The sequence below is a fragment of the Myiozetetes cayanensis genome, unplaced genomic scaffold (genome assembly GCF_022539395.1).
Source record: "Myiozetetes cayanensis isolate MyiCay16 unplaced genomic scaffold, myiCay2020 scf5-8, whole genome shotgun sequence".
NCBI classification, from domain to species: domain Eukaryota; kingdom Metazoa; phylum Chordata; class Aves; order Passeriformes; family Tyrannidae; genus Myiozetetes; species Myiozetetes cayanensis.
Genome location: NW_026087742.1, coordinates 109,656,935 through 109,801,113, shown reverse-complemented (window position 1 = coordinate 109,801,113; position 144,179 = coordinate 109,656,935). Strand labels below are relative to the sequence as shown.

The 144,179-nt window shown below is 41.0% G+C and overlaps 2 protein-coding genes across 2 annotated transcripts; one reads left to right on the top strand and one right to left on the bottom strand.

The window, feature by feature from the left end:
* Positions 1-8,907: 8,907 nt before the first annotated feature.
* RPL8 (ribosomal protein L8) lies at positions 8,908-12,408 on the top strand. Its single transcript, XM_050331466.1, has 6 exons — positions 8,908-9,037; positions 9,194-9,337; positions 10,528-10,669; positions 10,896-11,114; positions 11,910-12,025; positions 12,207-12,408. Exons 2-6 carry the CDS (start codon positions 9,200-9,202, stop codon positions 12,363-12,365), a joined length of 774 nt encoding a protein of 257 aa, XP_050187423.1. The 5' UTR covers positions 8,908-9,037; positions 9,194-9,199; the 3' UTR covers positions 12,366-12,408.
* Positions 12,409-22,807: 10,399 nt separating this feature from the next.
* Positions 22,808-120,972, bottom strand: USP9X (ubiquitin specific peptidase 9 X-linked). The gene is given in 46 exon segments (XM_050331434.1): positions 22,808-24,423; positions 25,849-25,944; positions 26,418-26,630; positions 27,033-27,189; positions 29,285-29,373; positions 30,452-30,672; positions 32,350-32,535; positions 34,301-34,430; positions 35,527-35,752; positions 37,035-37,158; positions 37,640-38,390; positions 38,560-38,701; positions 40,826-40,999; positions 41,451-41,641; positions 41,973-42,193; positions 44,537-44,759; positions 45,545-45,691; positions 45,814-45,960; positions 46,531-46,639; positions 49,842-50,008; positions 52,802-52,927; positions 55,246-55,371; positions 57,586-57,864; positions 58,126-58,256; positions 58,693-58,813; positions 58,923-59,072; positions 59,282-59,522; positions 61,229-61,440; positions 63,736-63,831; positions 65,252-65,594; positions 67,158-67,245; positions 71,789-71,922; positions 76,866-77,002; positions 77,820-78,026; positions 79,527-79,631; positions 83,333-83,385; positions 83,388-83,484; positions 84,996-85,134; positions 85,212-85,463; positions 85,731-85,846; positions 86,957-87,175; positions 87,913-88,025; positions 91,811-91,890; positions 92,211-92,356; positions 96,091-96,344; positions 120,692-120,972. Coding segments are annotated over 45 exon segments (7,656 nt in total). The 5' UTR covers positions 96,187-96,344; positions 120,692-120,972; the 3' UTR covers positions 22,808-24,288.
* Between the last annotated feature and the right edge of the window lie 23,207 nt (positions 120,973-144,179).

Below are 144,179 nucleotides of genomic sequence, written 5' to 3'. Positions count from 1 at the left end.
CCTGCAAAAGAGCTTTGGCCCACCCAGGATCCTTCTGGGTGCCTCAGACTCACTTTGAATTGAATTGTTTTCATCTAGGAGGTTCCTCAGGACTGGTAAGGAAAGCAGTTGCCCCAGCATCGCTCTCACCTCTGTGTCTCACCCCAGGTCTACTTGTGCTGAATTTTGGAAACATCCCTGAAGACACTGAAAGGGAAAACAAAAAGCCATCTCTTTTCACTTCGGGTACTAGAAATTACTAAGGAAATGTTTAGATGGACAAGGAGGAATAACACCATGCCTGTTGGGAGGGCAAAATCCGCAAGGCCAGCAAGAGGACCCAAAGCAGAGAAAATAAATCTTGTACTTGGGACTGGACTGGGTTGAGAATTGGGAAGGCACAGGGGAGCTTTGCATTTGCCCAGCCCAGGAAGCAGCCTGTGTCCCATAGCCCATGAGGTGGGTCTTGCACAGCTCCTGCAACAGCAGGCAAGGTCCAGCAGCCTGAGCCTGGATCTGTTGTGTGCTTACAACAGGGTCCTGGGAGCCAGGCTCAGCTGGAAGGCTCTGGAGCCCCAGATACTGTGCTTGAAATCAGCCCTGTACGAGTATCCAGCCTATACAGGCAGCCTGTCTGTGATCCTGAGCTCTGGAGTAGGGCTTGGAGCAGCCACATACCCTGGCAGTCCTCTCTCTCAGCACAGCCCCAGTTTCAGGCCACCCTCCACCATGAGATTCTGCCACAGAAAAACAAACATTTTGTGACTGCCACGGTTACTAAGAAATAAAACAGAATTTTATTGCAGGCACTGATACACGGAGTTTCCTGCTGGCCCAGGGGTGGCTTCCTCCTGGTGACATCGCTCAGTGCTCCTTGCACGCTCGGCCCTGCTGCTCTGCTTTAATGAGATTCTCAGCTGACACCAAGTCACTGCCCCCTCTGCCATAACCCTTCACCCCTCGTGCTGTCAGAGAACTGCTCTGGTCCTGTGTGCACACACAGGGGGATGTGCATGCCTGCCCTCACAGCTGGGTTTGGTTTACGTTGTGTATGGGAGAGAAGAGGATTATTTATGTTCCAATCACGATGCGTTCCTCAAGCAAAATATTTCCTGCTCTGATTTATTGCTCACTTTAGGCCTGCCCTCAAGCATTGTTCTTATATTTGGAGCCAGTCACGTTTTTTTCCATTTGGAAGTGGAAATCTTAAATGTAATGACATATTTAATGGAAAAAACCTGACAGTTACTTGGAGGGAGGAGGAGTTTTACTTCTCTATTTTCCCATCTTATGTTTGTTTTCTTTCTCACCTCTTTCCTTTTATTCTTTCTGTTATCTCTGAAAAAGGAAGGAAAAACAGTGTCTGGAGAAGAGGCAAGAGCAATATTTTGTTCTCATTTTCAGTTAAGAGATTAGAAAAGTTCAAAAGGTTTTACCCAGAAAAAGTCCACATGAAAAGTGCCTGTCATTTTCTGATTAGCACTGTCATACTATTGATCAAAAGTATCCAGCCAACAAACCTGTGTAAATTAAAAATGCTTTTGCACTATACGGAGCCAGCATTTCTTGGTAACTACAAAAGAAATGCCTTTTTTTTTTCTCTTTTTTTTTTTATTCATAGAGCTTTACAGAGCTTATGCAAGTGGCTTTAGAGCTTGGGTTTCCTTTTTTCTCACAAATATCAAAACAGAGAGGTTTCCCTACCCCCAGCCTTCTTTTGCTAGAGGACTTCTCGGAGGACCAACGAAATCAAATTAGTTTTGTAGGCTGCACTTAGGAGATAGAGGAGAATGCAGATCTTTAACAAATTGAGATTTTCTCCCAAATGTTTTGCAGGAGTTTTGATTCAGTCTCAGAAGAGTTTTTACACAGTTTGAATAAGAATTCTTTTAAAATACTTTTTTTAAATCTTTCTCCCTTCCTCCATTTTTAATTCTCCTCAGTAGCTCAGGATTCCTTTCTGTTTTGAGGTATGAAATCCCTTTAGCTCTATTGCCTACAAGGCAAAAGGAGAAGAACAAAGCAAGAGAATTTAAAAAATAATCCCAAGAAAATAATTAATTTTTCTTTTTTTTTTTTTTTCAACAAGCTCATCCATCATTATGCCATAAGAAAACAAACAAAAAAAATTAATACCAAAACATACACTTTTCCCCTCTCTTGTGGGTCACATCTCTCAAACAAGAGAGAATCCTGTGCTATTGTGTTTGGTTTCTAAGCTGGATGCACAAACTACCCTGGCTGTAGCCTCCAGGGATGTTGTCACCAAACAAATGTTGCCAATAAAGTGCTGGTAGGAGGTCCTTTAGGAAATGCAAAGAGAAAAACAATTTTTTTTTTTTTGGGGGGGGGGGGTAGTTGCGTAGGAAAAGTAACTAATAACTAAATCTGGAAGTACAGCTGGGTGCTCCTAAATTAGAAGTCTTTGGGAGGTCTCCCACACATCCCTGCAAGTTTGCTGAAGAGTTTTTTGAGCTGTGCATTGCTGCAGATATGTTTCACCTCCCCCAGCTTTTCTATCTGCTCCTTGCTGAGCTGCTCTGTGGCTGTAAGCCTCTCTCATTTAACTCCCCAGTGCCTCTCTGCCTCTTCCATCTCTCCTTCCAGTTCTCTTAGTTCCTTGGTATGGTTTCAACCCTGTATCTCAGCTGCTCGAGAGGACAGAAAATGAGCTCAGTGTATTTCTCCCCTTCTCCATCAGCTATCCCTGCTGATCTCATTAAGAAAAAAAAAAAAAAAAAGAAGCTGATCCAGATGTATTGACTAAAAACCCTCTTTCTTTTCTTACACATTTTCTGGCATCACTTTTCTCCACAGGTAATTTTATTGTTGTTTTACAATACAGGCAGAAGGTAATGTTTCTGTTGCTTGGCTCCTGAATCTGGTGGGTCGTCAATTTTTCCCTGTTTGCAGATGAAAATAATATTTCAGAAAACATGGTCATACTCCAGTCTGAGAGGTCTAGCACAGTATTTGAGCTCTGGACTAGTCCACAATGGCTGTGTTCTGCTAACACACTTTAACTCACGTGTAATGCCTGAATCTTAAGCCCACATAACTTAGATGCATGTAAGCAACCAGATTATCTCACCAGATAGGTGGGCAGCTCTTCCAGGATCAGCGATTAATTGAATATATTGTTAGAGATAAGGAAGAGAATTAGTTCCTCTCTTACTTGACAACACACAAAGCAAATTGCTTGTAAAATGTGAATCTCCAGAATACCTACAACAGTTACAGTGCAGGCTTTGAGGCTGCTGCACACAGGGACTTCTTACTACCACATTTAGTGGGAGGAAAAGAATAACCATCAATTACTGTTCCTCAGCACTTTCCCCATTAAGGATAAAATTAATCTTGGCTTGAAACTAAAATAAAATAGATTTTTTTGGTGCTCATTATTCCAGGAAAGATCCTCAAAAATCAGGTGCTTTGAGCTCAAGGCCTCTAGAGGTCACCAGAGCCTAATTAATGAACATCGCTAAACCCATCTGTGAAGTGCAAATTGCTTTGTTTTGGTTGGGATTTTCCACCTCTGCAGCTCTGGGTCTCCCCCCTGCCAAGGAATCCTGGCTGTCATTAGCCGGTGAATAACAGAAAGTGCTTGCAAACCTATACCCTGCTGGAGAGGTTTGGCTGTGCAGGAGTCAGCTCCCTCTGGGGTGAGAAGGCAATCACCTAATCGGCTTTTTTCCCCCTGCATACTGTTCCAGTCTTAACCCACCTGCTTCTGTGCTAAATCCTGCCCTGGCACAGCTGGAGTCTCCTGTGTGCCGCGGGCTGTGTCTCTGCCACAACTCTGTAAGCCCAGGGAATGCCAGGGGCATTACCAGAGGGAGGGGGGTGCCAGTTGTTTCTCCTGTGCTGGTGCAGGAGCATGAGTTGAATGTGCAGGTTGGGTAATTGGCCGGGATTCTTCTGTGTAAATTCTTGCTTTGCAAATTATAACCTGCCAACACAGGACACTCTGTAAACATGGTTTCCTTCCAGGTCGTCTCAGCGCTGTATCTACAGGGAAGGTTTCAGAGAACAGCTGCAATTATGATTAAGTGGTTGTCATGCGGTCAGGGACCTCATCTGCTTCATGCGAGAGCAGAAGGGAAAGCTCAAGTAATTTTCCTGGAACTCTCACCAGGGTTTAGGAATGAGACAGGCTTGGGAGCAGGGATGTGGGTAGAGTTGAGGGAGAGTATTTGTTTTAAAACAGCAAACAGAAGCAGATCCTTTCCGGAGAAATTCCCCTGAGGAGAGCAAAGGTATTTATTTTGGGAGTAGTCAGTGAAATGGAGGCCTGTGGTGTCTCCGCAGAGGGATTTTTCTCTCCTCTCAAAAGCCAGGAGAGTTGAATACACACAAGTGGCCTGTGCTCACCAGGATGCTCAGGGTGGTACGGGGGGGCTGCTGGGAGGGGATCCTCACAAAGGGCTGCTTTGCCTTTAGATCCAGGATACTGCAGGCCCAGGACGTTCCCCTTGAACAGCCTGTGCAGCAGCTCCTTTCCGTGGCCCTCCCTTTGCCTCAGTGGCAGCAGGTGACTCGCACCCCCTGTGCCCTGCCCTGGGAGCAGCAGCCTGCACTAATAGGATCACCCAGGAGAGTGTTTGCCGGGGATTAGCAGGTGTGTTATTTCTGCAGGCTGGAACTGTGATGCTGAAGCCTGGCTGGAGCACACGGGTCAGTTCCTAATCCCACAGAAAGCCCCTGAGAGGTCAGTAGGACCATAAACGGAGGTATGTGCCCACCTGAGGGAGAGTCAGGATTATTTCTCTTGTAACACACCACTCCCAGAGAGAAAACACTTGCATGAATGTTATAGCTATACTTTATTTCCTTCCCCTTCAAAAGATTAAGAGTTTAGGGCTTCCCTTCTTCTCAGTTCCCTCCCAAGGCAGGGTCCCAGAGAAACCTTGCTGTTTCTTCCCCCTTCTCCAAACAGCAATCTCATCAAAATTTCTTGGTGGCTGCCATCTGTTGTAAGCAGAACACCACCCCTTTTGCTATTTACAGTGCAATTAACCTTTAACAAATTAGCTTGTGACTGTCATGAGAGGATTAATTAAGGCAACACACCCTTGACTTGCTCCCACCGTGCATTTGCAGTAGCACACCCACAACTCTGCCAAAGCCCTTCCAGAACTGAATAGTTTTTATCCTTTCTGCATTATTCCATCAAATTTGGCAGCCCCAGGGGGATGCATGAGGAAGGGCTCCAGCAGGCAGAGTCCTGTGGAATTAGCTGTGGGGACAGAGGGCCTGGCCTTGCCCAGCAGTGAGGGTGCTTCCCTGCTGCTGAATGTTACTGGCCTGGTATCAGGATGTGGGGCCAAGACTCAGCCACCTCAGCTCAGTGTTGTACTTTAAGCAGCCAAAGGATGAAGCTGCTGCCAAAATATCAGGCTGTGATGTGCTGCAGCTGTGCCTTGGAAGCATCCCCTGTTTTGCCTAGCACCACCAGACTTCCCTCTGGATTCCCGTGCCTGGGAGGCAGGACCAGGGACACTGCGGCCAAGGCTTCCTGAGAGCCTTGGACCCCTGGACAGCACAGCAGAGCTGATCCGTGCAGATGTCCAGGATGTGCCTGGGTTATCCAGACAACCCTGTGCTTGCTGCCAGGCCTTGGAGAACCCTCAGGCAGGTGAGCCAGTTCCCCCAGCTCCCGCACAGCCCGAGTGCTGCTGGAAAAATAGGCCTTGGCCAGGGAAATCCAGCACGCTGGCCCTGCCTCTGCTCCTCTTCCCACATGGCTGTAACTCCTGGCAGAAAGGCAGGGTGGCTGGTAAAGGCTGTAATGTCTTAAACCAGAACAGCTTGTTGTTGTTTAATTCCAGCTGGCAAGTAAGTACCACACGGCAGCTCGCTCGCTCCCCCACGTCCCCTCCTCCGTAGGGATGAGGAGGAGAACTGAAAAGAAAGGTAAAACCCATGGGTTGAGATAAGAACAGTTTAGTATTTGAAATAAAGTAAATAATAATAATAATGTAAAAAAAGAGCGAGAGAAAGGGGAATAAAACCCAAGAAAGGCAAGTGTGGCACAATATAATTCCTCACCACCCAATGACTGATGCCCAGGTTGTCCCTGAGCAGCAATCAGCCTCTCCCAGCCACCCCATCCCCCCAGATTATATACTGGATATGACACTCTGTGGTGTGGAATATCCCTTTGGCTAGTTCAGATCAGCTGCCCTGCCTGTGTTCCCTCACAGCTCCCTGTGGACCTTCTCACTGGCAGAGCACGGGCAGCTGAGAACTCCTGGATTTAGAGTAAGCTCTACTTAACACACTGATGTTTCAGTTGTTGCTGTCAACACTGTTCTCATACCAAATCCGAAACACAGCACTGTACCAGCTACTAGGAAGAAAATTAACTCCGACCCAGCCAAAACCAGGACCCAGCTGCAGTTGCCAGAGATGATGTCCTGAAGGCAAAATCTCAGGGCTCAGAGCTGCGCCAGAGAGCAGCTGCTGCACAGCTGTGTGGATGGTGGGATCCTGGGCAGGATTTTTTGACTGCCATCAGGTGTAAACTACTTGTTTACATTTCTTTGGATCCATGAAATTTTGAAGGCACATATAAACAAAATAATTAACCTTATTGTGAGTTCAGTCCATGCCTGGCTGGGTCAGGTAATACAATGCTGTTACCCATTGATGATGAACACGTTAACTAATGTCTCTTATATAAGGAGAAACCAATTATAAAATTATACCATCACTGATGCAGTTCTGCCACCTATTTTCATGTCCTCTCTGATTCCTAAACTCCATCAAGGCTAGAAAACTTGGAGGCTTTCAGGGTTTTGCATCCATGTATGAATCCTAAAGAAACCATGAGCAGGTGGAGACCTAGATGGATACAATTCCCAGCCTCTTCCTGGTTTTCTCCGATGGAAAAACACTTAATAATCAGCTTGGACAATACCACCACTGGAACCCTGGGCAGCAGCATGCTCTGATCCCGAGATGGGCATAAACACAGCCTGAGGTGATACAAATAGGTAACAACCTTCAGCATTACTGGGAGGAAAGGCTGAAACAGCCTCTGTTGTGATGATGAACTCAGAACTCTTCACACTGTTACGGAACAGGCATTTCTAACCATATCCAGGACATCCCAAAAGCTGTCAGGGAGGAGAGAGGGGGGATCCTGGTCTCATCCTTGCCCTCCACGTTGCAGCAGTACCTGAGCAGGGAGGCAGCCGGCCAAGCCCAGGACAGAACCGAGAGGCTGCAGCTTCACAGATGGTGACAGCAGTGTGCAAGACTGCACCACGAATTAAATAATAATAAAATGGATGCAAAGGATAGTTGATACAATAATAAAACCAGTGAGTGTACTAAGTCATTACACAACTACTTTTACATAATTGATTACTAAGTCCTTACTAAGAACGAGAGAGGGGAGTGACCAGTGTAATTTGCTGGTTATATGGGCATTGTTTGGAAATTGAGGTAGCTCCTCCAAGATCTGACTCTTGTCAGATTTAGTAGCAAAACCAAACAAGACTCCTGCTGCCGCAGCTGAAGCCAACAGGAACCATAAATCAAAGTCTCTGGATACTGACATTCAGTGTGAGTGTAAACTCAGTGTAAACCAAAGTACGTGTCAGTGTGTGATCCTGAGCTGTCACGTGGGGCTCAGCCTGAGCAGCTGTCACACCGTCTGCTTGTCGGAGGGACAGTGACCTCCAGCAGATGGGCTGAGGGGACACCTGGCCATGCTAATCTCTTTACCTGGGCGGGCTGAATCCGACAGGGATCACGGCTCAGAGCCCTCAGCACGAGGGGTTTTTACCTCTCAAAGGCACGTGACTGCCATTTGTCCCGGGGAGACTGCTGTGGGAAAGCTTATCTGTCAAGACATGGTGGATGCTCAGGTTCTTCAGCTGAAGGCAAGGAGCAAAGATGGGCCTACACCGATGAGCTTTTTCTAATTTCAGATCAGTCATCTCAAGTGAAGCAGTCTGTCTCCAGGGAATTGGGTCATCAGCAGTGACCTGTGCTGGAAGAACGGCCTCTGATGCAGAAAACCTAGTGGGCTGTTAAAGAAATTAAGGCACTTTTCATTTCCCCTTCCAGGGTGTAGCACAAGTTGATTAGGAACACTAAGATGATTACCTCTGCTTTGCTGTATCTCTCAATTATGCCCTAATTAATATTGATTAAAATCTGGTAAAGGCAGCTTAAAGCAACTGCATGGTTCTTATCTTCACTCGCTTCCTTGCCCAAAACTTGCAGCTCTTGAACTGCACAATACAGTCTGATTATTACAGATCCAACTGTACCTGCAATGGATGGAGCCTCATCCTGCAAACAGCATCTTCAGCCCAGCTAATTAAGAGAGGTTTTGGCAAGGCAGCTCAGCAGGCCGTCAGCCCCCAGGGTTTTTTAACTCAGTGCTTCTCCCCCCACCCCGTGCTGGGCCCTGGTGAGGACACACCTCGAGTGCTGTGTCCAGTTCTGGGCCCCTCAGTTCAGGAAGGACATTGAGGGGCTGGAGCGGGCCCAGAGAAGGACAACAGAGCTGGTGAAGGGACTGGAGCACAAGCCCTGTGAGGAGCGGCTGAGGGAGCTGGGGGGGCTCAGCCTGGAGAGCAGGAGGCTCAGGGGAGACCTCCAGGGGAGGTTTAGTTTGGACATTAGGCAGAGTTTATCCAAATAAAGGGTGATTAGACACTGGGACGGGCTGCCCAGGGTGCGTCCCTGGAGGTGCTCAGGGAAAGACCGGACGTGCCGCTCAGTGCCGCGGTCTGGCCGACACGGTGCTGTTGCGTCACCGGTTGGACCCGACGCTCTCAGAGATCTTTTCCACCCCGATTAATCCCGCGAGTGCGTGAAGAAAACCCCGGGAAGCGGATCTGTGAGCTCCGATCCGCGACCCCGGAACGCGGCTCCCACAGGCGGCCCCTCCCTCCCCGTGACGTCACTGGACACTGACGTCAGAGCGGGGGCGGGGCTCCCGCGCTCCCCGCCCCTCACTCGCGCTCCGCCAGCGCCGGAAAGCGGCGCCGCGCGGCCGTGACGTCACCGCTTCCTTCTTTCCGGGGGAGGCCGCACCGAGGTAGGAGCGGCCCGGCCGCCATCCCGATCCCAATCCCCATCCACTCCCATCGGCCGCCATCCCGATCCCGGCGGGCGCGGGGGCTGCGCGGCGGGCACGGGGAGGGCAGCAGGGCCCGGCTGTCGCTGACGGGGCCGTCGCGGTGTGTCCCCGCAGGGCGCCATGGGCCGCGTGATCCGCGGGCAGAGGAAGGGCGCGGGCTCCGTGTTCCGCGCCCACGTCAAGCACAGGAAGGGCCCGGCCAAGCTCCGCGCAGTGGACTTCGCCGAGCGCCACGGATACATCAAGGGCATCGTCAAGGTGCGGCCGGGGCCCTGCCCCCGGGGTGTTCCCGTTCCCGGGGTGTTCCTGTTCTCAGGGTGCCTGTCCCGGGGTGCCCATTCCTCCGCTCCTCTTGTGCGGGATCCCAGCCCATCCCATCCCTCTGCTCCTCCCGAGGGGTGTCCAGACCCTTTCCCGCTCTGCCCAGCGCCCTGAGGATGCTCCTTGACCTGGCCGTGCCTTATTCAGGCATCTGCGTTTTTGTTAAATTATTCAGGTTCCTCTAAAAGTTGAACTGTCCCACCTGGGTGAAGGTGGCAGCACGTAGCCAGCAGGAGGATTTTTTTCGTTGGGGCTTTGCTAGTGTAGGAATGTCGGATTTTCTTGTGGGAATATCAGGTTTTCTGTAGGGAATACCGTGGGTTTGCGTTGCCTAAGAACTCCCTGCACCTCGGGAAACACGAGTGAGGAGAGTTGTCACAGTCACTTGTCTGTAAATACATGGCTGTGTGATTTGATCTCAGTGTACTCCAGCAGCAGAATTCACATGTTTTTTCCAAGAGTAAAAAAAAACATTAGGACATTAAGCCTGTGCTTAATTAGGGACTTCTATAACTTTGTTGTACCTGATATTATAAAGGTTAGAAACACTTTCACTCTCAAAAAAAAAACACGTGGAGGGATCCCTGCCTGTGCCCAGCTCTGTCCCTGCCCAGAGGTGACTGGGCAAAGTGAATTTCTCAGAATAAAAATAAGGAATAAAGCTGTTCAGGCAGGGTTAGTTACAAGTAGCACACTCAGCCAGGGTCATTATTTTGTGATCACACAACAGTTTGGGTTGGGCTGGAAGGGACCTTAAGGACCATCCCATTCCAACCCCCTGCCATGGGCAGGGACACCTCCCACCATCCCAGGGTGCTCAGAGCCCCATCCAGCCTTGCCTTGGGCACTGCCAGGGATGGGGCAGCCAGCAGCCTCTCTGGGCAACCTATTCCAATGCAGGATCACCCTCCCAGTGAGGAATTTTCCCCTGATGTGATGCAGATACTGGGGGTTGCATCCTTACAGATGTGACTCTTCGGCTCATTTGTGCCGGGAGGAATCCAGACCCCCCTGAAAAGTGACAGTCACGTTGGAGTGCTCATCTGCAGTTCTCCTAGTTGTTTGAATTGTGCAGAACCCGCAGCAAGGGCTGTGTCCTGCTCTGAGGCGGCTCTGCCTTCCCACAGGACATCATCCACGACCCGGGCCGGGGCGCTCCCCTGGCCAAGATCGCGTTCCGCGACCCGTACCGGTTCAAGAAGCGCACGGAGCTGTTCATCGCCGCCGAGGGCATCCACACCGGCCAGTTCGTGTACTGTGGCAAGAAAGGTGGGTCTGGGGGGGCTGCCTGGGCAGGGGCAGCACGCTGGGCATCCCAACACCTTTCTCCACACCGGACATGGAGCGGGTGTTCCAGGTCAAACCCCAAAATGTGCCCCGGCCGCTGCCGGAGGGTCCGTGCGGTGCCACCCTCTTGTGCACGAGGCCTGTGTTAAGTAGGATGTAACTCCAAGAACCCAGATGAAGCTGTGGCTGCTCTGGTTGCTCTCTGCAGCTCAGCTGAACATCGGGAATGTCCTGCCCGTGGGCACCATGCCCGAGGGCACCATCGTGTGCTGCCTGGAGGAGAAGCCCGGTGACCGCGGGAAGCTGGCACGAGCCTCTGGGAACTACGCCACAGTCATCTCCCACAACCCCGAAACGAAGAAAACCAGAGTCAAGCTGCCCTCTGGTTCCAAGAAAGTGATTTCTTCTGCAAACAGAGCTGTTGTTGGTAAGGAACACCAGCTGTGAACTTGTCACTGAGCTGCTTGTCACTGCTAAGGAACCTCTCAAACAGGGTGCCAGTTTGTAACAGCCATCTCTAAAAAGGGTCATTTGCAGGCTGGACCCAGGGTTACACACCAGTCTGTGCTCAGGGGCTTGGCTTGAATGTTGTGCCTGCACTGCTTTTGGTTAGGAGTGACCTAATTTTGGAGGTGATCAGGACAGAAAAGTAGATGCTCACTGTCCTCAGGCTGTGGTGGAATTGCTCAGTCTGTAAAATCTGCAGTCCTTGGGGAAGGATTCCTGTAGAAAGTGGCATTGATGCTTTTGGTACAGAGCGAGCCTGCAGGGCAGTGCTGGAGGTGGTGTCGGGTGGGTGGAGCGTTCTGCAAGGTCTGACAAGGAATGACAAGACCATTTCCAAAAAGCAGAGGCTTTACCAGGTTTGTTGTACAAACCTGGTGGTTGTAACTGACAGCAAAACTGTTAATGTTGCACAAGAAATTTGAGCAGTAAACCTGGCAGTGCCTTAAAAACTCCTAAACCTGTGTGAAGGGGTGAAAAGCAGTAACTAAGGTGTGTGTCCCCTTGCAGAGCCCTCAGTGTGTGGCTGCAGCTCGAGTTTGATCTCACTGGTGATGGCTGGAACTTACTGCTTTGAACCCAGCTGGGTTTGCTTGAGATTGGTCTTCAGAAGCTCAGTCTTAGAACTTCAGTGTCACGAGGGATTAGTCTTAGACACTTTATTTTGTACTCCCATGTGTTCTGTTTGGGTGTTAACCATTCCTGCCGTTCCCTCCAGGAATCGTGGCCGGCGGAGGCCGTATTGACAAGCCCATCCTGAAGGCTGGCAGGGCCTACCACAAGTACAAGGCCAAGAGGAACTGCTGGCCACGAGTCCGTGGTGTGGCCATGAACGTGAGTGTGTTGGCAGTCACTGCCCCTCCTTGCAGTTCGGAAGGGGTTTGTGTGACGAGATGATCACTGCACCCCGTGAAAAGCTGTTAAACTTCCCGTCCCCTCGAGCCAGTTCATTGCTGTTTGGCATCCTTTACACGTTCCTGTGTTTTCATTGCTGTCTTGCCTTCCCTCTCCACAGCCTGTAGAACATCCCTTCGGAGGGGGCAACCACCAGCACATCGGGAAGCCCTCGACCATCCGCAGAGACGCTCCTGCCGGGCGCAAGGTCGGCCTCATCGCTGCCCGCCGCACGGGCAGGCTGAGGGGAACAAAGACTGTGCAGGAGAAGGAGAACTAAACAACCTCTGTGGAGGTTACACAATAAATTTCGTCCCAACAGAGCTTGTGTGAAGTTTGTGGTGTTTGTTTGCTGCTGCAGTGGGGTTAAGATAGGGATGATACTCAAGTTGTGAGTGGAGATAAGGGTTTTTTTCCCCCTTGCCTTGAAGAGGAAGGGGATTCTCTCAGCCAGCACTTTGTAAGCTGGTCCTGCAGGCTGGAGTAACATTTGGTGTGGATGCTCTTGTGCCCTGGTGTGATGTCAACACTGGCCTGGTTATGGGATTGCTTGGGCCTGACAAGGCATTACAGTCAGTCAAGTTATCCCCTTAGTTACATAATCATTTTCCATTTTTATTTGCTCTGTTTCTTTGGAGGAAAAGCTTGGGAGTTGTAGGAACTCCTTACAGAGGAAGTGTTTCACCTACTATCACTGTAAGGTTTGGGCTTCCTTTCTGAACCATCAAGTTTCCAAACAAATCAGAGATGCTCCCTCTGAGCTCAAACTCGGAAGTTTAAGGTATCACACAACCTGCCCCTTCACTCATCAGTGTTTGGGGAGGGCAAACAGCTTCAAAATTCTGCCCTGTGCAGGCTGTTCAGCTGTTCATGATGGGGTGTTCTGAGCACTGAAGTCCCACTGGGAAGCTGTGTTCTCCTAAGAACGGCTGTCCTGTGAAAAGCCAACTTTTTGGAGGGGAGTGAGAGAAGAGCCATGGGGTTTCTTGCTAAATGGCTTTATTCACAGCTTTTCTGAACTGGCCTTTGGAGGGAAAGAAAGAACCAATCTCAAAGCAGCTGAAGGTCATTCACATCTGAGCACAACTAAAGCCAGGGCTCCTGCTGATCTGCAGCAGCTCTGGCTGTGCCAGAGGGCTCAGTGCTGAGGGCACTGCAGCCAGACTTCCATAGGTATTGATGGGAATCCCATGGAATGCAAAGCAAGGAAAATAATTTCCTATATCCACCCAGAAAAACAGCACTGGAGCTGGCCACATGTCTAGAGAGAAGGAAAGGTGATTTAAAAATGCCCCAGACCACACACCTGGGAAAAAGGCATCAGATCCCATCTGGGGGGAAACAAAAAAAGCACAGATAGGTTTTGTTTCTGTTTATACTCTCCCAGTACCAGGAGAGCTTGTAAATTTCACATCTCACGTTTTTGCCATGAGATCAGAAGCTCCCAAACACCATCAGAAGAACAGGTGAAGTATTTAATGTTCCACAACAATTTGCATTAAAATGCACCTAAAGGACTTACAGAAAGCATGGTTTCCAACCACACTTGGAGCTGTAGACTCCATATATTTTGTAGGGAAGGGGGTGATGGCTACTGACAGGAATTGTCACCTCTGCTGTGGATCCCAGGCTCTGACTGTCCCACAGGTGCTCACAGCCAACAGCCACAGGATCGGTGCATGACATCCACGGGCAGGGAATAATTGCACAAATAAACTACCACTTTATGATGCTGAGGGCAGCTACAAACATTTAATGTAAATATACAGATTGCAGTGTTCAGTCTCTTTAAATTCACAGTGGTACGAGGATTTTGGAGAGTTTAGTCCAATCACCAAACTCCTGTTGAGAGTAACTATTGTTACAGTACAGTCTCCTGTTACAGACATGAACATGGATTTAAAAAAGCCACAGTGACACTGGAAAATTACCACAAGGTAAACACTCTCTCAGGGCAAAATTCTCTCCCCTAGCACCTCAGTGCTAAAAACTTAAGAAAATTAGGAGGGAAGAGAAAATTAGTGAATGACTAAAAAATCAGAGGCTTTAAAGAAGCCAATCTCTAAAATGAAAAATTTAGGTAAACTGAAGTGTATTTCCCACAGTCAGGATCTCATTTAAGCTCCAGCAGGTTACCTGACAGGGGAAATTAAAGAGAACTAACAATACAACAAGAATAAGAAGAAAATACTCATAAAGATATACTGTTGAGTTCGTAATAAGCTTAATTCAGCCTGGGAGGATCTGTGGAAGCACTGAATGGACAATGAAAATGGGACTGAAGTGAAAGTCAGTCCTTGGCCTCTGTGAGGGCTGAGTGGAGGGTCAGGAGGTTCAGCTGGGCAGGGCAGTGGATCCTTCTGAATCCAGAATTTCTGTAGAAACCAGAAATCCAGCAGGCCAGGGACACTGCAAAGAGCAGGGAGCCTTTACAGCCGTGGCTGGTGGGGTGGGCGGGCATCCGAGCTCTACTGAAGAAGCTTTAACACAAAACCGCTTTTGAATGTAAATTAGCAAAATAAACAATGTTCCACAAAAAACACACGTCTCCTTCCATAGTCTTGTGCTTCTGCTACGCCCATAACTCACTGTGTAGAAACATGGGGTCATAGGATGGTTTGAGTTGGAAGGGACCTGAGAGATGACCTTGTTCCACCCCCTGTCATGGGAATAATTGTGGTGCAATTATACTTTAATTATCCATCATATCCAGGAACCTCCTGCTCAAACGGGCTGTTCTCATCAGCGTGACAGAATCCAGCTGATTTGTTTATATAGTTTATATCCAGGATACTTCGTGGCTGAGTGTCTCCATTCCCAGCCCTAACGTTGCACAGGGGACATGAGCTACTGTATGAGTGGTCAAACTTAAATACAGCCGTGCTTATTATTAAAATAACAATAAAAAACTTCATGTAAGGATTAGCATGGTTACAAGGACATCAGAAATCTTGAAATGGAGCCAACTCTGTTTTAAAGACAGATGTTAAGTGTTCCTGCAGAAATGTCAGAGGTTATTTCCAGTATAAGGCTTTGTTTGCTAGAAGTAAAAAAATAATAATAATAAAAAGATACATACCAGTGAAGCACTAAAAGGTCTTCCTTTAAAAGGGGTTCAAATTCCCACCTATTGAAAGAACAAAGAGCATTTTATTTACACTTCAAGGGTGTATTGAGAAACATAAAGTGCTACCTAAGCATCAACACTTACCACAAGATCTTTCACAGGAACAAAACCCCCTCATTAACATCATTGTCCCCTTCCAGCACCTCCGCAGCCAAACGGCTCCGGCACAGACCAAACATTGCTACCTTGTGCCGAGACAGGAGCAGGAATTCACCCAGAGATGGGGGAGGATCCCTGTGCTCCAGGGCTTTCCACAGAATCATCTCCCTGTCCTGCCCGCCCTGCCCGCCCTTGATAAATCAGGTTGGGGGAGCAATTCTGGAGGATCCACAACCTGCCACACACCTGGTGCAGGGAGGGAGGAAATGCAAAAGGAGGTGCAAGGAAACAGGGTGAGGTAGGAAAAAAAGTCAGAGCAAACCCATCCAGAGAGTTTCTGGGAAAAAAAGGAGAGGCAAACCAGCTTCAGCAACAAGATAACGATGCTGTTATGCTGAAGTCACCAGGTAAGTATCTGTCAAATCCAAGGGAAATGCTTTGGGCTGTATTTTCAGCTAATGTAAAAACCACAGGAGCCCAAATTCTATCAGGTTTCAAGGAGTCTGGTGATCAATAAATCATTATAGCCTCCATAGAAGGTAAATTTAAAAACACGCTTTTTTGTCCTGTGGCATTAACAGTTTCTTAGAGAGAAATGTGAGAACAAATATTTTTAGGAGTCACTTTGCATTTTTGCTGTCTTCATCAAAACCTTTCTTCTCCCAGTTACAGCAACCTCCCCAATCAGCAGTGACCTGTTGGGATACTCCCAGAGTGTATCCTGAATTCTCATTTTTGCTAGCACATGGATGTCCAGGAATTCACAGGCACATCCCCTCAGATGGGTGACACTGACTGACCAGACCCACAAACTCAGGTGTTACAGAACCACAGAATTGTCAGGGTTGGAAGGGATCTCTGGAGACCCTCCAGTCCAACACCTCCCCACCAAGGCAGGGTCACCTGGAGCAGGTGACACCTGAATGTGCCCACGTGGCTTTGGAACGTCTCCAGAGAGGGAGACTCCACGACCTCCCTGGGCAGCTGTTCCAGTGCTCTGCCACCCTCAAGGTAAAGAAGTTCTTCCTCATGTTGAGGTGGAACCTCTCGTGTTACCCCTGCTTTCATGATGATGTGTTATTTAAACAGGTTTATTTAATGTTAGTACTACAAATTCCTGGAAATTTGCATTTTCATTTACAAATCTTCAAGGGCAAACACAGAGAACCAGAGGTTTCCAGCAGCTCTTTCATACCCACCTCACGTTCCTTTAGGCGATGGCCCCTGCCCTGGCAGAGTAAAGGAAATGGGCAATGGGCACCTCGTGGAAACAGGGTGAGAGCAGCTTTGCAGCAGCTGCAGCAGCTTCTGCCGGCCTGGAATGTGGGAGGACACCTGTCCCTGGAATAGCCCCTCACCTGGCCCTGGAATAACCCTTCGTATGGAGGAGAGGCCGGTGCCACTCACAGAAGCCTTTGGCCCTTAGCAGGCACGAAGGTGGGTGATGCCCAGGAGCATTTCCATGCATCCAGCTCCTCTCCAGCCACTACAGCACAATCGAGCTGGTCCTCAGGTGCTACAACAGGTTCAAAGGCAGCAGCAAACCTGGCTACTTTCCCACCTTGAGGACACCCCAGCTTTTATTTCCCTGTCTTCATCACAGCGAGTCTCCTCCATCGACAACTTTGTTAGATTGCATTTTAATAAATTCAACACAAGAGGCCTCCACTAGCCCGTTCTTCAATTAAGTCCACATTTTATTTATGGTTTGCTGTTGGTACTTCAATCAGATTTATATATACATAATCTAAAACCTACATCAAAACCATGTTGACTGCTCTGAAGACCGAGAGAAGTGACACGATTGAAGTTTTCTTCCACAGCTCTATGGTAAGTCTACATTCCCACAGCAGGTTTTTGGTTCAGGTTGCAGAAGTGTTCAGAAAGCCAGTGCCAGGTCTCTCTCAGACTCGGAGTGGGAGGGTTACACAGTTCTCTTTCAGCATTTCAGTCTTACACACAACCACAGTAGCAATCAGAAACATTTCTTTATTCTAGATAAACACCTGGGTTGATCTGCAGAACCCTGGCTTTTCATATTCCCACATCCCTCCCTTTCTACACCCTCACCAACACAGCTGGAAACTCAAGTTCCTCCCTGCAGTTCCACTATTTGAACATCAGTTGTGAAGGGATTTGATGCTACTCCCCACGGGAACTGAGGCAGCACGAGAGGCTGAGTGAGGAGTGTTTGTGAGTCCAGGTGGTGCCACCTGAAAAACGCCAGTTCCTCCAGTTGGGTGCAAACACAGGTACCCCAAACGATCCCCTACAGCCCCAGGGGAGGCAGGGACTGCCCGTGCCTGCCCAGCAAACAGCCCCACCAGGTCTTTGTGCACCTGTGCTGGCCCGACCCAGAGCAGCTCCCGTGCTGCCGGAGCCGCTCCCGGCGGATCAGCCGGCAAAGAACGTCAAGAGGTAGAAAGTATTCCCAGAGGCAGCTGGGGAAGCCCCTCGCTCAGCCCACTCCCTGTCTGTATTTGCTCAGAGGATTCGACTTGGTACAGATCCCAAGAGGAGAAAAAAGGATAGAAAATGCTTTACATGCTACTTAATCTGAAGTTCCTGCCCGGAATCAGCTCCTCGGTGCCCGGGGATCCCGTGGTTCGGGCACTTCACACCGGGAGGGCTCACGAGCTGCTGCCAGGGGGTGTGTGGGGCCAGAGAAAAGTCCATTTCCAGTTCCCCAGGGATTTCACGGAGCATGACCTGTCCCTTCAGGGAAATATTCCAATTTCTGCTACTTCACCTGGCCCTAACCATGCACAGGGGAGGCTGATAGAATTTCTATCATTAAATCCTGAAGACCTAGTCTTCACATTTCTAAGCTTTTGAATTTGCTTCCAGAAGACCTCCCGAGGACTTTAAAGCACCTACCAGATATTTAAATACAATCAAGTATATTAAGTGTCCACGTTTTCAATCAGCCTTCTTTTCCAGAGTAGATTCCAGCAAAACCTACTGGTTTTGTTCACCTGCACAAACCAACTGTTCAAGGTAGAAAACGAAGGGGGGGAGAAAAACCCAACCAACCAATCAACCAAAGAAACCCAATAAGCCACAAGCTTTTAGAATTCCTGGCTGCCCTTCAATAGCACGAAGCTTTCCAATCCCACACAAATTAAGAGGAGATTTGAGAGATGACAAAGCCCACCTGGTCAAGGCTGCTGCTACTGCACTGGAAAAAGCTCTGCTCTGGAGGCTGCCTGGCAAGCGTGGGGGGGTTTTCTGCAGCAGCAGCAAACAGCAGGACAACAGGTGTAGGTAAAAAAAAAACAACAAAAAAAAGGAGGTAAACAACATCATGGCAAGTGAAGGGATTTGATTCCAAGAAAATACAAAAATATTAAATATAAAAATGACCCTTACAATCCACAAGAGTGGAAAAACTCTGTAAGAAAGAATCACAAGAAACGACGGACAGGAATGCAGGGGCGGAGGGACAAGAACTCAGCAGCATTTCAATAAATAAAGCTACCAAAAAAAGCTTTAAAAGCTGCACCTACAGAGGTGTCACTACAGCAAGGGAACAGAACTGCTCGCTTAATGGCTCAGGTGAAACCACGCCTGGAAAGCAGAAAGCCTGGAAATGGGGATTTGGGGGAAAAAACCCAAACATTTCAAGACTTTGCTCTGGTGAGGACTAAAAGGGACGCTGCAAACTGTGCAGCTGACACCAACTTTGGGCAATACAAACCAAGTTACTGGAATAGCTGTTGCAAACTTAAGAAAAAAGATTAACACCATCAGACATTTTGAATAGTACAGAGACAGAGAAGAAGGGAATGATCTTATTTTTCTATGAGTAGATTTAGGATGAATTCACAGACCCTTTTTTCTCTTATTTCCATTCCTCAAGGGTAGCTCACGGTTAAAGACTAGGAGGCGTTTTTTGCACATTATTTTGACCACTGAAGAATGACCCTGTCATTTCAGAATTGTGCTGATGTGATTAAGGCTATATTAAATTCTTCCAAGGAAACAGCCTGTAGGTCAGTTTTATTATCAAAAAGTGGCTCTAAGGAATTCTAAAGCTAAAAAATACAGAGTTGGGTATTTAAAAATCCAATGAAAAGTTAGCCCTTATTCAGGAGAGCATTTTTCTCCTTCAGAAACTCATTCCCTCATGCTTGTTTTCATTTCACTGTCTGCAAACAAGAGAGAGATCTGTCTTTTGTGCCACCCACTGACTGATCTGGCCTGACCCCTGGAACACGTCACCAACTTCCACTCCTGCAGTGCTGAAACCAACTGGACTCACACAAATGCCGTCGAAATCCAGGGATCCACCACAACTCGCATTAGAAAATCAGATTACAGGATGAGGATCTCTGAATTTTAACAGCTGGAAACTACATCAACACACCTCCACAAACAGCCTGCCCTAACACACACTGCAGGGGTGGGACTGAGCAGCTGCTCTGGTAGAAAAGGACACAGGAATGGCTACTGGACACTTTAAAACTGGCACCCCGAGGGAGCCAACGCAGAAATAAAAGGGGCATTTCTGGTGTGAACCTTACAAAGCTCCACAGTGTAAAAAGTGACAGTGCTGGGGTTGGTTAAAGCCCTTCCAGCCCAGCACAGCTGTCCAGGCTGGAATAGAGGGCAAGTCCCAGTGCAGGTGACTGAACTGACAGGACAATCCCCAAAGACCACGAGAAGGCAGGGCCAAGGACACCCTGGAATGGCACGGAGGGCACACACGGGGAGGTCACTGCTCAGTGTACTCTGATCCCAGCGGCAAACCAGGAGAAGGTGCAGAGCCTAAACGAGGGGCTTGCTGCTGTCCCCTTCATGAGGCCACCTGGAGGAGGATCAGAAATCCTGCAGGAGGAAGCAGCGGGTTCCCCTCCCCTTGCTGTGTCCCTGCAGCACCGCTGTGCAGCACAGCACCTACAGGACAGCTCACAAAGCCTGGCTTGCCTGGCTCTACAGAAGGCAGGACTTTATTCCCAAGACCTCACGGCTGTGGAAAAAGTGGTATCATGAACACGATGGGGCAGCATGGAAAGCAAGAAGATGGGGAGCCAAAATTACTGTTGTCCTGATTAAACCATGCTGAGGCTGGGCCACAAAAGGGAAACTCCCTCACCTGTCCTAAGGAATGTGAGGTCAGCATCAGCATCTCACCCTCCCAAAAATTAAGGTGTGTGTCTTTCCTCACCGGGAGGAATTTGCTTTCAATGTGGATTTGCAAGTGTGGACTAACAAGGTTTAGTTAAGATATTTAAACACTTAATTGGTTACTCTGCAAATTTACCAACACGCCACTTTCCCCCCTAATTTCTACAGTCAGTTTTAAGCTTTCATTTGAAGTTAAATCCATTGCACTGAAAGCCTCCCTGCAACACCCAGTAACTGCAACTCACACCAACAAAAACATCGAGCCACTTTGCCCTGACACAGTTTATCAGCCTATTCATTTCTGGCAAAAGACTCAGAAGAGGTAGACAAAATTTATTGAAACCAAAAATGGAGTAAATTGCTACAGCAGCCAATTTTTGCCCATTTTAGCTTTGGCAGAATGGCTAATCTCATTCTCTCCTGGAACTCAGGAAATATATAGGAAGTTTTGGAACCATAAGTGCTTTTTTATGATACATATGCTAAAACACACAAGCTAGGCACAACAAAGTGGCTGAGAAGGCATAACAGCAATTATGGTAACACAAATCTCTCATGTTGTCTGAAGTTTCACTTTGGAAAAAAAAAAAAAGAGAAATGTCATTGGGGAATTTATTTTCTTTCTGGCTCCATTTCAGCAAGATACACCAGCCTGAAAAATAGAGAACTCGGATTTTCAGAACTGGCAGTCAGCAGGGAGAATAATGTGAAAAATTCCAAGTCAAGCAGAGTCCTGTTCTGCTTGTCCATCACCACGAGATCGGGTCCTGCAGGACAAACAAGCTCTGATTGAACCCTGAGCATCTTCTTGTTGTCAAAGGGGTGACACAGGTGCAGGTGACCAACTCTGTGACTGAAACGTAGCACATTTACTGATACACCAACAGTGACTGAATTCCTTTTGTATATGGCTGTACTACTTTTAACACTGACAAGTAGCAAGTGTTAAAAAGCTTATTTTAGTCACTAAACAACCACAATCCGAATGCACAAGAGCAGTAGTAAGGGTTAAGCTTGACCCTCGAGGTAAAACTACACATTAAACCCCATTTAACATCACCTATGGATTTTCACTTTCTAAGTATTCCATGTTACACTGCCAGGAACGTGAGTAATTGCTTTACTATTTATTGGCTCGTTTTATGGAAGACCAGAGATTCCCTAGAAACTGTTCTGAACAGAAAAACAGGACTGGAATTAGTGAGGGGGGAGTTAAATCTTTAGGCACTTTGAGGACGACTGCTTTAAAGTGTGTGCCATCACCAACGAGGTATCACCAGGTGTGTCGCCTGAAAATCACCTGCCAAGATGCTGCACCAGTAACATGCATATCACACTTTTTGCCTGTACAGTATTTGTTAAAAGTACAATTCCGAGTTGTTTTGCCCAGAGTGAAGAAAACATTGCACCTTACACCTGTTCTAAAAGCAGCAGCCGCAGCAAACAAGACGGGCTTACCCTTCTTCACGTCACAGAGATGCACAATGTTCTCGATTTGCTGCCCGAAAAAAACAACGGCCACTGCAGCCATTGCCAGCTCAGGGACAGGGGTGGGTATGGCTGAAGAAAGCCACAGCCTTAAAGTGTCACAGGTTTGACATGTCTCTACAATCATTGCACTATTAAAAGCAAACACATTTGGCAAGGCTGAACTAGCACATTATACATTTTACCTATATAGTAAAAAATACGTAATAATTGCCTCTGAGATAGCTTGTTTAACAATTACTGGTCCAAATAAATACGAACTATTTCAACTTGAGAACTCAGGGTAGAATTTTTTTTTTTTCCTCAGTTAAAACCTCCAACAAACATTCCCAAACATAAATGGGAACACTTTATTCAAATTTACTAAATCCAGGTAAAATGGTGTTACTAAAAAACTATGAAAAAATCTGAATTAACTTGAGCACTAGGAAAAACATGGAAGCATAAAAGTGATCATCGCTACACAGCATATTCAAAAATCTTCTGTGTCCCTCCCTTGTTACACTAAATGCCTAAGAATGCACTTGCAACTGGATTTGCCATTGTTCATTTCAAAACTACAGACCTTTAATTTGATAAGCAGCTTTGTTTCTATCAACTCATTTGTAAAAAACACCATCAAGCTTGTGCTCTTAAATATATATATGTATATATAAAAACATACAAAAAGTACAAGATAAATCACATTAAGAAACTTTTACAGTGTAATTGTCCTGATTATTTTATTCTTAAGGGCCAATTTTTTTTTTTTTTGTGCACAGAATCTCAATGTGACTGTTGTTCCAGAATTCAGCATAGTGCCACTGCACAGAATTCACCTTTCTGTGCAGTCCATTAAAAAACAAAACCCCAAAAAACAACACACACCACAGGACAAAACATTCTTCTTAAATCAAATCTATTTGTGAATTCAGCAAAATAATTTCTATAAAATAAAACAGCAAAATATTTAAATAGTATAGGGTGGGCTGTATCTGTTTTGCAGGGGTATTTGGTTTTTAGACAGGTTCCAAAAAAATTACACACATTCAAGTTACCAATTTTCATTTAAATACAGTATTTACTGATGCGTTTCTTTAAGTCTTTAAACAAATGTTTATTCTGGAATAGAGATACCTCAGAATTGTATTTGACTAACCAGTAGTTTCTTTTATCTTTAAACCCTGCTTCTAATGTTAAGATTTTCTGTATAATGGATAAAGAGCTAAGACAATTCTCGCTTTCAAGTAGAACTGTGAACGAGCAGAAAACCAGCAAGTTAACTTGGTGCAGTGGCACTCACAAGTACTCTGTGATTTTGTTGACTTCCACTTCACTGGGATGCAGTAGAAGGAAAGTGTTAGAAGTTTATCTAATAAGCTCTACCAAAGAAACAAAACAAGCACACCAAATACAGTCTATTATGCTCCAGGCATCCTGGCATAGCAAATTTTTGCATATTTGTTTTAAATCTTTTAAATTCCTATTACTGAAAACTAAGTGTTCTTTATCCCACCCAGAGAGAGAACTGTCAAACATCAGATGTGAGGAACATATGTGAAACTGAAAACCACTTGTTTGTCACATTTTCCCTCCCCATTTTATAGTCTAGGTGTAAGAAGAAAAAGTTCTGAGCAATGCAGTTGTCACATTGGGACAACTGCTGTCACGTTTGTTTTTGTTGGTTTTTTTTTTTTATGTTTTTTTTTTCCCCTCATTGGCTACACTAACTTGGTGTGAAGCCATGCTAAATGTTACAGCATAACTATAGCTTCAAAGTGATTAACCTAATACCAGAATGAAAAAGGCAATGAAAAAAGATCTAGAAACAATGTTACATCACCAATTTTCCACATCAACCAAATAATTAAAAGGTTACCAGCCATTACGTTGCTCATAGTAAAATCGACTCCAGTGGCAAAGAATTAACATGAAACTATTTTTGTGGTTGACATGGATAGGCTTTTTCGTAAAGGAGTTGATCCAACTGCCATGAGGCAGGCAACACTGGTTGCAGAGCGCAGCAGATATATCAAGAAATTATTTTTTTGTTTTTGTAGATCTGTGAGTCTCATCAAGACAAAAAAAAATGTTTCTTGCTCAAGAATTAACAGTCAAACATTAATATACTATATACACCTTTGCCATTTACACATTAGCATCAGGCCATTTATTACAAAACACTATACACTTTCCACTGCAGGCGGGTTATATATTGACAGCAAATTTTCTGCAGATAAGACAGTGAATAGACTCTCCACTCCATGTTGATTAGGAATAGTTTTTCTAGTTTTAAATATTAGCCAGACACAGAGAAAGGTTGGACTGTAAGGCCTGGGTGCACAGTCTTGATGGAGCAAGTTAACTGATTATGTGCATTTCACTAATCTTTTGTCTGAGGCGGGGAAACTTCTTCACTGCCTTCGTAGTTTTCTTGTGCTCGTTGGCCAGTTCGCTGAGGGTTGTTCATATGATGTGCTGCCGGGCCCGTATATGGCTGTCCATGCACGTGGTTATTCTGCAAGGAAACAGGAACATTTGAAAGGGGCTTTAAACCTGTGGGCTGTTCCCTCACTCGTTGCTTTCCCCCTTTGCATTCACTCCACTGAACTGTGCCCTCACGCACACCGAGCTTCTCCTGGGGCAACACCTGTATGGACACACATCCCACCTCCTCATTCCTCTGATCCACACCTGTCACTTACCTTTCTGATTTACACAGAAGGGAAACAAACACTCAACTTGTAAAAGGTACAAGATCAGCTGAAACAGCAATCTCAGCTTTTGAATAACAAACAGTTACATGCAAAGCAAAAGCAGCAAGAAAGAAAGAAAAGGAGACGAAGAGAGGTTGCCTACGTGCTGCCCCATTAAACTGTGCATATATTTTATTAACAACCAGCTTGGTTTTTTCCCTAAAACAAAGGAAAAAGCATACCTGTATTTATGCAGCACACTTTAATTTTTAAGGGGGAAAATCAATGTTACAGAACTGAACGAAATCTAGACCAGCAGTTTTCTGCAGATGTTCTGCCCCAATTTAAGAAGTCATACACAGATCTGGCCAACAAAAACACCTCATTTATCTACTGCTCTGCAGAGTTTGTGGAGTAACTAGGAATATGAGGACTGTGTGTGTTAGTGAGAAATGCCATCTCTTGCAAGGAAGTGAACACATCACACGGATAATGGTGAGGTTACAGAATGTGTCTGAACTTGGGAGCTCAGAAAGGAGTGGGAAAATCTGCATGACTTACCAACTGCTCTGCTGAGAACATCAAGTAAGGAAAGCAAGATGGAGGGGAAAACGGATTTGGGCAGGAAAGGAAATTAAATTAGCAGATTTGGAATATATAAAATGAATTGGAACAAAAAATGGCAACTAAGTGTGGGATCTAATTAGTCCATTCAATAAAAAAAACCCTGGTAAGGATTTCTTTCAGATCTGGCTTTCCAGCGGAAAATATTAACAAAGCAGGCATTTATCATAAAAACAGATTTAGATTTTGTATCTACTTCAGATTTAGAGATCAGTGTTCATAGCACAAAGCCATCTGCTTTTTTCCAAAAGCCTTCCAATTATCCAAACTGAAATTCAGGATTTGAGGCTTGGTTTTGTATTTGAAAACAAGAAAGCAACTCACTAAATATTACCAATGCCAATAAATGTGACGGAATCAAATTCAGTCACTGTGATGACATCAGTCCCTCTGGTCTTTCTGTGGATGATTAATCCCTGATCTGATAAAATTCTCATCTGAAGATATGATGGTGTAACTGCTCCTGGCAAAATGGAGATGTACCCTTATCTTTATTCCTCCAAGGGTGATATTTGACAATAATATGCTTCTGGCTAAATGCATATTATTTAAGTTACCACAAATGCTAAAAAAAAACCCCAAACCTGAAATTCTGAATAAATGGTTCAACTCAGAGCTCTTACCTGTTGATACTGGGAACCAGGTGAATGGGGATACAGTGGGGCATCTTCAGGTGGAGAAGATTCATGTTCATCTGGGGCATCAGGATCATCTGGTTCCTAAAGTTTGAAAAAACCACCATTTAATTTACTTAGGTAAAACATATTACAATTATTCTATCCAGAACAAATCCTACGTGGAAGTGATTGTTTCAGACATTCTTGTGATTGTTTCAGACATGCTTGGAGAAAAATTCCACTCCACGGTGTCACCTACAGCTTGTACTGTACTACATAAAAATTCCCTCTGTCAACATATTACTGGAAATACAGACCCATTCGTAATCTACTTTAAATGTTTAATTCCAGTTCCATACTGCTAATTCTCCAAGTGACAGATGCCTACAGAAACTGTAACAAAAGCTGAAAAATGCACAGGAGTATGTAACTGAAGTCAACAAAAATATCAATCTGTATTTAGAAAACACTTATGAAATCTGTTACCTCTTCAATGACCAGAGAGTGTTGCTAAGGTTAATTGTTTACAGAAGCATTTTACTCAGTTTTTTACTGAAGTCAAATTTATTCTTTACCTCCTCAGGGCAGAGTTCACAAGCCTTTGCAAGAGTCATTCTAGCACTGTGTGACCTCTCTAGGAAGTAGCCATTTGATGTTTCATTGCTCTGTATTGGTGGAGACCAATTATTGTAGGTGTATTGGGGATTGCCAGTGTAAGGTCTACGCTCAAGCTCATCTCCAAGCCATTCTACTGCCCAGGTCCATTTTCTCTTCAGATCTCCATTGCTCTGCAGGTGGAAAATGAACAATTCAGGGTTATTTCCTTTAATCTTGAAAAGAGACACAATTTTCCTTTCCTCTACATCAGCTATTAGAGAACAGGCCACCAACCCATTTGCTGCTGCTTTGAAAGAGTTCCCAGATACCCTTTTCTGCACAAAGAAAACTCCAAATTTGAAATGAAGTCTGTGAATCTGCAGCTGCATCACAGAATCATGAGTGTGAATTTAACCAAATTGCTTTCATTCCCATGCACTGACTTTCTGATACAGGAAGGTTCAAATGAGTTGTACTTTGAAGCTGCAATTTCATCAAAGTGATAAAAAACGAATAATGGTGGGGTTTGTTTTTTAATTTTAAAAACCACAGAACTAGGAAAAACCAGCAAGAAACAGAATGAAAGGTATCACCTGAAGGATCTGGTAAGCTACAGGACAGTTGCTGAAGAGAGCTACCATGCACTTTATACACTGGTAAGCTCTTTTCTGATAATGATTCTTCGAGCGTTGAATGGTGTCAAACAGTCCATCCCTGTCATCTGGGATTCCCTTAAGTGCATTGTGAATCCTACAAAAAACCAAACCAAAACAACAACAACACTTCAAGTGTTAAAGAGTTTTAGTATTTAAATTAAGGCTCCACTTACATGGTAGTTATAAAAGGGACAGCTTGTGTTCTGACTTCTGGTGTTAGTCAAGAGGATTTTTAAAATCACAAGATAAACTTACTATCATATATGTAACATATTTTTAGTATGTTTGGTAGTATTTAAACTAACAGAATAAGATATACATATAAAAAATGTAGGTATGATTAATTCTAATCACAGTAATCAACTGTAACTGGTTAATCTTTATTACTTATTTTAAAAGTATCTACTGCATTTACAAAACAGTCCTGTTAACCCCTACAGTCCTTACAGAACTGGAACAGTTAAATCCTCAACAGAATGTTTGCTTACACTTGGTAATGCTTCTCGAAGATGCACTCTTTTACATGCAGTCCCTCTGAAGAGGAACTGGTACATATTTGTGCCTGGGAAAAAGGGCATTCCCTGGAACTACGCCCAGTTTCTGTGCCTTCTGCTCTCAAACAAGGGGAAGAGGAATTAAGTGCCACCCTGAAACTGTGCAAAAACTGCGAACTGACAAATTTTTGGCTCTGAAAAAGAAGTCTCAAAGAGCTCAACTCATGGTAGGAAAAGCAACTGCCCTCTCTCCTCGCAGCCCTGGCACAGGCAGTGAAGAGACTGCAGGCAGCTGTCAGCCCCGGCTCCATCCGAGAGCCATGACGAGCTTCACTTCAGCTATTTTAACTTGACGGCACTTGGAACATTATTATCCCAAACTCTGCACTTGAACTTGTCAAATCAAGAGAAATTTAAGAGCGTGGGTCCGAGGCCAAGGAATGGCAGCAGTGCCAGAAGAGGAGGAGCACTGAGGGACACACACACTGCCTAAGGTCAGATGATGTTTGTTTTCCAGGAGTTACAAGACCCCATTTACCACGGACAGTTTCGCTGTTTGTTTGGTGCTGGTTTGCTGTTTTGTTTGTTCTTTTTAAAGAGAAGACAGAGATCATTTACACTCTCTGATCATCACAGCCAAACCAAGCACAGCACAGCAGCATTTCAGTCAGTGGATGACTGCAGCTGGCCATTTAATACTCCTCTGCTGAAGCCAAACACAATTCCATACAGCTACTCCTGAGACTGCAGTCCTGAACATGGAGTGATGGACTTCTCCAGGGAAGCCACACTACAACATTCAACCCCCTTCATACCCTGTTATTTTAAATGCAGATTATCCACAACAACCATTTAGTGATTTCTCACCTGCTGTTCAACCCTAAAAATATACTATTTCATTTCATATCCACTTAAGTATGGCCATCCTCCAGCACTCTGTGGACTTAAGACACATCTTAGAAGTATTTGTTTATCAAGAAGAAAATAAAATCAAACTGCATGATATGTGCACTACATACACATATATATGCAAAACTGAAAACCTGTGTGCAAAGGGTATTTCTGTCACTTTTCTAAACTGCAATTCCTCTAAAGAAAAAGAAGAAATTCCTACAATTCAGTTGTCACATTCTGGAGTGTGGTTAAGCCAAACCACCACCCCTCCCTGACTCCCTCCTAAACTAAGGCCAGGCAACTGAGAACATCCTGAAGGAGCAGTCAAATTCCACAGGTTAAGGACAGGAATCCACTCCCATACCTCTACTGCATGCAGCAAGTGTGCTCTTACTCCAAGTAATTTAAATTTCTTATAAGACACAGCTGGAAATTATTTAGTAAATCCAATACTACCTATAACCACTTATTATGAAACACTGAAATTGTGAAATACTGACAGGTAGCACATTGATGACATTTATTTTGTGTCATCTCACCTATGCTCTTTTATGTAAAACTTTTGAAAAATGGACTATTCTCACAAATAGCCAGCAAATTTCTCAACAGTAAGGAAGGTCAAGGTGAAAAACAGTACTGATTTCAAAATTCGTGATAAAAACCAGAAAAAAATGCTTTATTTGCATGTTTTGATTTAGGATCTATTTAAAACAAACCTCTTAAAGGATTAGCAACGGAACCATTGGAAAAACAACGTGTACAAACCAATACTGAATTAAAAAAAGACAGGTAAATACTGACCTGTGAGTTTGCCAAGAGTCCTCAATTAGCAGGATTTGCAGAAGCAGATCCAAATAAGGTCGAAGCTCGTATGTATATGAATATGCAACCTTAAAAAGGGAAAATGCATAGAACATAAGAAAGCATTTCTTGAAGCACTGAAGTTTACACGGTGCAGTACAAGAACACAATTAATTTGAAGTGAAGTTTTCTGTAATTAAAGGATATTTCAAGATACAGGACTTCTTTTCTAAAAAGTGTTGATTGTGGCAGGAATTTTAGGGGTTGTGGTTTTGTTCAGTATTTGTTTTGGTTTTAAAATATTAAGTTATGTAAAGGACAAAATGTTTCCTCATGACTTTCTCATACAAGTGATCTGAAGCCCAAAGTGTGAGATGCTGAAGAAATTACCTTTAAAAACACCTTTAGAAAAGCAAAATTGCAAAATGGCATTTTGTACCAGTATTGCTACTTCTAGGCAATGTGTTCAAAAGGTTATCCTAAAATGTAAATTACATGGCTAGCAAAACATCAGTACAGTGATTTTTACTATGATTCTTTCAAGTCAAAGCCAAACAAAAGGACATATTAAAATGTGATGTTTACATGAAAAAAAAAAGAAGGGTAAATATAAAGATGTGCTAAAAGAAGTCAAAAATTTTATTGGGAGTGGAAAAGCGTGACTGACCTCACAGAGATTAGAAAGGAAATGTAACACAGACCTTGCTGTGTTGTATTTCTTTGCTGAGTTTGAAACCAAGTATGTTCTGCAAACTTGTAAAAGAGAACCTTAAGAACACACTTGAAATAAGTACAAGAGAGATCTTAAGAAATTAATTCTATCTTTCCAAGGAATTTAAGAAGTTCTTTCATGGATAATGACAGAAAGCCTTTAGGTGATGCTCTTGGAATAAATAAAGACCACCACAGTCTACTTTCAATCCTTAACACAGCATTCCTGACTCATTAAAGGTTGATTGCTTTCCTACACTCATAAAAGGACTTCTCTTAGTACTTAAACGAGACATACAGACCTAAGAGTGTAAATACTGTCAGAGGATGCCATCTTAAGGAACATTTATTTATCAAGCACCTGTTCAGTATTCAATATAACACCCATGTCTGAGTACAGAATCTTACACCACACACATTTATATTCCCATCTTTCTCCTGGCTTTTTGTTTTTACCTGCCAAAGTAGTTCACTGAGGACTGTGGAAGAGAACTGAGGATTCTCCCAACAGCAGAAACGAAGCAACTTGATGGTCTCCTCAGAGTTGCTGCAATCTTCAATAATTTTCTTCACATAACTAGTTCTCACAAACAGAATGTCTGCTACGTTCTGCTGAAGTGCCATTATAGGCTGAGATAAATTAGGATCACCATAAGGGTTGGCAAGTGGGGGATTACCTAGAACAAACAGTTATTACAGATTAAAAGGTACTGAAGTACTTTCAAGTGCACTCCAAAATATAAATTGGTGTAACTCATCAAAAAACAAAAGATGGAGAAAAAGCACAAATCCTCCCTTTACAGCTGACTTTCTTTGAAAAAAATAGGGTATGAAATAACTAATTTTCATGATTGTGAAGCTTGACACTTGCTGCCTGAGAGAGCTACTTCTCCCTCTTTGATAAGATTATGCAGTGACAATCAAAGCAGAACAGCTGGAGACATGTTCATATGCCAGAGGAAAAACCATGGAGTTTTTCTCAGTGAAATCCTCTTATCTCCTGAATTTATCTGCCTCACTGCTTGTGTAACATAGCCCAAATCTGTCATATTTTAAGGACACAACATCTATTTACTCCACCAGACAATGCAAAAGCGTTCAGAGGAATATCTATGTCAGAACAGTCCCATCTGAATCTCTGGAGTGTACAGAAGTAATACGCTCTTGAAAGGATAAAAATTAATGCATCTTATTTAGTAAGTTTTGTTTTGTGTAAGGAAAGACTGTTGATTTGCTCCTGATGTTTCTGAATTTTGCAGGTTTTTGAGTTATTGTTTGAAGATGTCCAGAACTCCAAGGGAGAACTTTCCTATCTTAATATGCTGAAGCAAAAAACCACTTTATTCTGCAAACAGTAATCCTAATTAGTAATCAGGGTAATGTTCAGACAACGTAAATTTTTTTCAGTACAGTGTCATGAATGAATACAGCGAATATACAATTATTTTTTCATAGGTAGAGTATCTTTTCAATGTAAGCTTCAAATAATGCTCTGGAAACAAACCCAGTCAAAACTGCCAAATGATTCTGAAGCTTATTATAGCACAGTAAAATTTTCAGTTCATTAATCTCACTATAGCACATTCTAGCCTATTGACTTTACAGCCTGACACATCAAGCTGTAATGAGTTCACCATTAAATAGCTTCTCTACAGATTTCTAATTAGGTTTTCTGAAATATGCTTAACAGAACATGTACATATACAGGCTATAAAGTCCACATGGCCCAATATTCTGTCACCATTTCTCAAAAATAACTGCACTCTATTCAGCCACTGGAGATATTAATGATTTACACTGTGGTTAATCAATTTCTAGCTGATTCTTTATCTTTTATACATTAAAGTGCTGACTTCTCTGAGAACAGACACCAAATCATATTTAGGAGCTACCCACAACAATGCAGCATCTCTTCATGATAAGCATTATTAGCTATCTCAGAGCCTGCTACGGTGGTTTTCCTGTACAGATTACTTTTATAATCTATTTTTTATTGCCTACTTGCAATAAAAGTATCTTTATGCAAGTCTTCACTATATGCTTAAACTATTCTAAAACCATTATTATTTTGTAATCAACAACCTCCTGCTTTGCAAATCAGTCTTCCTGCATCTTTAAGGAACGAACCAACAGCATAAAATACAGAACAGATTTCTGTCCTGGGCTTTTTAGTACAGCAAATCAGTTTTGCTTATGGCAAACAAATTTCTGCCTTTAAACGAAAGGAGTTGCTAAAACACAAAAGGAAAACATTTTTCCAGCTAACCCACTTTACAAATAATAGCTAAATATGCACAAAAAGGCATTTACTGATCCAGTCAGTTAATCTAAGGAAAACTTAAAACCCACTGTACCGTTGATAGAGGATTGCATCCTCGATGACACGTTGCAGCAACGGATGAGCTGCGACACGACCGTGTACAGCTTCCCCAGCTCAGCATACTGGTACTTAATTGGGGGGCCTGGACCTTCATCCAGAGCCACAAGCATGAAGGTTGCAGGAACATTTAGTTTCAGAAGTTGTGTCTTCTCTGCTACACCTTTACGGGGAGGGGAGAAAGAAAAATATTTTGTTTCTGGCACTGACAATACTTGATTTTTTAAAATATTTTAGAGGAAAAATAACCGGTGTTTACGTGACTCACAACTTTTCACTTCATGGGTTTTATTAAACCAGCACTTACGCTTTTTGAGGAATAAATAATCAATAAAGATGCACAAGAAAATTACGTTCAGCTGAAAAATCACATTGAAGTAGAGCTGTAAATTACTGGAATTTCTTCACAGTGCTCATTAGCACTTAAGTAACTCACTAGTAGCATCTGTGTTAATAGCAATATCTCAGTGAGCTCTTTTGGACAGTGAATCAATCCTTTTATTTTAAGGCCCAGGATAGGATAAACACTCCCCCCACTGTATATTTCGTTATTTTTCCATCATGTCTTGGATAGATCAATTAGAAATGTGTGAAGTTTGTAGCTGTGCCATACTCTGCAATAAGTGTAAATAAGCAAAACCAATGAGAAAACCTCCAAAACTAACCAAAAAACAAACCCACCCAAAACCCCAAACATACACCTAGTTTAACTGCATGAATACCTGCACATACTACACAAGTACTTACCAGGAAATTCCCTATGTCCCTTCTGATCTCATATTTTGTTTCTTATTTTGGTTAAAAGTCACAATTTTCCATATATTTCCAAGTTTTTTCTTATTCTGAAACACAACTAGACCTTACCTTCCACCTTTCTGATAAGAAGGAGGAATCTAAGAGCTTTTATTTATGGTATTTCTTTGATTATGCTTGACAGTTTTGTAGTTACATCCTTTGTAGAACTGATCTCTCACTTCCTTTGACACGAACAATGTATTATTTGATTTCTCAAAATGTCAGACAATTTAATCTTTGACAGAGAACTTGGGGTGCTGCAGGAATTATGTTATTGTGGTTTTTGCTGAATGAGGTCTACATGCAGAGAGAAGCCTTCAGGTCACAGAACTAAGACAAGCACAACTGCTTAGCACTGCATTTTCAGGTTTATCCTTGCAGGTAGATTGTGATAATTCTCAAACCCACAAATAAAATTGTATTTCCCCTGGGTTCTGAGTGCTGTCCTACTTGGAGACCTCAACTGTACTGACTATGAAAAGCTAGTAAAGAAAAGGCAGAGCAGAAGAATTGCATCTTTCTTCTCTGTAATGGCTTTCAGTTCACTCTGATGGTCACGGTGGAACCTGCCTGACAGAGAATGCTTTGGTAGACAAAGTATATGAAAGCAACAGACGTTACAGGTGTAATTAGATTAACACAACTGTCCAGATTAATTTTACAGATAGGAAATCAAATTCCTTTAGAAGTGTCTACCCACTTGGAAGAACTTCCAGAACTCTGTGTGCACGTGTCAATCCTATGTGGGAACACTGAGGTAACTACATTTGGATTGATACACTTGATTAACACTTTAGCCACAAAGTAACCCAACGGGAACTCACATTTATAACTTCCTGCACGAGTTGATAAACAGCAATGCTCAAGCACTTTTTAAAATTTTACCCTCATCCTCTCTCAGAAGGACATAGTCTTACTCCTCCAAGCTTCTCATCCTTCCAAGGATGGCAGGAAGGCTCCAAACTGGAGGAAGACAGATGCTCTAGGGAGCATTTTATATGATATACAATGAGAACAGCCTGCCTGTGGATGGAAAACTGGATTCTCCTGCTGTTACACCTCTGTAAATGGATCATTAATAAAAACACAGTGTATTACAGTGCCATGAGTAGAAGTGTGTGCAATGTGCTTACCTAGATTGGCATACATCACAAACAGGTTGAAATACTGCTGCAAGTGGCGCCCGTGTTCAGACACTTCCCTTCTTAGCAGGTTTAGTACCGCCCTCAGTAAGTGATCACTTAAACTTAAGTTATCATAAGCCTATTGAAAGAAAAGGTTTCAATGTCAGTGGTTGAACACAGCTTTATTTAGTTTATACTTTTTGCTAGGACAGAAAACAGAACTGGTTAAAAGGTATGGGATTCATACATGCTCCAAAATACCAGCAGCTGGTCAGTCTTCTGTATCTCACACAAGACAGACAGACAGGGAATAAGACTCCCATCACTCAATACCATGTGAAGTCCAGGAAATTACGCAAGTAGAGAAGCTTTTAACTGAGTTTTTTTCTCCAACAGCAGATAGGCTGAAACACTCAAGAAACACACGTGCAGTTCCACTGTCGACTTCACACATTTAGACAACCAAATCACCTCTACAGCTGTATCTCTAATACTTCACAAAACAAAACACTGCTAAAGACTATGTAGCTTTAACCTAAAACAAATTCTTTAGTTGGATACAGCAGTGAAAACATTCTGAGAAGGTAGGTGGAATCATATAAATAAAGAGTGCCTTGCTGTAGACATTAAAAACATGATCAAGCAAAGGTTCAAAAAGGTTCATCTTTAAAATTTTAATAGAGTCCAAAGAAAAACATTGTTATGACAAGTATTACATTCAGTTAGAGGCTTTTTTGTCAGCCCTAGATGTAGAAAACTAGGCAACTCACTGCCTACTCCTCCTCAAAGTTACAATTTTTAACAATTTTACTGTTGCAGGATACAGGATGAGAATTTAGGAAACTCCTGCAGGTGTTCAGTTGTATTATTTTTGTTTGCTTGTTTGTGGGGCTTATTTATTTGTTTAAAATTCTAAGAGCAAAGCAAGGGTTCATTTGCCTACACATTACTTCAGTAAAAAAGCCCCTACTTCTTTTTTGCAGATTTCACACTTGCAAGTCGAAGTTCTCACTGCTTAGTCTTCAGAGATTTACAAATGAGGGGAAATTGAACCCCTCTTACAGCATCTCTCTTGCAAACTGGTGGAGTTACATCACGTTACGTAGTGCAAAATGGCCTGTAGAGACCTCCAGTCAACACTGATGCACCTACTCCAGAATTTATTTAGTAATAAATGCTTATAATGAAGAAGTAAGAATTCAGTTTAAAAGCCTTTTTGTCAGAGGATTAAATACCTGACTGGAAGGTCCAGGAGAGGCAAAAGGTGATGGACATGGTCCGTCTTGCAATGAAAAATGTGCAATAAATACTATAAGTTTTGCAAATGCACCCCTCACTTCTGCACTGGGGCATTCCAGAAGGTACTCAGAGAAGCGGTTTGAGACATTGAAAAGGACGTTGTGTGCAAACCAAAAGCGAACATTCTTGCTGTGACGAAGGAGGATGCACAATGCATCATACCTGGAACAGAAAACGGCACAGCTGAGATTATGACCAAATGTAGGTATTAATGAATTTGGCAGATGTTTTCTTTTGCAGAATTTCAAGAAATTACCCGTTAAAGGTGACTCCCAAACATTAATGCTTCCCATCACCTACACTGTACTTCCTATAGTGATGTTCTGTTATGTGCAATCACAAATTAAAGATACACTCAATTAAAAGCCTAACATTTAACTGTAGCATTTTACTTGTCATCTGTAAGAACTAAGGCAGCATTACAGCCCCAAACTCCTTACTGCTCAAAGCCAGTCCTGTTTTAGCAGCCACCCTTCCCTCTGTACTAGAACTGGGGAAGAGGTTGAGCAGCAGAGAAAACAAGGTGGATTTTATGAGCTGGGTATGAGACAGGTAACTAAATATATAACCTAACAGGAATTCACATTCTCATTTACAGATCTAAAAAACAAACCAAAAAACCCAATACCCAATGAGTAAAAGATCTGTTTCAGAGAGGGACTTGTGTGACTCTGTCCTCCTTCCCACAGTAGTATTTGAACTCTTCTTGATGTCTTAAAATAACAGGAGTAACTCAGCTACTCTGGAAGTTGCTACTGGAGATATGTATTTGCCAAGTATTACAAAACTACTTACAAGTAGTTGGTAAGCTACTGGTCACCATGACTACCAGGTTTTCTCCTGAGTTTGGCCAGTAGTAACCCACAGTTCTCTCCCCAGCACAAAATAACCGAGCTCAAAGACTAAAGTGTTGTGGTGCAGTGAGTAAGATTTGTCATGTTTGTTGTGCTGTGGCTTTGAATTACAGGCCCTGTAGCAATGTACATAAAGCTCTCTGCTAACAGGGGCTCAGAGACTATATACGTGTTCCACAAACAAATATCAGCTGCAACAATGGATTCGAACCAGCTTTGTTCAAAACTACTCAAACAATGAATAAACCACTTTGAATTAGTCAGAAAATATAACCCGTTAGTTTTGTGCTACTGACGGCTTCTAGCCCTTTATTCTTTTTTCAAGACAGACAAAAGGCAGATTTAAACTCTGTCTGAAAATGAATTTTTGAAGCTGGTCACCTCAGCAGCTTATTTTAAGTCTCAGTTTCTTCCCAGTATTTTCTGTTCAAATTTCCCCCCCTTTTCATGTGCACCTTCACCATATATTTTGAGAAGAGGAGAAAAGAAGACAGAGCACATACACTTTTTACTATCATATGTATCTAAATGGGATCTTTTAACAGACATCAAACTTCCAAAATTTTAAGTGTTGTTAAAAGACAAGATACCAATCACTAGCAGGGCCACGGACTATTTTCTTTGTATGAAATCCTGTGGTGAAGAGAAATCTAGCAGCAAGCTGAATACTAATCATAGTTATTTCTTCTGCTTCAGGCAACAGATGATCTTGTCCTAAAGAAAAATCAAAACACTCACATGTAGACAAAGTAAAAGCAACTCACAACAATGTAACTGATTTTGTCTAACACAGTGTTCCAATTTTAACAAGATACTTGATCACAACAGCCTCTGTCTTCTATAGTGTATCATTTGAAAATGTACGACAGGTACCTGGATCCTAACATAGCTCTGATTTCAGAAATTCAGCATCTCACCTTGAGAACTGTTTTCAGTAGAATAGCCTCCAAACTTCAGTAATTTAACTTGACTTACTACATAAGCTGAGTAATAGCTGACAGTTTATCCAAGTATTTTTTGCTAAATATTCTGGCAACTTATCCCTTATGAACAACTCAACTGCAGAAGTCCAGGAGGACAGAGTATTCAAAGTAGAACACACAAAACTGTCATTGGCTTGACAAGATATTGACCACATGAATCAAAACCCTTCTTGCAAGAAGTTCATCCATAATTATCCCAGTAACATACTAACCTGGAGGAGGATTCAGGTAGACACTATTACAAGTAAGCAACTTCTTTATGAACTGGAAATATTCCAGGCTGTACTGCATCCGATTGTGCATGAACTGCACGTTCTGCTTCCTCACACTTCGCTCGATGGCTGATGGCATTTTAATCTGATGGGGTTTAGTGGTGATAGCTATTTCTGAAATATATTTTATTAGTTCATTGTCTTTGTCTATTGTGTCCATACGTTCATAAAAAAGAATGTAAGCGTTCCACCACCTCTTCTGGCGTCTGTAGGACATGCGCTTCATCATGTGATCAAACACTTCTCCCATGTATTCTCCACCAAAACACTGGTTTTTCATTTCTTCATCGTCATCCATTTTACACTCTGTCACGTCTCCATCATCGAATTTATACCACCGGTTCTTCTCCCCGTCTCCCCCATTCCTCTGGATGATGTAGGAGTAGTAATGTCCACCACTGGCCTGGCCACTGTGCACCAGCACACCCACGAGCCTGTACTTTGTGCTCCCAGAGTGTTCGTTTTCCGACTGCTCATTTTGTATTATCTGATTTTCAGGATTCACGTCGTCCCCCTCCAATTTTGCTACACCTGCCACCGTGTAAGGCTCCATGTCCAGTTCTCGTGGAAACTCAAAATAATCATTGAATTTGATTGCACATTCCCTTTCCCAGTCGTAATCAAATCGTTTCAACTGGATGGCAAGAACTGGAGGCAACTTCTTAATCAACAAGCGTTTCACTGTATCAACCTAAAAAAGGACACGAACAGCTCTTTAGGTCTCCATTCATATCCTCTCACCAAATACCAAAGTCAGTAATCAAAGGATGACTTTTTCCCCCTGAAACAAACTAAGACTGAACTTAGTACAGCTGTAACATCACCGCTCTACACAAATTTAATACATGAGGAATCATTACCTTTTTGTTGCATTTCTCACAATGATATGCATTTGCACCTTCCAGTAAGTCTCCTTTGACGTACTGTTCCAAAGAATCAAGAAGGTTTTGGTGATTTCTTATATCTACATTCAGAGTTGTGAAGGATTCCTCACATTCATACCTACCAATGAACAGGCAAATGCATGAGAAAGTTAGAAACATGTCCAATTTTTATGTTTTACATGTGCTGCAGTGTGTAAGCAGCAGAAAAAGAACTGAACTCTTTTTTTATTGCAGTCTTCCTACAATTGCATTACAGCATGTGCACATTGTATTTTCTGATCTGCACTAGCTATAGTTACTTTATGAAGACCATAAAAATTACTTGTATGTCTCAAGTTCACTGAAAAGATCATGGAAGTTGATTTTTTTAGCACATCACTTTTTTAAAGCAGCTAAAGTAGCATCACAGTCTCTCGGCAAACCAAGCCAGTAGGAAAGCAGAGAGAGCAGAGCACTTTTTCACTGCTGATCTTTCCAGTCAGGAATTAGACTGATAAACACAAATGCTGTATCACATCTAAAGACAACAGTTCAAAACAGATTCCAATTAAGCAAACAAACAAACAAAAAGCCTTTGTATTTTCGATCTGAAAAAAAAATGAATAGCTGTCTTTATAAAATAATTTGCATATTTATGACTGCCTTTGACGTACTGTGTTCTAATATAACCTTCAAACAAACGTGCAGCAATGAACCAGCAATGCTTGAGAGACAACCAGTTGATACATCTTGGAAATAAATTGTTTTTTAAAGATAAAGGAGTGATGAATAAATTAAAAAAGTTGCATCTATTCCAACATAATCCTGGAGGGCTTGTTTCTCTGATATGCAATCAAGCATTCACGGATGAATAAATAAATATTTAGAAACACTTCCACCAACAGTAATATACATTCACCTATTAAATAACTTACAAAATACAGAAATGCTGTTATTTGTCATACCCAAATCCACAGTTTACTTATCATCAGTTTTCTCCTCCCTAAACAACAGTCAGGGTAACATTTTTATTAATAAGTACAATCATGCAAATCCAGTAAAGTTCCAAAAATATAATTCAGGCAATACTTCAGGACAGTACACAATAACAGGAATGAACAATAACTCTCGTTGTTTCACATCTGTATTTGCCATTTAATGACCCCTTGCATATACAGTAAAATCAGTAAAATCAGTAAAATCAGTGCTTTCATTTATCTTGCAATATTTTCAACTTATTTCTAGTCACACATTTTAACCCATGAAACTGAAGATGTGCCACTTATAAATTCTTCTAATTCACACATGAGCTCAGCTGAAGCTGAAAGATTACCACAGTAAAACCCATTTGTATCATTTTTTCCCTGTATTTTAATTGCTAACTGAAGGCAAATAAGTAAAAGGTAAATAGTAAACTTTCACAATGAAGAGAATTTGCAATGGTAATGTGCAGAGATTTGTATTGCTTAAGAATCACACATGATCTGAACAATAAGAAGGCCAACTGATAGTGAAATGAAATCAAACACAATAATGTAAAAGCAACTGCTAAAAAAGAACAAGTTCATCATTAGGTCATCCTGAATCTTGCATGCAATTTTAACCATCCACCTGACTAGGGATATATGATGGGATATATAGGGAGAGATGACAAAGTGTAGGGAATTACAACTTTACAATGTCTACTTCTCTCCCTTCACTAATCACCACCATCAATGAGCTACAGACTTGCAGTTGGATTTGGTATGGGTGTGGTTTCACATACCCTGTACAAAGCTGAATTTCAGTATTCCCATTTAAAGTTAAATACAACTACAGCAGAAGCCTTAAGAAAAAAGATAAACCTTCTACACCATCCTCCTTAACTGCAGGTTACATAGTGAGCATAAACAGAGTTTTGCTCCTTGGAACTAAAGATTCACTCTTGGGTCAGCTCTAAACACACAGGATGAAGACTGAAAACAGAGACAGTTGTTGGACAGGTCTTAAAATTTTCTACATTGTATTTGGTCCCTAAAGTGGTTTCACTTTTAACATGAAAAAGCATTATCTTTTTCTGCCCTGATAACACACACTGCTTCACATACAATCTGCAAATTAAGGCTATAAAAAAATAAGGTAGCAAAGACTATTAGCTTAAAAAAAAAAAAAATCCAACACCCAAACCACACAAAAACCCCACTCTTGACTCTAATCACTTTTATAAGAACACAAACATAGGTGGTTTTTCTGTAAAAGACAGAGAAAAGTCTTAAACACTTACCGATGTGGGCATCCTTGACAAATCTTCTGGTCAGCAAACGACCCTCCTAAAACTTTACTTAACATTGCTGGATGGCCCAAAGCTTTTAAAGCTTCATCTAAACTGTCCACCAAGGAATTAAAAAATTCTAAAGCATCGTGTTGTTCACGTAGATTTACAGGTTCTCCCCAAAGTCTGAAAATGAAAGCACATTCTTGTCAAATATTTTTTGTTTTGTTCTTCAACAATTGCTTTTCTAAAAAAAAAAAAAATTATTCAAGCTATTAATCCCTTCTTACTGAGGAAACTATTCACTGGTTTTTGATGAAGTATATCACCTGTTACTCTGTCCCCAATACTTTCTGGTAAGTAAAAAAAAAAACCTTTTGTGTGTAACTTTACACTTAATTCCAAGTTTCAATATCAATGTCAAGAACTGCTAAAATTCAAAATAACCATCTTGCTGTAAACTTTGGTTTATTAACAGACTTTTACAGAATGGTGAAAAGGTGGGGTAACAAATACAATGCTGCACAAGTTCTACTAATTTACACTTTACATCACTGTAAATCACACATGCATTAAATCACTGCCATTTCTTCTACTGATCCAGTAAACCAACATCAATACTAAATCTTCTACTTACCTAAATTGTTTCCAAAACCCTCTTGGTACATAGTACTGTAGCCTGGAAGCTGCTAAATGACCAAAAATTACTTGGAGATGCCTCAAAACTCCAATATTGTACTCTTTTCTATCTTCTGTTTTACTCAACGCTGGTTTGTCTTCATACTGATGTGGGTACCCAAACACATCATCTCGTGGGTCAACATTGCTCTGAAAAGTGGAAGAAAATTTGTGCCATTATATACTCTCAGCTGAAAAAACAAAAACTGTCTTTGTATGCATTAACAGCATCCTGGTGGTAGAAATGACACATTGCTCTCCAGCACAGATCCACGAGGAGGAATTCTGCAAACCTGGCTTCCTGGATCTTCTGTACTGCCCCTCTGGTTGTGAGCCTACTCAAGTAAGAAATATGATGCTATTTTCCCCACTGCTATCAGTGGGAATCAGTGATTGATTAACAACTGAAATTTGTTAAAACCTTTTCAGTAAAAAAGAATTACTAGTTAAAGATAAGCCAGTTCTACATAACTAAATTTACCTCGTTGTCCTGCTTTTCATCCCCAGACATGTCATCATCTACATCACTGCCTGTGCCTTCTATGGCAAGAATCCCATTCCTGATGGCTGGAATCATGTACAGCTGCTGAATGACAGAATTCATGTAACAAGTGGCACCAGCATTTTTTAGCCCTACAAATCCCTTTGGTGGTCGAGGCCCAACAGGTGGTAGATATTCCCATTCTGTAAGAGCTTCACAAGCTAAAAGAAAAAAAGCAGAATGTGATTAGGGAACTATTTTGTTATAAAATAAAGAGAATATCAATGCAGTAAAGGGCAGTTGCATATAACTGTTATTAGGCTGTATTACACTGCAGTTTAATAAAACAAATGTTTCAGCAGAAAACTAAAAGCAACACAACTTCCTATGAAGGACAGTTCTATCTGCAATCTTAACATTACATCCTTTTCTTCTATGGCATAACTAAAGAGGTGTCCAGGCAAAAATTCAGTCTATTTAGATATGAAACAGGAGTCTTTCCTCAAAACCACCAAGCTTCTAGGCTGAAGAATTCAGCTGAATGAATCTAGAATATATAACCAATTTATAAGGCTTTAAAAAATGTATAATCCTTTTAAAATCACAGTATTTCACTTAAGCCTCACTTTCCACTGCCAAGGTGGGAAACAGTTCCAGGAAGTGCTATCTTTATGACTTGTGAGGGATCTGAGAGAGAAGGCTCAGGAGGAAAAAATATGTATCACATCTCTTCAGAGTACATTTCTGATCACAGTTTCCTAGCTAACCTGTAGTCCTGTAGTTTTAACACAAAAGATTCTGACATAAGAGAGCATGCACGTTTACAAGCAAACTAGGTATATGACTCAGAGAGCATGCAGAGTTCATCCATGTGCTGCCTCTTCTGCCTGACATACCACGGACATGTGGTGTTCTACCGTGCTTATCAAATACTGCAGTGGAAGGAAATGGAATGAAATCCTTCTGATTGTGAAGTGACAAGAAATACACTACTGCCCAATAGAAAAGGGTGAAGAAAAAAGCATGAGGCAGAGGTGAACACCATAAAGCTGCCCTTTTCATTTACTGAGATGGAATCAAACAGGGAGAGATTGAAAAACCTCACTGACAGCACCATCAGCAATGACTCACTGATAGCACCCTCTGAGCAAGTAGCACTGCCACTGTGAGGGGTAGTGGACAATTCCCTCTCCTTGGGATACTGTTTTTAGTTGCTCACAGTTTTTCTGAACTCTCTGAGTTTAAACATTCTGTTAAATCACACAATGGTTTGGGCTGGAAGGCACTTTTAAAGATCTTTTAGATCCAAACCCCTGCCATGGGCAGGTTGCTCAGGGCTCCATCCAACCTGGCCCTGAACACTTTCAGGGATGGGGCATCCACAACTTCTCTGGGCAACCTGCTCCAACATCTCAGCACTCTCATAGTGAAGAATTTCTTCCTTGTATCCAACACAAATCTACTCTCTCTCTCAGCTTAAAACCATTGCCCCTTGTCCTGTAACTACAGGCCCTGGTAGAAAAGTCTCTCTATCTTTCTTAAAAGTCACATTTAAGTGATGGAGGCCACCATAAGGTATCTCTGGAGCCTTCTCTTCTCCAGATTAATCAACCTCAGCTCTCCCAGCCTTTTCCTCCCATGTGAGCATGGGTTTGCTTGGTTTGATGGTGTTTGGATTTTTATTTATTGTTGTTGTTGAGGTTTTTTTCTTTTTTTCCCCTTTCCCTGTTAATATTACAGCCAAAATGTTCTCCTTTTCCCACTCAGGGCTGGGAAAAACATGCTCCTGTTTATTCACTTCTAAGAAAGTCTAATATGCTTTTTACTGACAACAAAAATCCATGTTAAGTATGAGCCTTTTGCCATCCTTGTGAAAATCAGCTCAAGTTTCCTCTGACCACAAGCTTTTGAAGCACTAACATTGGCAAGTTTTTGTACATACTGCAATTGCTATAAGCTTTCTCCAGTGAGAAGGAGAAAGTTCCTTCAGTGCAGAGCTGTGCTGAGACAAGGCCAAAACTGAGGGAATAAATGCTTGAAAAAGGACTCTGACAAGAGAATGAGTTCAGAACTAAAGAGAAACAACACAGTGGACCTGTGTCTGTGTGTGGACAATGATGACAAATCAGGTGAGCAACCAAGAGACTGGCACTAAAACTCAGCCAGAGATACCTGATGAGGTTGTGGGATTGTTTAGGCAGAGCCTGAAACGATGAGACAGAAGTGGAAGGTACAGACAGAATGAGGTTCCTGGGAGCTGGTATGGACAAAGGGGAGTAGTCAGAGATTGGGACAGGAAGGGTCAGACTGTGGAAGTGACTGGGGCTGGAATTTGGATGCAATCATGTAATGCAAATCAGTATATTTACAGCATAAAGAAGAACAAATAAAGGCTACCCTGACAAACTTTTCTAGATTTTGACATCCTGATTTTGCAACATTAAAAGCAGCCACAAACCACAAACTAAAACACTCAACATCTGCTTCAGTGCAAAATAAACCAAAACCTATACATGACACGTACATTAAAAAGTAGAAAATAGATAATTTAAAGTATTACATACTAGTGATTGCTGTACCTATGTAATACATTTCAGTCAGAGTGTCTACTATCTGTTTGAGATTTCGCACACATCCAACTGCTAGTGCAACTAGGAGCTCAAAGCCAGCATTAATAGTAGCTGGTGAACTACAGACTGGTATGGCCTGCTCAGCAGGCAATTCTCCATTTCTCATGTACTGCAGGTAAACATTGGATGCTGGAAAGATGAAATCATCTATCAATTCCTGAAAAAAAAAAAGAAAATAAATCACCTGTTACCATAGAAGTGCACACAATTTTATAAGAGTGTAAGAGTTATTATGTAAATGAATGTCTGAGAACCAAAGGGGTGCTTAAAAAAAAAAGTCAAAATTGAGACCAACATCATAATGAGTTTTTAAATTTAGAACAGAATAACTCCATTCTGAAGTGGTTCCCTGCAAACCCACCTCCCCATTGCAAGTTAAAAATAAATCTGTACTATTCTTAATTGGTAAAAAATTCCTTTTGCCAAACCAGTATTATCTACAAAGCTCTCTATCAATTACTGCTGAAAAAACACAGCATTCCTCTGTATAATATCAGAGGTACAAAGCAAACAAGCCTGATTAAAGAGGCATTCAAATGTGATGCATTTGTTCAAACCTGCTATAATCATTAACAGCACTAATTAAGAACATGTGCAGAAAAGACAATACTGGGTAATGAAGGAAAACAGTCCTGTACAGGACTGTCCTGTATCCAGCTCACTACCCCAGTGGGATGTTTGTCAGCTACTGGAATACAGTAAGAATGAGAACATTAAGAACACTTTATGAATGAAACATTAATTTTCAGAATTATTTTTAAAGAAAACACTGAACTCAAATTAGAAGTACTTTTATGGATATGGACCACAAGATGCAAAGCTTCTTTTTACTTACTTATGGGTAAAAAAACTAACAAAAAACCAAATACCCTCCCTCTCCCCCCTCAAAAAACCCCATCCAAAGACAAAAAACCCTCCATAGCTCAAAAACTTTCAGCTTACCTTAATGAGATTAGCACCTCCTTTTTCACAACCAATATGGTATTTCTTCTCAGGTGTCTGGAATGCTAACAACTCTTTTGTTACTCCAAGGTGACCCTCTAAAATAGTTTCTTCAACACCTGTTTCCCCAGTTCTTTTTACTTCATCCTACCAATTTAAAAGAAAGTCAGGATACTCCAAGTAACATCCATTTGCCAAGCTTAAAACTGTACTTTACAACAAAGCAGCGAAAAGTGAATTATCAGGAATAAAGTGACCCCAAGACTTACCCTAATCCTCTTAAGCCAGTCAATTTCATTATTGAGAAGAACTTCAGCGTTGGGTACGTTAATGTTGCTGTTGTAAGCATAGTTTAGCAGATGTCTTAGGAGAGTGAAGTAGTCTCCAGAATGCTTAGCTCTCTCTCTTGCAGTACTCTGTGTAAACCAAAAACAAACAGAGAATTCATACACTCTTCTACTTACAGTACAACACCAACAAATCTTCCCTAAAACTGGCAGTAAATATGAAAGAAAAGAAGTCACTTTTAACCCTTCCGAAGTTTGCAATTGTATTTAAGCTGTTAATGAATGACTTCTCGACTATTTTAGTAGCAATTTCTATACCTGAGTGGGAAAAAACAAACAAACAAACAGTGAAGTGATCAAATTCAAGAGGGCCACCAGAAAAGCCCTGGCAGGCCCAGTAAGAGAAGGCACTGACTGCAGGTATCTCTCTAATCTGCTAATGATTTTTACTTGAAGGTCAGCATTCATTAAAGGTCAAATGCAGACATGAAAGCTTATTATTCATGTTCTTATCAGAAAATACAAAAAAGTCCCTTTTCCCCTCACCTGGTTCAAATGGAAATCAACTGTTCTGCTTGCCTGTGGGTCAAAAGGAATCTCTATTTTAGTGACTGCTGCCAAGAGCAATTTGTCTTTTCTTGCAGATATTTTCTCCTGTTGCTTCACTTTGTACTGAAGCCTTTATCTCTAAAAACTTACCCCTAGAACAGTGAACAGCAGGGTAATGAAGAAAAGGAGAGGTCTCTGTCCCATGCAACACCTGGTAGCCATTAAAAAGAACTGCTCCTGTGCCATCTGACGAACAGTCCTGGAAAGCATTTAATAGAAACATTAAATTCAATCTCCCTATCCAAACAGGACATTAAAAAAAAAAACAACTTTGTGCTTATCAGCTTAATGCCATTTCCTAAAGCTGAACATATTGTAAGAAACAGGAATATTTTAATTATTCACTACCCATCATAACTGCTCCTCCTTAAAGTGAAATTTCGGACATGTGAATTACTATGACAAAACCTGTTCCACAAACCAAATATTTGAAGGTAAAATAAACCTGGAAGCACCCAACCATTACACCTTTGCAACTGCCAGCAAATACTGTGGAACACAACAAGCAATTTGCAATACTAAATAATTCTTTCTTTCTAATCAAGCACCAGTTGTACCCCATAGACAAACCAGAACTACCCTGGTAAAACTGCTCCTATGTACCACAACAGCAGTTTGCTGAGCAGCTCAGAACTGATCAAAATTTATCATTAGTAAGAAAAAAGATGACCCTCCTGAAAATTCAAGTGGCTTTAATTAAAGGAAATTTTCCATCTCAGAACTTAATCTAATCACAGGAATGGATAAGCTTCAGTAAAGAACATATTTAAGGCAAATCCTATTCTTTCAAGCGTTAAGATCAATTGTCTGAGCATTATGTCTTGTAAAAACTGTTAGGAACAACTCTGCTTGTGTGGGAAGAGACTACACATGAATGCTGTGCTTTATGGAAGTATCTCAGCATATGAAAAACTGGATTTTGCAGTGTCTGGTGTGGCTGTCGCTGTTTTCTGCCCAGGAGGTCAGTGTGGAAAGCACACCAAAGTAACCCATTCCCTTGAAAGTTCTTTCATGTGTGGTTAACTGTGTTTCAAAGATACACAAGAATGACCTTGAGGTCAGAGCAAAGATGCACCTGCCTGAGCACCCTGTCCCTGCTATCAGGCACAAAGCAAAGTGCACAAGGAAGATGAAGATGCAGCGACACTTCTCCAGAATCTTCTCTCTGCTTTTAACGATTTGTGGTTCAGGAAGACTACCAAAAGCAGTATTTCATAGCCCTCACTGGACAAGTTCATGAAAGAACCCCTCAAACCATTTCCACACTGAAGGTTTACACTGCTTAAATGTTACGCTCAAGAAGGTCTTACACAAAGAAATACTGTTCTCTGTTTGTTCTCCCTTGGCTACTTCTTATTTTAAGGGTCTCTGTGGTGTTCTCCTCCCACCATTTCTCTCTCCTCCAGTATGAAGTGCCCCCAGCTATTCAGCTGCTCCTCAGATGGAAGTAATTTCAGAGCTTTGGTCTCCCTTGTCACCCTTCTCTGATCTTTACAAGTTCTCCTCCCCTGCTCTGAGCAGAGGACCATGGGGTGGGGGAGCTCTGTTCTGTCCTGAACAATAACCCACATTTCATGGGACCCGACTGCTGAGCTGATGTTTTCAGAGAACTTCTCACACAAGTTTATTTTAAGACACAATCCTTCAATTGCTTTGGACACATCACACAGACAGTCCTCAGATCCATGCACTTAAAGGCAAAATGAAATAGATAAAGGTGGTATTTTCCTAAAGTGAGAAATGTGACCAAGCAAACACACACCTCTCACTCTTACATTTCTGAGGAGTGTGCACTATCTGAACACAAGTATTATATTTTTGTAAGGCTACAATAATATAAAAGTTCTTAAGGAATTGTGAGTGGGAAGCAGCTGCCCAAACACAGGCCCCTCATGCTGTATCAGACACATGAGGACAGCACAGAGCTGGCACAGAGCACCAGCTGCAAGATGAACTCACACTCACCCGGTCAAACAGCTGGAGGTCAAGCACCTCCCTCCTCGAGGCAGGCAACCTGAATCCTGTCCTACTGAAAGCTCCAGGACACAGATTTCTGCTTAGCTGACAGAAATCAGCCTCTTCAATAGGTCTAAGGACCATTGCTTTACACTGGCATGAAGAATTTTTATTTATTTGGGCCACAAATAAATAAAAAAGCACTTTGCACTGAGCACTTTGCAGAGATCAGTGGAATACTTCCGGGTTCCAGGATTATTTAGGACTAACTGTTCAGCAATCCACTGCTGACTAAACCAGTCTTGCATTCAGGGGACACCATTAGAAAATCAATTACCCTGGAGAGGAAGAACAGCTCCAGTATTTAGTATCAAACATGTTGCACTGTTTCTCAATGGTTATGCACAGTTATGCTCTGAGGAAACAGCAAAAGTCCCAGTCTCAACCTCTGAAAAACAAGCAATCCATCTGATCTTTTCCAGAAAGATCCTATTTGTGAGATCTGAACTTGATCATCTTCCTTTTCTTTTATGGTGCACCAAAAGCATTTTCTCACATGCATATTTTTACTCACATTGTTCTCTGATTGAGCGTAGGAGATTAGAGAACAATAGTTGAAAATGGAAGGATATTCAGAATTCTGTCTGGTATTTGCTACATTTTCTCTGCACTGCAAACATTAATTTGTTTCCGCATTAATTCGGAAGAGGAGCTTCTTAGCAACTTAGTTTAATTTCCCCATCTTCAATCACAAAGCAGTCCCTTGCTTCTATCATGTTTATGCTATTCTATCATTTAATAATGAACAGATGCACCATTCTAAAGGAGATTATCATATGTATCACAACTTTTACAAGCATATGAGAGAAGAGAGCTCAGTGGTAGCTTCTTGTACTGACACCATGAACTATTTGTCCAAACAAAAGTGATACTTGCAAAGTTCAGTGAAACTCAAAATTCAACACCCTATACCACAGGCTGCAAACTAATAAAGTTTGTGGTATTTTGGTAACAGTCCACAGTTTCACCAACATGTGCAAGTTGTTCATTGTAAGGAGCTACTCTGATGGGTGAATATTCCTGAACATAAGAATTTTCAACCTGTTTACCTAAAAAAGTCAAAACCTCCAAAGACAGTGCTTAAATTCTGAGCCCATTCATCTGAGAGCACCACAAACAACTTGTTCTAAAGCCATCAGTAGCACATTATCAGACATCCATTCATCTGGCTTGACAATATCCTCCTTATGAGTACAAAGAAAATGGGACTGCTATTTAGAACAGGTATCCAAAATTAGATTTAGACTGCTAACCAATAATTAAGACAGCTGCAGAGAAAAATCACTTAAATAAGAAGTCACTGCTTTGCATTTAGGCTTCATATTAATTTTGAATTGTAAAACAGTAGATGTGATTAAAAAGAAAAACAAAGCAGCAACACTTACTTGCTGTGGCAGTGCAGCAGTAAATCAATGATGAACGTCTGCCATGCCTTCTCTTTACTGAGTGCATCCAGTGCCGTTGGAATCAAAGCAAAACACAGGGTCATCACCTCCAGTGCTTCACAGCAAACTTGTTCATCTTCCACGTCTGGTTCATTTCCTGCGTTTGTCTGTGAAAACAAACAAGAGTGCACAAAGTGGGCAGAGAAAAAAATCCCAAGAAACCCAACTGGCTCCAAGGTATATCCACTAAATACAAACACAAACCACAAATTTGTATACTAAGTGATTATCAGTGCCAAGTATTTTATGCGCTGCACTCAGACCTGAGTCAAAGCACTATGTGGGATGACTTGAACTTCCAGTACTGTGCTTCTCAAAGGAGGATTCCAAGCATGAACTTAAGGAGCCAGAAGTTAAATAGGAAGCTTGCAAGCAGAAGTTTCTTCAGTAAGTGCTGTTGGAGTTTGTTGGTTTGTATCTGAGGGTTTTTTTTTCTTTTTCTTTTCTTTACTACTCAGAACATGGAGTTAAAACCTTGGAAAATAGTTACTACTTAAGCAGAGAAAGGCTACAGTGCTCCATAATTCATCAATAAGTTCAGTTTTACAAGGCTTTGACAGTCACAACTTATTTGACCAAAAGCTTCTTAATACTGCTAGAATTTATTCACCACTATTTTTCAGAAGCATGAAAGAGCTGAACCAAATTTCAAACGTAGCTGTTGTGGTGAGTTTTGAAATAGAAAGAAATATTATTGCTAATTGGCACAGAGGTTACTCCTCTAACTAAACACTTGAATCAAATGAGTTGATTTTGGTACATTTCTCCAAAATAAATACTTTGAGAATAATGGCAAGCCCTTGCCTCTATCTAAAAATAATTATGTTCAAGAAGTTCTGAAGAAACTGAATGTGAGCAGGTCTCCATTCACCATTTATAAATCATGCAGGTTAACAACATTAACTAGAGGCATTAATTATTTGATTTATATGTGGGAAGGCATCGAGATTACGCAGGCAGAAAGAAGGGATTACCGTGCAGGAAAGAGAACTAATTTTGAACAGGCCAAAGGATGCCTCAGTCTGGCAACAAACACTACTCAGTCTTTGCACAACAGCTAAAAAATCAGAGACAGTCAGCACACTGAGGCGGGAGGATGTGGTAACCCTGACACAGCTCGGGATCCCGAAGCAAACACAGATGCTTTCACCAGGACTGCACCTGCTCTGCACTGCCCTGGTCAGAAAGGACAGTCATCTCTGCATTGCTATTTCAGTTATTGCTGCAGGGCTCGAGAACAGCAAAGGGCATTTTGCACTCAGGCAGTATTTCAGGAGTCCAGGAGCTTCTCTGAGCTAATGAGGCAAAGGCAGTTGGACACCACTGGCATCTCCAGCCACGGAGAGGAGTCCCATACCAGAACTTTTTGAGGCAGGAGGTAGAAGAGACTCCATACAAGTTATGCTCTCAAAATAACTTATCTGGGCTTTAAAGTTTAATTCAATTCACCAGATAAGTTCAGAAGCTTCTTCGGGTGCTCAACATTCTTTCAGAAGTCATTCTCAATGGGACTACTCTGAAATGCCTCTCCAAAAAATCATTTCCTGTTGTAGCCTTGGATGTTTTTAGGAATCCTGACATGTCATTCCTGATTCCACAAAAATCAGTCTGCTTTTGTTCTTAAACTCACATTTAATGATAAATCTCTATTCCAAATCTTAGCAAAACACTTCTGTGACCTATGAGTTAAAGTCTAATGTTTAGTGGTTAACTTAGCAAACTGAAAGCATTTTTCTTAAAATACTTTTTCCCTCTAAAATGCAGTGTTTGTCAGTCATCAGTATATTCAATCTTTATAAAGCCATCTTAAAAGTTACTTCCTCTCATCTATAATAAATACAACTCTCTTAAAATAAGAATGTGTCCTTTCTTCCATGATGTTCCTCTATTTCCAGGGTACTTTTCTCTTTTTTTGTTATACTAGCAAAGGGTACTGTATTCCTCCTTCTTATTACTTCTGCAATTCCTTCCTCTTTTTGATTTCAAATTTTTCCCTTCAATTTTCATCTCCCTTTTGCATAGCATAAACCAAACGCAGCTGCCACTTATTACAAATGTCCATGTGTCAATAAGAATAAATAAAAAACCCCACAAACAGAAAACCCATGAAGTGTTTTGAAGGATGACTGCTTTCAAAGTAATTTTACAGAATTTAACTGTAAAACTTTTAGCCAGAAAAATGTTAGAAGAGCACATTTAGCTCTATTTTCTTTTAGGTTTATTTCCTCCAGTGCACTGCTGCTCTTAACACATCATATGTATAGATACAAGAGTATATGTTTGTGTGCCAGGACTGTCACAGTAACTAAACCATGTTTTATATGCCAGTTTATCACCTAAAAAAACCCAAAGCCCCAATTTCTTTAATGAAGAAGTCATGCTCACAGTAACAGATGTCATCATACCACTATGTCAGCTAAATGTAAAGGTGTTGCATTTTGCTGAAGTAAATATTCTTCTTCTGATCGATCATTTAAGCACAATCTTCCAAGATTAAAGCCCCCTTACAGATTCCTCTCCCTTTTACTCTCAAATATCGACAAGTCCTAAGCATGATTTTTTTTTAAAATGAACAAGTGAAGATGCTCAGAGAACAAAAAGATACTTTTAAAAAAAAATCATTGTCAAAATACAGATTACTTTTTCCTGTAAATGTAAGCAACACTACACACAAGGTGTGTGATACTGGACCAATGCATAACCCCCAACTCCAAACTATGTTTGTAAACCATGTGTGAAACCAGCAAGATGGTTCACATATCTACCAATAAAAGGAAAAAATTCATACAGGATTAGCAATTAATTAATGCTCATCCCACCCTAAACCTGACCTGGTCAACAGACTCCTTTATAAACAAATTACCAGTTCTACAGAAAAGTAGTTGCTTAGGAATTCTTACCTTTTCATAGATTTTACTGATTTCCTCATTCGAGCTGAAAACCAGCTGAACTGACCCACAGCCTGATGCCCACACGATTTTTTGTACTGCCCTGATAACACAGATATCAGGGATGTATTTTGAAGCCTGAAAGAGAGAAATAAACCAAAGCAACATTAGAATGCAGCTGCAAATAAAACTACCATGGACTCCAAATCTCACAAATGTATTTTACAGAAAATTTAACGTTTAAAATTTCAAAATTTAATAAAGAATGTTTTCCTTAAATAGAAAAAGGAAAGATGATGTATCTTGAAAAGTATTTGTACTTCACTTGTATATAAAATCTCATTTTTTAACACTAAGTAGGATGCATGGAACTCTGATTCTGAGTAAGGTTTAGCAGAAACTACCAAATTCAATGCTAAATTTCTCAATTTGGGAAAAAACAAGAAGAAACCACCAAACATGCATCTGGAAGGTAGCCAGCCTCCTTAAGCAATCCAGAAACTTATTTCAGGGTTTTTCCTCATCATGCTATTCATTGGGCTGGCTGATAGCTAGCTCCACAAATTGATGCTTACAAGGTATGTATTATATAAAGAAACTGTTCTACATTTAAGATATACAGGTTTTAACATTAATAAAAACACGGCTCATGCATCTTATAAATGCAGAATTGCTCTTCAGTATTTTGGGCGAGGACTGAGTTGACACCAATAGTTTCTACTGATATACATACATTACAAAATATACAATTGTTACTATTTATAGTTTGTATCAACTTTGAAAACCAACACAAAACACAGCCAAAGTCTGTATTCTAAGTAGAACTGTCCAAAAAATACGCAATCTCTAAAAGCAGATGGCTGACAGTTCTTAAAAATTTCAAGTTCCATATTTCTAATGCTCAGACTTAATAAATAAGAGATGCTGAACTAACTTCTCTGCATCAGGAAACCTGAACAATGTGCATTCCTGTACTGATATGGACATTAACTGTAGTTACCAGAAAAATAACAGGCATTTCATCTTTGTCACAAGCAAAGCAACCTCAGAGCAACAGCACCACGAGAAAAATAATATGTGGGGGTTTTTTTTAATCTCATTGGAGTTTTAAAATCTTCGAGTCTTAACTTTTTTAAAAAAGGTGAAAGATTCCTTTCTCTGCAGCATGAGAAACCATGTTGGATTTATTTTTAAAAAAACTGTAAGTACAGTTAAAAAGAGTCAGTCTTTTTTGATGGAACATCAAAACATGAAAAAGAGAAACAAAAAAACCTTTCAAAGGCAAACTACAATATGTATGTAATTTTGATGTACAGAAATTTACAAATAAAACTTTAACAGCAATACTGTTAAAGATATTCAGGTTTTGTTTGCTTTGATGTGCCTGGTGAAAGAAAAATTAATTATTTATTTATTAGAAGTCCTGCAGGAAAGACAAAGGCACAATTAAAAAACTTTCTTCATACCTCACCTGCAAAGACACTTCTTCTATGGAAGAAGTTTAATTAAATCGAGTTCAACTGGCTGATTTCACCTATGGATGTGACACCACCACTGATCTAAGGCAGAGGGGTCAGTCTTGCACTCCAGGACAAGGTGCTTTCCTCAGACACTGCCCTTGCTCTGAAGGGACAGTGCCCTTTTCAACACCAAGATGATCATACGAGGCTACTTCTACCTAGATACCTCAGAATAGGTTTGGAGATGGTTTGGCAGGTGTGCTGTAGAGCACAGAAACACCATCCTCACTGCTTCCACACTGGAAAGGACCCAATTCACTGTGCAAGAGTTACAGCAGTTCTGATTGCAGCGTCTGCTGAATTCAGCAGAATTCACTAATATATTCATTGACATGACTCATGATTCCACATCTAAACAGGGTTTGGCCATACCATATGGATAAGGCTACTACATTTTCAAGGCACATTTAACACTACTGAGGTCCACAATCCAACTCCTCACTTGCAACATTAATCCATTTTCAATTTATAAAGATACACTGGCGAGGATTTGAGATGCTCCATATTTTAAATTCCCTCACCCTTTCTGTCTTTCTCCTCAAGAAGAGAGTGTTTCTCAGAAAGCAAAATAGAGAAGAACAAAAAAAAAAAAAAAAAAAAGAAAGTATCACAAAAGGTGTTTTCAAAATACCCCTTAACTTCTTTAAATCTATTACAGTTTCCTAAAGTTCTGATCCAAGGATAACAATATTCACAATCCATTAAAGAGCTTGTTCAGAACCTGCCTCTTCACTGAAGCCTCTTTATGGTATTAGACACCAAATTTCATAAAGCATATGGAAACAATGAAATACTTTTAATTAACAGCTTATTGAATCATATGAAGATTACCTAAAATGTTTCACGACATTTGAAATGGAAACATGCCATAAATTTAAGGATTAAAAACAGAGGAAAAATGCTATAGGAAAACGAAACAGAAAGGACTTCACCAACCTCATCGGATATTTGCTGGGCAAGACGTATTGCTACATTTCTTAGCATGCACTCTGAAGTTGGATTAGGAATGTTTTGTAGGGCATTTTGTAGCACCACTGCCTGGTCATGCGTAGCCTGGTTTATCTGGAAGAAAGCATTTCTTATTTACATAGGGAAAAAAGCAAAAAGATATGAAGATCTAAAGTTACTTGGAAAGATTTGGTAGAAGAATGCAAGATCATGGAAGGAAAAATACTTACAGACTCCACAAACACCAAGATAAATCTCCTCATTTTCAAACAGATATCACCTTTGAAGACACTTAATGCTGCAGTGTATGATCACAGAGTACAAGCAGTTAAGAGGAGAGGCACTTGCTCAAAACTTGTTAGGTTTGGAGGCTTGTTTATTGATCAGATTACTGATCAAGATTATTCATAACAGAATGATTACAGTTACACCTCCTTCCCTTTCTGGTGATGTAGGAAAGAAAGGGTTTGGTCAAACATTTGGCTCTCCCTGTGGATTAGGTAATTATATCCAGACATTACATGGCTACAGTGTTCATTATACTGAAGTACATTTGAAACATCTGACTTAGAGCACTACTGAAGAATTCTGTTCTGAATTATCCCTCCTCTTTTTTTATGGTATTTTCATAACAAAACAGCAGCAAGACATGTTTTTATCTTTTCTGTATTGGTTTGAGCACACAGTTCCCTCTCCCTGGGCTGCCAGAGCTTCATGGTTTTGACAGTTCAAATCTGAAATGGTTGTTTCCTTCTCAAAGACAAATAAAAGACTGTGGGCTGTGGTTACAAGTTAAAACTTCTTGTACAAAAGAGTTTCTCCATTTTCCCTGTACCATTTCATTCAAAAAAGCCACCTCAAATGCTGCTCAAAGGACACACTGAGAAGCTGCTCTGTAACACCTGCCTTTGGTCACTCCCCTTGCTTTGTCAGCTTCACCAGGACAGTCCACTTAGGGAGCAAAATTACAGAACCCCTGTCGTGGTTTTGCCCACCAGCCCATCCCTGGGGCTGAGGATGGTTTTGTCCAAGTGATTTCCGGACAAAAAACCAATCAAAAAGTTCAGTGACACCTTTGCTAATTACATTTTTAAGAAAACGGAAGAGAAGGTGGTTGCGCAGTTGAAATTAGGAACAGCAGCCATGTAGAAGGGTAGCGGGCCCGAGGAGGGCCAAGGCCCCCTCCTCCCCGGCTTGGGCCGGGGGGGGCAGGTGCAGCACTGAAGCCTCTCTTCTCTCTTGTGAGAGAGTGAAGAAAAAAAAAGGTTTAAAAGACGAACTGCTTAGACAAGACATGAGACATGGAAAGGGATCTTCACCTCTAGAAAAAGAATTAATCACGTATCTTGGAACAGATGTAGCTAACCATAACAGCTATTTATTTTTCAGACTTAAGGGGAATGTGCTTCTCTGCTTCAGAGACGGATCTTAGTTAATACTGTGGAATAAAGTACCCTGAAGAGGGGCTCTCTATGTATTCTTGAGTACAGGCTGAGAGCTCAAGCAACTATTAGGGATGGAACCTCAAAAAGGCAAAAAAAATATAGCTAAATAGCTGGGATACTTGTGAAGCAAATGTCCAAGACAAACAGCAGCAAAGTTTACTTTTTGGGCTCTAGGCTGTACATCTACTGTAAGATGACACAAATGAAACCTTGACCCAGAACATGCTTGTCCAGATGTACAAAACCTAACCTGCCCTATTAAACATGTATAAAATTCTACTACAGACATGTGAGATCCAGAACATCTTCTCTTTCTAACTCTGAGAAATCTCAGGGCAGGACACCTTTCAACCATCACCACTTAACTTTGCAATGTACCTAACTGTTCTCTGCAAGAATCTTCTACAAACCACAGACAGAACTGGGAACGTAGCAAGCCAAAGACTTGTCTTTATGTAGACAAAGGGCTGGCATGACTCAACGTCAGTTCTGTTGGTTTCTGCTCTAATAGATACAAGAAATTCAGAGGCACATCCTTCAATAGACTCAGCAGCTCAAAAGAATCAGAATTCTTCTTGTGAATTGAATTTATGGGATAATGTACTTAGAAAATAAAAAGTTATACCTCCACTGACAATCACACAAACCACTGAAAATCATATATAGAGCAAGTGCATGTTACACCTAACTTTTTACAGTCACAAAGAAACAGGACTTTTTTAGCAAGTTGATCTCTTTTTTTAACAACATTATCTGAAAGTAACAGGAGCTCTTGGCATGCGATTCACTCGAAGAACAGTTAATGAAGAGTGGAGAGAAGTTGCTGCAGACAACATAAAAACCAGAGCACATTGGTATTTGCAGGAAGGAAGGTTTATATTACCGGTGAAATTGTACTTGTGCCTTCCACAACTGGCTGACAAGCTTCTGCCACAGCTCGAACGTGGCCATATCCGATTGCTGTGAGCAACAGTTTGGCTATTTTCAGAGCGTTAAGGTAGGCACCCCTTCGAGTTTCCATATCTGCGTTTGGCAGGAAGTTATTTCTGGTCAGCATGCTCAACACAAGAGGCAAACCACCACTTTTTAAGAAGTTGTATTGGAAGTCACTGGCATCTTCTCCCAGAGGTGCACTGGCAGGCATTAACAAGGCATAAACTACCTGTAGAACAAAACACAGAGTTAGCTAACAGCAGTGTAACCAGCTTGGATATAGATACTGAACATGAGAATATATGTAGGAATACTACTTAAACAATGCTTTTGACAGCATTGGTCATACATGTTTATTCCAGTAAACTGGTAAGTACTTGTGATTGCTGATTTCAAACCAGAATTTCATCTTACACTTCCATAACATTACAGAGAAGACTGCCACAGAGACAGCTGAAGATTTTTAAAGAACAGGCAAAGCATCACAAACCTCTGTTAGGTACAGCACTTGTGAGGCAGAAGGACCAAAGAATAGCGAATCAAGGGATGGACTAAGGCTGCTTTCCCCAAGCTTTGCGTGATCTAAACAAATAGCTCTGAGCTTCTCAACTGTAGTGTTATCTGCAATAAAAACACAACTTGTGAGCATTTTGTAACAAAACTACTCCACAACAAGCCAGCAGTATTTACAAATATAAATCTGAAAAGTTCTAAGTGTATCAGAACAGTTGCAAAACGTTACAGACAAGATCAGTCCAAAGTCATCCTGTTAAAGCAGTGCTACAAAACAAGTTCAGAAAACAATATTTCTCCTCATTTTCACTGCACTGTGGCACTAAACCCCCATACCAACTGCAAACTATGCAACTTGATATAGCAGACAAGAAATAACTATTTGGGAACACATTCAGAGTCCTAATTAGGATTAGTCATGAATTACAATATCAATAAATTACCAGAAAGTAGAATATATTCCCCACCTTCATTTTTCTGTAACAGGTAAGAAATTATTAGAGAGGATATTACAAGAGAAAAAAAGGATAAAATTAAGTTTTACCTGGTGGCATGAGCTTCATTAGAACACGAGCTCCATCTCTAAGGGGTGGCATATTTAGGCTACTGCCCAGGTCTGCAACTTGCCAAAGAAAAGAGATGTATCGAGGATGCAGCGACATGATCTTAAAATAAGTGAATTAAAAAAAAAAACAAACACACATTAAAATTCCTATTGAAAGACAAAGTATAAGAAAAAATGCATTTAAACTGCTAATTGCAGAACCAGCTTACCACTCCAGGCAAACAGCTTTCAACCTCTGGATTTGGCCCATCGCTGTAGTGGTTGCCGTGGTTGCCCGGAGAACCAGTTGAAGAGTCAGAAGAACTATCTGGACTTGAGGGCATATTAGAATTTATCTGTGTGAGCTTAGCCGTAATTAGCTGAAAAACACAACCATAGTTTTAATACCATGCATAAATTAAGATTCTTTACTAAATAAGCACCTGATATCATGTTAATGGTATCATACAAGGAGGAAGAATGGAACTATTTCACAAGAATAAGTGATCCCGTGCACGGTACTTTTCAAGCATTTACAAAAGGGAAGCAACATCCGAACTGAGGTGAATCATCAGCCTGCAACACCCACCGTTTTGTCTTTGAGGTTCAGCTGCCCAATGAGTTTTCTGTCATCTGCAGGGTCCACCAGCTCCCCCCCAATGAACAGCTCCACTTTTGTGTGTGCACTGTTGGCTTTGATGCGGTTGAGGATGCAGCGCCGCACTTGGCCAATGGTGTCGTTTGTGTGGGACCAAATATCCAAATCTTCCACCTGCCGGCCTTGGTTGGGAAAACGAACCACCAGTGTGATGTGTTTACCACGGAAAGCTCTGCAAATAAACAAACCAGAAAAGGTTATTCTTGCCCTCACGAAACAGATTGTTTTCCCTGCTGTATTTTGTGTTGCAGGTATTTCAACATCAAATCTTTACGTATGATGATGTTCTCCAGCATGAGATTTTGTGAAAGCCCCAGCAACTATGCAAACAATACACACAGATCTTTCAAGAAGCCAAACTTGACACAAGTGCATTAATCATTTGGTCAAACTTACAGCCAGGTTGGGAACATCAACAGAAATTTTAGAATTCTCTTATAAAGTTTACATCTTTCCTCTGGCTTGTAACTTCCTGACCAAAATGTGCAAAGAAAGATCAATCAGGCTGGTAATGATGTTTTGCTCTTTTAGCAAAGCAACTCAGCTTTAAATACACCAAGATCAGAAAAAGCCTTCAGGTCATCAAGTCTTAATGACTTCTGTCAAAAGCTGTTACAAGTTTTACATTAGAATTTCAATTTTTAAAATCACAATTCCTTTTAAAAAAAAATTGAAAGGGATTAAAAAAAGGGAAGAAACAGTTTCACATTAGCAGTGATCCCACGTCCCATAATGGCAGGGAGCTCATTAGGAAAGATGTGCCCAGATAAACCCAACAACCTAATCCCATGCAACAAAAGGAAAAAACTCCTCAAAAGCTCCTTGCTAACAAGGCCTGTGACAGATTAGTCTAATCAAACAAGCAGCCCATATAAAAAAAGATGCACCCACAATGAACAAGAGAGCTTCGTTAGGACCAATCAATCAATCAATAAATACAATAAAAAAGCTGTAGGAACACTGCAAATTACTGACACACCATGAAGAAGCAGCAAAGGGCATTTAAAATAAGGGATGACAAACCCCTACCATGCCTAAAAATATTTTAGTGTTATCATAAATCCATAGAAATCGCAGTGTATTCCTGATGTACTTTTGAGGTTTTCTTCCCACAGAGAGCAACTATTAACAGTGGAACATTTAAACAGTTTTCTGTTCTGCTTTTCTCTATTCTCTCAGGAAATATTTTGTTTATGAACATCTACACAACACTGGGTTTAAGTGTTTCCTTTTTCCTTATACCAAAGACAAAGCTAAGGAAGAGAGAGCTAGGATTCAAGCTGAGTTTTCACTGAAGGACAAATAGAAGAAGAGTGAAGGTATACAGAAAATAAATATACTTCAAGGTACTGTTTTCTTCTTCCCCCTCTTATGAGGAACTTACACAGACTATTTCCCTTAGAAATAATCCCAAATTTAGGCTTGCAAAGTAAGATAAAGATCTCTGTAAACAACTCTGGAGGTGAAAATATACATTAACGTGGTTTTTTTGTAAAACAGGAATATGAAAAACAAAGCTTTGAGCATGCTAATGTAAAGAATGGTATTGCTTTTAAGTAATTATCTGAAAAAAAGAACTATATCCAAAACAATCAAGCCTCATGGTACAGCATGCTAGTTAAAGAACAAAACACCAGCACAACAGGTTTATCCTCAGGTCTGCTGTCCCTTTCATGTACACCTGTATTTGCCTGATCTTTCAGATTATTTTTTTTAAAAAACATAGTTTCATGTATTAACAAAGAAAATGGAATTCCGAAACTCTGTAAATACCATTCCCTGAACAGAAACCCCTTAAAATGCAAAAAATCACAAAGCTGTTTGTAATGTTTTAGTTTAACACAAATCAAAATCACAATACTGCTTTTCCACACATACCTTGACATAGGTAGAATAGTTCTCTCTTCATGGTAATCACTGTCACATTCATTTATATATTCTCTTAAAACAGTCAACACTCTCACCATCCGTATTGCTTCTTGTCTTGCACAATTTATACTGTCTTTATCTCCATCCAACACACATAAAGTATCATAGGAGGCTTTCAGACGATCGAAACAGGACTGAATGAAGTCTTCATGAATCACTACCTAATTGCATAAAGAAATCGGTGCAATTACAAGCAGCATTAAAAATCATCTTTTCAGAAGGATAATCCAATGGTAGAAGTAAAAAAAATCCCCCAGACCAAACCATTCAACCAAATCAACTCCCATTGATAAAATAGCTCTAATTTATTGGTGGCTACAAAAATCTTACATGTCCTCAGCAGCTGTAACTGTAGAGTGCAAACTTGTATGTAAATAGAGAAAGTCAAAGTCTGGACAGAGAACACTCAACTGGACTTCATCATTTTCTCAGACTGTTAATGAATCTCTGACAGTCTAGTACAGGTTAACTTACTTAACACTAGGAGTGAACACAGAACATTTGCAAACCCTCAGAACAACTACCCTGCCCCAGCCTCCACAACCACATAACCAAGTTCCAGATACACTCATTTCCTGCACAGTCTCAGGGAAGGATTTTCAGCTAGATTCAGCAGAGTGGCAGCTGTAGCAACTCCCTTCCTTCTGCCTGGTATCTAGCATTATATGTCTAACATCTAACATCCTTGCTCCTGACCTAGACTGACACATAACCCAGAGAATTGCTGTAGAACATCTGCAGTGTCTCCAGGTAAGTCTGCAACCAAAACATGAACAGTCACAGCTACTGCAGCAAACCACAGTCCAGCCTTAGGGGCAGCTCAGGAACAGAGGAGTTACCAGCACACTGAACACTTGTGTGCATGTTGAGTCAATCCAACACTTCTGGAAGTGTCAGATCTTCAGATATAACCACATGCAGATGCACAGATCGATGCACGCTCAGTAAGCCCAGATCTATTGCGAGAGAGAAGCCTCCAGCCATCTGCCACTGCAGTAAGATACAGCCTGAATGGCTGTAAATGCACCACCTGGAGCAGCTGTGCTGGACCTGGCAAACAAGCAGCTTTGAAGAATCTAAAAGTGTTTTTGAAGACAGGTATGAAAATTGAAGTCTTAAGAAATACAACCAGCAAGCTATCAATTAGAGATTGTCCAGAGGACAATATCCCTCCACCAAATCTGTGCAATCATTAAATCATTCAATGTTTGGATCAGAAGGGACCTCAAAGATCCTCTAGTTCCAATCCCCACGCCATAGGCACACTTTCTGCTACACAGGTTGCTCAAAGCTCCATCCAAACTGGCCCTGAACACTTCCAGTGATGGGGCAGCCACAGCTTCTCTGCACCTTCACCACCCTCACAGGGGAGAATTTCTTCCTAATATCCAATTTAACCCTACACTCTTTCCAGTTTAAAGCCATTATCCTTGCCCTATCACTACATGCCCTTGTCAGAAGTCCCTCTCCAGCTTTCCTGTAGCCCCCTTTAGGTACTGGAAGGCTGCTCTAAGATCTCCCCAGAGCCTTCTCTTCTCAAGGCTGAACAACCTCAGCTCTCTCAGTCTGTTCTCACAGAAGAGTAGCTCAGCCCTCTGATCATCTTCGTGGTCTTCTCTGAACTCACTTCCAACAGATCCATGCCCTTCTTATGTTGGAGACTCCAGAGCTGGATGCAGCACTGCAGGTGGGGTCTCATGAGAGCAGAGCAGAGGGGCAGAATCCCCTGTCAGCTCTGGATGCAGCCTAGGACACGTTTGGCTTTCTGGCCTGTGAGTGCACATCTTGTCCCCACCGTGCCCCCAGTCCTTCCCCTCAGGGCTGCTCTCAATCCACTCCCCTCCCAGCCTCTACTTGTGCCTGGCATTGCTCTGACCCACGTGCAGCACAGGACCTTTTGCTTGGCCTTGTTGAAATTCACAAGGTTTTCCCCTTCTTCTGACCTCACAGAAACTCATTATCTCTTCTCTGCCCACTGAAAAGCAGCTCCCAGCAAATATAATAATGCCTGATTTGCTAGAGCTCACCTTGACCATTATAGAGGGAAACTCTGTGACCCTTTGTAAGGGACGTGACAGAAAAAAGAGATTACATCAGCTTGTGACAACTCCACAGACCCAGCAGGGAACATGCTGGTATAAATAAGTGCCACAACTGGAAGTTCCACAAAAGGCCTTCCTAAGTATATGACATTAACTGTTTTCTGAGTAGAAAGATCAAACACAGCAGATGGACTTAATATGAAAAATTTATCAGACTTCAGTCTCCAAATATGAGAAAAAACTCTTTAATTCTGCATCTGACCAGAAATTGATGGCTGGACTCAGGAGTACACTCTGCAAAAAATGAAAGCTATTCTCTGTTTTCAAATCTTTCAACTGCAAAAATATCATCAAATTGAATTTTATTACTGTTTCTCTATCATATTTCAGTTCTCTTGTTGCTTTCTTTTTTACCTGATTAACTTGTAACCTTGGGCCAAGATTAGTATAGATCTCTTTCAGAAGGTCTATTGCTCTGTTGGCGATGTCGTCATTTCCCTGAATCACAACCTAGCATAATTTAAAAAAAAAAAACCAACAGAAAAAGCATTAGAAGTCTTAAAACTTGCTGGTATAAAATTTAAAAACGTAACTACTACATAAGAATCTTGACACAATCATATTTCTAATTATTTTATCAGATGAAAGTGACTAAAATGTTTAGATACAAAAAATAAACCCACTTACACTAAAGGTAATCACATAAAAATCATGGTGAGGAATTAACCAGTTTTAAAGGAGTTCAGACCAAAAAAAAAGCTGATGTTTTATAATCAGAGGTAGTGTTTATATATTCATCTTCACATAATATTCCAATATTCTCTAGTTTCAGAGAATAAGACACCATTTTTTCAGATGCTTGAACAGCCTGCATCACCAAAGAGAATTTTCAAGTATGTAAATGGCTGTGGGCAGCTGGAAGGGGAACAGGCAAATGAATTCTGCTTCTAATGTGATAATCTAAATAAGGTCTGAAAGCAGGTTTTACAGACAACCCCTGCAGGATACTGAGCTGAAGCTTAATGAGTTTGGTCATGCTGACCAGAGGAAGGTGATTCCCAACACTAAAACATGCTATCATTATGTGGGCACTCTGTTCACACACACTGTGTGAATTTATTTGTATACAAATTGTGATCTACTTTGGTTTTAACTATTATCACCAGGATTAAAATACCTCACCCTGCAAAAAACCACAACCAGAATTACTGCAGACAGCTGCTGTACATGTTTTACAAAAACACGGTCATGATAACCATGGCACATTGCACCACTGTGGGTTTTAATGCAGCTCTCGAGAACTAGAAACACTCTGAACAAATTACACAACAGATTAGATACTGATGTTTTTCACCAACAGATCTGGCAAGTTTCAGAAAGCAACGACCTTCCTATTGAAGAGGAAGATTTTGTATGTACAGAACAGGTGAATATACAGAATCTGTTTGATCCTAGATAACCACCAGGTTTAGGCAACAGGTTGTGGCTCTAAGAGAAAGAATCAGACCATTGGTCACACTTGGTCTAATGTGGAATCATCCCAGTTTACCACACCACAAGGAACAGAATGAAGTAGCTTATGAAGTGCACAAAACAAAGTTTAATTATAATGTGCACGTGAAAGAAAAGAGAAATCCACAGGTAAGTCACCTAGAATGATCCTTTCTTCTTCAACAGTATAGGTAAATTTTTAATTTCATGTGTACACATAACTGTATTTATGTTTAAAACAACTTTCTATCAAGCATCAGTCTGCAAAGTTACCAGCCGGTACACTTGCTGGGAAGACAGTGGAGCCAAAAGTCATGCATTTACTTTGAAAAAGTAGATTTTTGTAATTTCAATATGAAATCACACATTCCTAAAAATATTAAGAGACTGACAAAGACGAGGCAATTAAACTTTCAGATGTTTCCTCCAATTAACTCACCCTCCAAAGGTAGTCTAATCCTATTAATTCCAGATCATCCATCATATAGGCTCGTCTCTTTGCTACTAGCTTTCCTTCTCGACAGTTCACAGCTTTGAAGAAACGTTCAAAACATTTCATTCCATTTTCTGTTAATAGGGAAGGATCCAGCTGAAGCACATTATTTTCAAAGAAGTCCTTATTAATGTCAGGGTCTAAGTCTGGTTCATCCCCCATTAGTTTGGAATACCATTTAAAACAGGCTTCGCGATCACAAAGATAAACCGCATTTTCAGCTAAACACTTCCATATTTGCTTCGCCTGAGGGGCACAGAGCCACAGCTGACCATCCTTCAATAAAAATCTTGAGCAAAACAAAGAGACAATTAACAGCACTTCTAACACACAGCCAGGGTTACAATATATATATATATTATTCATTCATGTATCGTAAGTATAACCTTGAAAACTTTATTTACATCACCAATATATTTATTTTACATTATAATTAGCCCCATGATTTCTTAGGAAGTTTGAATGGATCAAGACCTTATATTCCAAATACAAAACAAATACAATTCAGTAAAAAAAGTCTTACAGAAAAATACCAAGCATTGTTTACATTTTATACACAAAGAAATGCACATCTCCTAATGTAAACTATTTGGTTTAAAAGTCACGTCACAAGGTAAGAGAGTAAATTAATTCTGCAATCATTCACAATGTTTTAACACTTGCTTTAGCAAAATTGCAAAAAAAAGTATCAACTCTACAGAATAAAGTCAATGAACTGGAAATTTTTCCTTTTATTTAACCAAGTTTTTCATTTGTGCTAAATTATTAAGAAACAATTGCTAAATGCTTCAGTTCTGAGAGCAAACACTAAGAGTGTTTCAGGAGGAACAAATGATGAAGTTCTTTAGAATAATTTTTCTGATCGAAAATCTTTTCTATGTAGAAGAAATCAGGGACTAAGTTATGGCACTGCTTTTCAGAAACTGCTACATATTCTACATTTGACAACCATTAGACTTCCTAAATTTGTGTACATTAACAAACAGTGAACTCAAATCTAAGGAAGTTATAATTTTTAACGTGCAGGAGTGATAAATTAAGCCTATGCATATGCTATTGTATAATTTCATTAAACATTTACACTCAGGATTAATTCATAACAATTCTTAGTACAATTTTAAAAAGTAAAAAAATCTCCCTTAGTAAACAAATAAAGAATACTTCAGAACTTGACAGTTCAAGTATTTTCACTTGTCTGAAAAAAGGTTAAAACCAACTAAGAAAAAGCTGGGACAAACTCAGCCTAAAAAGCATCAACATCCTGCAGCTCTATGGTGAGCAGAGATGCTTTGTGTTCTCCAACAGCACCTGGCCATAAGTCAGCCAAATAATTTTATTCCACTGTCTTTCCACGGCTCAGTTGCTGACAAAAGAACATCAGTGGCTGACAAAAGTATATGTCAGGTTATGACTGTGGATTTAAAGCTGGTGGGGTGCAAAAAATAAGGACACAGGGCCATATCCCTACTTGGAATGTTTTAAACTTTCACCTAAGTTACTGCAAGAGGTATGTAACTGCATCCACCTGCACACTGCATTCAAGTCACAAGGGTTCTGCACACAGACAGGAAAAAAACATCCACATCTTAGTGCAGAATGAGAGCCCTGGATTGCACAGATCCTAAGAAACTTTATTTGAATATTCCAACAGTAGCACAGAAGCCCTCTGGGGAAAAAAACCCCACCCAAACCAAAACAAAACCATTCAGTGTATTTTTGCATCTGAGTTTTGAAAGAAGTTAACACAACAACCTAAAGCTGTAGAAGAAAAAGAAATGCCAAGGGCTTCTTTTTCTTTAAAGTGCTCAAAGTATTCTTACAGCAGTGAAACAAATATTCAGTTAAAACTTACCGTAAGAAGTTCAGTCGCTCCTGCACTTCCTGCACGTGACTGTACCTGCTTCCTGGTCTCACAGTTTGAGGATCGTATTCCCCGTGCTCTGCACACAAAAGACAAGACATTCAGAAAAGTCTTGCTGACCCCACAAGACAGGATGTCTTTCAAGACTTGTTATTCTGAATGTAATCAAAACCACTCAAAACCCAGCAAATTTCCAGTAAGGTGCATGAAAAGACTTTTCACCAAGCTACTACCTGTTAGTATTTCATCCTAGATTAAAATGGGTGTAGGCAAAACCCACCATGGTTTATAATCAAATCAACAATTAGGTGCAGATACATGTGCTCATTGCTCAGTATAATGAAAGCACTACAGAAAAATTAGGAACCTGCATTCTTCTCCTTCCAATCAATTTTTCCTCATTTTGGGTGGTCAGTTTGAAGCCAGAAGTCAGTTAAAAATTAAAGTATAACAAGTATATAATTCAGATTATCCAGTGGGGTTTTTTTCTGAGGAAGTAGAGCATCTTTCCCAAAATTTAAATTTTCCATTTTGAGATTTTTTCCTCTCCAAAGGAGCTAATTTCTCCATTTCTTTAATACCTTTATAGGTAGCAACGTACACATCACTCAGAGGAGGAAAGTAAGACAACTTTATCTCCTGCAAGTCCCCAAATACAAACCCCAAATGCCTGGAATACTGATAAGCTTGACCCAGAAGCAGTAATTTTAAAGTAAGGCAAGAAGTTGAACTTTTACCTGCATTTTATCAAATCTTAGCATAATATTTTGCTTAGCAAACAGCTGCTTGCTTCACAGGTGGTGGGGTGGTTTTGTTGGGTGTTTGGTTGCTTGTCTGGGTTTTATTCATTAAAGAGATACAATCTAGATCTCTACACACACACTACTTTCATCTGTACTAACAGTATTTCATCATGACACACGTTCATTATGACAGCTCCCTTATAAACTAATTAATGCTGTATTTCTTATTTGCAAAGGTGCACAGGTTGCCTTTAGCTAAGATGACCCAGCCATGACAGGTTGTACCATGACAACATCAAGACTAACACTAGAATTTATCTTCAGAGCTGAAAATCAGTATCTCCTATTGTATCAGGGAGGAGGAAAAAAAAAACAACCAAACCAAACCAGTCTAACAGCTGAAGTGCATCAGTGTTTCAAAATTAAAGAAAAATAATTGTCATATTGGTCTCTGTATCCAAGTGCAAAAGGCACATTATCTTAAAAATAAAAGGGGAAACACAAGACTAGTAGTTAACTGATGTCTGCAAAACTGGAGATACTATGTTCACTGGAAATCCTTCAAAAATTTAAATTATAATCCTAATTAAGTAATCATAAATGGGCAATTATCAAAAGAAGAAATGTGCAAAAAAAAAATCTGAAGAAAGAATATAAAGGTAGCCAAACAAAAATTATTTCAGTATTACAAACAGAAAACTGGTAAAATACGCTGTGGCTCCACAATAAGAAACGAGTAGGGTAGATAAGAATATTGCAGAGAAATTAAAACTAATTACTTGAAGTGTTGGGGGTTCTGGGTGATTTTTTTGTTTGATTTTGTTTTGTTGAAGGCAGGTGGTGGTGGTCATTTGTTTTCACTATGGGGACTATCAGGGATTTTTTTTCCTGACTGGAGTTTAATTCACAGACACAACAACATCAACACTGGCAGTGACAGAAGAACTCAAACATTCAAACCCAGCCAGTTGCCCAAAGGCAGCGTGGATGCACTTCAGAATTCTGAAATACTCTGAACTAAAAAAAAAATCTGTCTCCCTAAATATTCTCTACATCACATTCTTTCTACATCTGCCAGATTTATTTTCTAATCTGTGCATCCCACAGCAAGTCCAAGTGTGATCTCCTTAAAAATTCTTTTCACATACTGAGGCAGAAGAATGAAGAGAGAAACCGGTGATCAAAAAACAACTGGTTGAAAATTTCAGTCTAATTAGTGATAAACACACATGGAAGATCATATGGCACAATTTCTACAAATAATTACATTTCATTAACACTTTGGATTTTTTTATTACTTCAAAAAACAGACATAAAGGAAAACTAACTAGCAATCTTCTAAAATTTTCAAAAGGTCTTTGATAAATCATTGAAAAGATGAAACTGTGACCTCCAGGACTACAAAATGCAATAGCAGTTGTCTCATCTAATGGAGGACTTTGCAGAGTTGGAGGAAAGGGTGAGTTCAGTAGAAGCGAAAATCATGGAAAAAATTCAGAAACGTAGATTAGGCTTCTCTTTAACTTTACAAAGACAAACACATAAAAGGGAATATCTCAGAAAATCCTATGCATTGGTGAATAACAGGAGAATAGGAACACTGCTCTCAATCACAGAACACAACTATAGAAGCCTTCAAGGAAAACAAGAATATGGCAAATTCAAAATTAATTTTAAAATATCCCAAATTACACAATAATTGCAGTGCTAACTGCCAAAGAGATCTGTTGACAACTGGATTTTTTATTTCTATGGCATTTGTTTGACCTGTGCTGTCTGGATGTTTGCCTTGAATGTTTTCCCTCTGTCTCATTCACCTTCTCCAGCCAAGCTTAATTCTACAGCTCCCAGTTCTTTCTGTCCTCACATGCATAATCTTCTTTTTTCTCCTTTCATTTATTCCCTTTCATTTATGTGCCCCCCTGGCATATTTCCTCCTCCTCCACTAAGGCATGGAAGACAAACTTCTTGTGCTCTATATTCTGCTCTGTTTAGTATATAAAGCTGAAAATTAAAAGTTTTTTGCACAGGAACTGTCTTACAGGTTTAGTACAGTATCTGAACATTAGGAGACATTTTCTGGTTGGCCTCAATAATGTAATAAAGCATCTAACAAAAAAAATCCACACTATTATTCATATGTTTTTGTTCTTTGATGCAAATGAGAAGTTCTGCAACAGCTTTGTCCCAGGAAAGCACAATTTAATTGCTTTGTAATTAGATTAAATTTAAACCCTTTACACACATGTAATTCCTATCACACTGAAGATGTTCATATTCCTACTGAACTGAGTCACTACAGTTGGGGAGGGGCAGGACACTGGGATGTGACTGAAATTAATGAAAAATAGTTCACACACCAAAGTGTGTGTAGGCTGTTTTTGGACAAAGCCAGCACTGCTTTATTACAGCTGTTGATGATGTTTCCTTCCTAACCCTGAGGCCAAACCCCAGATTTCACAGCTGGTCAAAGCCCAAGAGAGAGAAGAACAAAATCACAAACTATAAGATATCAATATAGTTAAAATGTGAAGTTCATTGCAAATAAAATGGCATTTTTACATCCCATTAGCAAAGTTAAAGAGCACTCCAACAGCTTACAGGAGTTACATGACTAACACTTGTTCTATTCCACCTTCCTGTGAAGACTAAGGCTAAAACAGTATGGTTTGAGAACAGACCAAATAATTCAATATTATTTTAACACTGATTAGTGCAATGCTATCATTAATTAAGGAACTTAAATTAGGGCAATACTCCCATGTATTCCTGAACAGAGAAATGTATTTGCAGTGTGCAGATTTAACTAAATGTCATTCTCACTGACCTATACCTGGTAGAAGTGACCATCTTCACAGAGCACCACTATTCACACATGTCCTCAAGGACATATTTTGGGGGTATCTTTTCTATAAAATATACATATTTAGTACTCCAAAATTAAATGAAATGCAAAATTAAAGGTGTCTAGGCAATCTTCCCTAGTGGTGTAAGACACAAACGTTAGAATATGCAAACAGCCTGTCCTCTCTGGACAGTCTGCACTGAGTAACATCCTGTGTCGGACCTGAGGTGCAGCTGAAATGCTGGCAGGGTGTTGTGATGCCAGGGCAGAACAGTCCCTGGTTCCAGTCAGTAAAGTCAGTAGTAGGGAAGGAGAGGTGTAAATCTCCCCCTTTCACTTCTGTTGGTTTAATTTTATCTTAAAATACTGTGGTCCAGTGTAACAAGGAGTTTCCTAGTCCACCATTATCCTTCACTTTCATGTTTCTATCTCAGTAGCTAAAAGTTAAACCAGAGTATGAGGGTAATTCATCAGCAAAGGGTTGAGTTTAGCCTAAAATATATAAATACTAACACAATGTGCTGCCAAAGTGCTGCCAGTAACAACTGCAGTGAGAAAGCAACTGAACAGATACAGGAGTTACCTGGTAAAAACAAACAGTATCCCTGTGGTTTAAAGTCCTTGTCCCTGACAAATTCCAAATACTGGCTTCAAAAGGAGGTGACCAAAAAAGCTTCTCAAAGGAGCCTTCAAAAATTCAAAACTAGAAGGTTTACTACTAGGATTTTCCATAAAAATAACTACCCTACCTAAGCAGGGCAAGATGATGTTTATCAATCCACAGATAAATGAGAGCTGCCACTTTCTCATGTTCTGCTATAAAACACACATTTTCACTTATAAAAAAGAAAAAATAATAGCATTTTAAGCTTTTCTTACGCAATCAGACACCACAAAAGCTTTCAACCCCACAGATACCTGAAAATTAAACAACTAAACGTGACAGTTATTTTATTATGGGAATTTGCTTTTAACTCCATTTGCAGCTGGAGTTTTCATACACTCTATGAGGCAAATTTTTTGTTAAAGCTTACCTTTAGCATACTGCCTCATGCTTTCCATGTAGGCAGAGAGGTTTTCTGCAACCAGTGTCACTAGGGCGTGATTGTGCTGAAGTTGATTGATTAAGTCATGTCGGTAAAACACGTGGGGACTTCGCTGAGTTTGACTGAAAATAAAACACAAATGTTAAAGGAAAAGCAGAGAAGTCTTGCACCTAACAATTCAGAAATCAATTTAAGCAAATAATCTTTGATTCAAGTTAATAAAGGGTCTTGAATAGAAATCATATTAAGTTTCTGACAATACTTTTCCTTTTTTTCTTCTGGTGTACCAACAGTTCTTACCAGTTACTAAACCAGAGAATTTGTGAGTTACAGTATGTATGAAAAATATCAAAGCAATCTGAGCACCTCAGTGTGCTGGAGGGAGAATATCTGCAGCAAGACAGACTAGAAATACCTGCCCACAAAGTGCACAGTAATGACAGAGACCCTCAGCTGTAGTGTAACTACAACTCACATAACCCAGTTTCTTCCTCAGCCATCTGATATTTTCTCCATTTAATATTAAAACACTAAGTACAACTCAAGATCATTGTGAAAGAACACTTGTAAATAATCACAACAGTTACTTCAAGTTAAAAAACCTATAAACAGTATTGATTTTTTCCTAACAATATCTATCTGAGGAAAATGTTGGTACAAACAAAAAGCAGATACACAGAGCATAGAGCCAAAAAAAAAAAAAAATCCAGAAAAGTTAAAGAAAAGAAATATCCCAAATAAATAAATAGATTATAAGTTCAAGACCTGGCAAAAAATGCTGCTCTTAAACAACACTAGGCATATTTAGATTACAAAAGTAAACTACAGATGAAAATACAGAGCTTGGGTCCAAGACCCACATGCCATGAACACTGTCAAATTCTAGAACCTGGGGACTCATCACCTCTGCAGACCACTCTCAAAATGTCTCAATTGCTGCAGATCAGAGCACTGATCTAGACTGCATAAACAAGGCAAACTAGTGCTGCTCTTCCATGGTAAAGAGAAAAAAAGAAAACAAGTGGGTGTCAGGGGGAAGAGTGACATTCCTCATCAGCACTCAGCTGATCCCATAGCCTGCCCCGAGGAAAGAAAAATGTTATTTCAGAATTGTTCTCCTTCCCTTCAACACGTCAAAAAGCAGACTCTAGAATTACCTGAATGGATTGCAGGAATTCTCAGCCTTCCTAAGAAACAGGATCTCCACACTACACAACCTACAGCACTCTACAGTATCCCCACCCCTTTAGAGAACAGTGGGGAAGGCAAGAAATCCCAGTTGCAGCATCAGCTGACAGTGATCTTGCAGCTGATAACCACGGTTCACTGTAGATGTGACAGCAACAGAGAAACTGATTCACTCAACCAAAGATCACTGCTAGTCTGGGTTTAAAAGACAGAAGCCATCAACACCCTGCCAAAATAATTTTGTCATCTGCAACCAACATGATTTGCCCTCCTAAGCACTGTGGTCTTCAGAAGATTAAATTTCATAATATGCAGAATTTTCTAAAATGGTCTAAAAGGGGCACATAAAACACAAATTGTGTTAAAAAAACCCAACAAACCAGAGACTGAGACCTCTGTCAGAGAGAAAACAAAACGGATGGAAGTATCAAAAAAACCCATAATATATAGAACTTCATATCCTCAGAACATTCTTTGTCTTCACTTTAAGGAACTTTCCAATTATGCTTCATTCCATCTCCACCAACCCTCCTTACTCAGAATAAATCAGCAGTAAACCCAGGAAAAGGCTGGATGTCTCTATTTTAGTGACTACCCAAGATGTTACCTCCAGACAGAGAGCTGCATTCACAAAGGGTAACAGCAAATAAGAACAGTGATTATTTGGGAAATGACATCATGAAACAACTGAAGGAACAAACAGAAGCAAGATGGGATGTTTTGCAGAATCAAGATATTGGAGTGTGTATTTATACTCATAATATTAAGCATTTGTATCAATCTCATAAGTATAGCAATATGAAAGCTTTGTCAGTAGAACTACAATGTACTGTGTTAGATAATATTTACTTCTTTCTGAGCTGTTATTTTGTTCATCTGTTAGGATGAAGTCAAAGGCAAAATTATTGTCCTTAGGCACAGGAAAAAAAGCTGATTTGACAAGCTCTTTTAGCATGCTTGCTAGTATTTAAGCAAATTCCACATGCAACAAAATTCTTCCTTAAGCATCTAAGGTTAGACTGTATTATGATGTTGCCATTAGAACACGTTCATTTAACTTGTAACACTATTACACATTAGTTACTACACACTCATTAATGTGTAACAACTGAGGAGCATGAAAAACTAAGGCTAGAGCAAAATTCAGCCTTTCATTGTGTTTCTACTAAAAGAATACCCAAAGCCAATATGTAAAAAGAAAAAAACTGCATTTTGAAATGGATGATGAAGTATTTTGGCAATATGACAAAGGGCATTTCACAGCCAGAATGTTTATTTGCTAGAAAAATACTGGCAAATTGACAACGGCAAAATTCCAAACAATTTAATTTAAATGGATTAAAAAAACCTATTTATCTGTACATATAACTTGCCCAACATAATACTGGTCATATAAAACACAGCTTTTGAAGATGAGAGTTGTTGTGCTAAATTAACAAATGCCATGGACCATTAAAAATCCGAACAGCAGGGACCAAACCCAGCAAATTCTACTATTTAGGCTAAAAAGTGACTTGAAGCATCATTGTTGCCCTAAAGCACTACCAAAACCCCTGAACTCTCAATGCTCAGTTAATTCTTCTGGGCAAATAATTTAGGAGATGGACCTTCTACTGCTCAGGTAGATTAGGTCAAACTTAAGCGCTTGACATTGGTCTATGGGAGGCTCTACCTCCATCAGCCAACACAGAGAAAATTAAGATGATTCATTATCTGTACCGTAAAGGTCAGCATGTTGAGTAACAGACTCTTTCTTAGTATTAAAAAGCGTCCTTGCACCTGTAGGAGTCCTTGCATTTACATAACCAGAATGACAACAGAAAATAATTCTTAAGCTGGACTTCCCAAAACATGGAGTGTTTCTCTGTGGTCAGGGAGCTAAATTTTGCCAAAGCAATTGTATAACCAATTCATCACTTTGTTCAACTGCATGAATAACTAGCAACAATTAAAACCTCCCTCTCAAAAGAATTTCTACAGTGCCAATGGCATAAGACAATTTATACTTAGTTTTTGCCAAGAATCAGCAGCCTTTGCTGTTCTGGATTCAACTTTTCATTGCCACTGCCAATCAACTGGACCACCCCAAAAGAGCAGCACAAACAATAAGGGACTAGTGTTGCACACAGCAAGCTCTCAGACGTGTTTTTCAGACACAAACACCTGTTTTGACCTGTTTTCGATCCAAATGCTGGAAGGATGTTAGACAGTAAAGTTTTAACTCAGATAAGGTAAGGTGATAAAAGAGGTATGGGATGCATGGATTACCATTTCCAAACCCTATCAACAGTTATCAGAAAACAAAGAGGACCGGAAAGTCAGTGATTATTTCCAAATGATGTTTTCACTCAGTAGATTTCCCAGCCACTTGGGCAGTAATAATACTTGACTAAAAAAACTCCCTCAACAGCATCTTGCAAGCAAAGGATTCTCCACAGGAAGAGGTCTTTGTAAGGCCCTTGATAAAAACTTTCAATCAAAGTTTACTTTCCTGCCATATTTGTTTTCAAATCCTGCATAAATATGAGGTGTTATTACACACTGCAGTGCAGACTGCCTGCAACTCTGAGGATGAGATGGTCTGATAAACAAAGAGGAGAGACACTCAAGCCATCTAACTGTACACAGACCATATAGGAAACCTGAACTTCTACAATCAAAAGAAGTTTGGTTCCTCTCAAGATTACTTCAGAGCAGAAACCTAAATCAGTGCCTTGAATGAGCTCTGCTTCAATAATTACTTAAAGCAAAGCATCTTTGTTAAGTCACTGTGTTAAAAGCATTCAAATTGAACAACTACTCTGAATAATCAGGCAGCTTGATTTGCCTGGATCTTACAGCATGAAAAAGGTTAAGGACTCCAAGACACAGAAAACACTTTTCTGACCCTGTTGGATAAACCTCAAGCAATCATTAATGTGAAACTGTAAAGGATTAAAATGTTATGAAAAATTGAGAAATACGTTGCAAACTAAATGAATAAAGAAAACTCTTAAAAGTCAGGAATGCAGTATAATCACAGCTCCTGAATATGGTATCAGGAAGAAGATAGTGTTGTGCAAACTGGGGCTCGTTTTCCTTACCTTCCCCTGACTTGATCTTTGTTGTAAACTGCCTGTAACAGCAACACTGATTTGAACAGTTTATCTGCTCACAAGAATTAAAACAAAGCAACTGTGCAACACTGATAAGCAAACAGTATTTTTCAGGAGTCTGTAAAAATTCTGATATGGGTACAAATACTGCTAGGGGTACAGAAACTCAGCTATTTCTGCAGTGAGAAGGCATTTAAAATAACCAAAATAAGCAAAGTCCAAGCAGACAACTGCTTTTCATTTTTATTTCCTTTTAGAGATGAACATCCAATGAACCCACCCCAAAAGAAGCAAACCCCCTCCCCCCAGTAAAACAACTCTCTTCAGGAAAGAAAATCAGTAGAGTATTTCTCCCAGACCAAAAAGTCAGCTTTGATTTCAAGTATATGAACTACATGGGCTGCATGAATTTGTCACCAAAGAACAGGGATGTGTGTGCATACAACCATATAGAACTGTAAAATATACTTACACTTAGCAAGCTAATTCCATTGTTAGGCAGGGAAGTCCATGAATAACAGAAAAACAAGCTCAGATTTTCCACTAGACTATTATTATAAAAATTAATAAAAGCATGTTTGAGGAAGTAGTTAATGGTCTCTTATTGAACTTAGGTGCCTGAATTTTTAGAGACTATTTATACACCCTAAAACAAACTCAAGAACATCTTCCAACACAGGTTATGGTTTTAACTAAGCTTTCCCGACCTTTTAGTTAGATTTGCCTCATTCCAACCCATCCACCTTTTAGCAGAGGAAACTTGATTTGCATTCAATTCTTACCTCAAGTTCTGTGGTGCTTCACCAAACAAACTGCAAATTTCTCTAATTTGTTTCAGTGCAGGAATGACCCATTTATCGTTTGTGCGAAGTTCTTCTATAAAACGATCTATCCACTGGATCTTTTGTGTATCTCGATCCTTAAAGAACAGCAGTTCTCAATCAAAATCAAGTGTACTGCAGAACTGTAATTCCCTCAGTTTCCAAGACAGAACACACATAACAAAGCCAAACAAATACCAGATCACCTGAGTTCTGAAGTATAAGGACAGTAGCTGAGCAGCACGACACGCTGGCAGAAGTCACCAGTGTGTTACAAACTCCGGGCCTTCAAGCACTCAGTACTTATTTAAGAAGTGCTTAAATAATTTGCTCTCTCTTAAAGCTTTCATTTATTTCTACTCACTGTTATAAAATATCAAAAAACAATGAGAAACTGTTTCTTAAGTTAACATGACAGATAATGGATGAATTTCAGACCGTAATGAATCACTGCTCTGGCAGACTTCCTTTGAAGTTTGGGTGGGGAAGGAATGTGTTGTAGTAGTTTGGAAAGAGACTTGCTAGGTCCTTTCTAATATTATATAAGACACATAAGGACTTACTGGGAAAAAAACGAAAACACCAAAACAAATCAGTATTATTGAGTCTGGGAAAAAGCAACGACAGGAGTGAGGTTGCTTTTCCTTTCCTCCCTATTTACTTTGGCAGGGTCCATTTCCAATGCTTCCAGTGTGCTCATTAGCTATTGCAACTGATGAATTTCACTCCCTTCAGTTAAAGCACAAACCGTGGTAAGTAAAATATGTCCAATAACATTTTAGAAGTACCAGGATGTTGGTACAGTAACACAAATCTATGATAGGGAACTCTTTTGTTAAATTACCAAATCCCTTCAATTTTTCATGGGGAACAGAAGGAAACTCAGTGACTTCTTTCACAGCACAGTTCACTCACCTGTGAACAGCTGTAATCTAAGATTTTAATATGGGCACTAAGAGCCTGGTCCATGATATCAACTGGTACATCATCACTGTGAGCCAAATTCCACAACAGGTTCAGCACTTTGTGTGCCATCACACCATCCTTGTCATCCTCTGCAAGGCGGCGAATTAACTCAAGCAGTTTCTCACGCTGTTTCTTGCTTGCATTCGTCCAACTTGCCTAATATTTAAAAAAATATTACAAAAACCAGTCCTTTTTAAAAAATTCCACACATAACCCGCACTGTTAACAAATGATGCAACAATAAAGTGATGCAACTGCAGGAAGAACTTTCATATTCATTTCTTTCATGAAAAAATAAAGAGCACATTGGAGCTCTTAGTACATAAGCCAGACACAACTGAACAGCTCTTCTAATGTTTACAACTAAAGTGTATTCAAACTTGAGGCTTAAAAAAAGGCAGCTCTTTGTTTAAAGATCATAGATGTGCATGTAAAAGTTAACATTACCACTGACAAGTTCACCAACAGTCAGAGTGGACTCAGCCGCTTCTTACAAATGCTTTCACAGAACTCCTGTGCTTATTCTTCAAAGACTTCTTAAATAACTTATAATTACTATGTCAGTAAAATTATAATATCACTTGTGCCTCTGAATCTGATTGGAACCAATGTCCTCTGCATTGAGTTACCCTTTTTCTGAGAAAGTTTTCAATATAATATCACTTTATATCCATCTCTCAAGGTCAGAACAATTGACACACAGAATTTCTGAGCACTGAGTTCAGCATCTGAACTACAGAACATTAGACCCATATTCACTAAACTACAGAACCCCATTAATGAGAGCACAAATTGCACATAAGCCAAAATATGCCTATAATACATTTATCTAAAAACAGAAAACAGAGACTACAAAGCTCATCATGTCCTAAAAGTGAAAGCAGATCATGTTCTAAAAGTGAAACAATTAAACGAGCCAGAGAGCACCACTACTGGAAGCTGTAAATGTTAAATGTTATACACAAAAAGCCTGTGAGTAACTAAACTTTCAGAAACAAGTGGTTTTGTGATTTCAATCAAATCATTACATGTTTATAAACATTCAACTTTATCTTCCTGGAGCTGTTTCATTCTGTATGTGTGCTAAACAGAGAAGAATCATTACATGATAAAGAGGAAGTTGGGGCAGCAGGAACGGAAGTCCTTGATCTCCTCCACTTAGAGATCAAAAGCAGCACTGCCTGGTAAACCTGACAAAACCTACTCTAATGCCAGGAGAATAAAAACATCACTCACTAAATCACCAACATTTATTAATCTGGAACAAATGTAAAAAGGTATTTAGGATAAATAACTTATTTTATTTGGAAAATTCTATATTCCTAGGATTGCTTAAGGTAACTTTATTACTACTGGTTTCAACAGATGTGCATGACCCCAAAGTGTTCAAACCAGAAAACAAAACTGGCTACTAAACAAGCATCACTAGCCTTTGTTTAGACAGGAAGTAAACAGAAAATCTCACAGGAAGTGCTCATTAAAGAACAGCATTTCTAGAACTGAATATTAGAGACTGTTGCTACAGATGAAGAAGCCTTTTAACAAAAGGAAAACGACTACCTAAAATAAGTAGAAAGTAAGACACTGAAAAAGCCACAGATACGCATGAAACCTCACAACCCATTTCCTGAATACAGTCAAAACATGCAGAATTACCTTAAAACAATCAAACAGGTGATCAAGCTGTTCAGGAGAGAAATCCCAAGCCAGTTTTGCGAGGAGATCATGTACATTTTTTACAATGGCTTCATGTTTTCCTGCCTGTTGCGAAGAGAAAAAGAATCCACCATTTGTAGCAATTCATGTTTTAAGTCAAGCAGCAAGACATCCAACACCATTTTTACCAGCAGACTGTTTGAGGTGGCCAGCAAGAAGAGCTGATGCTGTGGGAGCAGCACAGGAAATTGAATACTTGCTTCACTGGGAATTCACAATATTTAGATTTCCCTTGTATGTGTAAGTATTTAAGTGTCCTCTGTGTGTGTGTGCACAAGTATTTATTTAGAATATAAATACTGCAGCAGCACAATATTTATCTTTTTGTTGCTGTTACTAAATTGAACTGGGACAGTGAACAGTAAAGTCTAAAAGGGTATTTAAACTTACAAAACAGTATTTTAATATTGTTTTGTGTGATTTTCTTTTTTTTTAATAAGAAAGGACTCAAAATCCACTTCTGCAATGAATTTCACTGAGGTGTTGTAATCTGTAAACCAATTTTTAGTATTTCCACATAGTTTCTCAGGCTGAAGTGCTTCCTTTGTGGTAGTGGCTTCACAAACAACTAAAGCATCCAGCAGCTTTTAATCTTACAAATCTAACAATCAAAGCACTAAGGACAAGATGTTCAGTATTACACTAGACATGATTTCAACTCAGAGTTTGGTGTACACCACAATTTTGATATTTAAGGAAGAAGACAGTAAGAGGAAAAAAGCACCCTGTACTTTACATCTGCATCCAAAACCAACCAATCTGGACTATGTGAATCAACTTATTTATTGTAGAGAATTTTGTAGTAAGCAGGGAATAAAAAAATGCAAACCGAATACCTAGAATACACATTCTGATGTAATTAATCTTTGCACACTATTAAAAATGCATGCAGTTTTAAAATTCAATTCCTTCTAAAAGCTTGCATCAGTAATTCACTTAAAAACAAAAAAACAGACTAATAGCTTTGTTACATGCTGTGCTTTAAATTCTTTATAGTGTGCTGGAAATTTTTGTTTAAAATAAAGTGAATTTAAGTAGCAATGTTCCTTTTCATGTTACAGGTCAGATTATGAGAGGGGGAATTACTAAACCCACTCGATTTTGTGAAATACTGTATAATTTTTTTTCTCTTATCAGACTATTTCCTGGATAGAAAAAAAACCTGAGAGCGTGTGGGGCAGGAAGAGGATCTGTGATATAAGAAATAAAAGCAGAAGTGTGCACAGCTCCTGGGGAAGCAAAGGGAGTAAGAATAAAGTGGTAACACTCTTGTCTTGGGAGGTTTTTGGCAGACATGGGGAAGCAGTGCCAGACAGCAGGAGGAGAGAAGGAACATGGTGTGTGACATCCCAGCTTCCTTTGCAGAAACAGGGAAGTGCCTGTAAAGTTCTGATTAAATACTCCACAATAATGAGACTCAACTTCTGCCATTTTGTGTCTTGTCCAGCTGGATCCTTCCCTACAACTCCAGAGGCTGCAACTTAATGCTTGCCTTTAGAGCCTTCCAGCACTACTGCTTGAATCAAATACACTTCTATACTGTGAGCAGTGGCTTTGTAAGACACAAAAACATGTCAGTGAAATTAAAACTCAGGTTGTCTTCTAAAAGCAAAAGCATTGTGACTGTATTACTTTAATAAACTACTTATTTTTATTCCAGTTTTTAACTGAGATTCTCTGGTGCAGCAGCACAACAACTTGAGTCCAAAAGCAAAACCTCACCAGTGCTGCAGAGGCCGAGCTAAAATAACCTGCCTGTTATATAAAGCTACACAGTAAATCAACTCCTCGCTACTGAATTTCATGCTCCAGCTGCTCTTACAACAGTCACTTAATAAGAACTTCTAAAAACTACTGTACACAGGGAGTAGTAAAGTTGGTAAAAATCATTCTGTACCAGCACATTTTGGTATTCTTCATTTTTAATCTATTTTAATTCCATGGCTAAAGCCACAGTGAAACCACCTATCTGAATAAGAGTTACTTTCTCACAAATAAATTTTTTCTTACAAAAAAATTACAGCAAGACCACTGCAGTAGCCACCTGCTTGAAAGCATAATGGTGAGCAGAGAAAGCTGGGGATTTAACATATGGGAGACTTCTTCCTAAATTATTCCTATTTATTAATTCCTAATTTTTTTTTCTAGTGTTGGGGACTATCCCTACCTTTTAAGTGTTGTACCACTTGTTCACATTTCTCTAGAAGGGTAGCAAGTTTGACTTAAACTAGCTTATCCACAACCATTTCCAGGCACTAGGAAAAACATAATTGCTTGGAAGACTTTTTTCCCCAAATTTTGGAGGTTTTTTCCCCCTCTTATTTAAAGTAAGGCTCTAATACAGCTAAAATAAGCCTACTAACAGCAAACTAACTTCTCAATGTCTCTTTTCTTTTTGCCCCACAGATACTTTGTAGTCCAGAAACACCTACAGATCACAAGCCAAAAAGTAACTGTAATCACAGACCCACAGATAACCACAAGTAATCTGGGTACTGCTCTGCTACTTGATGAGATTTCCTGAACAGGGCTTTGGGATAACGAGCAAAGACTTTACTGACTTTCAGCCTGTGCAGCTGCTATCAGGATGGAACTGAAGTCTAGACATTATGAATTTAATTCAACCAGTCCCAAGTGTTTCAAGTGCAACCTGAAAGCAGTTGCAGGGACACCTGGGTAAGTCCATTTAAGCCAAACTGTCACATTTTCAGAACAACATGAACACATGTAAACTATGGATGTAACACCACCCAACTCCTGTATTAGCTCTTGGCATGGTGTAACTCAGCTGGCAACCGAGCTCCACACAGCTGCTCACTCACCCTCCACCCACAGTGGGATGGGGAGAGAGAATCAGGAGGGTAAAAGGGAAAAAATTCGTGGGTTGAGATCAACAGGTAAATCTTTTACTTTACTTACACAGTTATTACAAAAGCTACTGTGAAGAAATTTAGCTCTGACCCTGCCCAAACCAGTACAGATCTCTGTCTTGTTAATCAGATTTAGCCCTCCCAGACTTGAAAGACTGGCCTGAGGGCTTACTCCTACAATCACTTTCACTACCCATTATTTATGAACCAGGATCTATGTACTTGTGCTTGTTTTCTATCCTAAAATGACTTTTCATTTCTGTATTGTCAATAATTCTTAATGATTTTGTCTCTTCAGCTGCCCATTCTATGTATTAAGCTCATGCAAACCACAGATAGGAAGAGCAGCTTCACCAATCATTTAAGTAAACAAGTCAATATTGCAAAATTTGTAATTTTTCAAAAATAATCTTTACAACACAAAGGAAAGAATCTGCACTTGATTTCTAGAACAGTCATTATTATTATTTTGTTATTACCATTATTATAAGTCTTACTAATCATGATCTGCCCAGGAAAAATTGATACAACTGTGGTGAACTCAGATTAGCAATACATAACTTGATATTTTAAAATGCATTAAGAATATCATGTATCATGCCTTTGCTCAACACTGTGGGTTCCTTAATATTTAGAAAGAGTAACTTTTGCACCGTGTTCTGAACTGTTCCTTTAGACTTTACATATGTGTGTAGCTGTACCATTTCAGAAGACAATTTTGAGATCCAGGACCCCAAAAAATCCCACCATTTGATTTCAATTTTTCCTTCAGCCTTGTCTAACACTAAGCAAAAGAAGCCCAGGTTGTCTTCTCGATACATGACATACAACAACATCCCTCCTGTGCAGTAGCAGACGAGCAGGTGAATCATTTACCTGTGCAGCCCAAATGTTGTCGAGATCCTGTAAAGTGAGGGCTTTCTCTTTATGACAAAACGGAGAATTTTCTCTAACTTCTCTACGTACTGAGGTTGATGAAGACTATCTCTCAACACAATTGATAAAATATTGTTCTGCTGGATCCATTCCTGAATATTAAAAAAAAAAAAAAAAAAGCAGTGCCATCTCAAATTATTCAGGTGCCATCACTGACATTTAAACTTCAAAGAAAAAATTCAACCTGTTACAGATTAAGCAAGAGAGATATAGCACCAGGGGAAGGTATTTATCTCTAACTTTAATTTCCTCTTTAAAAAAAAAAAATCAGCATTTAAAATAACCCATTATGCTCGTCACTGTGACATCTTAAGGGAAATTTTTTTCAGGCATTTTAAAATCATGAACTCAAAGCATAAAAATGTTCAAACGACTTCAAACATAGGAAGCCAATGTGAAGAACAGTTAACGCCTCTATTCAAGGAACAAAATTTTTACATTCCAATTCACAGTCATTAAATATCAAAACCAAATTGTTTAAGACACTTCTAACTTTACTGCTCTGCCTACACCATATCCCATAAAAAGGACATAAGGACTGAAATATAAAAAAGATTAGATTATTTCAGTACTGCCACTTATGGGGTTTGAAATGTTTCTAATTGAATTAGAGACAAATATTTCAGCCAGATTTAAATAGATGCAATTTTTTCAGAGGTGTCACTGACGTGGTGGGACTGTTTTGTTCCAGTTGAAGTAAAGGTGCTGTGAACACCAAAAGAGAAAAAAAACATCCCCAGCACAGCACCTTCCAACAGTGTCCTTGATTACAGACTTACAACATTCGACCTAGTATCATGAAAAACTTAAATCTACAAGTCTTCATTTAAAAACACAGGCCTTGTCTGAGACACCACACCGTAGGGAATACAGAAAAAAGAGATTTATTTCCTCCTATTGCTTTAAAAAAAAAAAATCAAACTGCAGTTATTCTTTCTTGTCAGACATCCTTTTGTAAATTACAAACCTCACAACAGGTGGCCAGACACAGCAATGGGGCAGAACAGCGTAAAAATCACTTAACACAACTAAATTTCATACAGATGAAGAGAAAATCATCCTTAACTCTATAAATACTCATTTTCATAGTTCCCTATATATGTACATTCAAGCAACAGTATTAAAAATATGTAAATACTAAATAAAATGAAATGTGGTACCTAGAACTTTCTGTACCACAGAATCCAGCTTCTGAAATGTGAAAAGCAGAGCAGTCACTTGAAACTCTAAAGAGAAAGAGCTGAACCACAAACCCCAGACTATATCCTTACTTAAATGACCATTACATTTCTAGTTACTGTGACACTTTTTTTACGTAGGTTTGTTTGAGTTTTTTAAAACACTACATAAAGCCCACAGTACTCAAGCATCCATTTTTCAGGCGTGTTTTAGCAGCAGTTTTGACACAAATGCAGCCTTTTTTTTTCCACTGAAAGGCTGCTACCAAAATGATGTGTTACCTTCACATGATACCTACTGTTTCTAACACTAGATATGAACATAAGCAGTGTGCTGGATCCACAGTATAGAGCTACTTCTACAAATAAAGTAATAAGGAGAAACAAAATGTGTTCAATGAACTTCAGTGGAAAGGAGAACTTACTGCCATTCTTTCAGCTGTGAGCCACTCCTCCTCTTCAGGGTTCCCGTGTCGATGAGTATAGTATGACACACTGGATATTACTTTGTTAACTTCATTTAGTGCATTCATTTTACCATTGAAAGAGGAAATTTGTAACAACCTGTGAGAGAGATTTAATGTAAGAAGTGTGGAAAAAAATGTCAGCAGTGGCATATCATATTAGAAGTAGCATCTTACCTAAGTATCATTTTTAACCTAAATATTTCTAAATTTTTTACAGTTTCTTCTTGTCCTGGAACTCTTGAAGCTAAGTTCTTTAGAGATTTGATTATCATTGACAGAGCATCATTTTTGGCTTCATTCTTTGCTTCTTTTTTCAGTTCATCATCTGTTAAATTTTCTAAAAATTGTGGAACCATTTCTATAATTGGAAGGAAATATTTCTTCACTGTATGTAATGTTAGAAATTCAAAACATTGTCCAAATGGCCTAAAAAAGAAAAAAAAAATGGAAAGTGTCATAATCAGTAGTTGAGTAATATTATGATAATACAGTGCAATTAATTCAAGAAACTCATGTCTACTTAGAAATACATGGAATGGTGAAGGTAAACACAACCAGCTAAGAGATGGAGAGAGGGGAAGTGCTTCAAGAAAAGACTAAGTTTTTGTTAGCTTTGAGCTTTGTGCTAGCAGAATATTTTACACTGAGGCCAACTTTTCCAAATGCATAAATTATTATTTAAAAGAAACTTACTTGATGAGAGCTGCAATGATCTGAACATTCAATGCTGATCCACTCATGAAGCGATCATGCAAGATCTGAAATCCATTTAATGTGCCAAACTTGTTGATAAGATCTACGAGCCAACCCTGCAATATAACAAACAATTATTTTCTGACATTTACAAATTATCATCTAGAAATACTTTCAAGTACCTGTTAATGACAACCATTTGCTTTAAAAAGTCTTTACACAATAGCTTTCATTTTTAAGGAAATGCTTAAAAATAGGCAACAGGATCCCTCTCTTATCATGTCAAAGAACAGATGCTGTTCAAGGAAATTTGTCAAATATATAGGAATAAAACTGACTACACTTCAGGTTCTGCTTTGGCTGCTGAGTTACTACAGAAAGCATGACAATTTTGGTATTTCCTCTTGGTCCTGGATGTGATAATGCCACATTATGTAAGGCAAAATAATATTCTTCGAAACAGAACTAGCAAAGCCAGGAAGGCCTAGGACTTCTTTATGTTTGGTTCTTACATATTAACAGCTGGCAGTTCTACTAAAGAGAAAATAAAATAAAAAAAGGAAGAAAGAAAAAAAATGTAATTAACTCCTGGAGTCATATCAATGCCACTTGGAGCTGAATTTTGAAAAAGCTCAGAGCCAAGAACCAGATTACTAATCTGCACTGCCCATTAAAAAGCAAAACAAAACCCCAAGAAACCACAACTACAAAACCAAACAAAAACCTCAAAACCAAACCTTCAAACACCAGCAAAACCAAACCAAAACCACCAAAACCCACAGACACTAGCATCCCATGTCCAATTAAAAACATTTCTCCCATCATTGGAAACTATTAGAAAATGGAGAGAAAATTCTTACTTCATCACATAATCCCCTACTCAAAATGTGCCATCTATAAAATCATGTTAAGTGAGAAATCAAATCCATCAACTGGCAAACCCAAGCAAGCCAATTAACACCATGGGAATGGCATTCCAAGAGAGTTGTGGCAGCTTACCACAGAAACACACAGCACAGCTGGATTGTGGACCAAAGACAGGAAGAGTTAAAAGGGGAAATGTACCTTAAATCACTACCAGGAACCATGAGCAGAGGAACATCTTAGAGATAAAGAGAATAAAGGCAGCTTTCCCCCTCCCCTCTAAAAACACTTCTCTGCAGCTACTGTGTCATTAGGTAACTCTGCATGAAATTAAAACCACGGGGCTGAAGAGGTTCTCACACCTTTGGTGATCGTGGGTCAGGAGGACGGGCATAAAGTTCATCTTCAGCGAGCTGGACTCCTGCAGGAACTGTTTCTGAGGGACGAGTACCATTGTATAGATGGAATTTGCAGTGAGGATTTAAGGCCATGGCAAGAAGTTCAAGAAGGGGAAACCAATCTTGGGACAGCTTGGCCACACATAGTTCCACTAGTCGATGAGTGTTGTTAATAATACATCTCTGTTAAGAAAAAAACAACAGCTAAGAACATGGCAGTGACTGCACAACGAATATGAACGATAAAGTCTGAACCATCTGTACCCAGCATGCAAGAGTTTCCTAAGACATTTACAACACTGTATTTTAATTTGTACTTCCTCCAACAAAGGCTTTAAACAAACTTTAAACTATCTGTTTTGAGCCAGAAATTAGATTTAGGGAAAAGAGACAAATGTTTTTGGATGAGACATTCATGCATCACCACTGTACTATTAACTTCTCCTTCTTTCTCCCATTTTTCTCATAGAGTTTAAATTTGCTTATGAAGATCTTTACAGTTTCTCAGTTAGCATGTATCTAGCTGTCCAGCAGGTAATTTTATGTTCAAGTAGCTGCTACAAACACTCAGGAGTCAGCAGGTTGCTAAAAGCTTTATGTCCTAGCATGCACATAAAAATAAGCAGGTCTCCAGATATCTGGTCAAGGACAGCCGGCCCAAAAAGAGCCACATTACCAAACATACATGGTTCCATTCCTCCCCATATCATCCCTCATGTTTTATCTCCTTCCAAAAACACTGGAGGCAATCAAGTGAAACAATGACAGAGAGGTGACCCCCCCCCCGCTTGCCCCGATCCCTGTATACAAGAGTTTTCTTACAGCTCACTGCAGAGTTTCAAAAATGAAGTTCAGATTTTACAGTCTGCTCCCCTATTTAAATTACCATCCTTTTCAGAAACACAACTTTATAAACTCACATGAATCTCAAACTTCCAGCCGCTCACTGCCTCATCTGTAAGGATTTTTGTGAAGGATATTGTTAACCCATCTCGAAAAAATCGCTGGCATGCTTCACTTTTTACATCAAGGCCTATTTTCAAACAGAAAAGAAAAACAACGATCAAAACGTGGAATTTCGGTAGTTGTTACACAGACTTTTTAAGTGCTGAAAGAAGAGATGTGGTGTGCTGGTGTTGGTTTCTCCACAGTAGCTCCTACAGGGCCATGTTTTGGATTTGTCCTGGAAACAGTGCTGATAACACAGCGATGTTTTTGTTACTGCTGAGCAGCAATAACACAGAGCCGAGGCTTTTCCTGCTTCTCACACCACCCTGCCAGCAAGGAGGCTGGGGGTGCACGAGGAGTAGGGAGGGGACACAGCCAGGACAGCTGAGCCCCGCTGATCACAGGGATGTCCCAGACCACTCGGTGTCACAGTCAGCAGACAGAGCAGGGGGAACACTCAGAGTGATGATCTTTGTCTTCCCCAGTCACCATCACACGTGATGGAGCCCTGCTTTCCTGGGGGTGGCTGAACACCTGCCCATGGGAAGCAGTGAATGAATTCCCTGTTTTGCTTTGCTGGCACACACAGCTTCTGCTTTACCTCCTAAACTGTCTTTATCTCATTCCACGAGTTTTCTCACTTTCACCCTTCAGATTCCCTCCTCCATCCCAGCAGGGGAGCACGAGCAAGAGGCTGTGTGGGGCTGAGTTGCCTGCTGGGGTTACACCACAACATTTGGACTTCAAAGGTTTGGTGTTTAAAGCTTCAGAATTAATTTTTAAAAAAGCCTTGTATGAAGAGAAACTTACATAAGCTTTAATAGACAAAAAGCTTGATGGATTAGTGTTCTAGTAAAGCCACCTCAAAACATTATACTCCTTTATATAATTTTAAATTACTTTTTAAAAGATGTGATAGGGGTTGGGTTTTTTATCATATTTGCAACATGCCGATACACTATCAAAAATAAGTACAATCTTTATCTCCTGTTCTTCTTCATGTTATCTCTTATTTACTTTTTAACAGTAAAACTCTGTGAGTGAAGAGGGGTAAAACTAACAGTTCAAGGAAATGCAGAAGATACAGCTTCAGAAACGAACTTGAAGTGGTTCCACAGAAATGCAGATGAATCATCTGGACAGAGATGGAGATGGTCTTCAGTGGATGTTGGGAACAACTCCTATTATCGGGCTGCCTGACTTTTGGATGTACACGTGCACATGCACACACTAATTAATTTTTTTTTCTGGCATCAAGGCCTCTCTTTCCCACTCCATGAGCCTTTGTAATTCATCAAAAACACAGATCTGGGACCAAGTCTCAAGGTTTATGCTGTGTAGTGAAGTCTCTTTCCAGTTTAAATAAGCCACAGATTCCAAAAATTGCCTTGCATCTTGCTTGAGAGTGTCACATTGGAAAGTTCTGGCAGCATGTTAATCATTGAGTGTAAACATTAGAAGCAATAAAATCCTTTTGAAACAGTGGTCTATAAAAAAACAAAACCTTAAAACAAACCAAACAAACTTTTTCTTTTCATTTCGGAATTTATAGCATCCAACTCACTATGACCTTTATTTCTGGAGCAAATCTCATTACCAAAAACACTCTGTAAGTATTTCAGAATTGTTGTGAGGATAAACATCAGTCTTGCTATTGAATAGTATTTTCCAAATAGGTTTTCTTCTATATGCAAATAACTCCAGACTATCATTTGGTAGTCTCATGGTTTGTTTAATGACGAATAATACATTGATGCCTACACATGAAAAGGGAATTTTCCATAAATAAATGCATCTGCCAAAAATAATGCGAGTCACAGTCTAGACAGGATTTATGCTACCCTGTCAAATTTGCTCCTTGCACTTGAATTTAATTCTCACTAGTACTTCCAATTAGTTATGTCCCTTTCAATTTTAGTTCCTGGAAAGATTTAAAGAGGATGCAAATATTACTCTTATTTTACAGACAGAGTCACAAAGACAGTAGCTACCCCAGAGTCACTCCAGAATGCTGAGGGCCACTGGCTGTGTTAGGAATAAAAGTTGTTTAAGTAATCACTAGAAAATGGTGCTTGACAAAAAATAAAGTACAACAGAATCCTTTATATTACTCCTCTATACATACCCTGCTCTGCCACAGTGTCTGCCAAGCTCTGAGCTACCGACACAGTGCCAGTTACACCAAGTTACACCTATCATATTCCTTGAGAACTGGAAGTTGGTTTAAAAACAACCATCTTAGCCATCATGTCAGTTCAAGTAGCAAAGAAAAAAATAAAAATCTAGGAGGTAACTGTAAAGATAACAGTTAGACAACTACTTCTAACAGCTTTACTTGTTTTCTCCTTATCCAATAATCCTTGCATATGTACACACATAGGAATTCATCTAGAGGGTAAGAGGAAACATAATTAAATACCAACACAGAAGTACTTTTTAGATTTGGACACCAACAACTTAATAAAAATCAAAGCGCATAAAGCATATGAATACATTTCCACTGCTTTTAACAACTTCAAAAGGAAAAATAAGTTTTTTGTTTGGAACTTTAGCCTAAGCTGATGCTTTGGGGAAGTAAATTGATGTTAGGAGTAGCTAAAACTCTCACTCTGCTCTTAGTACTTCATTGCATTGACAGTTTTTTGGTTTTGGTTTCTGTTTTTTTAAAGCTGACTTAACAGCTGGCAGAACATACATCTCCCCTCCCGCAAATCACAAGCACAGAATTTCTGTTGCCTGCACTGTTCCAACAACCCAGACACAAAGGTGGCCGCGTTTGCTTTCGGTGAGCTGGCACTTCTTGTGCTTCTGAACAGATGTGATCACTTGAACATCCTACACTCGCCTCAGGATTCCTGCCAGACCCAGCGACACAGAAAGCCACCGATGACAAGCACAGCTATGGTTGATAAACCAGCAACAATGTCATCCCCCTATGTTGCACCACAAAGATGAACCCCTAACTTCTGTTTCTCCAGAAAGTGCTCCAAAGCAAGAAAGAGTTAACAATCAAAATAACCCAGAATATCACGACCACAATCAGCTTTTTCAGTCTTAAAACTGTTTAAGAATAACTTTTATTAACATGGAAATTAAGTCACCCTGGGCCAGCAGCACACAAAAGTAGGAACAGGCACTTTGTATGACACCGTATTTGAAACACAACTAGATGGTAAGTGCAGATAACCTAAAAAATTATTCCAATCTGACTTTCAGTATTACTCAAGCACGGTAACAAACACGAACTGGAATAGGAGACCAAAGCCGCTTTCCAGAACACATGAAGAATTTGTCAATCTGACTCGTACAATTTAGCAAACACATCCACAGTCCTGAGACAGAGCCCTCCTACTTCCAAACCAGACACAATAAGCACTGGTAGGACTATTAGTCTAAGCCATGCTGCTTAAAATACTAAATTTTCTCTAATATTCTCAAATGTATTTGTGTGCCAAATTTGAACCAAAAATTACAACAGGATATTTGAAAGTCAGATGAGTAACTTATATTAAAAAATCCAATAACCAGAATTCTCTGAGATTTAGTATCTGTTATAAAGACCAAACCCACTAGGTCTGATATCAAAGTGAATACAGAAAACAGGTATGACAGGAATGACAGCATTTTTATGTCTGTGAGCTTATTCAACTTTGCTGCTCGTGCTAAGGCACCTAACTTCTAACTACACTAATGGTTTCTTAAAATTTCTCATCTGTGAAGGTTTTGCACAGCACTTTGACACAATCTTCAGGGCAAGGGTTGTAGTAGAAACACTGAATTTATTAAGAATTTTTAAGCCTCCATTAGGGTTTCAAAAGAACAAGACTTTATACACTGGTCCAATAACCATTAATTGTCTTTTCAGCTTACCTTTTTTACTTAGGTCAATAGCAGCTTCTAGAAGAACTTCTAATTCCCCCTTCGGCAATACAGGAACAACCCATCGAGGCCTACAATCAAAAACAAAACCAACCCACATTTCAATTGTGCTTCTGAAAAATCAAGAAAGTTTGACCTTTTGTAATGCTTTTAATATAGGTTAAGCATATGCATTTTAAAGGCCCTGATGAGTACTACACTGCAAAAAAACCAAACCCAACCCAAACAAAAACCTACTCTGCTTTGAGCCTCTTTCTCTTCACAACTTTAACTCAATTAAAAAAAAAAATACTTCAAGAAATCCGGTGAAAGAAAGATGCAAAAATCCTGATTCCACTACCAAGATATTTGCAAAAACGATCTACACCCTCTGAAGAAAGTGTGAAAATACCTGTTGATCATGTCATCCAACTTGGCCAGGTCTGTGTGTGGAAATGCAGGCTCCTCATCTTCAAGCTGGGGTGGAGCATCAGCTTGGCCCTGCTCATCAGGTGGGGTAGCTGGGGAGTTCTCATTGGAAGAATCAGGTGAAGAAGTCTAAAATTAGGATGGAAAATACTTTAAATACTGCCTGCACTTGTTTTGGTATTTTTCCTTCATATTGTGTTTCAAAGAATCATTTGAATTAAGTAAGTGTCAACATAAAATCCTTCCATTTCAGATTTGTTAACAAAAAATAGAGCATAAAATACGCTATATATGCTTTCCATGTTGATAGTTTAAAAATAAGCTACAATTCCCAGTGAGGCAAGTGGGGTATTTTTTAACAGACTTCTACTTTCAGCAGACCACCTATCTAGAAGGTGAAATAAATACATGAAAGCTCCAGTTTGTACAGATTGTCTACAGAAAAGACGGCTATTTTAGGTAGAAATACAACCTTGAGCAGTAGCACAGAAGAAAATGATAATGAAAAACACTTTTAAGAAAGTTTGCTAAAAATGAATGACCCACTACTGTGACTGTCTACTAACCAACCTTCAAGAACGTGACCAAGTCAAGTCCACAGTGATGGGCCAGTGCAAAATACAATGTATTTACAGATGTCATTTTTTCTCACATACAAATAGTATGAACTGACAATAATAAAGGTTCAAATCAGAACAGCAAGATTTAGGAGGACAAAACCTCAAGTACGTTTTCCACATACTGTACATCTGGCTGGCACAGAGTGTGTTTTCTTCACAGCACCTTCCATGGTGCTGGGTTTTGGATTTGTGACCAAAACAGCATGGAAAACACATCAGTGTTTTGTCTGTTGGTGAACAGTGCTGGCACAGATTCAAGGCCTTGTGCTTCTCCTTGTTAACTCCTGTCAAAACTCAGACACAGGCAGGAGATAGGTGAGATGGAAGCAGGGAAAGGCTACCCAGGATGAATACAGAGATGTTGGAGTACACAGAAATGCAACGAGGAAGGTCGAGGCCCGTTTGGAATTAAATCTGGCTGAGGACATCAAGAAGGGCTTCTTCAAATACACCAAAACCAAAAGAAATACTAGGGAAAATGTGGTCCTGCTACTGAATGGAACAGGGATCCTTGCCAACAGAGGCTACAAAGAAGGCAGAGACACTGCACAGCTTCTTTGCTTGTTTTCACTGCCAAGGCACTGCCAGCCTTCGGGAATCCCCAAGTCAGGAGATCAGGGGGAGGTCTGGATGAAGGAAGACTTCCCCTTGGTTGAGAAGACTGGGTTAGATGAAGACCATTTAATTAAACTTCACACGAACAAGTCCATGTGCTCTGATGAACCCACAAGTGCTGAGGGAACTGGCACACACCACAGCGAGACCACTCCCAGTTATCACTGGAAGGTCACGGCCAGCAGGAGGGTGCCTGAGGACTGGAAGAAAATAAACATCATCCCAGTCTTCAAAAAGGGCAAGGAAGACCCAGGGAACTACCAGCATCACCACAATCCCTGGAAATGTGATTCAACAGCTCATTCTGGAAGCCATCTCTATCCACATGGATGACAAGAAGTTGATCAGTATTCAGCATGGATTCACCAAAGGTAAATCATGCTTGACCAACCTGATTGCCTTCTATGATGAAAAAACTACCTGGATGGAGGAGGGGACAGCAGTGGATATTGTCTGCCTGGACTCCAGCAAGGCTTTGACACTGTCTCTCACAACGTTCTCACAGGTAAACTGAGGAAGTGTGGATGGGATGAGTGGACACTGCGGTGGATCAAGAACTTGCTGCACGGCAGATCCCAGGGGATTGTAATCAGTGGCACAGGGTGTAGTTGGAGGTCTGTCACTGGTGGTGTCCCCCCAGGTTCAATACTGGGCCCAGGACCGTTTAACTTACTCAGCAATGATGGATGAAGTGTGGAGGTGCCTCCTCAGCAAGTTCATTGATGACACAAAGCTGGAGGAGTGGCCGATACCCCAGAGGGCTGTGCAGCCCTTCAGAAGGACCTCGACAGGCTGGAGAGATGGGCAGAGAGGAACTGTCTGAAAGTCAACAAAGGCAAGTGCAGGGCCCTGCACCTGGGGGGGAATAACCCCAGGCACCAGGACAGGCTGAGGGCTGACCTGCTGGGAAGCAGCTCTGTGGGGAAGGACCTGGGGATCCTGGTGGAGAACAAGCTGTCCATGAGCCAGCAGTGTGTCCTGGGGACCAAGAAGGCCAATGGGATCCTGGGATCCATTAGGAAGAGCATTGCCAGCAGGTCAGGGAGCTGATCCTGCCCCTCTGCGCAGCCCTGGTGAGGATCACCTGAAGTGCTGTGTCCATTTCTGGGCTCCTCAGGACAAGAGAGACATGGAGCTCCTGGAGCAGGTCCAACAGAGAATGACCAAGATGATCAAGGGACTGGAGCACCTCACTGATGAGGAAAGGCTGAGAGAGTTTGGCCTGTTCAGTCTGGAGAAGAGACGACTGAGAGTGGAACACATCAGTGTGTGTAAATATCTAAAGGTGGGGGGGTGCCAAGAAGATGGAACCAGGCTCCTCTCAGTGGTGCCAAGCAACAGGACAAGAGGCAAGGGGCAGGAACTGAAACACAGGAAGTTCCACCTGAATATTCTTTACTGTGTGGGTGACCATTCACTGGAACAGATTGCTCAGAGAAGTTATGGAGTCTCCCAGACTGAAGATACTCAAAACCTGCCAGCTCACAACCCCGAGTAATATGGTGAAGGGGACCCTGCTTGAGCAGGGATTGGATTTAGGTGACCACCACGGATCCCTTCCAACCTTGACTATCCTGCCATTCTCACTTTGCGCCCACAGCAGTAAGTAGGGCTGGGACCCGACCAAAGCAGCGCTCCATGCCACGTCATGTCATGCTTGGCAATAAAACAAAGGTGTTTTTCCCCAAAGTAGCTGTTGCTTGGGGACTAGTTGGGCCTCCATCCGCTGGTAGTGAGTGATGGCACTCGCATCATTTGTTTCCCCCCCACCCCTTCATTTATAAAACATTTATCTCAACCCATACAATTTCTCACTTTTTCCTTCTGATTCTCTCCCCCATCCCACTGAGGCAGAGGGAACGAGCGACAGGGTGGAGACTTCCTTGCTAGTCAGGGTCAGCCCACCACACACACTGCAAAGTGCAATTTATTCTCAGGAAGGAGTAACCATTAAACCTTATGGTATTAAAAAAATAATGATATATTCATAACGAATTAAGTGAAAAAGCATGTCTCTTCTTTTAAACACTTTTAGCTGCACTGTTTAAAAGCATCTTTTCTGGTATTTTTTCCCTCAAAAAAAAAAAAACATCATTTTATAATGTTGTATAGAAAAGCTTTTGCTTGTCTTTTGAAAGCAAGATAACCTGTTCAACAGAAACACACAAAGCTGTCCAGGAAGTCTTGTACAATGAACGGAGACCTGGATGCAGCTGCTCTGGAAGAGCCGATACCTGCATGTGAGCTCTTGTATCCAGAAAGTGCTTTTGCAGAACTGAGCATGAACTGAACTCACAGACAGGAGTTCTGCCAACCTGTGGCAGGTAAGTCAACAATGTAGCTCAGAGGAAGCTTCTGCTATCATTCCAAGAAGGATCCTTATCCAAAATACATATGCCGGAAGAAACTATGCCACTGCCTGGAAAGGGAGCATTTTTTGCAGTGCAGTGTCTACTTTGCCAGTGGAACTGCCTTCATCCCTCAAAATGTTTCTGCACTTCCAGACACACACACACAAGAATATCTAACTTTACTAGACATCTCCAGGAATATACAAATAATTCAGAAACACTATTTCTAAAGTGCAAAATCCTTTATTTTTAGACAACTTGATGGTTAACACCATACCTGATTCTGCTGGAGGGGAGGCTGGGACTGTCCATCAGGAGCCTGGCCCTGGCTATCATTCCCTCCTACCGGAGAGCCACGAGTCGTGGCTGTCATACTCGACACAGGGCAGATCTTTGCAATTTTGTCTGCTTATGTAGTTGATGTGAGAGAAGAAATTATAGTCCACTTAGTTAAGTTGAAGTACCAGCATATGCTTGCCTTAAAAAGCTCCAACTCAAGAACATGACATCTTGCAGAGACCATTGCATAACCTGTGGGGGGAAAAAAAGAAATACGCTCTATTAACACATGCATATAAACATAATCCACACCTGGGAAAGAACACTATGAAAACAAATATACTGCTATAGAGAATTTTAGATTTAGTATTCCTTTTTATTGAATACAACCAACAAGATCAAATTCGACATATTTAACATGATTTTAATGTTCTGAATAAAAACTACACTGATAATCACATTTACTCTGTCTCTGTTATGCCTGAATTGCTACAGTAGATTCTCAGCTTGAATTCATGGTGCTGCTCAAGGTCTGTGTAGAAACGACCTGGTTACAAGCCTAAAAAGCCAAATTTGTCATCTTTTCCAGTATCTTCTCTGACACTGCTTAACTGCAGATGTCTGAGAGAGAGTTAGAGACTGATTCTGCCTCAGCTGAGACCAACAGAGACCCTGGAGCCAAACTTCTCTTAGCACATCAGTATTCACCCAGGGAATTTGACCTGTATTCCCTTTCTCCAGCACCTGCCTACCAAAGCCTGGGTCCACTGGCCTTTCAGCCCCACTGCAAAGCCCACCATGTCCCCACCGAGCACTTCAGTAGATTATGTGAAGAACACTGTAATAGCAGATTTGTTGAGCTTGTAATCACGGTACCAACAGTTCAATATTCGCTGTGTGTTTCAACTTCATTGCATTATATACAGATAAAAAGAGTTGAATTAAGTTATAAGAGCAATTCCACTCTACAGCACCGGGCACTGTGCAATTCGTGGAAGACAAGATGGAATTTCCCAAAGCAACTCAGTGTTCCAAAGCACCACATAAACCAACAACAGTACTCTGAAAGTTAAAAAGCTAAGTAAGGTGGTAGAAAGAGCTGTACAAGCTTTCAGCAAGAGGCACTTGGCAGTGCTAAGTTCCTGATTCAAACAGCAGAAACCTCAAGTTAACAAGCTGGAGTGAAATTTCTGTTGTAACATTATGCATATTTATAAGTGTTTTATTGTGATGTCTCATCTCAAGTTAATTTTCAATTGTTATCTTCCTCCAAGACACTTTCAAATCCTTTCTTAAACTGTGCAAATTTGCAAGGCATTACATATACAATAAAAACTGACTGAATACACTGTATCTCCCCTGCCCCGTCTCCAATACTCACAGCACCAACGAATTTAGAGAGCTCTAATAACATCACTAAAATAACGTTCACTTTTGAATAAAGTTGTGTTCTTTGAAAACACTCAACTGTAACCCATCTCTAACCTTCAGAATCCATATTCATAAGGCTTAGTAAGACTAACTACCAACTCAAAATTTTCTTTAAGAAGAAACCGATTTTTTAAACACAACTTTTAAAATTAATGTATTTGGCATTTAATTGGAGCTTTTTTAAAAATGCCCTCCTGAGTATTTAATTGTTTTCTACTGGTTTACAAAGATCATTTGGTAGAAAGTACTACCAAGACTAAGTTTCCTGCCACATATATTTCTACACACACACACACTGCAGTCTACTGCAGCTCAATGCAGTCAGTTCCCCTGCACGACCTGATGGAGGCTTTGAGTTACTTGCACAAACCAGCGAAATCAAACTGCTGCCAACTTACACTGCACTTCTCAGCAGCCCTAAGCCAACCACCACAGCAATAATCCTCCTTTAACCACCACCAGACCTCAACAGATCTGGTTCACAACACCACCACAAAAACTTGTGCAGGCACAAGGAGTGAGGAAGCGAAGAAGCAGGAAATGGGCAAAATGCCTCATCGCAGCAGCAATCCTGGTCTAGGTTGGCTTAAACTGCAGGAAGAAATGTCCACTGACAGCTGCCATTCCACAACTGCTTACATCAAGGGCAAGCTGCTCCATCTCACCCCTTTCTTATTCTAATACTTTGGGCTAAATTACCATGAAGTGAGCTGGTTTGGAGTACTCCAGGAAACAACAAAACCCCACCAAATTGACAAAGACTGATTATTTTCAGTTTCTTTAATTGCTTGGAGTGGTGCACTGCAAGGCCAGAGAGCATTCATCCCAATGCCAGCCAGGGAGCCAGGACAAACTCCAGCTCTCCTGTCAGACTGACTGACTGACAGTAGTGTGGATTCACCCTCAGATTTTGTCTCTGTGCTCAACTGAAGGCTGTGGGCAAAGCAAAATTCCATTCTACTCAAGGCAAGTAACATAATTTAACTAGGAAATACATGAAAGCTGCTACTGAAATATCCAACTTATTCAAAATCATGCAAATTCACAGAGTAAAGCAAAGTTCGATATATTTTCCTTATATTTTGTTGATACTAGTAAAAACACTTGCATAAAGGACTAACCTATCATTTCCTTCCTCTTATTTACTGATTGTTTGTTTAAGAGTCTAATCACAATTCTCCATGTGAATTACTTAAATTATATTCCCAGAAAATTGTATTTCAGGGTTTCCACAGAATTTCACTTGGCTTGGCCATGTGCATAACACAAGGCCAACTTCATGAGTTCATCACTTCTCCCTCCTCAGAGACACAAAAGTAACTTCCACTCATGCTGCAGCTAACTCAAAACACTCCATCTCCAGTAAATCATCTGATTGACTGTAGTAGTATCTGCATATTCTAAATTGCAAGGATATCCTTGCTCAGGTGTTTTCCTTCTAATTACAGAGTACACAAACATACTTTTGTAAGTGTAATCATAATCCAATTTATGCATTTTAAACTGTAGGAGAAGGCAGTAGTTCACCAGTCCTGTTTTCAGTCACTCATTTAACCATTTATGTTTCAGAGAAAACATCAAACTGCATGCCCACAGAGAACATGTTCCTGCTCTAGCACTAATTAATTAATCAACCATGAAACTCTGAATTCCCATCACTTAATTCAGACTATTCAACTCCAGTATTCTGGACTTACAACACACCAAGGCACAGTTTGGCTTGGCTCAAGAACAGCCTTCACACCTATTTATAATTAATTTGATAATGTAGAAACACATGTAAACTGATGCAGTGACACCCTGGTTTGAAGCCCAATAGAAACAATTCAAACTGCCTGTATCCAGCTGAATTCTAATGGATATGCTACATTAGTTTTTATATACATCTCATTTCTACTATTTCTGATTTTGGATTCAGCACAGTAAGCCACATTAAAAAAAAATTATCACCTTTACCCAAAGCTTTGATTGGATGTTTTGAAACAGGGTCAAAATGGAGACAGATACCTGCTAAATTACAAACTAACTACTCAATTGCTAATCAAGCCATGTATGAGGCTATGAAGGTTGAGTCAAATGAATCCCACTGACATTTGCTTTTTGATTGCCACCTGAGCAAATTCCCATTTGCTATGCTTTTGCCATCTCCTCGTGTCACCCTGATTTACCAATAAATTATAAGTGAAAGCCAGTTTTTGCTTCACCCGACTCCTTGGAATTTTAATAACACCAGGAAAAGACAACTACAGATCTTTTGACTCCCCATTTGGAAGGCAGCACCCAGTTCAAGCACCATTCCAAGGGAGCCCCAGCAGCCTGAGGACACTGGGCACAGCACTGGCCTCTGCTTCCAGGCTCCAGCATCCAGTACAGCTGACACGTGAGCCTCCCCTCAGCTTCCACAGCCAGCAACCTCATGCCTGTGTGGCAGAACAGGTTAATTTTGTTTTAGAGGAGAAATCAAGCACCTTCTCAAAAGCCAGAAATAAAAAAAGGTCAGACCTATGTTCCTGGGTAAGTGCTGGGTAAGAAGCAAATGTGGGCACATTATCCTGTTACAGGATAACATGTCACAACAAAGAGAAATGATGGCATTTTAGCATATAATGATGAAAAACCAAACAATTTTCTAATACAGTTGACTTCTAGAACAGCTTTCCTTTGAGTTTCTCAAACTCTCCTCTTCAAAAACAACTGAAATACCCCAATACTTACAGCCTTTCCCCTAGATTAGTTACTTAAAATGCAGACCCTCAGAAAAAAAGCAAATGCCAGCTGACAGAGGCAGACTTGAAAATACACTTTATTATTCATGAGCATTATCTAAGCCCTACCCAGGGTCACAGACCTGTCCTGCCTTTATTTGAAGTACTCTGGTTACACACAAGTGAGGCCAAATGCCACAAAACCTCCTTTGCCGTGTGGTAAACAATGAATGCCAGAATACAAGTCTACCCACCATGTAACAACAGAGCTTGTTAACAACCACACAACTATTCACTTATAGAGTGACCTTCCTCTCTGAACAGGATCTCACTGATGTGCTTTTTCACGACAAGTGCTGTACTGCAAAAAGGCTTAATGGCAGCAATACAGTTTTAGGTTGAAAGGTATCACTCATTGGTTTCATACAGGATTCTAGGAACTGCCTTCTCAAAATCTTATTAAGTACTGACTCATCACAAGGATTATTACGTGATTCCAGCTTAAAATTCTAGACTTGGGAATCTAACCTTCTCCCCTACTCCTTTATTTCAACCAGAACCGCCTTCTCATCTAGAAACACCTCCCCCAAATCTGTAACACTGACCTAATTCAGTAGATACAATCTATACACACCCCCACACATTTACCACTTTCTTTCTTCTCTGTGTCTTGTATCTTTCAGGAAGGAGGAAATTACATATATAATCACAATAGAGAACTGGTGGTCCCAGCAATTTGCTCATTAACACTGACATGCACTAAAACTGAAATGCATTCAATGATTAATGAAAAACTTGTCATTAAGCTACTATTCAGTAGAGCAAGAAGTGTCTAAGTTTCAATGTCTAAAAAATACCTGATAAGCAGCAATCACAAAATGTTATCTTGAATAGCATATATTACAAAGAAAATTACTTTAGGTTTTTCTCCTAGTAAAGAAGTGAACGTACATGACACTTACTCAGCTGCATCAGGTTCCAACACATCATTTGAAAGCAACAATTGTCTTACTCTTACAGTAAAAGAGATTTTGAGTAACTGTAACTGTCATGATCTAAAACCATCCTCACTGAAAACCTGGTTACTCCCAGTAATCTTTTTTGTGATCTTTCCACATCATACATCTGAAATAAAGACACTTGGCAGCATTAAGTTTCTGGAACATTGAGTACTTCCATGCAAACATGTAATTCTATTTACCCACAAACTCATATAACAAAATAAAGGGGGATTGTCCTGAAATATACTGCAGGTCCTTCAGGATTTTTTTTCTTTATAACTTCAAAGCTTAGTGTTGAGACTAAGCTTAGCTAACCCACATCTACTTAACAGGATCCAACTACACTTCACCAGAGATGCTCCTACACCCAGCACTCACGTGAATTTAACCATGCAGGAAAAAGTACAGGAAGTCAACTTGCAAAACTGAAGACCAAGAAATTCTAATCAAAACACACAGGATTCAAGTTAAGGCTGACAACAGTATTTGGCTCTGCATGTCAAGGCAACAAAACAGATGTATTCAAAACTTATTAATTTCTTGTTTCACAGCATCATCAACTGATTTGGGTTGGAAGGGACCTCAATGATCATCCAGTTTCAACTCCTTGCCATGGGCAGGGACACCTTCCACTAGACCAGGTTGCTCCTTTGATCCAGCCAACACTTCCAGTAATGGGGCAGCCACAGCTTCTCAGAGCAATCTGTTCCAGTGTCACAGCACCCTCACAGCAGAGGGTTTTTTTAATATCTAACCTAAACCTACTCTCAGTTTGAAGCCATTCCCCCTTGTCCTGTCACTACACGCTGCTGGCAAAAGTCCCTCTCCAGCTCTCTTGCAGCCTCCCTTTAGGTACTGGAAGGGGCTCTAAGGAGACCTCAGAGCCTTCTCTTCTCCAGGCTGAACAGCCCCACCCTCTTAGCCTCTCTTGACGGGAGAGGTGTTTCCACATGGAATGACTTCCCAAAAGACTTAATGAATGAAAGAGGAAATCCTTAACATACCTCAAAGAACTGTCTTACTTCAAGGCAATAATCAATGAAGGCCCTGAAAGGGAACTGGACAACAGCAACAAGTGTCTTTTTCCAAAAAAAATTCATCTGCCAATAATTCTTGGGGCTTTTATCAGTCAAACAGTGCACCACTGGTTACTTAAAGTACATGAAGCTTTTTCACAGATAACGTAACAAGAGGGCAGCTCTTCAAATCACACACTTAGTTCTGGCTACCAAACAGAAAAGGCCAATTTCAGTTCCTGTTCTGAAGGAGAAGGGTTTTGCTCACGTGACAGCAAACAGATACAGCACCAAGTCAATGCCTCCCACAAAACCCCAGCAAATGGTAAGACAATTAACTGAGTTCCTCCAGGGAGCTGTGGCCTTGCTGCTGTGCTTTTCCACAGGTGCACATCCCAGGCTGCTGCTGTGGATGGAGTGCTGAGCAAGACTGGGCCTCTCACCCAGGACAACCATTCCTTCACTCTCAGGAGCTCAACTGGCATGAAAATGCATCTTCAATGATATTCAATACATTTATCTCAATGACAGAAGGAAGAGGGATATAAAAGTTACAGCCCCTATAATTCTGTTGTTTAAATTAATGGTTTAAACATTTCCAAGCAATTGAGAAACTATATTCAAGGCACTGGTGAGTAGCTAAATAACATGGGGGTTTATGGGGAGGTGGAAATTTTGGTCATGACAGTAAAACAAAGCAGATTTTCCATGAAGAGAATGAAATGCTGTAAATATAAAAAACACTGGTAAATGCACACACCATAATCTAAGAAAAGCAAACTTACCAAGTCACTTCAAGATGGAAAATGCAAAAATCTATTTTAAAAGTTGGTTAAATGTTCTGAATCACAACTTTCACTTACTATGCAGCCCTTTTCTTGACTACCCAATGAATACGCAAAGAAGCAGGCAAGATTTCCTTTTACCTTGTATTAACAGAAGGAGCTAAAACAGGAAATAACTTCAAAACTAAAGCAACCCTTAAAAAAAAAAAAAAATCAAAGAACTTCAGTATGTTAATTTGTTTCAGTCAAACCCAATCTCATGCTGTTCTGCTACACTTTCTCCCAGGTATGCTGCAGTTCATTTATGCAGGAGGCTGTTCTTCTGCAACTCAAAAACTGTGTTCTTGGCAATAGAGCCAATTAGGATTGAGTTGACTGGACTGCAGGTCCAGCCACAACCTCAGTCCTTTACCAGCATCTGCAGAACTCTACAGGCAAGGACAAATCATGGCTTAACGTCTACATTTCAATAATGTTCTGAATGAAAAGGAATATACACATTTGCAGTTGATAATTATCATCTATGGAGTAATTATTATTATATCATATCTACTTATATCACTACTTCAAGAAAATAGTATGTCTAAAGTTTGCACCAAAGACTGATTAAATGTTCTTGGCCCCTTATTTCTGATTATTAAAGCCCTAGTTTGGCCATGGCCATGTCAAATAGCTCAAACTGTTCATCCAGTTCTAAGATGGATGTGATAGTTACACCTGTCCAAGCTATACAGCAAAGTTCCTTGTCCAAAACACTAAGAATCCTGTTTGTTCCTTCCCTAAAGCATTAATCCAAATGCTAATAATTGCAATGTATTATGCTATTACACTTTTTAAAACAGATTTAATCTTACTTAATTTTAAAAAGGGATAATTAACTTTTAACGTTACTTTACATTCAATTTGACTGCTTTGCCTTTTTGCTCCGAAGAACGTTATTACTGGATCCACAAGAGTCCATGGGAAAAATCAAAATCCATTCTCAGTATTACAAATAGCAAAAAATACAAGCTTAATTTCACTTCAGCAATGAAGACCTTTCTCAGCAAAAGATGAATTTTTACCACAAAGCACAGAAGTTTTAAAATTTCTGAGTTTTGAGGTATCAGTGGCTTCCTAGCAGGAATGAAAAACTTTAGGAATCTGCAGAATGGGATGTATTACAAAGACTGAAAAAAACAAGAGCAGACACCCAACTTTACACAGTAGTGGTCATGTCCATGACAACAAAGCCAACAACTCCTGCCAATTAACATGATCCATAAGGGCAGACAGACACAAACTATATTCCTGCACTGGCACTGAAAGCTTTCGTTTTTATTATGACAGGATCTGGCAGGGGTTCAGAAAACAACTGCATAGTTCAACAGGTTCAGTTTCCCAATGGAATGAGTCTCAAAAGGTGTTGCAGGAGAACATACAGGTTTATATGCTAATGCAGGTAGAAAACAGCACCTTGGTTTCTCTTGTACTTAAACCCAAATTTAATTTTGGATAAACTTATTGCAGTGTAATAACAAAACAGAATGATGTAATTCTTTTCTTCATGCAATTCCTTTAATACATGGTCTCCAAATTTATCCTAATTGATTATCCTTTTTCTTTAACTAATATGTATTTCCCAGCACACACATATGATTATAGATCATCATTAATATATTTAAAAAATCCTAGCAACCACCATATAATATTAAGTAAACATTAAACATCTCAGCCTCTTCTGCCATGCTATTAAGTAATATCTCTGCTCTGAATTTAAATACAAAAAAATACATCAGCTATAACAAAAAACTCAGTTCCTAATAATCATAATGTAATATATTAAAACTTATATTATTTTTAAATCAGAAAACCCAGATAAGCTGCACTCAGTTTTATAATACAATCAAGAATCCAGAGAAATCTGCATACTTAACTTCCAGAAGACCTTGAAAAAGGGGCTATAGTCCAAAACAGCACAAAAAGGAGTGGGGGGAGGAGAAGGAGAATAACAAAAAGAAATCAAACTGCCACCTCTGGACATAAACCCACTTAGTGAATCTCATAACCACTAATGCAACTTCCTACAGTCTAGTGGGATCAATTTGATACTTTCCTTTATCATTAATGTGAAAGATGTTAGAGACTACCTGAATTTCTGTACTTGTCTGACTACATTTATAGGAGGAAAAAAGAGGTTACAAAAAATTAATGTCTACTGAGTGAAACCAGAATTATTAGCACAGTTTTAACAACCAAGGACAGCATTCCAAGCCAAACCCTTCACCTATCAATTCTCAATTCCATATCCAATATTACCAATAACTAAGACTAAAGTAATTAATAGTACAATTACTAATAAATCTTGCACATGGCACCCAAACTAATGGGGCAATGAACAATGTGACCACGTCAGAGTAACGGATCTGGTAAGCTTGGAACAATAAAATGTGCACTAACACAGCCAAGTGTCAGGTCATTCCCCCCCCCCCCCCCCCAAAAAACGGGCATCCAGCAAACTTGGTACATATTGGAGAACGTGAGTAGAGCAGGGTTACTGTAGAACAGCAACTGCACATGAAACCACAACTACACGTTTGTAGCAGGAATAAATGTCCAGCCTGCTGTGTTTTTTACAGAATCAGACAAGTCTGGTGGCAGAACTCGTAAGCACCTTGTGAATTACAGCCTTTGACATCTAGAAAAAAAGATGCAGCCAAAAAGTTACACCAATTAACTGTCCCAGTGAGATGAGAGTGCAATGGGATGGCTCAAACATCTGAGCCCATTACAAGGCTGGCCACAGGACAGAACACCCGAGATGATCCACTTCCAAAGCAGCCAGCTGTTCTGGGAAATAAGAAAGGAAATAAGGATGTCCTTTTAAGACTGGTATTTCTACTCTCTTCGACTTTTGGGTTTATCAAAGAAGAAAAAGAACCAGCAGGCAAATACTATACAAACTGTACTTGTAACTGGCATTTTCTTTTCAAAAAACCCAGTAAGTGCCAATCAGGCACACACACAGAATCAGGAAAAGCAGGGAGGACCTGCCTTTTCCTCCAGCTTTTGAGAAGAGGAACCCTATTTTCTGCACTTGACACAGGATCTCTTTGGTTCTGCAGCCCCAAGCTATAAAGACAGTAAGGTATTATTTCATGCCAAGAGCTTTTAAGCTGAAGACTTCAAGAACAGACCCAATACATCTAAAATGTGTGTTTTGTGGATCTTTAGCCAGTCATGCAGGAAAACAGTTCTTGACTGCGGAATTAACACAGAGCTAAGAAGAGCAGCTGATACCACTATCACCTATATATAGCTACATTTTCAATTAAAAGTAATGTACATACCCAGAAACCACCTTTCAACAGAACTCTTGAAGCACAAGTAATAAAGAACAAGATATTCAGTAACAGTGTTCTTCATACCAAGGGAAAAGGGAGGATGCTGAATGCATTCCCGGAACACTGGGTAACAATGAAGTAGTATTTCCATCCATTGCAATTCTCCCACTCAAAAGGGTAAGAAATTCTATCTTCTAACATGAGAAACTGAGCACTGTGACATTGTTATGGTTTTGTGTTGGAAACTAAAGCAAAGGGCAGACATAAAATACAGACAAAATACAGAACGAAATAGGAAGGAAGGTCTGGGTTTACCAGGTTTGAAACAAAATCATTCCTGTAGGGTGCAAAAAAATTACTACCAGTTCAGCACAGGAAAGAATAGTGGTAAGTTCTCCAGCATTAAAACACAAAGCCAAAAAAAAGTACTGCAGCACAGGTTCTTAAATGCATTCAATCATGCCAGATAAAGAGCAGTAAACACCATTTTCACCAAAGTCTAGTTTTCTTGAAAACAGGAACTCAGCAAGCAAGTCAGATTACACAACCTAAGAAGTACAGAAGCTTCTACAAGGTACTGTTAAAACAAATAAAATCTGATTCTGTTACCATGTAACCTTTTACACAGCTCCACTCATGTAAGAACATTTAGGGTTTTCTGTTGAGCAGCACCCATTTCTGAAGTACTACAGTCAATTAAAACAAGGACAAAAATTTTATTTGTAAAAAGCTGCCAGTTTTACTCTTGTTTCATCTTTGAGAGCAATGTCATCAATGCTACACTTTGCAGTAGCTTAAGCCAACTTGATTTTGTGTTAATAATAATAATGGCCAGTCTTCGCGAGCGAAGATCCGGGGAAGGTCTTTACACCTTCCAGCCTGCGCATTGGATTTTTTAGGTGAGACACAGTGTGCGCGGAACTGAGCCCACCCTTTAATCCTAAGGTTCATCTGCCGGGGCCAAGCGAGCTTGGACGGTGGCAGCGAGGTCCTTAGGACGTAGGTGGGTTGCCTTTAAGGGCTAACGAGCCCCACCTGCCCGGGAGTGGCCCTGACCGGGAATCGAACCCGGGTCTCCGCGGTGATAGCGTGGCGCCTTTACCCCTAGACCACCAGGGGCTCCATTTTGTGTTAGAACATTACATATGTAACAGCAAAGAATTTTGGGGGTTCTTTTTCCATTTTATTCAGATTTGCCACAGGCCTGCAATATTCACATGTGGGTTGAAAAAATAAACAAAATGTTGATGCATCTACACAGCTTCTTCCTCCAAACTGCAAACTCCAATTTCTTAACCACTCCAGAAGTTCCTTTGATTCCATCTTCAGGAAAGGATGCTCCTTTCTTCTCTCATCGTTAAATCCTAGTTTTTAACCTCACAAAAGCTTTGGGTTTTGTATTGAATATTGTGAGGGTAGTGGTGAAGTCATTAATACATATCCTGAATGTCAGTTCTGCAACCCGGGCAGGAAGGTTTTATTGTTATTTCAGGTTGTGTTACATTCTATGGGTTCTTGGGTCCTATGATTAAATAGAGAAGAATGTGAGTTTTGTAAATTCCAGAAAGTGTCCACAGAATATCTCACTTCTTTTTGTGAGTGATGCCCAAACCCTTAGTAATTGCTAAGAACTTTTATCCCCTAGATCTAGCAGAGGATAAACAGAGGATAAACCTCTCAAACTTCCTTAGAAGTTGTTTTCTTCTTTTGCTGAAGGGCTCACAAAGAAATCTCAGACTTTTTTAAACACAGTTTTGTAGGCAGGATTGATGAAGTTAAAATTATGAACTACCTACTTCCTCCTCCAATTATAGGACTATTCAAGAATGGAATTATTTTTTTCAGCTGCAAGGGAACTCCACTAATCATCTAATCCAACTGCCTCAGGATTGCAGATATTAACTGCAGACAAAAATACAAAAAACTTAACCAGCAAAGTTTAAATCAAAACAGTCCCTTTGATCTGCTGTACTGGAGAAATTAAATATTGTTCACAACTTCAATTCTTCCTATGGAACGGAGTGAAAAAGGAAATAACACCTCAAGATTCCATCCTTGGAAGATCCCACCTAACCATCCCAGTAACCATCCCCTTGGTTCCCCCTGAGAGACACAAACGCTTCTGTAATTTTGATGAGGTTCATACACCACCAGGTCAGTGGTGGGTGCTGAGTAGCTTTTGCTGCCTTCATTCTTTCCCAAGCACCTGAAGGGAAAGGGAATGGCACCTTCCAGGTTCACTCTACTTGTGGTTTTAAAACCTGAAGTTATTTATAGTATCCTGTGCTTCGGGCTTTGCAAAACTCAGCACGATAAAGACTTGAAATGTTGGCTGAAGTCGTTCAGCCAGTGAATTACGGATATTACCCCAATGTCACTTTTACACGTTACTTGTGCACTATTCTTTGTTAGATCATGCTCATGCACAGCACCTGATGTCTCACACAGTGAGCAGCACCAACACCACCACTGCAATCACACTGTGAAGATTCTGTACAAAATGTGAAGTTTAAAGCTGGTCTGAAAAAAATCCGGCCCTTCTGGCTCCTTTCATGTTCCCTATGGAGAATTTAATGCCTTCCCTAAACTACATTAAACACTGCACTGAAGAAAATTATTTAAGTTATTATTATTAGTCCTTACCTCTGGTGCCCTGTGACATTATCAACACATCATAGAATTTTCCCCTCAAAGTATAAAATCAACACAGCTTATGGCTCTGTTAACTGTAAATAATTAATGCATGGTACAGCATCTAACACAGATACTTAGCTGGAAGAAATTCACATTTTTGAATCATGACAAAAATAACTGTATAACCTAGATATTTTGAAATGCTTTAAATTCAAATAATCTAAGCATTCCCATTACTGTACTAGCAATAATTTCACTTCTTTTTTTAAAAAAAACTCTGCTTTTCATATGATGTTTCATCAGCACAAACTAAGCACAGGAATTCAAACTCTACCATCATCAGCAAGAGTAATTTAAGACATCTCTAAAACAGAAGAAAGTGACAACAGCATTAAAATTCACGTTTCAATAAGCTTATTCATAACTGTTCAACAAACTCAGCCAACAAGTTTTCAACGTACCAACTGCCCAGCTCAGCCTGGCAATTTCTGTACCGTTCCCTGCCAGTTCACTGCACATAAACATTTTGCCATTTCCTGTTGCCTTACAAGAATTTCAGTCAGAAGATACTTGGTCTGAAAAGTCAAGCTTGCACAAGCTCACTAGAGTGTATAAAGTGATAGCTCTTTTTTTTTATTATTGTCTGCCCCAAACATGCTCCTCCATTCCCACCAGACTCACACAAACCACCTGCCTAAGCAGCCTGAACGCTCAGGAAATCACTGAACACGACCTGTGTGATAGAGAGAACTTGTGTAACAACTGCCCATAAAAATCCAGGCCTCTCTATAGGGAAGTAAGAAGTGGTAAAGGAACAGCAGTTTTGTCTCTTCATGCTCCTCCTGCCAACACAACCAAGGCTGAAGTCTGATGTAAATGCAGAAAGGTAAATAGGGAGGAGGTTGGACAGGAACAAATAAAAAAGCCCCTAGAAAGTACATTATGAATAAAGCAGGGTTAGAAACAGAATTGCTTCCACTATACCCACTCTCCCACCTATGCAAAATGTGACTCCACTGTCCAAGAAACATAATATTCTTGTAGCCATAAAACCCATCAAAAGGTACATCAACATTTTTTATTGATAAATGCAGGAGATAATGATCAACTACTACCACATCCTAAGGACGGGTTTAAAAACTTTGTTGCAGCTAACTACCACTATGGAATGAGCCCTCGCATGACAGCTCCAGCCACACCAAGAAGCCAGGCTGGCTGAACGGTAACTGGGGGAAAGGAGCAAAAATCAGTTTTCAGCTGCATCACATGCCCCATGAACACTAAAAACAGCACAAGACTCAGGAAGAACATATATATAACCATGGCTAGGAACCAACTCCTTCAGCATCAGTGCAAATCTATCAGGAAATACACCCTGACAGAGGAGGGAAAGGGAAGGAAACAGAATGTGGATAATCACAGCACATAGGATAGAACCAGGATTCACATACATTACTGCACAGATGAGTCTTGACAACACAGAAGAGTCATGAAGACCAAAATTTTTCTCAGACATAACGGGTATCACAGGAAAATGTACAAAGAGAAAGCTGTTTAGTGTATGATAAATGCCAGGAATGTCAGCTCATGAACAGTACAAGTTCAGTCATGAAAGAAATATTAAGCAGCCATAGCAAATAAGGCCAAGTTCAAGAAGTCTAAGAAGGCAAAAGCAACAAACTGTCTTTGTCCTGGAAATTATGATAAAGCCAGTGGAACACTCAGGAGATCACGATGAGTCAGAAAAATTAATTTAGCAATAATACTTTGAATAATCTGGCTACAAGCACACAAATTAGTGTGACAGAGCTACAGCAGGTAGCAGAAGACATAAAACACAGAAGGTGACAAAGATTTTACTTCTGCTGACAAGATAAAAAAGGCCAGTTATGAAACTGTAAACAGAACTGTACAATTTGTACAATTCTAACATTACCTGGAAATTCAGGTAAAAAAATGGAACTAGAGATGACAGAGAATGAGTAGCTGAGTACAACAGCTGTACCCACTGTGACAGTCAACATCATGACTCTTTCACAAAAGAAGTTTTCATTTAACAAAATTCTGTGTCTGCATGAGAGACAGACAGAACAGGCATTTGTCAAAGGCTCAATTTGTCATTTTTCCCCTACCTAATTGGAATTTTCAGAGTAATCTGGTTTCCACTGTAATTTCATTTCCATCAAACTACGTCCCCTGGGTAAACAGTAATCAACTGAGGCACCAGGAAGAGAAATTGCCCATACCTTATTTGTTACAATAGTTAAATAATGTTTCCTAAAGAGAGAAACAGAACTGCAGAAGTCAAAGGGAAATCTCTGGGTTATAAGGCAGTAATACAGAACTCCCAAGAAGTTAATTTTGTCTGTCTCTCGTTCATATACATTGCTGGAGAAACTACAGGGTTCTTTTCAGATTAATCTCTTTATCCTCCTCTCATTCTTCTGGATAGTGAGACAAAGACAAAACCGAGGGAGCACAACAGCAACCTAAGCCAGCAAAACTGTGTCTTGTAACACCTGAACATCTAATATAAACCCACTGAAAACTTATGACAAGAGGTACTCTGGAAGTTTACAGCCTCTGCACCTCAGTTCTTTATCAGTAAAAGACAACACAAGCCTTTTGATTAATGCTTGGGTAATGTAGGGGATGAGAATTAGAAGAACCTAAAGAACCCATCCAGTTTATTAACAGAGGAATAATTCTACTCAGTATAGGATTTGGAGTGATGTAACACATGCATTTGCAGAAAGAATTCCAAAGATAAAATACTGAATGACAGGGCCAGGAGTTGGACTCAGTGATCCTGATGGGTCCTTTCCAACTCAGTATATTCTATGACTTTCTGACAATCCAATTCCATCTTTCTTCCAGACTGAATAAGTCAAGGATCCAACAGAAGGAAGAGTTCATAATGTGGGGGGGTGGGAAGGGGCAGGGAAACACTGATTTAATAATAAGTTTCATGCTCCTATTTCCCAATTTACAACTTGTATGTGAACTTAGAGGAAACTTGAAGTTCAACAAGGCCAAATGCAAGGAGCTGCATTTGGATTGGAGCAATCCCAAGCATAAATACAGGTTGGATGGAGAATGGATTGAGAGCAGACCCAAGGAGAAGGATCTGGAGTTGCTGGAGGATGAGATGCTTGACATAACCCAGCAATGTGCACTCACTGTCCAGAAAGCCCAATGTGTCCTGGGCTGCATCAGAAGATACAGGTCAAGGGAGGTGATTCTGCCCCTCTGCTCTCCTGAGACCCCACCTGGAAGTGCTGCTTCCAGCTCTGGGGCCTCCAAAACAAGGCCATGTTGAAGCGGGTCCAGAGAAGGCCATGAAGATGATCCAAGGGCTGGAGCACCTCTCCTGGGAAGACAGACTGAGAGAGCTGGGGTTGTTCAGCCTAGAGAAGAGAAGGGTCAGGGGAGACCTTAGAGCATCTTCTAGTACCTAAAGGGGGCTACAGGAAAGCTGGAGAAGGACTTTTGACATGGACATGTAGTGACAGGACAAGGGGGAACGGCTTTAAACTGAAAGAGAGTAGGTTCAGGTTACATATTAGGAAGAAACTCTTCATGAGAGGGTGCTGAGGCACTGGAACAGGTTGCCCAAGAAGCTATGGATGCCCCATCACTGGAAATATTCAAGGCCAGGTTGGATCAAAGGATCCATCACTTCCCCCATAAATGGTCAAGTGTTTATATAGAACATGACTCGCTGATTTTTTCCCCAAGGATCTTTGCATCATTTGTTTTTCACTACACACAACTTTAAAGTCACTTCACTGAGCCATCTGATAATTTCACTCAAAAATGAGTAAGAGAAGCATTTTAGAAAACAAGCACCTAGTTCTACTGAAGTATCCTCTCTAAAATACTACAAACCCTATGTCCTGATGAAATAATATGTACCATAGCTGGGAAAACTCAAACTTTTCAGTTGCATTTATCAAGAAACTGTGCAAGAATAAGGTACCTTAAACATCAACCTCACATTTAAAAACTGAGCAAAGCAAAGGAAAACACCCAACTGACTATACACACCCTGTGACAAGTTGTTGTCTGTCAAGACAACACTTTCTTCACAGCAAGAAAGTCTCTCCAATGAATACATCTAACCTTAGCAATTCTGGAGAAACAGAATAGTTACCCAGAAACAGGAGAGACAAGGCAAGTCTCCTTTAAAGCAGATTGCAAACATCAGACCAATCAGGCAAGTAGAAGCAAACTACAAAAATTTAACCAACCAAACAAAAAAACATTATTAAGAGAAAACATCACAAAAATAATGAAAGTATCTTAAGAGAAAGCAAACATTTCCAGAGCCTGTGTAAGAAGGCAAGTTTTTTATACCTAGAAAAATGTACCCCCAAAACAACATCTTCACAATTCCTACTGGGAAAAACAACTGCAACTTAACTATTTAAATGTTAACAAGGTTATCCAGGCTTTTCTTCCCCTCCTCCCCCCCCATTCCCATTTAAGGCATCAAGTTCTGAGAAAAGAAATTCATCAAACACACCAGAGAAACTGATTATGTCAAAGATGTGGAATAGAGAATTATAGTGGACAACTGCCATTTAGAACTTAAATTACATATATAATATAAACTTGCATTTAAAGCAAAATTTTGCTGTTAGACTAATGGAAATTAGAACTAAAGGGCTGGTCTTAATTTCACGTGTGAACTACCACTATTTATCGCCTTTTCACACCCACAAAAAACCGCAGGGGCTCCTCAGCACTGCAAAACCCTCAGGTTCTACTTCAGGTGAAGCACAGTGTAAGCACACACTCAAAAGCATGAAGCAGGAGAGATTTTGAGTCTCTGCTCTCAACTCTCACTTGCTGCTGGTCTGTGTAAGGCACATTAACTTGCACAACATCTCAATCTTCCAGAGTGATACTCAATCCTAGGTAAATATAAAACATAAACAACACATAAGTATCAAGTACAATTTCAACTTCAGAGAAAGATGATCTTCTGAAGTACTGTACAAGGATCAATCAACACAGTGCGTTTGAGTCTCCAAATCAAACTCTTAATTTGGCTACTACCTGCCAACAACTAAACTAAACTCACCAGTACCCTCCTCCAGCCACCTCCAGGCAACATATCCACAGTTGCTACTGGTCCTAAACATTCCTACCATTATCAGCAGAGTGATATGAACTAAAAGGAAAATTCATGACAGGATGGCATTACCAAACCCTGCTTCATCTGCTCAAAAATTCCAGAAAGGTGCAGGTAAGTGAAAAACTTCAATCATACACCTGCTGACCAGGGGCTGGTACTGATCAACTGGGGTTTTTCCACGGCTGAAGATACATCAGCTCATAGCAAGGTTTCACTACCACTGAGTTCAACCTTGCTGCATCCATTGCCATCTTCAAAAAAAAAAAACACCAAACAAAAAAATAATTTTACTCTTCCAATCCTAGAAGTGGAAGGGAAAAAAATAAATGGCTTCCCAAATGCCACAAGGGAAATTCATGTTTCAAGTTACATCTTCACTTGACACGTAACAAACTGTCAACCACAGCAATCTGGCTGAACTGCTACAAGAATACGAACAGTGAGAATTTTCAGGCAATCTGGAGGTTGTGTTCCTGCCTAATTACCAGAACTACCATGAAGACACCCCGACACAGCAAGAGAGCCATAAAGCACTCAGGAAATCTGACATTACACCTCACTCATCCAGGGAAAAGTCAGTCCATCGTCCTAGAGAAAGGTCCCTTGCATGTGTGTGTGCACATACACAATTACAAGCATTCAGGGAAAAGCACCTGGGATTTTAAGGTCCCACTGGGATTAATAAAACAATTGTCTGAAAGACAGGTCAAGACATATGCAGGGCTGTGCAAAACTCGAGACTGAAACTGTAGAGTAAGCCACTAGAGTTTCATCTTCAAGCTCCAGAGGATTTATGTCACATACAAAATATAGTTTAAACTATAGATTAAGGCCTTTCTAATTTAACTTTAAAATTCATGAACTTGTCCTGTTCAAACTTACTCAAAACCACAATGAAGCACTTTATTACTAAGACAGCAGACAAAAATAAACACGAAAAGATTCAGTGCTCATTTACCGAGATGCCAGCATGTTTTGACAACAACGTTCACTCTCATCTTACATTAGAAAAGTAAGAGACTTTCCTTCCCCTCACTGTCAATTTTTATTTCTGGACAAGAAACCCGAAGTTGCACCCACAGCCAACACAGGCCTGTTCCACTATCCCACACCCCAGTGCCAGCAAGGACACTCCCTTTCAACCGAAAAGCCTCCCTGGATCCCTGGATCCGGAGGGTTCACACCTGACACAGCCACTGTTTCTTACTGAACACATTTCTAACAATCCTTTTTTCTCCCTTCATGCTTTCGTATCAGCACAGCTAAGACCCCCGTAACACAAAACAAACGTTTTCCTCTTCCCACACCTAGTCCTGCTGAAGCAGGTTAAGCACCAATTAAGTGACTTAAGGACTGAAGCCCATGGAATTCAGAACATACATTTTCCTGTCGTTCCATGTTGCCATTCAGCTGTTAGCAAAAAGTGCTACTTGTCTTAAAGGCTCTTCTAGGAACAATTTTCTATTACTTGAGCTTTGGGTATTTTACATGAAAGCTTAATGAAAAGATAGCCCTGAAATTCCCTCCAAGTACTTTTCATTATTTTGAAGCACTCATTTGAACACTTCTGTTAAAAAAGTACTGGGGAAGCCTTTTGCAATTTACAGCAGAGAGAAGAGGACATGAGCAAACTACGAGGAGTCACATGTTTGTGTCTTGCCTTCAACACAGCCTTGAATCTCAGCTTAAGAACAGAATTTGGGAAAAAAAAGCACAGACGTACATCTCTGAGGAATGATGCAATGTGGAATTCCCCTCTTCTGAGTAAATCCACAGCTAAATGCTAACTACCAAACAGTATGATTTCCTGAGATGTCCATGAAAAGATCTATGTGCAAGAAAATCACATTTTTCTGCTGGCAGTTACATGTGTAAGGAAAACTAAATCAGACAGGGTTACATAGTGGTTTTGTGTGCAGATCAAGGATGCTACAAATAAAAGTTTCCCACAGTAACATTCCTCATAGTTATCCATTACTTCTAAAGCAGTCTTCAATTTAACTTTACGGAAAAAAAGGTTGAAAATACTAGCATTCAAAATACAACTAGATCTTAAATCTACATCCCACGGATCTCTTCAGAGACCCACTAACACAAAGTTAGCCAAAAGCAATTAATCATTCTCACAGTTTGTAATAACTAATCCTTTAAGAAAACTATATATCAACAATGTTCCTTCAGAAAGCAAGCCTGGGAGCACACCTGTGTCCAAACGGTTTTCATTCCCAGCATTATGATTTTTATTTGAAAACATGTCAACAGTTGGCAACCAAAAAAGTTTTGATGACAAGCAGACTGAATTCACCTCTCAAATAAAAAGAGCAACTAATGGCTTCTTAAAAAATAATGCAAATATCAGAAAATCCACAACAGAAAATGCAAAAGGAACTGGTTGTGGTATCAAGCTCCCTCGAGAAAAAAAAAAGGGAAGCAAAATAATTTTATCCTAAGTCACAACTGGCTACTTTAACACCTTATTTACTCTCCTCCTCTCCTCTCTGGTGGGGACAGTCATTAACAGTTCTCCTGTAACATTACCAACAGTCCATTTTAAATTACTTCACCAAGTCAGATCTACAGAGCGCACCCAAAGCACCAGTGGGCTCAAGTGGACACTGTAATGGTTCAGAAAGGCGGTAGTTGACATTTTGCAGGGTGCAAAGCCGTGACAGAACAGTTTTCTGCCACTGTCTATTCAAGATTCTAAACTAGAATATCCAAGTCAAAACATGGTTCTGTCCCGAAGTGCAGAGGGAACCTCTGTAAACCATGTTCTCAAGTCACATTCTAGCCTGAAGCATAACAGAGACAGCCAAGACAATATAACTGCTCTAAAAAGATAACTCACAATGAATTACAGTTTTGTAATAACAGTGTGAGAACTTTAAGATGTCCCTACATTATTAAGAAAATGAAAACTAGATTTAATATATGAAAATATCACTGCATTTCTCTAGCATGTGACTCTAAAGTAGCTCAAACTTCACAGGTAGAAAAATTCAAGTCCCACTGCATGCAAGCAAATGCTTATGAAAGACCTTCTTTCCATCCCTCACCTCTGCAAGAGAATAACATAACAATGCTCAGCTATGTCAAAAAATAAAAGTAACTCTGTGTATTTATACACCCCAAACATCATGTGTGATATAAGGGAAGTCTCCAGGAACAGCACACAGCATTGCCAGCTTTGCAAAGGACAAGGGCTCCAGCAAAAGACAGACATTACCAAGCTGTGTTCCCAAAACATACCCTCCAGCACAGCTTTGATTCCTGAACTCTGATTTCAAACAAGTGTGATACAGGAAATAAAACTGGATGCAGATACACAGAGGTGGAAGAGAAGACACAACCATGCTGTAAGACAAACTTCAGATACCTGAACAAGAGAAACCATGTTCACGTGTTCAGATTAGTATTAATGCAAAACATCCAGGAAACAACTGTCTAGAGGACACAAAAGCCTTCATGTGGACAACTTTTCAAAGAAACACAAAATCCAGCAAAGTTTCTTACATCTTCAGGCAACCACTTCACACTGGTCTCTGAACATGCTGAATAAGCAAGGCCACTAGTTTGATTAAATAACTGTTTGTGATTACAAGAGAAAGAATCAAAGTAAGTGCAATAGTTTCAGGTGTTCTGTGGGATTCGGCTTGTTTAAAATCCTGATAAAAGTTAAAACCAGAAAGGGACATCTTTCACTTGTTCACTTCACAAATGAGGCTATCCTCATCAGGATGTTTTCAAAGTGTACCTCCAGCTTTTAGGTCTCTTAGAATACATAAAACAGTATTTCTAAATTTAAAAAAAAGTGTGTATGTAAAAATATATATCCACAGCTATATATAGATACCTACACTCAGAGTACTGCCTAACACAAAAGTACTTTCTATTCAAATACTTGAAATAAGTGCTGAACTTGTCTAAACCAGAAGGCCAGAAAAACTTTCCATATATTTTCAATACACACCTGAGAGAGACAGAACTTCAAAGCCATTTAAAAGTAATTTGTTCAAACTGATAAGTAACAAATTCCTATCCAATTTTACCCGAGGTTGTGCTCACACTGGAAAGTCCTAAACTAATTGCAATTTCAAATGTAAGATGTCTTAGAGCTAAGGTATTACAGGCACCTTTATTTTCTTAGAAGTCTATTTAATTCTGCAAAACAGACACTACTGAACTATTTTAGTTTATTCTGCGTCTCTCTTCTAAGAATTCCAGAATATTAGTAAAATGCATAAACCTAAAAGAGTGCGTTTAGAACAGAGAGTAGTTGCACTGGTCTATTTGTGAGTACAAACGCATCACAATGTGGGGAAGAAAACGTTTATGTAAGGGTGACAGTGTTCCACAGAGACAGGAAAACAGCTTTGCTACCACTCTCCTTATTGATTACCACCTCCAGATGTAGTCTTCCTGTCAGTTCCATGGGCATAAGCATTGCCAAAGGGCAAATTCTGCAGGAATTTGAAGCAGCAGCCAGGAAAGATTAAGACAGAAGATACCCTAAAGAAATACCATTAACACAAACTGCACAAAAGAAAAGTACAAGACACACTGCAGAGGGCAAAGTTACTATGATATAATCTTACATTTATTTCCAGTTAATTCCTCCCTGCCCCCCCCCCCCATAAACATGCTGATAACTTGAGTTTCTTCCATTGCAGTTTTATGATTATGTTTATGTTTTTGTTCACTGCTATCATTAAGCACCACCGTTGTCCAGGGTATTGCAACAGAATCATCAATACACCTATTTTATCCTCCTCCCTGAAATTTTTGGTATTAGCAACAGTAGCTTGTCAGTTCGAAGAATAAACATTACTTCACCTCCAAGAATCAAAAGCATTATTGAAAAAAAAAGTCCAAACAAACAATAAAACTCCAACTCCCTCACATATGACTTGGGATTTGCTGAAATACAAAAGGTTACTTAATCTGCAACACTTACGATGGGGAGGCCTGACAACTTCTCAAAGTAAAACCTTGTAATATCAAGAATAAAGTCAGCTGCCCACAGATTTTATTCACTCCTAAATCTTTCTTACTAGGGACACCACTCCAATTCCATAATCAGTAAAGGTCAATCCCCCAAACACCAATCAACAGTCCCTTCCTAAACGAAAAAATGTCACCACTCCTTTGTCAGGCATTTGAGAAGCTGCTGAAAAGCACAGGTTACCCAGTCTGTCTATCACACCAAACGTTGCCACTGGCATACTAAAGAATGCATAATAATATCTATATCCAACAACTTTTTACAGGAATACAGGCCCCAGTTCTGCAAGTAGGTCAGCAAAAGTGGGCCTTCTGCTGGCTCTGAGCCTGCGACTTCAGAGGGTCTTTGGGCTGATCCAAACACCCAGTGACACAAACACAACTGCAGAACTGTGAATATAAACCGAGTTGAACAGATACCATGAAGACAGCTGAGACAGACACAATATGTCTGCAGTGAGTCTAGGAGTCCTTTGAGCATTTAATTAGAACAATTCTTTTCTGCAAGATTTTTTCTTTCTCCCTGTACAGTTGCCTGTTACTGTGAATCTTCAAAACACTTAACTGGACTTCCGAGGGAGCAATCCGAAAATGAAATATGGCACCTTAAAAACCAGCTCAAGATTTCTGGATGCTCCTACGAGAACAAAATCACTTCAAAACAAAACAGATAATTTTCAAAGGCTATTCCCTCTGTATACAAACAAAGCTGCACGAAGTGGGACGGCACATGGTTAACACAGCGATAACCAACACACAAAAACCTCAACAACCCAAACAACTGGCGAAATCCTGTTTTCCCGAAGACAATAACAGGGAATATCCGCGGCCGAACTGCACACAACTACCCCTGCGCACACCTTGGGCAGAGGGCTGTAGCGCCTGGAATAAATCGCTACGGACAAGCCCTAAGACACGGCTCCGGGGAGGAGCGGCACGGCGGACCGGAGGGATCAGACGAAAAAGCCACGAACGCTTTTTTTTGTGCACGGCAGCAGGGCCGCTGCGAGCCGAGGCCAGAGGAGTGGCCTACGTGTTCGCAGTGTTTACAGCGGGCGTGAGCGAGCTGCTTGCTGGTGGTTTTCATTGAGACCGCCGGGAAAGCGCCTCGGCAGGGCCTGATTTCCAGGCGTCGCCCGGGCCTACGCGGCCCCAATCACTCCACCTCAGTAATGGCGTTCGGGGCGAAGGGAAGCGAGAACCCGGCGAGGCGATGCCGGTGCAGCGCTGCGGGGACGCGCCGGGCCTCCTCCCCGCCGGGAGGAGGGGGCACGGCCGGAGGGGCCCCGGCGGGCCGGGCAGAGCCCCCCGAGCGCTCTGGGCTCCCCCCCGCCGGCCTCGGGCGACGAGGAGCCGTCAGCCATTTTCCCTCGCCCTCCAAAACACGGCGGTGCGGGGCCGACACGCCGGGGCTGCGAGGGAAGCGCCGCCGCCGCCCCGCACCCCCGCGGGGCCCCGGCAGCCCCGTCCTGCCCCTCCCGCCGCGCCCCGGCCCGCGGAGCCCCGTCCCCGGGGAGCGCCAACACCGCCCGGCCCCGCCCGGGCACCGAGCTCCGCACTCACCCCCGCACCGCTTCCCCTCGTCCCGCGGCGGCTGCAGCGGCGGCCCGGAGCCCTCCTGGGCGCTGCCTCATGCCCGGCGGCCGGCGGGGCACGGGCTCATGCCAGGCCGCGGCTCTGAGGGGGCGGCTCCGCGCTGCCCCGGTTCCCCCTCTCCGGGTGCGCTGCGGCGCGAAGCGGGAAGGGGCGAATCGGCCGCCACTGCCCGCGCTCCGGGTGCCGGCCCTGGGCGCTCCGCTCGCTCTCTCCGGGGCGTTTTTCCTGCGTCACCAGCTGCTGCCCGGCGGCGACGGCGGCGGCCCTGCCTGTGCTCGGGCTGGGGCTGGGCCGGGGCCTGCGCGCTCTGCTCCGCCCCGTCCGGGCACCGGGCGCACGCGGGGGTGGGCGGGCGCGGGGCTCGGCCGGGCGGGGGCGGCGGTGCCGGGCGAGCGGGAGCTCCGCGCTGAGGGCTCGGCGGGGCGGGGAGGGAGCGGGCACGGAGGGAGGCACGGAGGGAGGAGGGAGGCGGCGGAGGCTCCTCGCGTTCGCGGCGGCGGCGCAGCCGCGTCTGGCGGGGGCCCCGTGGGCAAGATGGCGGCGCCGGCAGCGCCTCCCGCACCCGGCCCAGCGCGGCGGCGGCTCCGCCACCCGCGTGTGTCCGCCGGGGCTGCCGCTCGCGGCCGGAGCGCGCTCCGTGCGTGGCGGTGCGGGGCTGGGTGCGGGGCTGGGTGCGGGCGGGGGGACGGGGCTCTGTCTCTCTCCCTCACACACACGCACACAGGGGCAGCGCCGCGCGCGCCGGGCCCGTTTCGCGTCGGTTGGGCGCGCGCGCGCGCGCGCGCTCCCCATTGTGGGCCCCCGGCGGCGGGCGCGCGCGGGGGCCCGGATGGTGACGTCAGGGCGGTGACGGTGACGTCAGCGCGGCCGCCTCCAGCCTGTCCCGGCGGGATCCGGGGTGGGAGCGGGACGGGCAGCGGGAAGGAGGCTGCGGGACCCCGGGGCTGAGTCCGCCCCTCGCCTCCCGCGGGAGAGGCACCCCCGTTAGGGGACACCGGCGTGGCTTCTTTAAAAAGCGGAAGGGATCTTTTGTTCCTCTTTACGGGCTCCCCGGGGAAGCGGTCGCGGCACCGAGCCTGGCGGAGCTCCAGGAGCGTTTGGACAACGCTCTCGGGCACGTGGTGTGGCTCTTGGGGATGGCCCTGTGCGGGGCCAGGAGTTGCACTCGGTGGTGCTGCGGGTCCCTTCCAGCTCAGAAAATTCTGTGATGCTTTTTTTTCGTCTTCGACACTTTTTCGTTTTGCGTGTTCTTTTATGACTAGAGTAGGAGGTCTGTAGAACCCCAGCCTGTGTAGACTTTAAACCTGGATTTAAAACCTGGAGAAAAAATTGGAAAGGATGCCTTGCGGAAGGACAGATGTTCGGCGGATGTGGGGAGCTTGCCCTTGAACAGCACCTGAACTAAGAGCTTAATGTTTTGTTGGTCCATATTCCAAGCTCAAAGTGTCATTTTAAGAACATCATTCACGAATGTCAGAGCAGGAAGTGAAAGATGCAGCATCCAGCTGAAAACACAGGAATTTAGACTCCACGGGTTGGAATTTGCTCGAGAGGCTCAGGCTAACAGCCTTAACTCTCGTGCAAAATGTCTCTGTATTTGGGACCACTCAGTGGCAAAAGGCTAAAAAACCGGTCACTCTTTGCAGGAGTTTGAACAGCACTGGAACTGGGTGGATGTTCTTCGGTAAAAAGCTGGAGCTCAAAGCCAAGTGGTGATAAATTATGATATTTCCCAATTTAACAAAGTTAGAGTTAGTAATTTTTCTTGCTAATCATTAGCTGGTATTATTTGAGAAGGAAATCTGAAGTATGCTTCTGCATTAGCCACTCAGTAAAACAAAACAAGCGGTGCAGCTGCTTCATCGCTGTACAAATGCAACAGTTTGTTTACTGAAGGAGTAGCTTTGCATGCATTTTCTTCAACAATAAAAACAAGCCACAACCACGGGGAAAATCTGCAAGTGTGAGCCTGTTCATGTTTGGGTTAGAAATACGTGTAATCCTATAAAAAAACCCTTTTATCTCCGTGATTTTCATGCCTCTGAGCATGTTATTTTGGCCTCCTTTTTTGTCCCTTATCAATTACTTTGAGCTTTTCCTTGTATTTCCAATTTATCCAGTTTGTTCTTCAGGGAAGGCATTTAAAATTACTGCACCTAAAATGCATTTAGCTTTCCTTGCCTGGTGCAGTGTTCTCCCTCGAGCTCTTCACTGTTTTATGACTTACAGAGGCACAGACACCTCAAACTATTGGAGTTGTCTATATTTTGACACCAACCCTTAAAAATATACTGCTGTGTTTGTTGATGGTCATTTCTTTTTACTGTTAAGTGGACCCCTCTTTTAATGACAGGCCAAATACTGTGCTCCTTGTAACTACTGTGGCTTTTTTGGCAGAGCCAAAGAGTGACACATCAGTGGATTTTTATAATGTGGGCAATTGTCCACCAAGAAATTGACTGTCAGTTCACATAAAAGTCAACAAAAAAAAAAGATAGGAACAATACTTGTGGAAACAATAGTGTTACAACTTGTAGCAAGTATTCCCTCTTGTGAAGAAGCATTCCTTCAGCCAAGAGAAAGAGTGGAAGCTGTGATTATTTTAATTGAAACCTTAGGTTTGGAACAAACTGAAAACCAATTCCTCCTCGGCTTTCTGGCACCTTTGCTGGTATTTTTTTTCTGATTTTAGATTCTACTTTATATACAGTTTGCAAAAGCAAAAGAGATACAAGAGGAATTTTGCACTTGCATGGGAAAAGAAACTATTCATGTTTATATTTGACCTCCTTCCTGGTTTCAAAGTATATTCTGGAGTGCTTTGACAGCCCAGCAGTTGTTGGAGCAGTGCTAATCAAAGGTCACGATAGGCTGGAGCACACAGCTATTTATGGCACCAAATAAAAGCAGATATTGGGGCAGCAATGGCACTGTGTGGCTCCTGAACAGGCAAACTGCACACAGACTTGGGAATTCTTCCCATTCCCCTCTCTGTGCTCAGGCTCCTGCTCTTCTCTGGGGGCACTGCTGTGGCTCATCTTGTGTGACACTCCTTTGCCTTTGGAGAAGGTGTATACACACACACACCCCAGTACTGCAGATAAATGTTACTGGTTTGTCTTTGTTCAGCAATAGTGGAAACAAAAGGATATGAGTCAGAAAAATCGCTGATTAAAGACTATCCATGAGATGAAGACAGAAGTCAGTAGGCACTCACAAAACTCACTGATTGCTCCAAAGTAAGAGTCCACACAGAACTGTGACAGAATAATTTATTCCTTGGTAGTCATTCTGGCTGATTCTCTGCTGTGCACGACCATTGCTGTGATTAGAAATGCTTTTGGGACGCCTGGAGTTCAATGTGAAAGTGTGGGGAATGGAAGTGTTTTCCCTGCAGGCTTCCCGGCTCCGGCGCTGCAGCCAGCCCATCAAACAAAAAGTGAAACCAGTTGTGAACCAGCTGGTCATGTTGTTCATTGACTAACCCAAAACCAATGAAAAACAACGTTCTGATGAGGGAATTATTCAGAACTAAGAAGATCTCTGTGTTAAGGGGTGCGTTCATCCCCCACTTCTTAAACTGACACCGCCCTGCTCCATAGGTGGACAAAAGTAAACTTGTAACACTGATGATGCAGAGTAAAGCTCTAGGGCTTTGCAAAGGGGTAGAATAAAAGAGCAATAACGGATGTGAGAAAGCAGAATTTTACCACAGAGCCACGAAAGACAGGTTTTTTTCCTTCTGACTCAGCCCCTTGGATGCTGCGTTACACGCTGTCCGGCAACGCTCAGAAAACAACAGGTCATGTGGCAGATAGCAGAGTTCCTTCTAAAAACAAAATAAAAAACTGCTTGAAAATCAAACAAGGCGCTTGGACATTGAGATTTGTTCCAAAGGATCACGTCAAGGATCAATCTCACACCACTTTCAGTAGCCTTGGGCCCAATCCAGTAATTCACTTAAAACACATCAGTAGTGCTCTTGGTTTACTTAATTTTTCATTGACTTATTTAAGCCTGTGTGTGAGTGCCAGTAAGGGAAAGAGTACTTTGCACTTGCCCAAGTCTTTGGTTTATGCAGTATATATTTTGGATAGTATTTTGGCGATAATGGTATGCATGTAGAAGTCACTTTGTACAACACTGGATCGCAGGATGTCATCCCTTTCAGAAAAGATCTCCTGTTTTTCACCACTGTAATTTCTAATGTAAAGTGTAGCTGTATCACAGTAGTCCCAGAACACTGCATAGGTGATTAAGTGGTATTTTCATACTGGGAATAACGAGGCCCAAATACAAGACACAAGTGGTGGACAGGGTCTGGTGGTAAGGCATGATGGAAAGATGGTTCCAGAGGTGTTCCCCATGGGAAATGGTTTCCATCATGGTTCCCCAGGAACCAGCTTCTTCCCAGGGTCCAGGAGCATCAGGAGCTCCCCAGGGCATCCAAGCAGGCCCTGGCATCCAGACCCATCCCACCCCCCCCGGCCAGGAGCAGCTGGAGGCACTGAGGCAGCCCCAGCACCGGGATGGGCATCTCCGTACTTGGCTGGGCTGACATGGGGTTCTGGACAGGGCTGCTGGGGGACCTGGTAATGCCCTCAGGGCCCTGGTACTTCGGTATTTTACAGCTGACACAGCAGGTGACTGTTTTATCTGATGGGAAAATGCCAAGCAGCTGAGAACTTTGCCCTCTGTAGCCCTTAAATTGATAAGCAGAACCCAGTAAAGTTATTCCACTAACAAACAATTAAGACAGTCTAAAGGTGTTTATCATATAATTACTTTATCTGGACACTAAATGTTTAGGCTTTTCTATATGGTACAAAGCCAGAATCCAAATGCAATACATTAAAAAGTTTAGCTATTGTGTATCTGTTCCAAAACTCAGATGCAATCTTAGCCTTCCATACTATCCTGAATTTAATACCTTTAGGGGAGGGGGCATGTCACCCTGAGGTATCAGACAGTACTTACTGTACATATTAATTAGCCTTCCAAATTAGGTATAAAAAAACATTCCCAGGGGAATAATGTATAAAGGAGTTGCAAAAACTCTTCTGGATGGATGCTGTTTCACTTTTCTGTTACAAATAAAGTCCAAATATAGCCACTTCATTTTAGTTTCTCCTGAGGTAGCAACTTTAATTACCATTCTTCACATCAGTATAAGACTTCTCTTCATAGGAGTAACTTTCCACCTTTCAACTTTGGGTTTCTGATTCCATGAGATATTAACAGTGATGTTGGAGTGGGCATGATGTCTCTCTTGAAAGACTCATAGAAGCAGTTAAATCCAGTTTATGCTCTGTACTTACAGGTGCAAAAGAACGGTTGCTTAGATAGAAAACACAGAAATTTTATAAGAAACAGATTTTGTGGGGACCTGTGGTCTCTTACGTCAAAGAAAGGATGGTATCTGATTGGGAACAATTCTTGTGATATGAAAAATATGGCATGGCATTTTCCTGTTGTTCATTTAGTTGTTCACCTACAGGGTGAATGAACAACATGAACAGCAATTCTGAGCATGTCTATCAGTTGCACAGAGGATGTTGCAGAGACCATTTGTCCAAAAGTCTGTTTACAGGCCCAAAAGTGCATCTCGTCCATCTTTTGGAGAGGGAGAAATTCAAAATATTTTTGCTGTCTGGTTCATTGCTGGCTGAACTGTCCTCAGATGAACCATGTGGTGTCCATGTGAAACGCATCCGTCTTGTAGGATTTGGACAGAGTTCAACAAATGGAATTGACAACCATATGGTCCTCTTCATCCACGTGAACCTTGAAGAAGTTTGACTTCTTTCCAGCCTTAAGAGTAAAGTGAGGCAAGAAGGGAGCTGTTCTCAAAAACCTGTCAACGTTATTCCTAAATGTGCTAGAGGAGGATGTTGTCAAAAAACTGCAAGGTGTTCTGTAGATTTGTGAACTACTGCCATTTCCTTGGCTTTACTGAATGCCTCTCTGCACACAGAGTGTTTGTCACTGCACCAGTGTGGTCATAAAGGAGACTGTTGTTCACAGAATCGTGTCTCTTACATATTATATGATGGTCTTCTGCACTTACAGGGCATTTGTAAACATAAATTTTAGTAGCTATGTGCACAGCAGAACGGAAGCAGCTTGTTTTCCTAAGGCTGAGCATCTTAGACCTTTCAAACCCCAATCTCCCTCCAACCTTGAATTACATCCCTCATGTGCTAAAGTGCCTGGTTTATGTTAAATATGCTGGACTAGTCAGGAGCTTAATTAACTAATAACAAGCAGGAGGCATAATAACTGAATTGTACTTGCCCTTCCAACAGTGGGCACTTCTCTGGCATTTCTTCCTCCTCTTGCTAACAGTCTTCCTAAAAATTATAGGAATTAACGTTTCATTGAAAGCCCTTATCCCTTGTTCAGGGTTTATTGAAGTTGGCTGAAAGGCTCAAGGGGAACTGATAGGCAGAGGCAGAGCAAGACAACAGGATCATGTGAAACCAGTGTCATGAACAAACCATGAGAGGTTTCAAAACAGGGTAGTCTGATAAGAGAAAGGTTACTTCAGCAGGTGTGGAATGGGAAAAATAAAGAAGGTGTGATCAGAGAGAAAGAAACAATAGAAAAATGTTATTTAAGAGTAAACCACAGATTTTGAAATGAACATTGTTTGAACCAAAGCACAGATCCATTTCAGGTCTTGTATCAGTAGTTTTATCGGAGGTTTATAGAAATAGCTTCTCAGAAAGGCTTAAATCTAAAAATATGTACAGGATGGAAGTTTGCTGTTTTGTAAAACCAGTTTTCTTTTTCTTTCTTGTGACTGAAGATTTCCTTTTTTCAGTCTGAAGAGAGATTTCACAGTGCAGCATGCAGACTAGTAGGATTTTGGAACCTTTATCTATGTGTTTCTCATTCCACTCTCAACTATATTTTATTGCCAGTTACCTGCAAAATAATTCCTATCGCCAAAAACTTCTCTAAAAATCATTATTTCTCTTTTCACGATATGGTATGGTAAGCAGATGTCACTTTACATTATGTAAAGACTGAATTTTGATAACTGCTATTATATTGCTGCTCCATTCTCTCTCTGTGACAGGGCACCTCATGCCACGCTGTGTTTTATGCAGCCTTCCAGCCCCTCTGAGAGATTGCATTAAAATATGTTGGATAAATCTGAGGTAACTCATCGTAGGACTGTTGTAGCAGTAGAGTTATTTTAGCTGGGAGCTTTGCAGTAGTAATAATGTTTGAGCAACAGCACTGTCTTTGTAGCCAGAACGGTATAAGGCAAGGAGCAAGCCAGAACTTGTAAAGAGGGGTAATATCTTTTATTAGATCTGAAAACAGGCTTGTATGCATCAAAGCTTGTCTGTTTTTACTAGACGTATCAGTTGGTCTATTGAAACAATGTATAAGTAGGTCTTTTATCATCCAGAGGCAATCTGCTTTTCCTCAGCACACTGACTCTTTTCCTTTTTTTTTTTTTATCCCATTATTTTGGGAAGGTATATATAATTCAGGATCTAAATATGGAAATAACATCAATGGACAAAAGATAAATTTTATGCTGTAAACAGAGGTTTATTTCTGTGGTTTGACTTTTTTTTGAATATCAAGCAAACCAGTTTTTAGAAGTCCAATTGACTTGTCACTACTTCTATCCTTCGCACTGCTCTCAGTTACAAATTAAGACCAAATGGATAAATCTGATATCTACGAGTTACTTTTCTTTTTGAAGTCTTAACTACTAGAATTCTGTACTTCTTCTGCTTTTGCACTTATTACCAGTTACTTTCCTAAGTTAAATGAGCATCAAATTTCATATCACAATGTCCCTTTAATTATTTGTCTTTCCTTGTGTTTGTACTTTTACATGCAGTACTGCACATTTAGGCGTACTTCTATATTTTTAAATATTTAACAGAAAATCTTAACATCTTTAACAGAAATATAAAAAATCAAATATGAACAAACTAATGTATTTTAACTTCCCAGAGACAAGGTAATTATCCCTTTATTTTCTGAAATGACAGAAATAAATCTTAAATCATCCATGTTTTGTGCTTTTTTTTTTCTCTGAATAATGTGAACCAAAATGCCAGAAATTCTTAAGAATTTTCGTTTGTGACTGTACATCATTACAAATTACTGATTCCTTATCCTTCTCAGGTGGAGAGTCCAACTGAAGTCCACGGATTAATGCCATCAGTAGTATTCATTTCACCAAGTAATAGTAGGCTCTGAAGTTTTCCTTGAACCTTAATTCAAGGAATGTTGTGAGTATCAAAAACACATGGCTGAAAGACTGCGGCCAACTGCAGTTTAGCACAGATCCAGCCCCTGCTTAGTGGGCTAAATCCATCATCAGTCTGTCTCCATTTCAAAGGAGATTGAGGCTCCTAACATGTCAAATAACACTCGTTTCAGCTGGATGCCTCTCACTGGGTTGTAGCCATCTACAAATGGGGCACCCTGTGGCTCCCTGGTGCCCCTGAGCACCACTCACCCCATGCCACCATTGCCCTCCAGAGCTGCTTTCCCTTCTCCTTTTTCCTTTTCTGTAGAGAAAGTCTGAATGGCTACCTAACTTTCGGCCTGGCAGTAATGGGTGATACAAAATTTGGCTTCTCAGCAAGGTGGGTGTCTGCCCAGAAGTGGGTTTTGCAACTGCAGACAAGGTGAGCAGTGGCCCACTGACAGTGAGAGCCTGTGGTCAGAGCCAGCAGGAACACTGTGCTGGGTTTTGCGAGCGAGGGGGCTGCAGGGGTGGCTTCTGTGAGAAGCTGCCTGAAGCTTCCCCTGTGTCCTGTGAGCCAATGCCAGCTGGCTCAAAGGCAAACCAGCTGCTGGCCAAGGCCAAGTCCATCAGTGATAGCGGGAGCACCTCTGGGAAAACTTAGCTAAGGAAGGGAAAAAAACCTGCTATGCAACAGCAGGGGGAGAGAGGAGTGAGAACATGTGAGAGCAGGAGTCCTGCAGACACCAAGATCAGTGGTGCTCCAGGTGCCTGAGCTGAGGTTCCCTTGCAGTCCGTGGTGCAGACCATGTGAGGCAGCCGTGCCCCTGCAGCCCGTGGGGGTCCGTGGGGGAGCAGAGATCCAGCTGCAGCCTGTGGAGCACCCCGTGGCAGAGCAGGTGGATATCCAGAGGAGTTTGTGACCCCATGGGAAGCCCATGCTGGAGCAGGCTCCTGGAAGGACCTCTGGCCCCATGGAGAGAGGAGCCTGTGCTGTCGCAGGTTTGCTGGCAACACCTGTGACCCTGGGGGGGACCCACGCTGGAGTGGTCTGTCCCTGAAGGACTGAACCATGTGGGAGAGACTCACACTGGAGCATTTCAGGAAGAAATGCAGCCCATGGGAAGGACCTGCGTTGGAGCAGGGAAGATGTGAGGAGTCCTTCCCCTAAGGAGGAAGAAATGGCAGAGACAACATGTGATGAACTGACCATAGCCCTGATTCCCCATCTGCCTGTGTTGCTGATGGGTCGAGGTAGAGAAGATCAGGAGAGAAGTTCAGCCCAGGAAGAAGGGAGGGGTGGAGAGGAGGTATTTTTAAGATTTGGTTTTATTTTCTCCTTACCCTACTTTGATTTGATTGGTAATAAATTAATTTCCCCAAGTCGGGCCTGTTTTGCCCATGACAGCAACTGGTGAGTGATCTGTCCTTGTCCTCATCTCGACACATGAACCTTTTGGGTTATTTTCTCTCACCTGTCCAGCTGAGGAGGGAGTGACAGAGTGGACACCTGGCATCCAGCCAGGATCAACCCACCACAGTTTCCCCCAGTCAGCACACAGGGGGCACACGCACTGCCTGGGCCAGAGGAAGAGAAATGTGCTGCCAGGAGCATCTGAAGCGTCCAGAGAGCAGACATAATGAGTCCTGCATGCAGTGGGGTTGATGACAACCACTTATCTGTTCTACCAGACGTAGATGAGGTGCCACAGCAGCCAATGAGAGAGAAAGATGGGGTGAGAGAAGAGATGTGATAGTGGGAGTCTGACCAGAAGCAATTCTTTCTAGAGAACAATTTCTTTGACTTATCCTAAACAATGGGATACACTGTCCAAATATTACCTATGTGGTACTTGAGAACACTTGTTCTGATAGCAAACAGCTGTTTGATTCAACCACAGTTATGCCTTTTGCTTTCATGGACATTTGTGGGATTCCAGTTTTGGTCAACTCTTCTTCTGGCTGAATATCTGCCCTACACATGAAAATACTCACTGTTTGATTTCGATCAAGCATTATTGTTCATTTCCCTCCTTGAAAAACTTAATTCATTGTATCAGGGAGTAGAAATTACAAGATTACCATTGTTTCATGTGTGGATTGAAAATTTTGGGTCCAAATTTTTCTTGGGAACCCCACATAAATTTATTCTTCAAAGAATTGTTTTAAAATTGTGAGGTGGACTCAGTGAGTGTGGGCCTTATGACACTGCACACATTTTTCGAGTGTAGAATGTCAGAGTTGCCTTAAGAGTGCTGAATTTAGATGCTGATGGTGCTTGCAAGAACAGATAAATTGCAGATTGGCTCAGTCTCATACATGTGAAGAATTCATGAAGATCATACTTTTCAATTTGTACATGTGGCTGATCCTTTATTTTTCACTTAATGGTGAGCAAAAGTCATCCTTCACAGTTATGTACATGCCCTCAATGGTAACATTTAGTATTAAGTATTTAATGTTATATCAGTATAACTTACTTTCTGGGATAAGTAACTGGTTAATTCAAAACCCTCCAGAAAAAAGTTTTCTCAAACTCTGTTTGTTTTCTGGAAGGACTACTGCTCCCTAACTATGTAATCTCATAGTTAAAGATGAAAAAGGAGGATCAGAAATTGAACATTACTATTGTAACTCTACTGAACTTAATTTGGAGCACATTTACAGACTCCCTATCACCTTCACATTATACAGAGAAACATGAAGAAATGTGTTGTTGCCTTCCTCATCTTCCTTTCCTGTGTTCATGAAAGGCCATCTAAATTTCTGATTGATAATATTGACTCTCATATTGGCTGGATCCCACAAATAAAAAGTAAGAAAAAGTTGTTGATTTTCAGTGAATATTACTGGAAATCTCTCCAATCTGATGCAGCAGAACACAACATGCTGAATTTTGAACATTCTGGAAAGCTCTGTTATTCTTGCTAAATACCTGATTTCTTTACCTGATTAAAGAAAAATACAAGCTAAAAGTTGTAGCTTATATAAAAGCTGAAGCTTAACAAACTTACAATTACATTGTTTCCCACATAGCTTACAATTACATTGTTTCCCACACCAGCACATTTTCCTCTCTTCTGGCACGTATCTCTGAAGGAAGTTTCTCCCACTAAAACCTGCTGTAGAGTAAAGGGGAAAAAATTACTTACCATTGAGGACATTACTCAGCTTCTATGAATGCAAAATTTTAAGGCCAAGTGTCTTGTAAAAGAGAAAAAAAAAGAGTGTTATCCTTGCCTAAGTAAACATTGCACATTCACTTAGGAAACTACTGCATATTAGTGGGGAAATTATTATTTAAAACAAATAACAAACAAAAGTGAATAATCAGCCTTGCAGCTTGTCACAAAGAACTCATTGCTTGATCAGCTCACCCAAGATGTGGAAAATTTCAAAGGCAGTAAGAAACTTTTCCTCCCAGATTCTCACTGCACTAATTAGCTTTGACTTGCTATTCCTTCCATGTGTGCAGAGAATTTTGACTTCATGTATATCCCTAACACTTCAAGATGAAATTATCTATAAATTCTCTTCTTTTGTACAGCAGAAATGGGTTATGTGTTTAACACAGGCAAATTATAATTAAAAAATCTATCCCACGGTGATCAAAATATGAGCTGTCAGTGTCAGTGTTGTTAGAAGTATTAAGTAAATATGTAAAAGTGTATAATATGATGGTACAACTACACAGGAATAAAGGTAAAAAGAAAATACACAGCCCTGAGTTCCCCCCACCTGTCATACACGTGTATGTAGTGTATTGTTAAATGGTGCACATACTGTGCGTGCTTAATCATGAACTAAGAAATAACTATGAACTATAGTATGGCTTTTCTAGGACCTTAACAAGGCATAGATATATTGATTATGGAACATCAGTTAAAGACAGTGGGTTATTTCATTGCAGCTATCAGCCTTGTAGGAAGAGGAAATTTTTTAACATGCCAGCTGTCATAGTTGTAGAATTCAGGAAAGATTTCAGACATACAAAGGCATTCTTCTGAAATAAATGCAACAGATTTCAGAGATGTGGGGACTGGATGATCTTTAAAGGTCCCTTCCAACCCACACTATTCCAAGGTTCTATGAGTCTGTAAGATGAAGATGAATTTAGGATTATTGCTCAGAGTTTAGCTGGGTACTTACCAGGTGCTTAAGGCTACAGGTGATGGGCACATGTGAGATGTTGGGCTCCTCACTGCAGGAGAGAGCAGAATGCATAAGAGACAGAGAAATTTCAGGCTTGCTGACTCCTGGGGGGTAAAAGGAGAGACTCGTACTTTATAACCTGCACAGCGCGGAGAGGTTGGCGGCAGAGAAGAGAGTTTATAAAATGTCAAAAATACATCTTTGTTAAGCCTCTTATTTCTGGGATCGTGCAGAGTTATAAATGAGCCCACAGTTCCCAGGCTCATCTTCAGGAGGTTTCTCCTGAGGGTCCAGACTGAAGGATAAGGATGAAATGACTCTTCTGCAAGAAACATTCACCGACCGGCAAGGAGGTGTTTTTTCCCCTGCAGGTATTTTGTGTGAATTCTTCCTGGGGTACAGTGATTATTTACTTTGCTTGCTATCATGCACTGGATGAATTGTATCATATTCTTGAACACTCAGATTATTCTTCCATATTCTGCTGTTGTATTTTCTCTGCAGTTGTGGTGGGCAGGAGTTGCTGAGTTGCACGTTGTTTGTCCAAGTGCAGTCTAGATGAGATCGGTGTGCTTCGGACCCCGAGGAGTTTGCTTCCAATCACTTGTTTGGTGGGACTGGAGAATGGTTTGAAGGCTGGGATGGACAGCCCTGTCCATCTCTCCAAGCAGAATCTGCTGCTTTGTGGAATGTAGGAACTTTTTTCTGCATAGATTACAGGGCAGAATAGCATGCAACAGTCAGGAGTGTATCACCAACTGGAACTCCACACAGCGATTGAGTGTCTCTTGAAAATTAAACTTACTGCATCAAAGAGCTATTTCTGCATAAGGGTGAAAGAAAAACAAAAGGTTTGCTTAAAAAAACCTAAATTCAGCTTCATTCCTGCTGTATTTTTGTCAGTAATAAGACTTATGGGAATGGTATGTAACACGAAAAAAGTGCACAGTGATAATAAGAAATGAGATAATACAGGAGAAAACCTTATAGTAAGTAACAAGTGCAATGGGTAAATATTGCTAGTGCAACCAGCAAGAAGGTTTGTTTTGTTTTTATTATCCTGGAGAGTTCATTCCAAAATCATAAAAGGAAATGCATCTGGTTTTGCCTTGTTGTTAGTGAAAGCATTAATAAAGCATAATTTGATGGACTTGCACATCACAAAATTACCTCACTTAAAATCCAAAAACTCAAAATGTTGGGTACTGGAAGGGAACCAAAGAACAAACAAGAAAACAAGAAAGAAGTACTGAGTTCTAAAATTCCCTTGACTCTCACTAACACAGGAAAAGCTAAAAGAAAGAAAAGCATGGGTTATTTTATTTTCATTATTAGGTTTTCCATTAAGGTGTTATTTTGTTTTGTGAGTAGGGGCGCTTCAAGGCACTTTGGAGGTGGGGGTTGTATCTTTCTTTAGGACATCAGGGTGATAAAGTTCATTTCTTTTTTGACTTAAATTTATTTGACTTTTCTAAGGAACTCATACATGAAATCTCTCTGTTAGTCCCCGGCTCCCTTGGATGTGTTTAAAGCCCACATCCCAAAGGGGTCAGGAAGATACCTTGTTCCTGCAGATATGAATGATTGGGTAGGAGTGACCAGCTGGGAGGGGGGAGCAGGATGTCCCTCATGCCAGGCAGGAGGCACCACCAGGCCCAGCAGGCAATCCCTGGGGAGTCCCTTCAGGAGAGGATGTACAGACCAGAGGACTACCTGCCTGAGGTTATCTCAGTGAGAGAGAAAGACACAAACACAAAGGAAATCAAATTAATTTAACTCCCCCAGTCATTGTTCAAATTTCACACGAAACAACACGAAAACAACAGCTCATTGCCTCCACATGCAGGAGCAGGGATAGCAATCTCTGAGAATCCTGATTTGAAACTGGATGTACATTCAAAAAATCCAAGAAGTTGTCTTTACAGATGGGATCCGGCATGGAAAGGGAAACCGTATTATGTTATGAAAATATAAACGTGTTTAATATTTTATGCCACGTTAGGAGTGCCTTCCAGCTTAAATAAAAATTTAAATGGCCCTTAACAAATGTACAGCAAGCAGATTGTGAAATCAAACTCAGACAATTATTAAAATTTAAAAAAAGAAATCGTACTCTGGATTATTTGCCTCTAGGAAGGCTGTTTTATACATGCAGCTGTTTCTCAACCTTAAATGCCAGCTTAAAATGTAACGTTGGGAAAAGCAGGAAAATAAAGGAAAAAATTACTAAAAAAAAGAAAGGGTTAATTTATTTCTTCTGTGTTGACAAGGAGGATACCATATCAAAAGCGCTGTCTAAGACTTAAAAAATTAAGTTTCCGAGAGTCTAACTGCTAAGATCATTCAGTCCCCAAAGCCCGTGGGAAGATTATTCAGCCGTGAGCAGACTGTGTCACTGGTACAGCCCGACTTCCATATCTTATCTGTGAAGAGCTGGCTCGACTCCTGAATATTTGCAGAAACTGGAATGTGGTACAGAGATGCCAGAGTGACTCTGGGTCTGCAGCAGCACTGCCACGGGGTTTTCCTGTCCGTGGTGTCTGTCAGGCTCAGGCTGTCCCAGGTAGTGGAAAGCTGATGGCTTAGGGAATGTCTCACGTGGAATATGCTGGTGATATTTCTCCTCTTTTTCACATAACCTCGAAACCCCCATTGTTAAATGGCTCATGGTGAATGCTTCCCAATCTGTCAATCTAACGTGATTTAAAGGAATGATAAATACAGCTGATTTATAAGATGATAAATACAGCGTGGCTTTACAGGCATTCGCTTATGGAAGTGAACTTTGCCCAGTGCACAAAAATTAGGGTGGATAATTTCAGGCTTACGTTTCATGCATCCCAATTCTTAGAACTGATGTCTTTTAAAATAAAATATTGAAATGCTGTGATTCTACAGGCATGTCCTATTCAGTGATTCTATTGGATCATTGCAGTCAAGATCAATTTAGGCAAATAAGTCTCCTGAGACAGAATTAGGCACTGGGAAACAAACTCCAGCCTACAAAACCAAAATCAGGGGTATTTAAAAGTATAATAGTGCTCGTAGTAAGGCTTTAGAATGGTGGGTTTCTGATGCTTTATTGAATATTTTTATTCTGAGAGGAGGCTGGATACTTCGGAAACTCTTGTAGACAGCACTGCAGTGATGTCTGAGGTAGGTTGTTGGCTCTTCAGGAGTTCAACTGCTCTGATCTGTCATGGTCTACAGATGTGACTTCTGGGGTACAGTGTTGAGGAAAAGGCTTTTGGGTTCTGCATCAGGATCATGCTGCCTATCACATTTACCAGCCACATCCAGAACTCCCCAACAACAAAACTGGGAAAAGATTATTATAAACTTGTTCTAGAGGGGTTACTTTTCATCCACTGACACATAAAACAAGCAAATATTTTAAATTTCATAGGTGAGCACTTAAACACATTATTAGGCTTTGTTGAATAATTTTAGTAAGGATGTTTTTATACTTTCTGTTATGAACAATATAATTTTTTTTTTTGCTTATGAAAAAAGGCTTTTCTTCATGAACACCGGTCCTTAGCATATGTTAGAAATGGGGTGACAAGTTAGAACAAGAACCAACCAATTCTCAATTTCTGTATGTAGCGAAATAATTCCTAATCAGCATCTTTGCTTTTAGCCTACTTTTGGCTGCCTGCAAAGAACTTTGCTTGTCAAGAATTGTAGGTACCTACTCTTCAAGTGGAAAGAATAGCTGGCCTCCAACCTCCCACAGGGAGAGCTGAGAATTAAACAGATCTTTCAGAGAACCTAAGAATGGCTTTAGCCCCTTCAGCAGCTGAATAAGGTTTTATAATAGAAGTGCAGGCGCACGTGCTGCAACTCCCAGTAAAAAGCTGTCATGATACCACTGTATTTGCAGTCTAAAACTCAGCTTTCCCAGGCACCCTCCTGCACTTTATAAGTGCTTCTGATGTGCAAATAATTTCCGGCATAGCTCTCGATAACTCTTGACGAATATTTGAAAATTGTGACCTCCCGTTGCGAACGTGAATTAAAAGGGTGCGCTGGGAGCTTTATTTTCAGGACACAGTGTACAGCAGCAGGGGCAGGGGCTGTCTCAAATGAGCTACAGAGTTGTTAGCAGTGAACATTACACGACGTAGGCAGGTTTGAACCTGGCTGCCTTGACTCAGTCGAGTTCCTTGTGTGTGCGGGTTCTGCTGGTGATGGGGACCTTTGTTAAGGCACACAGGTAACAGCTGCTGCCAGTGCCAAATTCCTCAGCATGAAGGGTAACAGCTTCTGAGCTTTTTTGTTGCCCAGGGGAAATAACTGCTACTTGGGACACATGGGTTTGTACTTCCAAGGCAGTGTCAGCCACTGTGAATCGTGGAGTTGTAAATCAGTGTTTCCCACCTGGAGTGCTGTGAAAGCCACTACCCCAGCACCACTCATCTTTCAAGGAGATCTCATCACACAGTTCTTCCTGCACATTTCCCCCCTCTTCTCTTTGCACTTGCCCTTTTCTTCTCTGTCCTTCAACGACACAATTGCATCTCCCATACCATTCATCATAATTTTATATCCCTTTCTCCTCCCTGCCCTTTCCCTTGTGCCCTTCTGCCTCCACAATGTGTGATTCACTGGGGGATCCCTTTTTCTCTTTGGTTTCCCTTTTTTCTCTCCAGCTGCCCTGGACCTTTAGTTTCTCATGTCCTTCTGGCCCCCTTTTGCCAAGGGAGGGACCGTGCTGAAAAGATCTGCCTCTTTGAAAGGACAAGGGATAGTTGCTGTTCCCTCTCCTGCCTTAGAGCCTGCTCTCAGAATGCTGTTTTCTTAGGACCGAGGCATTTCAAACACACATACTGTATGATGTCAGGAGTACGTCTCACCCCATTACCTTGCTCATACCTTGTCTTCTGTCCTAGCAGTTTAAAGTGGGCAAAATTTCCATTTATCTGCATTGTGCCTTCCCTTATGTTTCCTGCCTGGTCTAGCTGCAGTTTCTGCTTGGGCATTTGCAGCCAGAAGTTGAGGGAGCATAACCCAGATTCCTGCTGTCCACCCCAGGGAGAAGAGAGGTGACGCTGTGACCAGAGTGACTGCACAGAGGATTCAGTCAATTCCCATCCTCACACCATCCCACTACTCCTCTGTTCCAGGAACTCCCCAGCTGTCTCTGTGTTTACTTCTACCTTCCCTGTGGCATCTTCTTGTAGGCTCTGTTCCTCTTTTGTATGCTGGAGAGCGTGTTACCTGCAGCCCTCTTCTCTTCTCTTCTCTTGGACTGGGCATGTCGAGGCAATGAAAGACAGTGCATTCATTGCTTCCCCTCTTTCATGCCATCCTTAACAACACCAACAACAAATTCCTTTCCATCTCAGCCTCCCTCCTCTGTGTAGTTTTCAGCTGATTTTTTAGTAGGCCTGTGCTTGTCATTTGTGAGATTGGCTGCACAAAAACTGTAGGTGTAAATTAAATTTTAAAAAAAAAATCTGTAAACATTACTGCACTCAGCACCATGATTTTTATAAAATGTAAAGTAAAGCTGTCTGCCCATATGACAGGTTTTGGGTGGTGCCTGGCAAGGCTTTAATTTCAAGGTGAGGTTCCTAGGTCCTTTTCCAGGTGAGACACCAAAGACAAATACCCATGAACTTTCAGAAGGGAAAAGAAGAGTCATCTCAGACTGGTGTGATGTCCTACTGTAACACTCCAACAAGATTTTTCAGAGCCAGATGAAAGCATGACAAATTGGTGAGAGGAAGGGTCAGCCCACTGCAGGGAAAAAAAACAACTCACAATATTTGCCCTCCTGGCTACGTTCATGGACTGACTGACATTCCTGCTGCATGACAAACAGGCTTGTCTTCCAAGCTGGAAGGAGAAACAGCAAGAATGTGGGAGAATCAAGACAGAGCCAAGAGCATGATGGCAGGATTTAAGAAATAAGCCCCTCCTTTATGGAGGAATCTGGGCTACTGATAGATGTCCACAAGGAAAGGGGTGGTGAGGGAAACAAAACCAGGAAACATGTCAGGAGTGATGAGAGGAGGCAGGACATGGGATGCAGGCTCTGTAAGAAAACTTGCTTGTCTATTAAGGTTTATGTGACCTTTTACAAGCCTTCAACACAGACATTGCTGAATCCTCACTGACCAAGTCTCCACTCTCTCAGTTTTGTCCTGTTTTTATCTTTTCTGGGCTGTCTGAGATGCTTTGGTGTTGCAGAAGGAAAGCAGCCCAGTTTATGGCTTCCACCTTGCAGTATTGCTGCTGGACATGCTTAATCTTCTACCAGTGCTGAAGTTTGTCCCATCAATAGCCAGAGGTGCCATTTCTGGCACAATAATGGTGAACAACTGTGGTGGTGTGACAAAAAAAAATGAGCTTCCTGGAGTCTTCCTTCCATGCACTCTTGAGAATCTCTGCCTGGCCTGACCAACTCCCTGCATGTGCTTGAGAGAGCACAGGTGAGTTCTGGGGTTAAAGACCACATGTGGTAAAATAAAGCACCCCAGTTCCCAAGAAGCAGAGATTGAGGAGGGGTGTCCAGCACAGGTTGTGCTGGAGAAGGTTCAGCTGCATTTGAGCCTGTTCCACTTCCACAGTATGTAGTGGGTAAGTGGGAAGGCAGGTTATAGTGGGTATGCAGTCACCATTAAAGCAAGACTTGCAAGTTCAGCTTGTGTTCATCTTTAAACAAGGGAGGGCAGCAGCTTTTTTGACAGCTGGGATCAACTGTCTCACACATCTCTTTCTCACCTCTCCTCCCACTCCCATGTCCTGAGAAAGACACAGCTGTGCCTGTCTGGAGGAAGCTGGGAAGAAAAGAGGTTGATCATTGGGCTTTCTAGATTCCCTATTGTCAGACCCTCAAGAATCTGCCTTGACAGTCCCTCCTGAGCAGCCTTTCTCCAAGAGGCCATGGGAAAGCTTTGGGTATGAAGGACAAACAGCTGTGGGCGTGCATGGAAACATGCCAGGCTACGCCATCTGAGCTAAAGGATCCTTCAGGATGCTTGGGAGTTTGGTAATATCAGAATCATGGTTGTCCTTGACAATGCAAGCCTGGAAAAGTGTCATCAGTTTTGTGCATGTCCTTCCTGAGAGGCTCAGTTTGTTGTGGCAAGGCCAGTGTGTGATGTTCCTTGTGGCTCTGAACGAGTCCATCATGCACATGCAAATGGTTTATCATGAAGAGGACTTCTGCTTTTAATCTGATGTAAATTCTGGAAAATGCTTACCCAAGTAACAGGCAACTGAAAATAGAGTTGTGATGGACAGTTTCAGGCAATCACAATATAAAGGTTTATACCACGGGGCATATATCTAGAAATACATTGATTTACATTGTAAGTGAAAGGTATCAAGGCATGTAAACATGCAAGCAGCTCTTGAGATCTGCAGCAAGATGGACCAGTGGAACAACAGAAGGTTTTCTTAAACTTGCTGGCAATTGGCCCTAAAGTAAAAAGCTACAATCCGTAGATTTGACCAGTTTGCAGACCACGATAGAAAAATAACCAAAACTTTGCATGGCCACGTGCTCGATTTCCTTGTTTACCGCAAGGCTCTATCTCGGACAGCCACATTTCAGCCCTATATTTAGGCAACAATCGTGGAGAGGAACCACAACGTGCAGAGCTCCTGTGAGCTGAGCGTTTCCCAGGGAGACCTCGGGGAGCAGCTGATGGCTTGTTTGCTCTTCCAAAGGGAGGAGCTCTGAGCCCCCTCTTTCCTGCCACGTCCTCCTGAGAGAGGCAAAGGAGGGCGTTTCTTCTTCACACACCTTGGGGTGTGCCAGGGGCACCCTCACGGGTGGATAGGGCTGCCAGCACTGGTTCTGTGCCACACCAGCCCCATAAACGAGCTGCCCAGAGCTGCTGGATGAAGCTGAAACTGCATGTCGCAAAATAAGCCCGAAGTTTAATCATTCTTGAGGTAATGCACATAAAAGAAGGAAATGAAACTCCTCTCTAGAGGAGTGATGTATTTGCTTATTGTCTGAGGAACTAAACACTGTGAAAAAGGAAAGCAGGGTCTGTAAACTGGTGGTGTGTATTCAGACGTTAAAACTTGCCTCTTACTGACCGTGGATGTAGTGATAGAAACCACCCCTTGGTGCAAGACTGAATTTAAAATGAAGGAGTTGTTATGATCATACTATAAAATTCAGTCATACTGAAAGTGAAAGCAAAACCCATAAAGGATTACATGAATCCTTCAAGTGACATTAACCTCATGAAAAATCTGCTTCACCTCATCTACAAGCGTTTCAGGGGCAGGAGGATTTAGTGCTGAGGAAGCACACAGTTATTTAAACTTCCCCTTCAGCAGCTGTTGATGGCTTTGAAATATCCCCATGTCCCCTCAGGAGCTCACCTGGATGAAGGTGGTGATTTTAGTTTTGGTCCTCAGGGGATGTCCACTCTCAGCACTCCGTTGAGAGAGGTAATCTGACTGCTGGGACTTTTATATGGCATAATTAACACAAATCAATCAATTTAGCAAATGCTGCTTTTCCCTTTTCCCCTAAATGTGTTCATGGATCCTATGAAGCACGTAGAGAAATCAGACCAAACAGCTGTTGCTCTCATAATTTCCCATTTTCAGTCACACTTGACAAAACTCTGGGGGTTTTTTGTCTTCTCTTGAAAATACTAATGTCTGCTCAAATTTACTAAGTAAATAAAACATTGGGTGGTGTTCCTGTGTACATTTAGGAGCGTAAAAAGTGGCAAAGTAGGTTGGTTTGAGCTGCTCTGGACTAAGGGCAACCATTCCCATGTCACCCTCCTCTGCATCAGCCAAAGGGCCTCTCTCTAAAGGCAACACATATTCTACCATCTACATTTGCACAAGTGACTCTCTCACCTTTTAGCTTTTATTCCGTTTGACTCCTTCAAAGACAGACAAAAGATGATGATGATTATTGGCTAATAAGATTATATTATAATTTTAACCTGTTAAATATAACAGGTACTAATTCTATATGACATAACTGTTACAATTATAAAGTATAATTTAGTGTAATTATTATCAATATCTGAAAATGAAGCAGGAAGAATTTCTAGTATGCTCACCAGCAGAAGACATTTCAATGCCAAGCCTTTATAATAGAGATAAACTTCATTTAGATATGTTCATGTATGCTTCAGACAAAAGGCAATTTGTTGGTTTTTCTCTTCAAAATAACACATTTCTGTTTGCACCTCTTAGCTGTACAGAGTAAATGTAATGTCCATGAAACCTCAGGAATTATATAACAGTCGAAATTCAATTACTACAGATTTGCATTTGTTGAATTCTTCTTTGCATTGAGGTTAATCCTTTAATGTGAATTCCTGGTCATCCTGAACTCATTGACAGCTTTTTAGTGGCTTCAATGGGGCTCGGACACCAAAGCAGACACATCCCAGAGAGACGAAGAAAAAACACCTCACAGTAAAAGAAAACAACTACTTTGTTACAGGAAAAATGTTATCTATTACAATTATACTTAGTATGCTGTACATAGAGGCAATTTCTGCAAAAACATGGGCAGCTTCTACCTAATTTTATACCTATTTGGGTATAACAATGTCTTATAACTAGTATAGACCCACAGACATATTTTCCCTTTCTTGGTGGTGCTGTAGATTAAAAGCACTCTGGTTTTGCACCTGACTAGCCAAAAGCATACACATTCTAATCTTGTCCAAGAAGAAGATTGTACCCATTTATCTCAATCTTTTCTAAATTGGAGTAGTTAAATTGATACGTGTATGTGTGTGAGGCTGAGGGTGTTGGTCTACACTTCTCTTTCAATTAATCTCTCTGGCAGTTGCAGCACATCCTGCCTCCCAGCCAGGCCCTGTGTGTGCTCGGGAGAAGTTCAAAGGCTGTAACTAGAAAAGGACTGGGCTGCAGACAAGGCCAAGCAGAACTGAAACTGAAGTCCCAATGTGTTTTGCTGATTGCTCAGCCCTCCTTTGCAGTGCGACACCTCACAGTGCCCCAGATTAGCAGGCTTGTCACCAGGGACTCTTTGAAGCCTGTTTGATAGTCCACATTTTCTAATGTTGTTGAAATACACTGCCCTTTCTAGAGTGCAGAAATAATTAACGTTTACCAAATTCTAGCAACAATTTGTCTTTACAGGACCTGAGCTTAAAAACCACCTTTAAACTTCTGCTGACAGTTATTCTCGCCTTTCCCTTTAGGATTCAGCTCAACCAACATTTAAGCAGACACATGCTGACACTCCCATCACTCTAAGTGGTTCTGCTCACCACCAGCATCTTGTCCCTGGGCTCCTGGTTTCTTCATGCTCCTGTAAATATTTTTGCAGTTCCTCAAGGAACTGATATAGCTGGGGGGGAAAAAAAAAAAAAAAAAAGCTTGTTTTCATCCATATCAATCTCCATGATTCTACTTTGCCCTGTGGATATAGAACCAATTTTGCAAGGAGAGGGGAAGAGGATGGTGGTTGGAGGCAAGGGAAGAGGAGGACAACACCTTTCAGTGGCTGTGCTGACTTGGAGCATTTGTCAAACAGTCTGCCCTTCAGTTCAAACTTTTGTTTCAAGTGATGCCTCCTCCTAAGGAATTCTTTGCTGATGTTTGTCATGTTGACTAAGTACATCTGGTGGCATCTCACCCTGGGAGCTGTGGATGTCTGGGGCTGACTCTCACTGCCTGGGATGCCATGTAGCACTCCTGGTCCCTGGAGTTCAATGCACAGTTAGCATCAGATATTCAGAGATAACAAATGGGCACAAAAACTTTGCCGTGGCCTGTCTGAAAGTCAGGAGTAAACCAAAAGCTTATTTGTGCTTACATGTGCCTGTAATTAAACCACCAGCACACTGAAGTCATCACCCAATTGAAAGTTCTCTGATTACAGCATGTAAAAATGTGCCTTCATTACAAACTCAGCAGGCCCAATTAATTTGCAATTATAAACATTAGTAAGTGCCATAAGAAAGTCAGGACAGCCTGGGAGATCTGGGGATGGCAACTGCTCCTGAGAAGGATACAGATGTGTTGCTGTGGGGTGGAATTGATCAGAAGCTGCTACCAGGCAACCTGGGACCTGAGAGGAATCTCATGGGAGGAGAGGCAGGACCCACATCA

What these genes read in the sequence shown, in the direction of transcription:
- RPL8 (XM_050331466.1), top strand. Translation starts at nt 9,200, where the DNA reads ATGGGCCGCGTGATCCGCGGGCAGAGGAAGGGCGCGGGCTCCGTGTTC. An exon ending in TGCAAACAGAGCTGTTGTTG is followed by an intron (nt 11,115 to 11,909) that starts GTAAGGAACACC and finishes CGTTCCCTCCAG; the next exon opens with GAATCGTGGCCGGCGGAGGC. An exon ending in TCCGTGGTGTGGCCATGAAC is followed by an intron (nt 12,026 to 12,206) that starts GTGAGTGTGTTG and finishes CCCTCTCCACAG; the next exon opens with CCTGTAGAACATCCCTTCGG.